General features: G+C 35.3%; 10 protein-coding genes across 10 annotated transcripts; 3 read left to right on the top strand and 7 right to left on the bottom strand.

The window, feature by feature from the left end:
• The first annotated feature begins 3,343 nt into the window (after nucleotides 1–3,343).
• LOC117321698 lies at nucleotides 3,344–6,663 on the top strand. Its single transcript, XM_033876207.1, has 2 exons — nucleotides 3,344–3,431; nucleotides 4,119–6,663. Exon 2 carries the CDS (start codon nucleotides 4,238–4,240, stop codon nucleotides 4,748–4,750), a length of 513 nt encoding a protein of 170 aa, XP_033732098.1. The 5' UTR covers nucleotides 3,344–3,431; nucleotides 4,119–4,237; the 3' UTR covers nucleotides 4,751–6,663.
• Nucleotides 6,664–17,999: 11,336 nt separating this feature from the next.
• LOC117342334 (atrial natriuretic peptide receptor 1-like) lies at nucleotides 18,000–28,798 on the top strand. Its single transcript, XM_033904473.1, is given in 22 exon segments — nucleotides 18,000–18,324; nucleotides 18,696–18,818; nucleotides 19,059–19,225; nucleotides 20,424–20,559; nucleotides 20,955–21,046; nucleotides 21,344–21,485; nucleotides 21,832–21,913; nucleotides 22,300–22,411; nucleotides 23,802–23,879; nucleotides 24,260–24,364; nucleotides 24,498–24,569; nucleotides 24,802–24,961; nucleotides 25,078–25,301; nucleotides 25,303–25,354; nucleotides 25,476–25,644; nucleotides 25,904–26,053; nucleotides 26,252–26,375; nucleotides 26,706–26,774; nucleotides 27,064–27,238; nucleotides 27,578–27,676; nucleotides 28,050–28,141; nucleotides 28,348–28,798. Coding segments are annotated over 22 exon segments (2,805 nt in total). The 3' UTR covers nucleotides 28,405–28,798.
• Nucleotides 28,705–39,434, bottom strand: LOC117321697 (sec1 family domain-containing protein 2-like). Its single transcript, XM_033876205.1, has 16 exons — nucleotides 39,301–39,434; nucleotides 38,747–38,934; nucleotides 37,200–37,433; nucleotides 36,515–36,658; nucleotides 35,896–35,973; nucleotides 35,454–35,585; nucleotides 34,429–34,601; nucleotides 33,797–33,893; nucleotides 33,268–33,395; nucleotides 32,844–33,059; nucleotides 32,345–32,441; nucleotides 31,806–31,869; nucleotides 31,306–31,408; nucleotides 30,922–31,077; nucleotides 30,300–30,432; nucleotides 28,705–29,595 (listed from the first exon to the last, which is right to left on the bottom strand). The coding sequence occupies exons 2-16, from the start codon at nucleotides 38,918–38,920 to the stop codon at nucleotides 29,512–29,514; spliced, it is 2,013 nt and encodes a 670-aa protein (XP_033732096.1). The 5' UTR covers nucleotides 38,921–38,934; nucleotides 39,301–39,434; the 3' UTR covers nucleotides 28,705–29,511.
• A 16-nt stretch (nucleotides 39,435–39,450) lies between these two features.
• Nucleotides 39,451–49,001, top strand: LOC117342326 (beta-lactamase domain-containing protein 2-like). Its single transcript, XM_033904463.1, has 8 exons — nucleotides 39,451–39,930; nucleotides 41,230–41,421; nucleotides 41,613–41,712; nucleotides 42,530–42,635; nucleotides 43,597–43,719; nucleotides 45,551–45,606; nucleotides 48,255–48,500; nucleotides 48,787–49,001. Exons 1-8 carry the CDS (start codon nucleotides 39,785–39,787, stop codon nucleotides 48,976–48,978), a joined length of 1,161 nt encoding a protein of 386 aa, XP_033760354.1. The 5' UTR covers nucleotides 39,451–39,784; the 3' UTR covers nucleotides 48,979–49,001.
• Nucleotides 49,002–50,688: 1,687 nt separating this feature from the next.
• LOC117321696 (failed axon connections homolog) lies at nucleotides 50,689–60,819 on the bottom strand. Its single transcript, XM_033876204.1, has 7 exons — nucleotides 60,686–60,819; nucleotides 58,171–58,297; nucleotides 57,295–57,497; nucleotides 53,387–53,464; nucleotides 53,019–53,137; nucleotides 52,377–52,490; nucleotides 50,689–51,636 (listed from the first exon to the last, which is right to left on the bottom strand). The coding sequence occupies exons 1-7, from the start codon at nucleotides 60,814–60,816 to the stop codon at nucleotides 51,626–51,628; spliced, it is 783 nt and encodes a 260-aa protein (XP_033732095.1). The 5' UTR covers nucleotides 60,817–60,819; the 3' UTR covers nucleotides 50,689–51,625.
• Nucleotides 60,820–62,345: 1,526 nt separating this feature from the next.
• LOC117321695 (failed axon connections homolog) lies at nucleotides 62,346–71,378 on the bottom strand. Its single transcript, XM_033876203.1, has 7 exons — nucleotides 71,240–71,378; nucleotides 70,776–70,899; nucleotides 65,324–65,526; nucleotides 64,998–65,075; nucleotides 63,884–64,002; nucleotides 63,500–63,616; nucleotides 62,346–62,903 (listed from the first exon to the last, which is right to left on the bottom strand). Exons 1-7 carry the CDS (start codon nucleotides 71,368–71,370, stop codon nucleotides 62,812–62,814), a joined length of 864 nt encoding a protein of 287 aa, XP_033732094.1. The 5' UTR covers nucleotides 71,371–71,378; the 3' UTR covers nucleotides 62,346–62,811.
• A 19,694-nt stretch (nucleotides 71,379–91,072) lies between these two features.
• On the bottom strand, nucleotides 91,073–95,828 carry LOC117321693 (failed axon connections homolog). Its single transcript, XM_033876202.1, has 7 exons — nucleotides 95,602–95,828; nucleotides 95,148–95,271; nucleotides 94,445–94,647; nucleotides 94,025–94,102; nucleotides 92,505–92,623; nucleotides 92,138–92,254; nucleotides 91,073–91,616 (listed from the first exon to the last, which is right to left on the bottom strand). Exons 1-7 carry the CDS (start codon nucleotides 95,730–95,732, stop codon nucleotides 91,525–91,527), a joined length of 864 nt encoding a protein of 287 aa, XP_033732093.1. The 5' UTR covers nucleotides 95,733–95,828; the 3' UTR covers nucleotides 91,073–91,524.
• Nucleotides 95,829–97,068: 1,240 nt separating this feature from the next.
• LOC117321691 (failed axon connections homolog) lies at nucleotides 97,069–120,814 on the bottom strand. The gene is made up of 8 exons (XM_033876200.1): nucleotides 120,759–120,814; nucleotides 103,512–103,689; nucleotides 102,675–102,798; nucleotides 100,637–100,839; nucleotides 99,841–99,918; nucleotides 98,818–98,936; nucleotides 98,496–98,612; nucleotides 97,069–97,999 (listed from the first exon to the last, which is right to left on the bottom strand). The coding sequence occupies exons 2-8, from the start codon at nucleotides 103,640–103,642 to the stop codon at nucleotides 97,908–97,910; spliced, it is 864 nt and encodes a 287-aa protein (XP_033732091.1). The 5' UTR covers nucleotides 103,643–103,689; nucleotides 120,759–120,814; the 3' UTR covers nucleotides 97,069–97,907.
• On the bottom strand, nucleotides 105,142–112,071 carry LOC117321692 (failed axon connections homolog). The gene is made up of 7 exons (XM_033876201.1): nucleotides 110,881–112,071; nucleotides 110,503–110,626; nucleotides 108,553–108,755; nucleotides 107,997–108,074; nucleotides 106,780–106,898; nucleotides 106,073–106,189; nucleotides 105,142–105,654 (listed from the first exon to the last, which is right to left on the bottom strand). Exons 1-7 carry the CDS (start codon nucleotides 111,009–111,011, stop codon nucleotides 105,566–105,568), a joined length of 861 nt encoding a protein of 286 aa, XP_033732092.1. The 5' UTR covers nucleotides 111,012–112,071; the 3' UTR covers nucleotides 105,142–105,565.
• Nucleotides 112,310–119,489, bottom strand: LOC117321688 (failed axon connections homolog). The gene is made up of 7 exons (XM_033876199.1): nucleotides 119,161–119,489; nucleotides 118,588–118,711; nucleotides 115,407–115,609; nucleotides 114,773–114,850; nucleotides 114,043–114,161; nucleotides 113,683–113,799; nucleotides 112,310–113,296 (listed from the first exon to the last, which is right to left on the bottom strand). The coding sequence occupies exons 1-7, from the start codon at nucleotides 119,289–119,291 to the stop codon at nucleotides 113,205–113,207; spliced, it is 864 nt and encodes a 287-aa protein (XP_033732090.1). The 5' UTR covers nucleotides 119,292–119,489; the 3' UTR covers nucleotides 112,310–113,204.
• Nucleotides 120,815–122,146: the final 1,332 nt, after the last annotated feature.

Below are 122,146 nucleotides of genomic sequence, written 5' to 3'. Positions count from 1 at the left end.
CGATCAATTTTCTTTTTATTCTAAAAACAATTAAAACCATCGAGAAATTAACAGTGTCCAAAAGTGCGGAAATCAGTAACATAATTCGTGACGTCATCTCAGTGTTACGTTACACCACGTCAACTTGATGACGCCATTTTGAAAGGCCAATCACCGCAATTTAAGCATATCCTGCTGTTATCGGTGAATCTGCTTGAAAAGCTAACGTCAAGTGAGTATTTTGTCAAAACTAGCCGAATATTTCAGAAATAAAGCAAAATAGCCCATTTATCTATCTTCCATTGAAAAAATCGGCAAGTTAAAAACGAAAAACTTTCAGTGCAAAATCTTATATTTTCACTGTTCATCGCTGCAGTAAAAATCTGTTTTATTTGTTTCATAAATTTCTATATTTCACTGGAAAAAAATGCAAAAATTTAGAATATTTCATTGTTTATAATACACAATTTTACATTTACTGTTATAATATCGTAAAGGCGACCAGAAAACTCGAAATTGGTCGAAAACAGTGTCTGGATAGAGAGATGCAAAAGATCCACGATTCAATAAATTTGGTAATTTTCAATATTGGATTAAAAAAATAAGTTTGTGTACGATTTATTCTGAAACGTGTCAATATTCGAATGGAATAAAACGAGACTAGAAGGATTAAGTAAACCTCTGGAAGTGAGAAGTCCATCAGCGGTGTCTACCATCTATAATCTCAAAGGGAGAGTTACAGCTGTATTGCCCTCTAGGACGACTTACCAGTGATATTCTGTGCCTATAAAGTGTTGCAACCTTGCTCCAGCCGACAACAATATGCAATAAACAAATGTCATTGCGCCAGAGCAATTCCGTACCACTAGAACGGTTGAATAGTTGTCATGGTTTTATCGATAATATATGTGCCATATAGAAGGGCTTTGATGGCAATGGTCGTTTGTATACTATGTTCACGTGACAAACAAGGTGATGACAAAATATAACAGACTCATCGCTTGAGACATTTAACGGATTTTATTTGGTTCACACCCTGCCTCCTTTGTTTTTAATAATACGTAATGTATGGTATATTTTGTCAGTTTGTGTATTTATGCCCTTTTCTAAACCAGTCTTCAACAGTAGTCAAACATTGATTGTGGTTACGATATAACACTGGGCGCAACATGGCGTGTGTTGGTGATTGGGCTAATCACATGAAATATACCTTTATGATGATACTTTACACAGCATAAAGTTAGTAATAAGAACCCTTACATGTAATATGTACATAGCATGTTCCTTCTACCGTTTATTCTGTGTTCTCTGTGTATTGTTGCCCTTACCTTAAGATGATGCTTTGTCAGCCAAATTCTATGTAATTAAAATGACAACTGATGCTATGATATGTTGTTTATTAATGTTTCGCTGCAAATTTATCCTATGAAGTTTAGTCGTTAGGACTTGATCCAGTGGAGCTACTGATAGTCACTACTATACACTTAAACTTCAGTATTGCCTTTAGAGGTTTGACAAAAGATTATGGTCTCGGTTTTCGCAATAGACGGCCTTCTTTAGGACACTTTTATTTATTGTATACCTCGGTGTCGGTGTTCCGTCCTGCTAAAACCGTTGATATAGGCACTGATCAACAAATACCATTCTCTGACTGACGATTCAGATTTGACACGGAGATAGTTATTCGGATAATGCCAACCCCCTTTTGTTCGGAGACTTAATAACGAATGGAAAGGTATACACTTTATCGTACAGTGTGTAATACGGTCTATGGAGAGATTGTATCTCTGGAATTGTCTTTTTTACACGCCCCCAAAAAAGCAAAGCAATTTTCGACTGGATTAAAAAAACAAGTAGGCAAAAATCAACCTTATTTTACAATGTTTAATAGTTATTAATTGATAAATAGTCGTAACAAATACAGCAGTTCTTGAAAATTGTGTTATTTTGTAGAAAAACTTTTTGTAGCGAATATCATGTACATAGTTTGTTAAAAAGTATACCATAGATGGATTTTGTTCCAGACCAAACGGGCATACACACCATTTATTGTATCAAAACGTATGACTTTATTGTAAAATGTTTACATGACGTAAAGTGAAGTTGTTGGTTTCGGTCATCTTCAGGTGACATCGTAATCATGCTTCGTCTGCATGTCGCCGTGCAACGTCAACGAACTTTTTAAAAGACACCAATCCTTGTGGATTACATCACAATTTTGTGCTGTATTACAAGTAATGAAGAAGGTGTAATTCGACCCATAGTCAAGAGAGAATACGCTGAAATCATTGGTTCATTAGGGAGTGAAATCATTTCTTAAAAACATTTCAAGTTGAGGCTGATATGCACCACGTGAAAAAGGGGGCACATTTTATTTTAAAACGCTACTCGTCCTTCATACCGGAATAGATTCCAACTAAATGTCTGAAACGTCACTAAAAGGGGAAATCATTTTAAAAATAAATAAGGAACAGACTGAGGGGTTACAAGGGGAGAATGAGCTCAAATGCTTGAAAGGTAATAGGGGAAAGTTAGGTGTTACTTTAGGTACTTCTTCCGAAGGTTTATATTTACACTGAAACATTACTTGGCTACAGAAACATCTTGTGTATAAATCAAGTTGCTGTCAACCCGGTGGCCAAATAAACAGGGCGCAATAAGGGAAAGGAGAGAACGGGACCCAATTCTAGTTGAGGCATTAAATTTATGCTTTAAAATCTCTTAACACTACTGACCAGTATAGTCAACCCTACTGACCACAACTAAAGACTGTTATACATGATCGTCGTGAGGGCAAGCTTGTTGGACCAAATACAAACAACGATAAAGACAACACAGAGACTAGTTAGAATTGAAATTGGCCGTTTATTATATATAAACGACGGACTTGAAAATATGAATTATCAAGTCTGCCATCCAACTTGATATACAAGAAAAACATTTGGTCCTAGGTGGGGATAAAAAGCAATTATCATCTATTAGTTAGTATCGTATTACCTGAGCTTTAGTTGCACGCATTGACTGTATTGTCTTTGGTTTGGTTGTGTATTGCGTAATGACAAGTAATCTTTGCTTCATATTCATACAGATATACATTAAGAACATGTTTTAATACACACATACCCGCATGTTCATACCAAAGAACGATGCCATAAATAGACTGGAATGTCATAAGGTCTTTATTTCTGTGTATAGGTCCCCAAGGACATACACTCCATATCGTTATACACTGTGTTACGGTATTAGCAATGATCGTGTTAGATTGTTTAACTTGAAGTCGCTGTGCAGATTATATAGACCAGACATCAGGTTGACACTTGAGTTCCACAAGGAAAGCCGAACAAGCTAATGCATTGGTTAACATCTGGTCAACATCTTCAACGTGACTTTTTGGAATGTGACTGGTGTATTCAAACCAAGCTAACTGTTCGACAATCCTATGGAACAAATAAGTGAGTTATGGCATCGGTAGCATAGTCTTCGGAACTCTGTCTTAGATTCCTTAAAAGAAATGTTCTCATTATACACGTGTTTTATTTAAGTCGATATGTCCCCTCCAGCAGACGACACCAAACTTTGCTATACGTGAAGATGTGTCACTAATTATGGTAATCGGCTGTTTTAATACATAAAACATATTAAGGAAGGCGAGGGGATCTGTCGTTTGGTTAACCATTCGGTGCATTGATTTTCAATAATGATTGACGCAGTGGTAAAGCTGTTAGGGTCATATATAGAATGTGTATATAAGCTACTATGTTTAGTTACCGAATGACACACGACAAACATTTAAATTATTACGGACCTTTATGACCGAAGCTGATACGACGTGGACATACAAAAAATAACCGCGGGGGAGGAGTCTGTTGATAAAGAAAATACTTCATCTGAATAATTACAATCTCAACACTATCTTTGTGTGTGTGTACTGACAGGTACTGATTTTATAGTAGTACACTTTTGACAGATAGGGGTAGAACTATTCTCATGCTGTTCAACGAAGCGTAGCATGATTGAATTATAATAGACCAAATGATTGACGTCACTATAATGTGTGTGTAAGGCTCAATACATTGAAACTATTCTCAGACACAGTAGGTTCACGGGCTTCGTTTACAAATTATGATTTATTTATACAGGTATACATACATATCCTCGTTCTTCGTGACATGCCAACATCGGACAGACTGACAATGCATGGATCTGCATAGATAGGTCGGTTCCAACATGTTCATGACTCTTCTGCCATTGTATCACTATGGCCGAACTGATAGACTTGGATATATGTTCCAGTCCGCAGGGGGACGTTGTCAAGGTAACCAGTAACCCCCGGGCGAACCTTATGTTCTATTTACACTGCATCAGTAACGTTTTGGATTTAAGTGAACATCCTGTCGAGATAACGAAGCTAAGGGATTACCAAAACTTTCATCTACTCTCGGACGAGGAAATTGACGACCTTCTTATACTTTCTGTGCAATTCTACCCGGCAATTCTTATAGACAAATGTATCATATTAAATGACGAGAAATGTGGAAAGTACGAAAACAGATATGTGGATCTGGCCGATGCCCACATGGACTACCCGGTGGTAGAGAGCATGACCATAGGTGGGGTGGAGTACCAAGTGATGCGTGCTATGTACTTCACAGTGACATTTATAGAGGAATACTACTATGTGCCAATGTGTCACTTCAATGCCAGACTAGATAGACTTAAAACGGCTGCAAAACGCTACAAAGACACCGACACGTGTTGCACGATCCTCTGATGTCAGAGTGTTAATAAAAAACGTACTGTGATCTCAATGCCTCTCCGGGGATTCATGTAGGTATATATTTTCGCACGTGCATTATCACTAAAACTACTTGAATGCAGTTATATTTTCATCTTCAATTTTATTTTCTCCAGAAACACAAGTCTTTTGTAGCAGAAGTGCAATCAGCATATGCATATTAAGTAACAACGAAAGTGATTATATGTGTTGAACATAATTAAGTGCATGGATACACGAAAAATATCATTTTGGGAGAGATACATGTAAGACAAAAACATGTTCACCGACCAATGTAATACATTGAAGGTTCCGACCTACATACCCACGGAAAATTCTTTGTAATAGCAGTTAGATCATTCAGCAACGAAGAAATATGTCTGGGTAGTTTTATCTATAAACCTGATTTATTTAATCTGCTTATTGACGCTTGTGGAAGAAATCTAAGCAATCCTTGAATTAACGAAAACGTACCACAGAGGAACTCTATGCTCAATACCAACGTGTTAAACAGAATCAACAATAAAACATAGACATTTAAAAATCATCGTGGGCACAATACCAGCCATGGTCACATACAGCAGTGTATTAATGAGTAAACAGTTTGGGTACACCACAGGAACAGTAAGTCATGTGATTGTTATAGATAATAAACAGGTAACTACCATTTGCTTTGACCGGATCTCACAACGTCTGAAAATGGAGAAAATCTGCTAAGCATACAACTCATATTGTATGTTGAAATAGTATCTACTGTTGCTGAGCTATAATTTTGTTTACCGTTAATAAATCTCTGTAATTAAAAATTATTTACCTTTTTGCTGATAATATGTTTTCGTGAAATCGATTACGTTGAATGGGATTTTAACTAAAACTATTTGATACTTATTGCAGATATTTCTGTTGTTATACATATTTTGTTTATTAAAGCTATTTGTATCATATTATCAAGTCAAAAATTTGCTATAATATATGAATTTCTGAATTAGAAACATTAAATTTACCTATATTAGGTACTGATAAATATGTAGTGGTTTACCTTAATTTTCTCCAGTGTTACCAGTAGCACCATTTTTTACGATGCAGGTAAAACAGGAATTATTCTAGCTGAAAAATATTCTAGTTTACTTAAGGTAATGTTGTTAGTACTAGTGCTTCAAACTTAAGCAACAAAACACCATTAATATTATCTGTTTTTTTTTATAATATATTGAGTCGATTCAATAGGGCTATTTAAATCAATTATTACATTATAAGCTAGCTGTTACATTCCAACTGTATGCATGGTTTAGATCTTGTCATACTAGTATTGTAAACAAACTTATTTTCGCAAGCGATTCATTTTTGCGGGTGATTAAATTCGCGAGAATTAATCGCCGCGAAATAGTATTAAACAACGATACAGCGGGCCTTTTATGACTGTCGATCGCGAGGTGAAATCGCTGCAAAAAGGTCGTTAGACATGAAAACACAAGATTAAGTCGCCGCGAAAATAGGTTAGTTTAAGGTATATTGATGCATATAATTCACGATGGATTATACATGAATATTTTATGCAATTGTTTGTTAGTACACTTTGTATGTTTAAATGTAGGTGAAAAAAATTGTTATGTCAAAAAATTGATTGTGCTTATTTCAAAGCATACATTAAATTGAACATATGTTGTATTACCAACACATTATCTAGCCATATGCAGGTTCATTATATTACTCTAGTCATTATGTGTATTCACAAGCAAGTGAACCATACTACAATACATATGTAAATCTATCTTATGTTATTTGAATATCTATTATGCATGACTCGATCATCTAACCAGGTTCTTTACTGTGTAATCGTTGATATTAACTGATCATTTGTGAAAAATTGAATGACGAACATGTTTATATATTAAATTGTATGTAAAATATGTAACTTTTGTTTATACCATAACCACGCTTGTTTCACAACTGATATGGCACGTGATAAAATTCGTAGCAGTGTGTTATTGTTTTTGTTTACACACCGCGGTGTGTAACCACTTTCTAAGCCTCCGATTGGTCATTTGTGACCTCCAACGAATCTGATTGGCTAACCTTTGACCACGGACTATTTTTACTACTCTCACTTATCTTCTCTTTTTTTTGCCGTCTGTCTTCAAAAGATCAGCATGGACACGCTTTGATGATTTTTTGGTGCTCAACATTAGCATATTAAACTGGGTGAGAGGGGTCCCCGGGTGTCCTCATGGAAATACCGATTAATCTGGGGTTTGAGTCGTACGAAATATAATTTGATGGTAAAATAGACGACGGAAGCGAGATATTGCATCGATTATCGATTATACGAATTAAAACTGACCCCCCCCCCCCTTGATTCTAGATATGCAGTGGATCCCGATAGCAATGAATGAATTATCAAAACAATGAACAAATGTAATACAAAATGGTTAATCGCTGCCTCTAAATCGTAGTCATTTGAATGAAACGGTCGCACCATCTAACGTAACTGTTAGGCATCTTCCCTTTTAGTTGGGTGTCATTCGGTACGGACCAGAAAAAAAACAACGAATAAACACAAGTTTTCTTATCATTCCACTTACCTTTATTACGAATATATTTATCCCAAACACAAAAATTTAAAAATCATCTTGGAACATTTGTCTCATGTCACTAAACTGACGAGATTTCTTGTAAACACACTGACAAACGTAAACTAGGTCTACATAACTGTTAGGCCTATTGCTCAACACTCCAGCTCGGTTTCCGAAATATTTGTTGAAATGCACGATGTCTTGAATGAATAAATCTCAGAATGAACATTTAACATCACAATAACCAGTAATAGCATACCTACGAAATCCAGGAAAGGACCGATAATTGAATCTGACAATGATTAGTCTAATATTCAGCGGTGACGTTCAACTTCGCGATGACGGTGTCGTCTTCGAATATTTCGAGCGGAGTTATTTAAACAAGTTATACCTATTAATAAATTACACAGATACAAGGACTTTCAAACTTATATTTCGTTTTGTGAAATAATATCATTTAAAAATATAGTACAGAAGATATGAGTCGTGCATCTAAAATAGATGATAAGCTTTCGTTCATAACGACCTATATTTTGTCCCGTAGTGATTTGGTTCACGGAATTTAGTTGCTACGTTGGGAGAATTTGAACTTGACATGCTTACATTTGTAAGTAAAGAAGTTATGGGATAAACAAGTTCCCCTACTCGTGACGATTGTTTATCATTTTTATCCAACTCTCGTTAGTTAATTTTCTAATTTTGAAAAGACACTCGCTAAAGCTCGTGTCTTTTCAAAATTAGAAAATTAACTAACTCGAGTTGGATAAAAATGATAAACAATCTCCACTCGTTGGGGAACCTCTATATATATACAATGTATATACATTTGTATGTAAACGTACATTGTATTACACAATTTAGTTGTGTTCGAGAAGACATAACTTGAAGTACATTTAGCCCTGGTTTCCTCTGGCCCTGACACCATGTCCTACACCAGACATAGTACTAGTGTCAGGGCCAGGGGAAACTCGGGCTACACCAGACATGGTGTCAGGGCTAGGGGAAACTCGGGCTAACATGGTGTCAGGGCCAGAAGAAACTTGGGCTAGACTTGAAGGTACCCTAGTATTTATATAAGTAAGATATTCCCGGTACATGGTAGTAGTAGTAGTAGTAGTAGTACATTGTAGTAGTAGAAAGGTTATGTATATTAGTTAACTTATGTCATGTTAGATTAATAGTACAATGACATTTGTCGGAATTGTGATGATACGATTATGTCTTTAACTGGAAATAAAATTAATTACGTCTTTGGTGTGTATTGTACAAATGACGGCGCTATTGTCTGAAAACCAATTAACCGTCTTTATCTTAATTTAGTTTACAAATCAATACTATGTTAACTTTTATAGTGTGTTATATACATTTGTTTCCTGGGTTGCTATATCACGTCAAATTTGAACGATCTATTGAAATTATTTCAACAGCTTACACACTAAACAAACCCATAACAACCTATATACATATTATGTACATGAATAGGTCCATTATTATCAGATGTTTAAACGCTGTAAAATTATTGATGATTTGAATGATTCAAAGAGGTTTGTCGGTCTACATATTATTATTAAAGAAAGTTATAGAAATACTTCCCTTGGTACTTGCGTGAAAATCAATAAAACATAGGTGCCTGTACAAACGATTCTATTTACCTCGCTTTATTAGTGTTTTCTGATCAACGGCATTAATCCATATATTTCACAAAGGGTCGTATTTGCCTCTGACAAAGGTTGAATACAGATCATCTGGTAAAGCTTGGTTTACACATGTGAATGTTCCTTTGAACATAATTATTTTTTCCAGATACGTGTACTTTTAAAGCTCACAAAGCAATATTGGTAGATGAAATGCTGTGTCCTTTTCATTTGTATCTATATAGTAGATAGAACCATATTTTATCAAGATATCATTCAAACTCAAGATTTAATCAGTTATGGTAATCATTACTTTTCAAACAAAATATTTAAAAAAAAAAAACCGGACCCATTTCTAATGCTACTAATATACAATAGATAGCCAACTGAGATAATTTTAATACCGGTATTTATAATATTACAGTACCGATTATCTATAAACCAACACTATCCCGTGTGTATGGATACTACTTATTATAAAATTAATACCATCAACTGTATATGTACTGTAGTGTTTATCAGACTTTAATCTACACAGCTCTATCTACTAAGACGACTGGAGTAAATGAATACTAGATATATGAACTGTCGACAACAGTTGCATCATTAACACCAGGCTAAATCAGTAGGTTATCGTCTATTAGAAATATTTAAATCCTTTGATGTCGAGTCTCTCAGCGCTCAAATTACATACACAATTCAATGAATAAATCGTCAAAAATTAAACAAAACACACGTGTCATTACTGTATATTTGCATGTGTAAGGCACATTTAAACTACATCGAATTGCTTCATGTAGATAATTTATCTATTCATTTCTTTCATAAAAATAGCTTTTTTAGTGTCTAACATTACACGTTCGACAGACCGGAGCAGCTATTACGACCTGTATACAGATGATCTACTAGTATTATTTTCAAATCTTTAAATAGAACTTGGTTGTTGAGGACGATTTGCATGTATACACGCAAATTAAACAAGGAAGAGTTAGTTTGATTCTATAAATCATCAAAATAACATATAAATTATAATTCGCTCCTGTTTTAGAATTCATAACATAATTATGTAATATTCCATTTCGAAGTAAATATTAGGATATAAATTTGCACGTTTGATATACTAGTATTAAGGAGTACCTATCTTTGCCGTTCCATATAGGTATACACAGGAGAGCTAACAACGGTAGCTAAATAATCAAATTTCTATTTACGTCATCGGTTAATAATACCAGTCTTAGTCGAATATAAAGGTAAATATTGGTTACACTACGAAGTAAACACACCAGTCTATAGAATTCTTAACCGGTATACTTATATACCTTTTCTAACCTAATTATTTGTACAGTGTACTGAGTTTTAAGGATTTCCGAAAACAAAAGAGAATACCGACATACAAACACAACCGAAATTCAAACTCAAAAATAAAATTAAAAAAAGAAGAAAATAAGAACAAAAATAGATATTTTCATGGTGACCATTGTACTGAAAAGGACAATGCCAATAAGACCGGGTTTTCCGGAAGAGTAACAGTCCCCTGTTTAATCTGGGACACCCGTCACGGAAATCGTACCCGTGTAAAGTGACATTCTCAAAATGTGTGAACCATGGGGGTGACAATGGAATCACTCCGCATACAAACAAACATCAAACACATACGTCTGTTTTCGTATTGTACAGGGAAATAAGAATGGTTCCAAACGAGATTATGATGCCGACTATATAACCTTCCCATGGAATTCAGCAACTTAATGAATTTGATTACCCGACCTTTCTGTTGATGTGAAGACCATCCTTGGAACAGCCTAACCACAAAGCATGTTCTACAGCTTAAATATTGAGCACGGAACAGTATACACAACGAGATTAATCAATATGACACAATACCCATCACCCTTTTAACAGAACGTTTATCTTTATTTTTGTTAGTGCCGTAACTGAGTGTAGACAGGTAACGTCACGACAGGACAAGTTTGTATATTATAAAACATTGTCATGTTTTCTTTTTTTATTTATGAACAGCTGGGTATATACAGTATTTAGATACATATGTTCTTGATGTTGGATTAGGTCTTTTGGTTTTACATATCATTTCATCAAGTGCATTATGAAAGGTACATGTATACCGGGAATGTGTTACATGTTCATCCCTGCTAATGAAAAAGGTTCAAGGCTTATATAATGTTATTTAACATAAAGCCAAGCATTACCACTTTCTCGTTTACGGTTTCCCCCCATGTGTCGATGCCTTGGTAAATTACTTATCTAATGGTACGTTCCACCATAGAAATACAGCTGACAGTGTGTAAAGACAATATTTTTTCAATTACCCCGACTGCTGCAAAAACTGTGCTAGTATACGGCTGCTGATAGGATCAAAGATTATGGTAATATAACATATTCACTAGGGTGTTGTTGCATCTGATATCTATTGTAAATATGGACAAGACATTTCCAATAATCCCCCTAGCAGACAGATTATGGACATCACGATTTAAAATAAAAATGACATGATCACGTTATATGGTTGAAAGGCGGCCTGGTACAAAAATGAAACGCGCTTCATGATCAGCCATTACATTTAATTTATTTAGATGTAAAACACAAGTATATTATTAGACAATTGTTAACGAAAAGTAATCAAGATCAAACGAAATAACCCTACACAAAAAGCATACCTATTGATAATGTAAATGTGACACGTTTCTATCATTTGATATTTCTAGTCGTATATTCGAAGAAGCAAAACACCAACAGCTTAAGTTCTACGTCTTCAAGTTTAGTTGTTATACAAGTATTTGAGTGCAATAACATGTCAGACCAGTAAATCTTAGAAATGACTGCGCCATTCTGGTTCATGTCAGGAGATAATATCACATGATTTCCTTCGTAGTTATGCAAACCATTTTATTTTGTAAAGTGATACCGCTAAAGGCAGTTAATAGTCGTGTATCATTCCGTTTTGCATTACTTCTTAATGGGTGGTACACGTCGTAATACCGGTCAACGCACGAAGACGGACCTAGTTAATTGATCCACTTAACGCTAGATTTTTGAAGGTCGCCATGCTAGGTGTTATCACTGAGAGAGTCTGCGTGATTACACGTACCCTTATAGTAGTCGGGGCGAAATGACTCGATTTTATCCTGTCTATGATGATTGTGCCTTTGAAGTCACCATAAAGATAAGTAAATCCGATAGACTTTACATATCTATTTTAGCTTCGTGTATTTTCCTTACAGACAATATAACCTTACATGATAGACAGTGTCATCATACATTTACGTATTGTGCAAATTAATGTGAAGGCTATTATCTAGTATTTTTATTTCATACTCTTACGCCAAATGATTTATTAATAAATAACATCGTTAGGAATGAATTAAGTCATTGATTGACTTGTTCTTTAATGGAGGTTACGCAAAGTAATTCCATATTTTTTTGCCAAAGGATTTTAACATTGATGTTTAGTAGACGGATTGGAAAACTAAATATACATCCTCGCTTCCCCTTAATCCAACCAAATGCTATTTTGTAATCAGTGAGAAAAGTATTTTGTATAAGAAGCAAGTAAATTGGCGATACAATATATTGATAATCCTCGATATCAATATCATGCGCACGTATCAAAATGCATGTTGATTATTAAGCCATTAAAAGGTATTCTATTTAACGAAAAATGAAGTCTAACATTACTACAATGATCATGATATAGTGACAAAATTATCGTTAGTTTAAAACTGTAACAGTTCAACAAGAAGCATGTATCACTCAAATGGATATTACAGTGGTTATGGTAACACACCCCGATTTCAGGTGCATGACAAATACTAATGTCGGTTTGGAATCTGTCGCTCAGTACCATGCATTGCAGTCGACATGTTCTTTTACCGCACTTGTAGCTAGTCACCAAGACGATTTAAAGAATTAAGTTGAAAGTAAGCAACATTAATTAAAACAATTTTGACCTTTCTTATTTGGCCCTGATCCTCTGCAAATGGGTGAAATAGATTTTAGTTAAACCGTATTCAGTCCTTTGATTGAAATCTCCTTATCCATACATAGGAAAGCATTTATTCGTCTTCATGCACGGGTGCTTCTGACCAAACTTAGACAAATTTTGTTATATCTTCAGGAAAATGAACTATCTTAAAGAAATAGTTTTCCCCTATTCGGCTCCGCCCTCAGTACCCGGGCATCCTAGACCCATCACTTATACGAAAATGATTTCACTTTACCAAATGATGGTTCAGGCCTAAATTGGACCGAATGACATGCATGCCATTCAAACCGAAGAAAGCTTTAAGAAGAAGTCGGTTATATCAATATAGCACATTTGCCAATTTGGCCCCGGCTCTCATTTCCCTGGGGGTCACCCAAACTATCTGTGTGGTTTCGACTCAACGCCACCCAGGGATGCTTCCAGTCAAATATGAGTGATATCCAGAAAGTAGTTCTGGAGAAGAAATCGTCCATAGCAAAATCGCGAGATGGTCTTCTTTTGGTCCCGCTGACCAGCCCCTTATATATCATGCACTATATAGGGATGCTTTCAGTCAAATATGAGTGATATACAATGTATAATTCCATAGAAGAAGTCGTTTATAGCAATATCGCCAAATTGTCCCTATTTGGTTCCACCCTTCAGCCCCCTGGGGTCTGCCCCACCATTTGAATCCACATTACAAAGGGATTCTTTCAGTCATGTTAAGTTCAATTCCAATCAGTGGTAACATGTAAGAAGAAGTCGTTTAGAGAAATTGTTGACGTACGGATACAGACGAAAGACTGATGAACGACGGACGCCACGGTATGGCATAAGGCCACATTGCCCTTTGAGCAAGATGAGCTCATAACAATTACATGGAGTCTGGTCGAGAGGACAGTAATTGGCCATTCACTCACATCCGCCATCCGCAGCATCGATCAATTAAATGATGTCTTTTGATTTCATTAGCATAACATCACCCTTAAACACTCACTGTAAAGATGTCCTGTTAAACAGAGTGTCTCGACAGCGGCAGCGTTCAAAATGCCCTCTTGGATTTATGTATCATTTGCAACCTTAATTTGCTGTACTGTTGAAGTATATGTTTCGGCGTCAGAAAATATTGTTGTTGCATCCGTGATATCAAACGGCGGCAATCTGCCGTATGACTACAGACGGGCGGCTCCAGCGGCTGACTTGGCAATGCTTGAGATCAACTCACGTTATAATGGGACCCTGAATTTTACATATCTCTACAGAGATCCTGGACCGGACTGTTCAGAAAACGACGTCGGGGCAATCGCTGCCGACCTCTACCATCTGTACAACGTAACAGGTTTTGTTGGTCCAGGTAGTTTTTTTTAATCTTTATTTATTTTTTAGCATTCTTGAAGAACCGCTGCTGACAAAAGTATATCGAAAGTTCTCTATAAGAACAATTGTACTAAATTTTGATAAAATTACTACAAAAGTTGATGTGGAATATGTTTTCCATGAAGAAAATTTCGATCTGATGTTCGGGATTATTCTGCTAACTAGCTGTGAGCAAAAGTTTCCCGAATATGTTTATCAAATTGTACCGATGATACAAATAAGAAATATGCCTTTCTGTGCATGATATCAAAGACTACAGGGTTCTTCTACTTCTTATGGAGATGAATAGCAGTGACAGTTTATAGCCAAGCATAATGATTTCAATTTTCGTATAGTGAACTTTCAATTTCTTGATAGTATCATAATTCATACAGGTTGATAGGACGTTTAACAACACCCAATTATGTAACGGAGAGTGCCTTCTGATATGTAAACCGCTAGTTTTAATACTATGTCCTGTTTCACTATCATTTTCTGTTGTATTTACAATGTCGATAGGATTCATTATGCTTGTACCACAGAGGTTACATACCATCCAACATTTAACTTTTAAAAAGATTCACGAGTAAGTATGTCTTTCTTATTTTGAACGAATTCCCCAATTTGGAACCGAATGCAGTGACTGAATACAATCATGCAAGTTAATTAAATGAATATATATTGATTATATGCCGGTATTGAAAACCCGTTTGTGCGTTACATCTCAATAGCTTTAAGAGATATTTTTTCAATAGTCATTTTAAAGCACCAAACGTTTATTCGAATTCGGAACAATAACATCGATAAACATTAAGTAATAATACTCGAAGATAATCAAGGTAATGAAGTGAAACCACTTGTTGGTATTTTCTACATTTTACTAAATATATGGGTATAACTCAATCTGGAGTCAGGATAGCAGTTGTAACACTAATTGTATAATGCTAGAAATTGTTCGGATGTATTTTAAATCATCACGAATGTTAATGTGTATATGATTACCAAAGGTTCATTTTTCACAATGCTAACTAGTTCATGGCCTGACTATGACCTGAACATTAATAATTAAAATATATATCGCACTTATATATATATGCATGCTGATGTATAAATGTCTGATAGTGGATCTTATATTAATTAAAGAATGTACACATTTGTTTTAACGTTCATGAGAGGTTCATTTTCTTCGTGAATGCATGCCATATTCTTTTATTATCTAATTTACTAACATCTGCAAATATTTTTATCTTATTAACAAGAAAATAAATTATATTAAATATTTTCACATTACCTATTGATAAAGGACAATCAATTCTTTAGCATAAAACATTCAACTTAAAGGAAATAAAAAGTGAAAAACAGGCAGCATCAATGTACATAAGTAAATAAGATTAAAATGTCACTCAAATTATGTTTTTGATGAACAGCGACAACGGTAAACAGTATGTTAGGAAACCCGTCTTATAGGATTTAAATCTTCAAGCAGATTAGCTATACATGTATTAGATCGTCGACCCCTTATAATCTGAATATAGTTATCTTAGGAGGACAATTAATGTTTCAACAGAACAAATGGATAATTAATATGTTTGTGAAGCGAAAACTGACAGACAAACATAGGTTAACCGAGGTCAGCGCATACCGATTTTATTAGTTATGTAGTGATTGTATCTGTGATTGTTACTGTTACGATCAATCGGATCATCTTACCGACAGTCGTTAAACTTCTGGGATATAACGAGCTAATTCTTGGAATAATGCTTAGCAGGTCAACATAGCCAGTGTACGAAGTGTAATTTAGGATCTTGTCCCGGATATAAATCAGCGTACAAAAGATAACATCTGATCTTCTTTTGTTTCATTATAACTGTCAATACTTTACAATCGTCAAAATTGATTCAGGCAAGCCTGAATGATTCACAACTGTTGTACATGTAGTAATTTTGATATGGGATTTTGTAAATGTGCGAAACATTGCAATCACTTCAATCTCGATTGTCACCATTTTCATTCAGATACACATTGTACATATACTTGTTTTGAAATACACTATAAAATGTGTTATATTATTAGTCTTTTGTTACTCCTTATCCAGATTGTGACGTTTCGTTTTACCTTTGATGAGTTTTCGGTGGCCTCCTAGGTACTACCCTATCTTGGCTCTACTTTATCTATCTCTCAGTTTGTGTTAAAATGTGTGAATATCTTGGGTGTCTTTTGAACTATCCTTCCCCAAACAACGTATTAAGTCAGAGATCGAGTGATATTTAAAATGAAGAAGGTTCAAATTCTGTTTTGAAGTTGATATACGTTGAAATTATTGATATGATATACATACACAGATGAAAAGAACTCTCGGGATTTCCAAACACACGAACACCCACCATGTATCTGAATCACTATTAGAGATACATATTCATTAAAGCCAACACAAATAAACAATAACTCTAAATTGGGGGTGGTGTTGAGGGGTAGGGGTGTTACTTTTAGTTGTTAACTATTTTCAGGGTGTCCTTATTTCTAAAGGAGAAAATTATTTATCCTTAACTTGTTTTCTATTGAAAGGGAAAGGAGTTTTAAAATTTCAAATTTGTTTTAATCATGTAGACATATTTTTCGCAGGGATGAAAGTATCTCGGAGGCTTCCTTTTGTAAATCTTCTCGTGACACATTCCATTTGTTTATATATATCTATTTTGGAAAAGCTTAACACTTTATACAGCGAGTTCTGATAGCTATCAACTTCCAAAGAAATAATGAAAAATGCTTCGATCTGCATATCATTCAATTTTTCTGATGTGTAAATCAATATCTTTTCTCATTTTAAGACACGGAACCGTTCGGAATTGGGGAGGAGGGTGGGGGGAGGGGGGATATATGGGGGATTGAATGTCTACCTACATATAGGAATTTAAAACAGATATTTATAGATGCTAGCTAAGAAACAATGTAATAATGTAATTTTTAGATTCGTGGTCTAGATTCAATTAAATTTTAGCTACCTCCATGCACTGTAAACGTTCTTTAGTTAAATTTCAGTCGACCGTGACACCGCTCGACGCTGCATGCTTTCAACAGATTTTTCAAGAAAGCGTGCATACAGCGTACTCTTCACCTTATGTGCTGGTAAATCACTGCAAATCGAATGTATAACAGTACAAATCACTTACACAACATTTCCTTTCGAAGCGATTGTACAGCGAAAATAATCTTTACTTTTTTATATTATCTGAATCATGAGTATGACTTTAGTTTTTATGTAATAAATGTTTAAATGTCACTATTTTGGTGGTCATTTTCACTCTAATCTGTTGTCCCGAGTTTTCTTATTATGAGTGTAGATCATAAATATAACTAAGCAATCAGTAATTAAGCGATACATCTTTTCGATATTAACATATTCTATTTAATGCTACACTCAAACATGAAAAGCATATCATTTTTTTACACTAAATGGCTATCCTTTATCACGTGTAATGCAGTGCCATGAATTAAAGCACATAGAATAATGATTCCTTCATTTCAAGGCTGAAAACGTGATCAATAATAGAGAATTTTTCTTTTGTTGATTGTGTTATACATTTTGTATTTTCATACCGAGTACACTCTTCAAGAGTAGAATTCTTTGTCCTCTATGTACGTAAACTACATTTGTATATAATTTTGTAGCATGCAGTCTGGCAGTGAACGTTATAGGCCGGATGGCGTCTTCTTGGAATCTTCCCATTATCACGCCTGTAGGGACAAGTGGCATTCTTGGAGACAAATCAAATTTCCCAACACTAACACGACTGGCTTACAACATGAATAAATTCGCCAAGTTCTATCTCCAGGTATTCCGACAATTTAACTGGACTGATATCACCATTATGTACGACAACGTGCACGTGTTTTTCCGCATAGTTGGGACGAGTCTTGGGAATGAGTTTCCTTCTGCAGGTATTTCCAGTAAGGTAATCGAGTTTGATACAAGTGGTGATTTTGATCACAGGAATATGTTGTTGACTGCAAGCGCACGATCACGAGGTAAGCATACCAGGTATATTTCTGACCGTAATTTATCAAAGATAATTCCACATAGTAGAAAAATCCAGAATCATTTCCTTTTTCAGCAAACGTCATCTTGCCCCTTTATATACAGGTTGAAATATAGATAATCTGTTTAAATGCAGGCTGTATGGTTTTTAAGTTTCATTTTGTTCTTTTAATTTTATGTTATAGTCATAGCACATTAATAACTTTACAACGTGGCTCTGTATAGATATAAACATGGCAATTCCCCTGTGCTATTTATAAATTTCTTTGATAAGATGCAGCTTTTTACTATTGATGACATTTCGAATTGATTGAGTGAATAACTACATCAAATGGATATCTACTTCAAAACTTCTTTCCAGTATTTGTCATCAGTTGTCATGGCGATACATTCCGTGACATCATGTTGACCTTCTATGACCTTGGAATGGCGTTCGGCGATTACGCCGTCATATTTATTCGTCTGTTTGCTGGAGATGATGTTGGTAATATGTCTTGGATGAGAAATGACGTTAACGACGCAGTAAGTGACCATGGCATGATTTCCTTCTTCATTTTATTTCAAAATAATTGTGCATCAAACATAAAGTATATGTCAGACTCAATTAACACAATTTTAGTAATTCATTGGGGATGATCTCGAAACGAATGTTAAACAAAATTCGCTATTTAGTTTTCTTTCGATATCTTTATAAAGCACTTTAACCTCGGCTTATCTCAGTGAGATTGCAATGACATGGTCTTAAATCATTTCCAGAAAGCTCGAATAGCATACGATAGCGTATTGCTTGTTCAACCAAGACGGCCAGAAAGTTCTGAGTTTCTGAAGTTTGAGCAGGATGTTATAACCCGGTCATTCCAAGATTACAACTTTGTGTATGGCGATATTGAGGTAAGGCCAAGCTAGTTAAAGGTAGATGTGTTTATATTAACATAGATTGGTCTACGCAAAACTTACGCTTGAGAAGGCGCTTTATTTGCAACCTACTTTATCGTCAAAATCCGAATTGGAGTACTTCCTGTTGACCACAATAACAACTCAGGAGAAAAAGGTTCCCAAGTAAAGTATCTTCAGTATACATTTATGGCTTTCCTGTTTGGTACTATTTAATGTCCATCTTCCTCTGTCATTGACTGGGAGGGTCATGGTCATTTCCTCTAAGGACATAAATTATCCCTATCTGATATAGCTGCTCCATCAGTCATAATGACTTGGCTATGAGCATTGAATCGGCAACATCAACGCACAATGGTGCATGGGTCACCAAACTTTCGATTAATTACTAAGAGGAAAGACCTATCAATGACCGTTCTTACATCCTAGCTTTTCCTTCTTCTATAAAAACCATTAAGGAAATGCCTTCCATCATGATTTAAACCGCTTTACGTTATAGCATTATCTGGTTAGTTATACGTAATGGTTTTTTGTCACGCAGGTTGCGTTATCTTTTAAGTGATTATGCTTTACGCTTATCATTAGGTGATTTTATATCTTCCTGGTTTCATACATCAGTATTTCTCAACCATAATATTTACTCAGTCATTCACTAGAAGCAAGAGAGAGTTGTGTTTAGTGCGGGAACTAATATAAAGCATTTTTCCAAAACATGTCTTTTTTTAAAAATTTTTTTTATTAAATTTATTATTTCATATACACACAGAAACTCGTGTATGATCATTTGGATAATCACAGATCACAGAGCATGTTGTCATCAGGTAAAAAAGGGTTCTATGATAATAAGTTTATAACCTTTACCTACATCTATATGTGACTTCTGGTACTTTATCAACGGGGTCCGTGTAAACCTATACCAGGCATATCGCTCATGAGCTGCACTTACTTTTTCTTTTTGTGTGCGATATAATTACGGCTTTATATTGTTGTTTTTGACGTGATATCCGTTTTCCTTCATGACTTACCGTTATCTGCTCTATATCACGTCAATTGACGCCTTATCTGTTTTATAGACTGTTTTCCGTTTTACCTGCTTTCATGGAACAGTATATAACAAAGTGGTTAGTTATGTTGATGTTTACTTCTGACTTCCCCTGTATACCACAGGTAATTCCGCGCAAACTTCTAATTAAAGGTCAACATCTTTATCACGGCTTTCTACGATTCGTTTCTTATCTACGCTCAAATCCTGAACGAAACTCTCACTGATGGTGGTGATATCTTTGATGGATTTAACCTGACAAGACGGATATGGGGACGAACCTTTCAAGGTATAAAACAAATGATTGCCTGAATCGCCTTGCATGCTCGTTTGGTTTATTTGATAAGTTGACCGAGTACATTCGAAAGGGATGCGTAAAAAGACCACATAGACCTTTTCGCAAAGATTTTGTACTATCTTATATAATATATGACATGTAATAAATTATTCACGTCCCATATATTTCACATATTTGCAATGACAATTAAAACGATCAACATAACATTCTGTAAACTATCAGGTTGCTTTCCTTATGTATACGTGGTATTTCAATACAAACCATGCTGTCTAATTATAAATATAGACCAACTTACTTCCGAGGCATCATTTTTGTCGAGATTTACCTTCAGTTACATATGCGTCAAGGTACATTATATGCATTTGTTTTCTCCAAATGTGCTGCAGGTATCGGCGGGACCATAGCCATCGATAATAACGGCGACAGAGATACAGATTTTTCCCTATTGGACATGGATACATCTACTGGAGATTTCAAGGTTCCATTTGATCTTAAGCAGTATTGTTACGATTCTGTGGATTTTGGATAATTGCACAATTGAATGTTGGGTATCTGAAGACTAATACTTTTATTTCCTCTCATATAGAAACCAAAAATTATCATGTTGGTTTGGAGAATTGCACTTAATGCGAAGATCACCTCAATATATTCCACAAAATAATATCGAAGCATACTCTGAAAGCATTTGGTGTTGTTGTGTAATATGTGTTAATAACAGTTCCTATTTTTTTTTTTATAATTTTGATTTCAACATTTACTGCTCATACTTCGGCAGGTTGTAGGTAATTATTTCGGAGAATTGAAGCAATTTAAGTTTGTCGATGGAATGTCCATATACTGGTACCAAGGGAAGGGCCCACCTGTCAACAAGCCTCGCTGTGGCTTCACAGGAGATGCACCAGAATGCCAAACCTTCGGTGGGTTATCCTATATATTACATCACTACAATACCTGATGTAACACTGTCGTTTTTATACAATCACATCCAGCCAGATGTAGTTTGTGAAAATAGTTTGTTATAACCGGCTGATATTGAATAATATCAAATATGGCTTATCCCTAACTAAACGACAATCTAATTCATCTTCATTTCGGAAGAACGGTACCTTATCGTTTTTGGAGTTTTAAAGTCATTTATTTACTATAAAAATCACGAATTTCCATAACCAAATTTGTAAGTATACATCTCATCATTAACAGATCGTCTTTTTAATGACGTCATCACATGGAAGTTCAGTGGTGTTTTGTTTTTGTCTTTTATAGAGTTACCTGCTGTAACGATAGCTGGAATCGCCTTTGCTTGTGTGATTGTGGTACTTGCTATAATAGCTGCGCTTGTTTACAGGTACGTAATTGTAAAAGGCCTGCATTCTGAAATTTAGTCATTACCATTGAAGGCCTCAATGATTTTTATGATTTTTTGTTTGTTTTTGTTTTCAAATTATACACTTTTTCTACTAATATGTGTTTACCCTTTGAATACTAAACAATAAATAAGAAAATATAGGATAAGGGTGGGGCATTATTCTCTTAAATATATTTAACTTATAGTTGATTAGAGCCTTCTCAGTGAAATCGCTCCATTAGAAAATTAGAAGAATTGCAGAGGTAAAGTTATATACTCCTGCAAACAAAACCTATCACTACCAATCTGACAACGAAATGATAAATACTTAGATGAAACGATATTCAGCATGATGGTTTCCGTTTATAGTTCTGTTTACTTTCAAGGAAACTGAAACTCGAGTCCGACCTGCACAGTTTGTGGTGGAAGATCAAGACGACTGATTTGCTCGCGACAAATGTGGGAAGCCGTGTTATAAGCAGGCTATCAGTTGTTCAGGTACATTAGCGACTGGCGTTACGAGACAAGTCTCTCCCTTGTCATGTCGCAGTTGTTCAAATAATTCCCTTAGCATGAACAATGTATCACCAGTCAGTCTGATTCATGTTTTGTTCTGTCCAGTGCCAACCTAGACCGAGGGACAGTCGCGACTATTACTCGATTCATGAAAGCAGATAAACACAATATTCTGAGAACAAAAACGTCAGTAAAACATCGACAGCATTTAATATTGTTTACCTCTAACAACTGTTATTGACATTCACACCTCATTAAATTGTTAATACCAAAACTACCATGTTTTACAAGTAAGAAACCATGTGAAGGTTCGGGTGCATACTACTTTAACATTATGGAATATACATATAACTATCAATCTCAAATACATTTAATTATACTTTACATAATTATAAAGTGTAAGAGTGCGCGTATGTTATGTCGTATAGTATTACGTTCTCTAAATATCTATTCGGAGATTATTACTGTAATACGGAGCTTTCTTATTGTTTAATTACCTCATAATCTGTTTAAAGTACAAAATGGCATCCGTTTTTGATATGGAAACTTTTTACGATCTCATCAATATTAAACAATATTAGCTGCAGACGACAGATACTGAGCGAATACTCTGGGCTGTAAACGTAATATCAATAAATAACTTAGCCCTGTCATAATCATCCATCGATATTGCCATGTATACCCATTAACAGTTGTATCCCATTAATTTCGGGTACATGTATATACATATAGTTCTTATCTTGATTGACTCAAAAGGTCTCTCTACAAGATTTTCTTTTCGTTCATGAAAAGGGATAAAGATATTAAGAATCCATCCTGTTGTGTGATTGTATGCATTACAGTTCCATCAATTAAAATGATAAGTAAGCCAGTCAGTGGTAGCCTTGGTATTATACGAGACTTCTTTTTACATTTTCACCGTGATGTTAATTGAATACGCTCATTTTATTGTATGAATATACCAAACCACACGAATCCGATGTAATATGTTACCATCTTTTCAGTCCCTAGGTGGTGATAGCAAATCAAAGGAGGATGCAGCACAGATGTTTACTACGACGGCGTTTTATAAAGTAAATGGTCTTCTGTCTAACACGGGATCATCTAGCATTCCATTAGGCTGTAAATCGGTTATGCATCATTTACAGACGTGATATCACTTACATCACTTATAAATAAAAGTAAAGACGTACTATCAGAAAACTCGTTCAAGATTTGATTAGGAAAAAAAATTCTTAAGCGTGATTGTAAACGGGGGAAAATCGCGTATATGTTCGTAGAACTTAGAAGTACTAAATTATAATCATAATCATCTCATTATTGCTCTGTTTGTAATCTCAAATATCATTCATTTATAACATTTATGTTAAAGGGCAGTACTGTAGCAACCAAAAAGTTCAAAATAAAGCAGTTCCACGCTGATCGAGTAAGCCTTTTGGAACTGAAACAGGTAAAGAATTGTGCCATATTAGTATCAAGGTAAGGCATTTAGAAATCTGACGTTGTTCAGCTGCAACTACATTGGATTTGTTATTTTGTCCAACGTTTGATCGTCGCAAACAATGTATATGAAATATCTTAATGGCTGTTTAAAAGAAATCAAAGATGTCGGTAGTGTATACAATATTTTTCAGAAAGCGAAAGGCGCTCTTCCTTTACCTGAATTCCTGAATGGCCTTTTCTGGGGTCTCCAGTCATATTTTGTCCTCGTTTTTGTCGATTTTGTACCAGAATTAACATGTGCTTTTATATCGTTACTTAGTGTTATTTTTGCTCTTTGTCTTCGTGACTTAATAGCTCACTGAATCTATTTACTACTATTTTCTACAGATGAGGGACATTGCTTGCCCAAACTTGACTAGAATGGTTGGTATGGCGATAGAACCTTCACATGTCGTCCTGGTGACAGAGTACTGTCCTCGCGGTAGTCTCCAGGTAAATCTAATTCTTTGTCCGCTTAACTAGGAATCCATTAGTATCTTTCAATTTGGTTTAATCTAAATTCACTCATTCATAACTAATGACTACGTTATAATTAGGTTTTAACTGCTTTTCGTTTATGTTTTAGGATATTTTAGAGAACGACTCTATACAGCTTGACTTGGATTTTAAGAATGCACTTCTCACCGACCTCGTACAAGTAAGATCTAAATTTAAATAAATATTTGTTATTTCAACAAAAACCATTCTAAATCTGTTCTTCACAAACAAAATTTAAAGATATTTCATATCTGACACGGTAGGAGAGTAATTCCTTTTTATGTAATATATCCAGAAGATTGAATTCATGTAGTGTTGATATATCGAAAACTTGATCGCTATATTTTTATGTAGATTTAACGTCTTATGAGATTTGCGTACTATGTTTAAAGGGAATGACCTATCTACATGCATCCCCAATCGAGGTTCACGGTAACCTTAATAGCTCCAACTGCGTGATAGACGGGCGTTTTGTTCTAAAGATCACAGATTTTGGCCTGACACGCATACGCCAACTAGAGCAGAAAGTTGTAGATCATCAAAACCAAAGAGGTATTTCCTATGCAATTCTTTATTCGATAGAATTTAATAGAATTAAGATTAAGGTGCACATAATGATTGTTTAACTTGACATCGATTAAATGGGATAATATATTTTTAACAACAAGCAATACATTTGTTACCCGATATTTCACCATATCAACACATTACATATTTCAGCATTATCACTATAACTGTATCATACTGTGCCATGTTTGTGGTACACAATGTCTGCGGCAATACTGTTTCAGCGCAGTTATGGGTAGCCCCGGAACACCTCCGAAACTTGCCCAATAGAACATCGTCACATGGCGGAGATGTCTATAGCTTCGGAATTATTTTGTTCGAAATTCCTAACAAGACACGAGCCTTACGAAGATGAATTAGAACACGCCTCAGTATCTGGTAAGTGTAATCGGTATCATCTAAATACAAAACAGCTTGAAAATAAAGGATAAATCGGTTTAGTGTCTGTACAATGTCACTTACGAAATCCTAATACATGCTAGATTTATTTTCATTTTAGATGTACTTCAGAAGGTCAAACTAGGCCGTAATCCTCCATTCCGTCCCATGCTGCCTCAGACAAGTGAAAAGAGCGGTCTGGTGACAGTTCTGAAACAGTGTTGGAGTGAAGACCCGAAACTGAGACCTAGTTTCCATGCACTGACAAGGACTATTCGTAAAATTTCCGGGTTCGTGGAGTTTTTTTTTTTGAGGGTGATGAATGCAAATGGCTCTGTAAGACTCGTGTTCAAATTACCAATCTCCATTGGCAACGAATGATAGCAATATTTCCAACAGCTTATGATTATATATGTATATATGAACATATATGTGTAAGGCAATTTAATTAATTTCACGTGTAATGATTACCTTGCGTTGATCTACGTCAATGTTGTTAGAGGTGTTTTCCTTTTTGTGTCATTTATAATATTTTATTATTCTACCTAGAATATCAGCGGGACATAATATACTAGATTCATTACTTAAGAGGATGGAGCAGTATGCTAACAACCTGGAGGACCTTGTTGAGGAAAGAACCCGTGCGTTCTTGGACGAGAAGCGGAAGTCTGAGCAATTGCTCTATGAAGTCCTTCCAAGGTAAACAAAGCATTATTTGAAGCCATGATTCTTAACCATGATTATTATGACTCTTAAAATACAGCATTGTAATAATACCTGAATTATTCAATCGTTGGAATGGTATCACTAATATATATCATTTGTTTTCCGCATGTCAGATAATAATGCAATAATGATACTCAACGGATCATACCTTTGCTCTGTATACTTATGTAGAAGTGTTGCTGACCAACTGAAGAACGGACAAAGTGTTGACCCAGAATCTTTCGAGAAGGTCACTATATATTTCAGCGATATTGTAGGCTTTACCAACCTGTCTGCCTCTAGTCTGCCGATGCAGGTACGTTTATAGCGTATGTGAAACAGACTACATTACAATATACACAAATCAACATAATAATGTAACCTTAAGAACATATCTATTGTTAATTTTTAATAATACATGTACTAATACTTTGATTATATCAATTATTTTCTCTAGTTGAATATTTATAAACTAGAATGCGATTATATAAGGATTTCCCTGCAAAACAAATTTCAACATCTTATAACAATATTCGAGATAACAGAATGCATTGTCAGTTCTTCTAAGAACATATGAATACATTTCCTTGTTATGTATATGGAGTTTCATATTGACCCAACAACCATACTTTCTTTATTTCCACAGGTCGTGGACCTCCTGAACGACTTGTACACATGTTTTGATAGCATTTTAGAAAGCTATGACGTATATAAAGTACGTAAATACATTACCCCATTTCCCACCTCTCCACAATACACTCGTTAGTGCGCACCATATATATAGCTTTCGATGAAGATTTATTTTAACAGTATATTCGATACACGAAATACACGGAAATTTCGCCATTTTATTATAATTTTTTATTACGGATTTCCCTTTCGTAAATCTATGTCAATTTTATCTAATGGCTCCGTTACACGGTTTAAATTTTAAGTGGGAGGGCACTAGTATTCCTTATTCTTTTCATAAAAGCTTAGAAACGGAAGTTTCCAATTATGATTAGGTGGAGACTATCGGAGATGCGTACATGGTGGTATCCGGTCTTCCTGTACGGAATGGTTCGGAGCACGTCCGTCAAATTGCACGCATGTCCTTGAGTATCCTGGAAAACGTGTCCAAGTTTAAAATACGACACAAACCGGACGCCGTACTCAGGGCACGTATCGGTATTCACTCCGGTAAGACATTTTCACCTATTTAACTTTATTACATTGCATTTAATTATTTCAACGGAACTTAATAATTTGTGTCGAATGTGAAACTAGTCAATATTGACCGTAACGTTTAACTAAGCCAACTATTGTCATTAACATATTCATCTCCAAATATGATTAATAGAAACCCAAACACATTGTCCAATATTGATTTGGAGCAAATCGTTGTACAATATACAAAAAATGTATGCACCTAGAAAGCCATATCAATTTCGAAAACCTGAGGCAAGAAATAAATTTTAAACCATTCATGCAAAGAATTGTTTTTGTCTTTTTTATGTATCTGTACATGTGTATTCAAAGGTTCTGTTTGCGCTGGGGTGGTGGGAAGAAAGATGCCCCGTTATTGTTTATTTGGAGACACTGTCAACACAGCCTCCCGCATGGAGTCCAACGGCGAAGGTAGGAAATAGACAAAAATGTATAATCTTTCCTTGTACTTTATGAGTATTTAAATGCGGCATTCACTGGTGTTTTTGTCAAGTCCTTTAATACAATATCATTTCATCCGGTATTATCACCGCATTACAACGACATGTGAAAGAAGTTCTGATATAAACAGGACATTTGCAATAATATAACCCCAATATTACAATACCTAGCTTACTTCGAATTTGTTAGAATGACTTTTAGACAAGCAGTCCGATACATGTAGATACATCACATAAATATACGAAGTAGGTTGTGTACTTAACACATATACTTACATGTACATGTACGTATCTAATTCAATATTTATAACTGTTAGATTAAAACATATCTCATTTCGTTACAGCAATGAAGATCCATATGAGCGAAGACACAAAAAGCATGTTGGATGCTTTTGGCAATTTTCTGATAGAAACAAGAGGTGAAATCACTGTGAAGGTACATATCTTAAACACATATCGCCGTCATATGTTATTACGACAGAATTGTTATTTTTTTTTTTTTTTTTTTGGTCAAACGATTCCCTTTCAACATAAACCTCGTTGTTCATTAACATTTCACATTCATTGCAAAACAAACTTCCTTGGTATTTGTACAGAATATATTTACCCTTATGTATTTGTAAACCTAGTCTTGTATTTTAGGGCAAAGGCTCGATGACAACATACTGGCTTCTCGGAGAAGAAATCAAGGAAATCTGAGAAGATATCATTGTCACGATATACAGATTCTGTTTTGCTTAAACTTTGTTGTGGGAAAGATTTGAAATAGCGGTGAAAATATTACAGCGTTACAACCATAGGATTCCATGTGCATACATGGGTCTATATAATAAGGTGATGTTTTTCCATATCTGAACACTAATTATTAAGATTAGTTCAGTTAGACACCCATCTGTTTTCCATCGGTAGAATTATCTGTATATTACGTTTTGCTAATCACTTCAACTTTAGGTGAAAACTGAATAACGGAGCAGAGAATGATTACAAAGACCATGCAAGAAAATATCTCTCGATATTTATTTCATGACTATTGACATTGCTGTGTATTTTATATAACTTCGATTTGCTTTATTGTCAAAAGTTAATTGGCACACAATAACATGGTAGAAATACATAATATGTATAATAAATAATGACATCGGCTGAAAGTCAAAAATAGATATGCCTCTTAATCACAATATCCTGTTTATTATAAAGATTGACAATACACTGTAATATTTAAACGATATTCAATTAATTATCACAATTAATTAATTCATTAACTTTTTCAACATCACATGTACAGTGGTGCTATACATATGAACCGATAGGTACACTTTGAAAATGTGAATCACTAATGTCACATCTTTACTTATTTTAGTAATTTTGGCTAAATAAATTAAAATTAAAGTACATTTTATATTGAAAAGAAAAACATTGAATGTTTGAGGCGTAACTTCCCTGAGATATCAAAGTTCCGGCCTGGTACCCAAGGAAGTAAAAATTTCCAAATTAAAGAATAGGTTACGTCCTGCACTGCGGGCAACAAAACATTTTTTCTACAATGTTTCCTAGGCAGCTGGAGACGCAGACCCAGAACAAAATCCTCATAAACTACAAGGGCCCCGTGTCATCGATATTTACTTTAGCAAGATATGGACTACAGCATATCTGTTATTCCTGTACAGGATCTGTAAACATCGAGTTGACATTTTCATTTTTTTTTAAAGTACAGATCTCTCGCAATTAAAAAATACAGGATATGAATTATCTACCTGTAATGAACAAGACTTTACCAAGTATCTTAAAGTAGCACTTAAATGTTCATCAGTCAGGGTTCAAATTGTCTTGACACAGCAGTAACTGTACAATATCTTCAGGCTTGGACAATTGTGTACTTCCTACGATCACCTGCAAGTAGTAAACAAGCAATAAAGATACAGCAACACAGACCGACATGTTTTCTTTGTATCAAGATGGCAGCATGTTTTATTTTTGAACACTTAAACATATACATTGCAAAACGCAGACTTTGTGAACAGAAAAACTCAGAATGATAACTTTGAATGTGGCTCCTTTATTCAACCACGGAAACAAAGTTGAATTCAAATTGTCCTCAGTTAATGAGAATATATAAACATTTACAGCTTGTTTCTCCAAACTTTACAAAAGACATTTCGTATGTATATATGACTATCATACTTGTAACTAGCATAATTTCCTCAAATTTCACACGAGATATTTATCCTTTGTACACAATTCTACACAGACATCATGACCATCTGATCAAGAGTACGTGGTCCAGTATTGAAGGAGGGATCTTCAAACACAAGATGGTTACATGCAATTTTAATATATTGCTGAAAACTCTTTTATCACAAAATTTTGAAATATTCATATTTAAAAGAACACTTCATTTATTTCTATAAAGAACAGCGCTAGATAGTGTTAAGAAGTATCGGACAATGTGGCAAAAAAAAAAAAAAAAGATTATTTTTTTATTGAGACTTGTATTTCAATTAATTTAGACTATTATACAAGCCGTTTGAGCAGTAAAAATTACTCTAATACCCTGGTTTTATAACCCTGGTTTAAGATAAAGTGAATAGCTGTACCTGGGTATCACTGTTATGAGATGCAACTGTATCCCTGATAAGTTTTGCCTCCGTAGCTGTGATACCGCCAACCACAAACACAATCAGAATCTTGTTGTCACTAGGTTTAGGCTTTGCCACAGTTCGAAACAGTCTGAAATCAAAACTTCAAGTTTTAATACCTACATAAAATTATATAACTATGTTTGAGATAAAACATTCTATTATTTATTCATGCATAATATCAATTTCATTACATGTTTATAGACATTGACAAAGTAGATGTATATAGGGTATAGTTTAATGTACTGGTAATAGTTTTGGTTAAGTCAAGAACTGACACATTTTGCAGTTTCTTGTACAATATATATGGAGACATAATTCAAATGCAATTCCTGTATCATCCAGAATTAGAAGCCTAATACAGATAAGTTACTTAATATAGCTATCATAAAACCAGTGCACTAATATATAGAGACCATTCATTTACCATTATCCATCATCTGTAAATAATTCTAAATCATGCCATGCTATCTGTAAATAACTGTAATCTATGTCATGTTATCTATAAATCATTCTTTATTTGCCATAAGTAAATTGTGTTTTAGCTGATTTTAAGAAAGCTTCATCAGCCACTACTTACCCAAATCCGGATTTTAAAAGATCTGTAAATCCACTAGATATATATTCAATATCTTGAATGTCTCCTTTAGTAGTGTCAAATGCCAATTCCGTCACTTGTTTTAAGAATGGCTTGCCTTTAGCTGGACTGAGAGTTGTACTAGGATCAACTACAGAACTGTAAGTAGAAATATATCAAATGGTAAATCTATATCGTTCAATTATTAGGATCAAACAAACGATTCTCAGTAAACATTTATAAACACTACTTGAGATGTTTAAGTTAAAATCACACAGTTGAAGTCGTTCAAATTTTGGAAAAGAAAACCAATTCAATGATGTTCACGTTTGTAAATTGTATGTTCCTACTGTGGAAAAGCCGTCTTGTAACTTTAAACATACATACCCTAGATATTTTAAGTTCTGTCTGGCTAAGCTCATCCCATTTAGCTTATCAAACATGTCATCTATGATGGCAGATACAATCTCCTCTGTTACCAGGTCTCCCACTGGTCAAACAAGGCAGATAATTTCATATAATTTGACTGAAGATAAATTCAACATTTTTAACTGAATTTTTCGTGTGAAAACACTTGAATTACACTACCTAAAAATTCTATGAGTTGTTTCATTCCTTTAAATCAAAATTTTCTCTTGCATGCAGACGATATCTTCATATCAATCTTTATCTAGATCTGTCATTCAGAATATTGAAGTATGTAAATTATGTTACGAGCAATGTATTAAACATGATGCTTATTTATTTGAAGATTGAAGAAACTAAACTATTCTGTTTCGAAACGTTTGCCATACATGGTATACATTTTAGTATTAACCCAAAGCTGTAGGTTATAAGGTAATATAATTTGTATTAATTAATGGAGGCAATAAACTGTTCTCACTAACCTAAGGTCTGTGTCATTTTGGGCAGATAATCCTTTCCCTTGGCTATTCTCTTCACCAGTAATTTCTAGTAATATACAACAATGATATAATATTAAATACAGTTTTTATGAGTTAACATTGAAATCTCACATTGTATTCTTTCTTGTGTTAAAATCTTAAGATCTATGATATTCATGTGAAAATTATGTCCTGTTTTCTGAGAAAAAACTCTCAAGGCGAATAAATGAATTTAGATAATAACTTGCATTGTTTTGTTTTCACTGCTATAATCGTAATTAAGATTATGATTATGACAGTGAAAACAACTCATTATAATCATACAAATATTAATTACCGTACCTACCAATTTTCAACACACAAAAATGGCATTTCCCACAAATATTTAAGGTAAAAATAGTTGTATACATTTTTTCATTACATATTTCATAGTTATATCAATTAAAACAGACTTCGTTTTTGGGAGCATATGTTGTAAATCCTACGCCTTTAAATGCAAAATATAAAATTAGATTTGAAATATCTTAACTTCCCTATCTCACCTTGATATCATCCTCCTCATCCCTGTATCTCGAGTCTACTCCTAAGAGTGAGTAGACATACACAATCTGTGTTAAAACACTATCCAAGGACTGACACCTATAAAACAATATTCAATATCATCTTTAAATATAAGTTGCGTACATAATGAAAACAAGTGTTTTTTATCATCATTGCATCAATTCAGAACAGTTTTTTATAATACCTGTCCTAGTACTATTTTGAAATGCCAGAATGGGCTATTACCCAGTACCTAATATTTTTAAATAAATGTTCTTAATATGATTATTATATCATGAATTGGAGATATACAATGCCTGGTTTTTAAATCAGCTAAACATTATCAAACGACTCCTATTAGAATTGACATTACAAGTACAAAATAATATACTATCAGTGTTTAATTAACCTTCAAAATTTCTAAATTTAAAAATTAACATGCAAATCAATGTAAATGTACTGTAAATAATGTATCAATATATATGTTATCATATAACGTACACTTCCTGCAGTGGCTTGTCCTGCATGGCCTTCAGATTACTCAGGAGGACAGATAATGGCCCTTGTTCCTCCTCGCTCCCGATGCTCTGCATCATCAACTTCTCTGTTGAACCCTGTAGCTCATATTCTTTATTTTGAGAACTCTTCAGACACTGACAAGTTGCCATGGCAACTTGAACTGTTTCTAGGTGATTTGAGATTGCTTTATAGTTTCCTCTGTATGATAAGAGAGAAAATCTTTAGTCAATTGTGATTAAAACTAAAATTTCTGGTACATCATACATCATATGCAAATATAATTACATACCAGAGCCTATTAACCAAGGTGTTCCAACATTAAAGAATTCAGTCTTCTATCAACATTATCTCTATAATGGGGTTATTTGGAGTAGAAATTTTGCAGTCATAAAACATGTATCCTTACTTAAATAGCTTTAGGGTATTATCCAGTTGTTCTGCTGTGACACGACCAGGTTTTCCTGATAACTTGAGAGGTAATTTTTCTGTCGATGCAGCTTCTACAAGTGACCTGTTCACCTCCATCAGTCCTTCCTGTTGGAAACAAACTCAATCAATATACATCATCCTACAGAACTGGTTGTCTAAAGACAAACTCAAACTTAACATTTTACATTTTAAAACACTTTGTCTTAAAATTGTGGCATGAAATTTATGATGGATTAAAGTTTAGCTCAGTAGGAATTATTTCATAAGATGTAAGTAAACAAGATTTACAGATGAGAGGCTTTTTATTATTTTTACAAATAGTTTGGTCAAGTGTACTTTGTACACCTGGTACATTACATTGAATTATATGCACTTCATTTGTGAAGATTTCTACCAGTTGGGCACATTACAAACCCAGTACAAATATGACTATTAATGTACCTTATCATGGATCTATACCTGACCCTCTGGTAAGAACCAGCATATATAGAAGAAAAGCTTAATACCTTTACTTTGGAGTTCAGAAGTGGAAGAAGATGTGAGTGAGTTGTCTGCCCTTTACTTCCTGCCAAACTCCCTGGTGCTATCACTTCCTTGGATTCACTACAACAAAGGGAATACATATTGAACCAACATGTCAAAATTAACTATCATGTCCATCAAGTTAATTTACATTGCAGGTGTAGATGGATCTTTGGATGGATATTCATGCCAAGTCTAAATACAGGTTTTACATTGTTATATGGAAGCAATATGTGAGAAGAAGAAAACCTTTTGAATTATCATACCTCCAACAGAGAAGAGTGGTACACTCAGTCTCAAATCTGTATTGCATCAATTATACATGTGTATAATAATACATGTATTTTTTTTTTTTGTAATCTAAGAAATAATTGTAAACTAATCAAAACCAACAAGCCCATGACATTTAGGATGAGAATCATTTCAATTTTTTTTCTCAATATTGTTAATAACCAATGAACACACTAGTTTCTGCAAAATGAAGGAGAATGGTCATATACCAGGTATAAGGGGGTGGGGTTAATCTGTTCTACCAAGACCTTAGTAGATATAACAGAGAAGAACATGAGAATTAATACAGTTTGATTATTATTAGTGAAAGATGTATAAACCCTACCTGTTAACCCTACACAATGGTGTCATGTCCACGTTTACATCGTTGCGGTGACCAGGTAATCGCTGTAAAATGCTGGTTACTTTGTCCATCAACACCTCAGACTGATGTTGACATGGTGTCATAAGGTCAAGATGACGGTCAACCAATAACAAGGAAACCTTGGTTTGTGCAGACTAAAATTGTAAAATATATTCATTGTTCTTGAACCACAAGTTCATTGTAATACAAAAGGAGGTCAGGAACAATGCATTGAAACCAAGAGGTTCCACACTTTTATGTGTACTTGTTTTAATTGTGTAATTTAAAAAAAGAAATCCAATAGAGCATCACAAGGCTCTGAAACTTTTCTATACTAATTTACAACTACATGTAAATCATGGGTTTGGTTTATTTTGGTTAATGTCCTGTTAACAGCGGGTCATTCAAGGATGTGCCAAGTTTTTGAGGTGGAGGATCTGCCAGAGTATTTGGAGAAAAATCACCAGCAACTAGCAACTGCCCCATGTGGGGTTCAAACTTGCAACCCAGAGGTGGAGGGCTAAAGATAAAGTGTTGAGTCACCTTAACCTCTCGGTCACCATGGCCCCATTATAACTAAATCATATCTTAATGACCTGCATACATTATACACCTGCATATTAAATTATATTAATAAGTAGAAATAATTTTTTTGTCAGAATAAAGGAATGACAGAACGACATTTTCAAAGGTGACACTGTATGCCCCCAATCCTGAAAAGTACATTTAATAAAATTAACAGTCATGAAACACTGCAGATAATGAATTCATAGTGTATCCAGTTCACCACTGAATTTTAGCATTTTCAGGAGTCAAATTATTTTTCTCAGAAATGTAGAATCAAATGAAGTCAGTTTGACATGTACATGTACCTTCAAACCAAAAAGTCAAATCTAATTTTTGGGATTCAAATACTCTCAAGGGTCAACTGCATGGAAGCCATGAAATTAATATATTACATTTTTTCTTTAATCTAGATTGATTTATCTGCTATATTGCATTCATACCTTGCGTCTGATTTTCGCTGGAGGATAACTAGCTAACTCTGTTGCCAAAATTTTACTGGTCTGACCGACAAAGAAGCAGTCCTCCTGGACATCTAGCTCTCCAAGCATACTGTCTATACTGCCAACTAACATCTATAGCAGACAAACAAAATCAGAATATATATATATATAATTCACATAGATTATCAATACTTTTTAATATATAGATTTCTTTGCTGACCAATTGATTTTCATATGTATTCTAAATCTTAGAGATATTTCAATTAGGGACGTATATCTCAATCAATTGTAGTTCACAAATTTTTAACAAATATAATGTAGTATCAAAATTATTTTATTTTAAAAAAAGAATTGGTATAAATATTCTGGACTCATGTATAATCACTAATTGTGAAGTATTAATTGTCTTCAGTTTTTTTCAACATAAAAAGACAGAACATACCTTGTACTTAATTTGTAAAGATTTAGGCAAATGAGCAGCTTCAACATCTTTTAAGCTTGAAAAGTTCTTATGATCTCCCTTTGGAAAAAAAAAAATAAATTAGAAAGTAGATGATAATGTGAAGTTCAATAGAATTAACAGAATTTTTTCCATATATATTTGCATAGAAAACAAATCATATATCATGCTAGTCTGAAGTAATTTACATTACGTTGGGTATATATGTTTGTCTGAGAAATATTAAGGAATTTGAAGTCAAAGCTGTACATTATGGTAATCTGCAGTCTATTTAGACATACTGAACGTTATACAACTGTAAAATGATATGTACAGTACACACTGTATTTCGGGCTGTTTTATCAATTCATTTAGTACATGTTTTCAAATGAATGAATAAAACATTTTTTTAAATGTTAATAATTTTTTGGGGGATTTTCTTGTTACCAGGTAGCTTTATCGTAAGAGGAGGTGATATTTTCATTCATTAAGAAACAAAAATCATTATAAAATCGAGTGAATGTATTGTAAATTTCCTAACAATACATTATAAAACAAAGGTATTAGATAAAAAAAAATTGTATGTTTATCAGTTGTCCTGCAACTAGATCTAGAGACTTACCCTCACAGATTTGTACTGCAGTGACAGGCGAGGAAGATCTGAAGACACCAGTGGAAACAGTCTGCTAAACGATGGAGTCACAAATAGGCTCGGTGTCAGGCAGGTGGCAAACAGTGGCATGTGGCTTACTTCTGCTGTGTAGTTCTTTTAAGTAAGACAGCTATGTATTAACAGATATAGAGATCTCTTCTATTTTTTAAGAAGTCTTTCAGACAGCATTGGTGATTATTTGAACATCATCTGCATGTACATACCTGAAATTTTCTCCAGTCATGTGTACACAAAAAGCCCAGATATCATGAATATACAGACTGTAGTTCTATAGAAGGTATTGGAAATATGACTGAAGGTTTTATTTCAATCTTATTTCAACAAATCTTACAGCCTCCTTTATCACAACTACAACAACGTTAACAGATCATGTCTTTAGGTTACACGGTTCTGTTGAGCAGGTTATAATTTGAAACATTGATGACAGAACAATCCACAGACACATATATATGCACTGACCAATAAACCTTTACAAGGTGAAAATGTCATACTTCAGCTTTTAAGGACAATATACCACGGTCGCTATACATGTAATTTATATCCGATTATAGATGTTATCTATCTTTATTAATTTCATCACATTTACGTACAAAATCATACTGACTGAATTTAAACAAATAGTCATGAACCGTACCATGTTTCCCATCCACTCCAGTATACTCTCTTCAAATCGTTCAAATACAAGATTTTCATCTCCATCAAATGTCCCACTGCGACTGAACAAGTGGACACATGGATTAATAGCAGTGATAACTACAACGTACTGAAGCTTGCTGGCCTCAATGATGTTCTGTATCACCCGACTGGTAACTTCCTGTAGCATGGAGCTCACAATAAAAACTGCCTTCTTATATGCATGATCTACACTCTGAAATGTTAAAAAATCAACTCAACCAACATGTTACATGTATGTACTATTGGAACTATTATGACTACTATATATTCTTTTTTTTTTTAAAGTACATGTACATGCATCATCAAAATTACACAATCACAATTGAATGGCTTTTTGTAGACATATGGTGGCATGGCCAGAGGAAACTTGGGCAAGGCTTTTTGGAGAAAATAATATGTTTGCATGAGCAAAATATGAAACATAAAACACATGTACAGTGCATTCCACTTAATCGGGTAACGCTTAATCGGGTATTTCGTTTAATTGGGTAAAATTTCAAAAACCAAAACCATTTTCTCTTAAATCATGTTAAAAAAATTCGTTTAATTGGGTTGGAAAAGTCGTATTTTTCGGTTATTCGAATAGAACAATCGGGACAAAAAAATAGAAATGCTCCGATTTTCACGAAAGTCATCGCGTATTTCTTTAAGTTTTAGACATTTATCAACAAATAGTGTAATTTTGATGGTTCAAATGTCAAAAAACAGTTAAATATGTGACGACACCGATACACAGGTGAGTTAAAAATCAGTAGCGAGCAGTAAAAGGACAGACGCCCGACGTTAGCTCATAATTCCTATTCAGGTTAGGATTAGAACTGGTTAATAAAAAACATTACATTGGATTTCGTGTTGTTTTATCAGTGACTGCCAGTGTCAAGTTCGTATAAATTTATACCACAGGAAACGACCTAAATAAACTCGGTTTCTCCGATCTCTGTGCTTTGGTAATTGGAAATAATATGGAATATTTTAAACTTCAAAGCGAACATAAGAATGTCTCTATGATAAACATAAATTATTTTAGATGTAATTGTCGGCGAGTCCTTAGATCGTATGTCAAATTAGGAACACACGGATGAAACAGGGATGTATGACCCCCCGATTTGAGGTGCTACGATTGTACTGTGCCGCGAATAAGAAAATCATTAAGGTTTTGTTATTTTAATACACACATTTTTATACAATTAGTAATAGTAATCTGACAATTTGACATCAGTAAAAGCACAAACAAAAACACTGTTTATTAACAATAATAACGCAAATATTTTCATCCAAAATCGACCCAAGTCTGACTACCATTACGGACCAAATCCAAGATGGCGACAAGCATTTCGGCTTATCGGGTAAGTCGGTTAATCGGGTAAAAAGCCCCCGCAAATAGGCAACCCGATTAAGCGGAATGCACTGTATATATACAATTATGCTCAAGAGTCAAGGCTACATTTATAAGTAGCTATATATCTGATGTCCTATGATATATCTGATGTCCTGTGTGTTACATACCTCAAATGATGAGAATTCCTTGACATTGATGGCCCCAGCCTCCAACATAAGGGTCAGACCACCATTCCAATGCAGGTTCTCGGCGACAGCATCATCAGTGAATACTACTGCTCGGTTTACTTTCTGACATATCTTCTGCCACAAGGAAAATGAACTTTCGTGTAAGGAACGCATCCTGAAAACTAATACTGAAAAAAAAATTCAATATTTTTAAAAAGTTTTTAAAATGCTTTTATAAGATCAGAGACATATATAGTCTATATATCTCTAAGATAAATCCTAAATGGCATCGCTTGATAATAAACTGAAATTGATGAATTAAATATACAATGCTACAAATTCAGTAGCATTTAATAGCAAAGCATTTATTATTATTGTGATTGGTAGGCCTACATTTGTAGTTGAAACAAATGGGTTTTTTTTTTTGCAATATTCATCTAGAGTTATCTCAAGTGTGTTGTCTGTCTACAACAGATTGATCAATAAGTTGAACATTGAGATTTACTAGGCCTAATGCCGATGCCTTTTGTTTTAAGTATAGATCGTGTACTAACCTATTGACGTGCAACAACAATCGAAGATTTTCACATAGAAATCATTATCATGGGAGACATATGATGTCTGCTACGTTTACCGGAAGTAAAGTAACGATTTTTGTTTTGCCATTTCGGATTGCTTCGGACAACTTCCTGTATCCATAACGGAAAAAGTGGAAGTGGCTGAATGTTATGTTGGAACTCTTCAGTCTGAATTACGTAATTCCAATTGCTTTAGAGAAAGTCCGCGGAAACATGAATGGAAATTAACTTCTCTGTTCCGGCTGCTCTCCCTGCAGTGTTGCTGGTTTTGGTCACAGTTCAGATTTAGAATCGCCATGATATCATGAAAGAATATCATGCTTACTCGAACGGATACGTGTATACATGTATGTGCACCCATATGATCCTACTTATGTACATTGTACCTGTATGTTTGAACTAGGCCTAGGCTTATCACAGTCACTGGCGTGCGTTTGTTTTCTGTCGAAAGGGAGGTGACATGATGGGCTGGCTGAAACAGGCCCTTGTGCTTTTTGTAGCAATTCTCTTTTATCAGATATACACACGTTTCAGGGAGACTTCATTACCACCAATTGTTGAAGGCAACTTTCATCCGGATTTCCGAGAGGTTGCAAATGTATTCAGGTAATATCATGATCAACGATAATCGCTTTTAGAATCTATATAACAAACTAGTCAACAGACAAGCAAGTGTGCCAATTAAGTATGCACGCAAATATATCCTTCAATAAGCTTTGAGGCCAACTAATATTTTGTAATTACCAATATAGAATTCTATATATAATATAAAGCTTGATAAAAAAGCCTTTGAAAAAACGATGTGGCTGGAGGGATGGCAAATATTTTCTTTAAAAAAGTAAAGTAAGGCTAGAGCAATGACAACGATTTTCTAAAAATAGTAACAATGACCTTATCCTTGACCAGGCACCCTGAAACATGAATCTATTCAGGGTACATTTGTATCTCGTACTAGCATTAATCGTAAGGTTTGAGAACAAGCTACATTTGTAGATCTGTCTAAACGATAAAAGTTGTTACAGTAGCTAGGCCTAGTGCATGTTGACAAAAGTACTTCCAACAATGTTAAGGGCACTATAGGAACTTGGTTTTGGAATTTTGAGTAACATGTGACTTCAGTTAACTACCACAACACTATAAATTCAATCATACAAAATGTATACAAATATATTCTGAAAACTTATAAAAATTGGGGTTATTCAATTTCATTGTGTTCGCACAATATCATCAGATCGAAGGGCAGGATCAGCGGCCTCTTATGTTATAACAGAGACTTGTATATCACAGTGATATACAAGTCTCTGGTTATAATTATAGGATGACTGACAAAATACAAACACCCGAACACACCTATATGAACAAAACGTGTATCCACTCTCCAATTTCATTGCGAGGGATTTAAAAAAGATCTTCAGCACATACATTTATGTACATTGTACCATGCAGGTACATATACACACTATTAATGTTTGTGTAGTTAAGAAGATATCTCATTGTATAGTTTCACATTTGTTAGCATAGTTCTGATGCATCAAAAGTGTATAAACTAGAATATCAATGAAGCCTGCAGATCGGAATCCTTATGTAGAAAAAAACCCAATGAAAATAAGAAATAATCATTATATATAAGTCATACTGTACATGTGAATATGTCCATGTAGCCAATTCAACCCATTTACTTAGTTTTTACAACAAAAAAACAACACTCTTGCATGGATTACAGAGGCACTCTCAGTCTCTCATTGACAATGCAATATATATATACATTACAATATTCACCAACTTTAATTTGTTAAGTTATTCATATGTTGGCTGCTTTAATGAACCATTTTTCTTAACAAACTCACAAACATGTAGTCTCTAGTTTTTAAAAATAATTGCTGTCCACATTTTATTTTTTTGTAGAAAGCTAGTGGAGAGTGGGCATGAGAAGGGGGCATCATTTGCTGTCTACTACCGTGGGAAGCCAGTGGTGGACATGTGGGGTGGATATGTGGACCAGGAGTCAGAGCAGCGATGGAGAAATGACACCATAACTCTCGTCTTTTCCTGTACTAAAGGAGTAGCTGCCATTGTAGCAGCTATGCTTGCTGACAGGTTGTTTTTTTTTAGTTTATTACTCCAAGTCCAATTCAAACCTGACAAGAAAACTTCTCAAGCCTATATTATACCAGCTTAATCAAAGGCATTTTGGTTACAACATTTTGGAAGTTATATATACATGTTTTCATCATTATTTACAGAGTAATTAGTTATTGTCGATGATTATAATTTTTCCCTTGTTTCAGAGGATATCTTGATTATCAGAAATTGGTTTCACACTATTGGCCTGGCTTTGCTAAGAATGGAAAAGAGAACATTACTGTTGAAATGTTACTGAGCCATCAGGTAAGGATTGGTAATGTTTTATCACTGTCAGTATATAATGTAACCTTAACACATCAGGTAATGATTGGTAATGTTTTATCACTGTCAGTATATAATGTAATAATAACCTTAACACATCACGTAATGATTGGTAATGTTTTATCACTGTCAGACTGTCAGTATATATAATGTAACCTTAACACATCAGGTAATGAACCATTTTTTTTTTATTCTCAAGGTGAATACATGAATTTCAACCAGGGCTTTTAATTTTCTCACAGGTTTGGGAAAGGGCCTTTTTGTGTCATTGTGGGAAGAAAATTGGTGAATTGGGAAAGATTTTTTCAGGAGTAAACTGCAAATTTTGGGAATTTGGCTTAAAAATGAAATAATTTCAATTGGGAATGGGGCCCATTAACGGCCCCAAAAAGCCCCCAGAAAAAGCCCTGTCAACAATATCATACGTTTTTCTGTTTTAACTGTCATAATCTTAATTGAAGAGATGTAATGGCAATTGATTTCTGCCAACGATTATTATTGTACCAATAATGATAACCTATCAATTTTCTCACTTAATATTCAAGGTAAAAGACAGTATTATATTTTTTATCTATGTACTTTATATTGATAGTTATATCTATTAAATCAGACAATGTTTTTATTTGTGGGAAATTATTGTAGATCCTAATCATTATATGTTTAACATAGCGTTAAGAATAGTAAAAAAAAAACACTTATTCAGTTATTCTATCAACCATCGTCAAAGTCCTATACATGTCTAGCTACCAAGTTGTTTTAAATGTTACTTATAAATGTTAACAAATGAAATCAATTTTAGGCAGGCCTTATCACAACCAATGAAACAGTTCCTCTACATTGGTTGAACTCTGACCCAGAAAGGCTAGAACAATTCCTGGAAAACCAAACACCAACAATTGAACCAGGTAGATATATATAAAACAAAGGTTAACCTTTTGACCCTAGTGTTTTTACCCCATTGTTATACTGGTTCATGTCAGTTTCACGACATCATCTAAAAACAAAAATCCAGTCTCCATGATGATTCAGTCTGATAACTTTATTGTATCTTACAACAATCAACCTAAGTGCCATGAGATGAGTTGAAATATAATGCATGTAAATATTGTATTCAATGTCTCCAAATGTAAAAAGTTTGCTGGAAGCCATGGGGAGAGTTTATATAGGCATAGCCTGTTGTTCAATCATTTTGTTGAACCATTCAAATATACTTGAAATGAAATGATGATTTATATTAATTGTATTTAGTTTTCAGGTTTACATCTTAAGGTTCATGTAAATAGTAAATCAAATGATATTTATCCAGATTAAAAATCACTTTTCTGTTGCAATTAATTATAATTATAAACAGAAGTAACATGACTAATTGTTGATATGTATCATGGCTATCAATGGGACTTGATTTTGACATTTAATTTGTTAACCTACCTGTTAATTTCAGCAAAACAGGCATAAAAAACATGTTTTAGGAGAACAAATAAAGCTCAATCGGATCAGTCATATTGCACAAAATAACCATACTGTTATAGTCACAAGTGTCTGTAACAGGTAGTGCGAGCGCTAATTTGACCAGATTTTACTTTATCAAATCATAAACGTCAATTATCTTTTGACCTTGAAATGCAAATGGCGGTAGTATGCTGGGTACACAGTAAGAAAAGACGATGTATTTGATTGTTTTTGGAAAGTTAGTATTGATGATAGTTCTGATACAAGATTATATATGCTAATCATAAATATCATTTGTTTGGTATTTTGTAAGATGTATTTTGTACATGTATTTGCAGACCACTTTGAAAGGATATGTATTGTGTTTTTATATGGTATTTATACCAGGAGGTTAACTATCAGGAAATGTTTTTACAGGTTCCGGTATTGTGTACCATGCTATCACATATGGCCTGTATCTAGACCGTTTGCTACCCAAGATTGACCCCAAAGGTCGGTCTGTGAAACAAATGTTTGAGGAAGATATTGCTAAGGAATTTGGTAAGTCTGATGATGCCTACAGCAGACAATATCTATAATGAAAACAACCCATATACTTTACAGGAAATGCTTTACAGAGCGTTTTTTTTTTTTTTATCGTGGTACAAACAGTTGGACCAGTTAGACCAGAGTTGTTCATTTATGAAATAACAAAGGAGTTCCTAAGGGCTATTGCATTAAAATATCTACCTGACCTCAGGACTCCAAAATAAATTGCACCTATCCATGGTTGCATTTCCTTCCTATTACCTCTATGTAATGTATCAAATTAATTCTATGGATGGTACCCCTAAACAAAACTTAGAGTCCTGGGTGGGTTTAATGTTTTATGGGTAAAGTCCTAATCATATGTTGCCTTATAGGATGAGCCTTGACCAGGCCAGTATTAGTGTTTGAAGGCTCATTATACATAAAGTATTAAAATCAATAAGCGAACAGGCCCCTGGTCAAAAAGGATAACTTCAATATTTTTTTAAAACACTGGCTTTACATCAACTACTGAAACAGTGTTTGGGTTATAGATGTTAACACAATTTTTTATAATTCTGTAGTACATTATGCATATTTATCATTTATATTGTGTATTGGATCAGAACCAAAGATTAAAAAAAGGAAAAAAAAAGATGTTTATTATAATGATAGTGTTTTAATTATATCACTTGTGTGGGTGGTCCTTGTTTGACAATCTAGCTGAAGTCCTCCATATATATCCTTCAATAAGCTTTGAGGCCAACTAATATTTTGTAATTACCAATATAGAATTCTATATATAATATAAAGCTTGATAAAAAAGCCTTTGAAAAAACGATGTGGCTGGAGGGATGGCAAATATTTTCTTTAAAAAAGTAAAGTAAGGCTAGAGCAATGACAACGATTTTCTAAAAATAGTAACAATGACCTTATCCTTGACCAGGCACCCTGAAACATGAATCTATATTAATATTCAGGGTACATTTGTATCTCGTACTAGCATTAATCGTAAGGTTTGAGAACAAGCTACATTTGTAGATCTGTCTAAACGATAAAAGTTGTTACAGTAGCTAGGCCTAGTGCATGTTGACAAAAGTACTTCCAACAATGTTAAGGGCACTATAGGAACTTGGTTTTGGAATTAATATATCATCATTTTGGAACAGAAATAAAATTTTATCACAATCAATTTGGGGACCTAATATAATGAAAATATTGAAATACAGAATGTATAGTAAAGGAAAATATAATGCAATAGACCAGCTTTTATGAACTTTTTACACTATGTTTCACCTGTGAATTTCAAGGTTTTGGTCTCACTTGAGACTGGCAGTGAATGGAGAAATTTCACACAAGAATATTCAGGTATTGAAGTCTCACAGATTTGAAAAAAAAATGTAACCATATTAACAGGACAAATCAGGGCTTTTGGGGGCCCTTAATGGGCCCCATTCCCAATGGAAACAATTTTATATTTAAGCCAAATTCGCAAAATTTGCAGTTTACTCTTAAAAAAGTCTTTCCCAATTCACCAATTTTCTTCAAAAAAATGAGAGAAAAAGGCCTCATCCCAAACCAGTGAGAAAAAGCCCTGCAAATGCATTTAAAAAGAAAATTTTCAACATTTTATGTTAAACAATAAACATTTATCATACAAACCATTTGTTCCATGTCATCAGCTTGTACACATTTGTTTCAAATACAGGATATACAAATATATTACATGTCATTATTTCATTTTAATGGAAATTAATTACAGAACATTCCAAGGTGAAACATGTCGGTCAATCGACCCCTATTAAAACAGTAAGTCTACCCTAGCATGCCTTGATCTACCACATTTTGGCCATTACAATTCCAGATATAGATTTTTCTATTGGATCAAAGAAATCAGAAGACTATCGGTTTGCTCCCCTTTACATCCCTTGATGTAACAAGCATGCTGTTGAAGTTCCTTTTCCTGCCTTCTTACTGGGATGTGTTGTTAACTATTATGTGGCCTAACTCTCTTGCACTGACCAGCATGACTGCCATAAAGGAAAGTAAAAAGGTTCGTGGTATAACTTGACAGTGTGATATTTTATTGTTAAGAGTTTGAAAATTTATCATGATTTTTTACCTCCCATTAATAAACTTGTTCATGTTGTCTGCATCACACATTCAGGCACTTCCCCTAGCTCAGTGTCTTGTTCTGTCTGCATATGTGTAAGTCTATTGGTAACTCAAACACATGGCAGATGGCCGGCAGTGCCTACCATATGAATTAGCCAAAGCAGACCAGCTTTTGATTAAGGTACCTAGCACTCCTATACAGAAGCCTTAATCTGCATGAATGGGCAACCTACCCAAGACATACTGCTCATAACCACAGTGCTAGGCCTTCGACCAAACGTGTACAAGACACTGAAACATCAGCATGATTATCATGCCAGTAATTTTCCAGAACACTCAATACAACTCTACTGAAACTGAAACTCTCTACACTCGTAAGCCTACATAGAGTCTACAAAGCAAAGGTTTCACGTGCATATGCCTACAACTATTGTACATAAACAGACATTAGGTAGCCACATTATCCAAGTACTTGTTTGCCTGATGACTTGCTCCAAAAGAAAACAATATGTTGCAAGAGCATAAACATGAACTTAGGCTCCGTACAAAAGAACATCCACACCACATCGGACAACACAGACAACACAGACAGCCCAGTAGGTCTCCATTTTAACCTCGTCACACTTTAAAGAAAAAATGCTGCTATACACACTATTAAACTCTAAACTTGCCCACGTAAAACTATGCATCCTCAGTCATTCCATGTTTTTACCTGGTTTTTTTTGTGTGTGTGAAATGTACAGGAAACAAGACGGAATAGCACATTTAACTAATAACTTAACAATATATATGTATATTCCGAATTATGAATATAAAATCAGGTTAATGCAATCTTTCATTAACCCGTTTCGATTTTCCGACTTCCCTTTCCTGATTTCCACACTTTTGCCACCTAACATGACTGACAAATCCTAGAAAGACACATCGTCTGTATGATGTCCCCAATATCACAGACGAGTTATGGAAGGCCCAAACCGCTGTACGATGTCCCTACCATAACTAACGAGATCTAGAAGGCCCAAACCGCTGCACGATGTCCCTACCATAACTAACGAGATCTAGAAGGACGAAACAGCTGTATGATGTCCCTAGTATCGCAGACGAGGCCTAAAACAGCTGTACAATATCCCTATTATCACTGACGAGTCCTTGAAGGACAAAACAGCTGTGTGATATCCATAGCATCACTTAGGGGTCTTAGAAGGACGAAACAGGTGTATGATATCCCTAGCATCACTGACGAGCCTTGAAAGAAAATACAACTGTACGATGTCTTTAGCATCACTTGACGAGTTTTAGAAGGACAAAACAGCTGTGTGATATCCATAGCATCAATGACGAGTCCTAGAAGGAAAATGCAACTGTACGATGTCTTTAGCATCACTGATGAGTCCTAGAAGGACAATACAGCTGTACGGTGTCCCTGGCATCATTTGGCGAGTCTTAGGACAAAACAGCTGTATGATATCCATAGCATCAATGACGAGTCCTAGAAGGACAATACAGCTATATGATGTCCCTAGCATCACTGACGAGTCATAGAAGAACGAAACAGCTGTATAATTTCCAAGGCATCACTGATGAGTCTTAAAGGAGAATACAGCTATATGATGTCCCTAGCATCACTGACGAGTCATAGAAGAACGAAACAGCTGTAGAATTTCCAAGGCATCACTGACGAGTCTTAAAGGAGAATACAGCTGTATGATGTCTCTAGCATTACTGACAAAACGAAGTCCTAGAAGAACAATACAGCAGTATGGTGTCCATAGGATCACTGACGAGTTTTAGGAGGACAGTACATAAGTTGTACGATGAAGTTTTTATTTATGATTCAATATCGTATACATGTACTGTTAAATATGCTATACCCTTGGTGTTTTTATATTCTTTTAACAATATGTTATTAAGGGATCTATAAATTAGAGATTTTGTTTGAATTTGTATGCAGGAACTTGGTCATTTTAGAGAGTTGAATCATGGTTGGCACACTAAGACGTTCAATAATACAAAATCCCTGTTAATTTTAGTGTCTCCAAAAACTTGGATGAAGTTTATTTCATTTCTTCTTATTGTTTAAGAAACCTTTCTTAATAGTATGTCATCTTCTAAAAATATTCTATTGAAGAAATCAAATATTTGGTAAAGAAAAGTGCATGTGAAACACATTCATTGCTTGGTTGATTTCAAGGTCAGTTTTAAATTAGCACTTCACCATTATGATAGCTTCACGTTCTCTGAATATTTTATCTTTTAGTTTAGTTTAACACTGTGTAAAAGGGGTTTTTGAATACGCATATATTATTACCCAGTTCCCACGGAAGCATTGATTTAATGTAATATTTGAATTAAAACTTAAAAATAACTACGCCAGAATTAAACGAGAAAGGACATTTTACAAATTGTATCGTCTTTTATTGAAGTAATACAGTTCCAATATGTTTGTCCAATAGGTGGCGATGTTTAGGAATCCTGAGATTCGTCAGGTCCCACTTGTATCCTCTATGGGTCACGGTAATGCTCGCTCACTAGCCAAACTTTACGGAATTCTGGCTAATGGTGGACAGATTGATGGAAAACATATGCTGTCACAAGAAATGATCCACACCTTGAATACTCCGGTTGTTTCTAAAAATAGTCTGGATTTACACAGGCTCTCAACATATGGACTCGGAGTCATCTTCTTTGACAACCCGCAGGTACGGAGTTATATTCTTTGATAATCAACAGCAAAATGTACCAGAAATTTCATAATACAATTTTATTATATATTGAACCTTCCTTGTATGATGTTATCTATATATTCAATGTGTCCCAGTGATAATTGTGAAACAGCTTCCTTAACCTATCCAAACTATGTAGATGTATACTAGTATATTGCACTCTAAAGTTATGATGAAAGATCACCTCAAATTCTTAATGAAAAGACAACAGTGTTCGGATAATGGCGTCAGAACCATGATTTCATTAACGTTGCATTTTCAGGGTGGCAAAGTGTTTGGACACACAGGTTATGGTGGACAGATGGCGAACGCTGACTTGGCACACAACTTAGGTCTAGCCTATATCACAAACCATCTGTCTGAGTATACTTTTGGGGACGATCCCAAGTATTTAGCTTTACAAAAGGCCACTTACAACTGTCTTCAGAAACATTCCAAAAGATATGGCAATTAAATCATCAAATTATCGTTTTAAAATGGTCTTTTTCCTTGTTTAATTTACTTAATTAAAATGAATAACATGATCACAAATATTGCTGCCATCTAACGAAGGAAATGCTTCATGCGTTAAATAAGGTTAAAGCGCAGTTAAAAATTCTATATTGATATATTTATTTTTATTGTTCCTTTTGGCAAAAGGATACTAGAATTTGCTTCTCTTAATGATTATAATTACTCCCAGAGCCAAATAGTTAATCATAAAATTAAAATAAAAAACATCAATTGATGCCTGTAGGTTTACAACAAAGAATAACGACACGATAACAAAACCGAGGGAAAATACGAACACTGATATTTACAAGGACAACAGTGAAAAGTAAAAGTAGAATACGACCAGTTGTTGTGGAAGGGTAAGCGTTTTCTGCTTCATCTACAACACTCGCTGTACAAATCTAGGTCAGGACGACACCCGCCATACAAATCTAGGTCATGACGACACCCGCCATACAAATCTATGTCTCTACCACAACCATCATAAAAAATCTAGGTCATGACGACACCCGCCATACAAATCTATGTCTCTACCACAACCATCATAAAAAATCTAGGTCATGACGACACCCGCCATACAAATCTAGGTCATGACGACACTCGCTGTACAAAGCTAGGTCATGACGACACTCGCTGTACAAATCTAGGTCATGACGACACTCACTGTACAAATCTAGATCATGACGACACCCGCCATACAAATCTAGCTCACAACGACACCGGCCATACAAATCTAGGTCATGACGACACCCGCCATACAAATCTAGGTGACGACGACACCCTCCATACAAATCTAGGTCACGACGACACCCGCCATACAAATTTTGGTCATGATGACACCCGCCATTCAAATCTAGGTCACGACGACACCCTCCATACAAATCTAGGTCACGACGACACCCGCCATACAAATTTTGGTCATGATGACACCAGCCATACAAATCTAGGTCATGACGACAACCGCCATACAAATCTAGGTCATGACGACACCCGCTATGCAAATCTAGGTCATGACGACATCCGCTATACAAATCTAGGTCATGACGACACCCGCCATACAAATCTAGGTCATGACGACACCCGCCATACAAATCTAGGTCACGACGACAACCGCTATACAAATCTAGGTCACGATGACACCCGTCATACAAATCTAATTCATGACGACACCCGTCATACAAATCTAGGTCATGACGACACCCGCTATACAAATCTAGGTCATGACGACACCCGCTATACAAATCTAGGTCATGACGACACCCGCCATACAAATCTAGATCACGACGACACCCGTCATACAAATCTATGTCTCGACGACACACGCAATAAAAATCTATGTCTCTACATACGACACCCGCCATAAAAGTCTAGATCGCAACGACACCCGCCGTACAAATCTAGCTCACGACGACACCCGCCATAAAAATCTAGGCCATGACAACACCCGCTATAGAAATCTGGGCCACAACAACACCTACCATCAAATCTAGGTCAAGTTATGTGGATTTTTATTTTATTATTATTTTATTTAAAAGAAAAACTAGGATAGAAGTAGACTTGTTTCAAATGAGATCACGATGTGGAGTATAAAACATTATGGTCTTCAAGATCGTGCAGCAATACAATCCTTGTATCTTTTATCAGGACTTGTATTTGTCACAAAAAATCATTATACAGAGTAATAAGTCCTTTATATTGAATTAACTGGCACATATAAACAAGGTAGTGAAGCATGTATGACACTTTAAGCTCTAGGATGGAAACTAAATTCATAATAGGGGACAAAGAAATCGTGCTTACCATACAGCTTGTATTAAGTGTAAGCTGAAGCTAATGTTGATGATTAATTCATCATGAAGTTTATTTTGATGGATTCTGCACCATCAATTACACGCATACAATAATAACGGTAATATATATATTTATATGAAAAAGGCAAGTAAATCGCATTTTCCGTTTTCTTTAATGTTGTACACCTTAACCAGAAACATGGGTACTGTCCCTATTACGGAAAACACCAATTTTAAAACTAAGTACATGTAGTGACTAAGTAGTTTTTGAAGGTTGTATACAGGATTTGTGTCCTGATATTATATAAGATTTTTTTTTCATCTTTGCCCTTGTATCGCGAAAATATACAAGAACACATATCCAAAAACTTAATGAGTTCTAAAACTAATCAGAAGCTTTTGAAAATTACTTTTTTTCCATCGAGTGATTTCGGTTTCAGCAGTGAGTCATAAAACCAATCTATTGTTATTTTTATATACATTACAGTAAGTGGAATGGTACATTATAACATTTTTTCCAATCTTATTTTTTTCCCCTAAAAATATCGTGGTGCTCGAGTATATATTGATACATTCAATGGCCGAAAACGAATTGCAGGGTAACTTGAATGAAGTCTCCTCTGGGTTAGCCTCCTGTACATCCTCAGTCACTGCTTACTTGTGACATATTTTTCAATAGGGTTAGGCAAACCCTGACTGAATAACTGTGCTGTTTTGATCTTTATTAGAAGTTCCACTCATTTAGTACAGTCTTTTTGTATACACTCCTCCCAGTCTGGCCAGAACGATTCCTTCATCCGCTCACAGTAGTCACATAGGTTAGGGATATTCTGAAAGTACAACACTCAATTATGCCTAATGTACATGTACAGAACAGTTTCCCACGATATAAAGTTCTTATAATAATTAGATTGAAAGATTTGACATGGCAACATATAGCGATTTCATTTATCACTATTTTCCATGAAAATTCAAGAGTGGAAAATATTGACACGACCTTTTAATAACGTAAATATGTAGATTATGCTTGGAATTTGTATTTATCTTTCTTCGGCAATTATATATTCGAGACGTAACTTGCTATCACTGGACATTTGGACAGTAAGTAGAATCATCCCAGGAGTCGTAAGCAATCTCGCTTAATGTCCATAATGGGAAACATTATGTAAAGCTCTTATCCTTTCCATCCTCATTATACGTATTTGTACATTTATTGATAACGTTTGAGAACAACACTGGTACCAATTAATTTCACCTACAAGGAACTTACATTAACAGCATGACTTAAGAACCTGTATATAAAAAGACAATTAAATGCACCAGATATCGAAACAATGACAATAGGTTTACACAACTTTTTGGAACAGCAAACAAAAGGTATTTATCAACCAACGAGAGATTAAAAAGTGATGGGTAACGTAATGGGATGACCTTTCGTAAATCTTAATTTGCAGTTTGTTGATTCATAAGATCCTAAACAAAGAGGTCTTTCAGTATAGTTCGAAAACTGAATATTGCAAATCTGCAACATAATTACAGTTACATATATATATATACATATATGGGATACCTCTAATAACCGATTCTAATCCACCAAATAACGCCCATCTGAGTTCCGCCAGTATTCCAAATATTGCACAATCGAATTTGCATGCTTTGTCACCAAAGAAGAACTTCTTTGAACCTATGAACAAAGCCAATTCAAACATGACATCCCGGAAATGAAGAAGATCATTGTCGGTTATACTTAAGCGCCACATGCTTCAATACACTCCCGCTGTAAAAATACTATATATCGGTATATACCATACAATCATTTTGTTACGCTTTTTTACTTGCATGTTATATTTCTATCGAGTTTACAATTCGTCCCAATAAGCACCCTGTATTAAAAGTATCTCGATGATGGAAGTAACATCCGTGATTCCATGGATTTCAAGGGATTCAACTGATTCTTGAAACGTTCATTGTGTTTAAACTTTAGCCTTATGCAACCATGCACGGGTACGAATTTAAAAAAAAAGGTTTGTACCCAAGAAAAAAATTGATAGCAGCAAAACACGAAATGAAGTATGTACACACGAACACTTCATGTTATATAGTAGTTTGAAACCACTCTGGCGTTAATATTCTTATCCTTTGATGAGCTTATAGAAAATAATGACGTGATGAATTGAACAAAAAAAAGAAGAAGAAAAAAAGAAACCGTTACCGAGGAAGTTGGACAGCGCCTTGAGATCTTCCGACATAATGTGACGTATTTTCTCCGGTGGGTGACGCCCAATCCCTTGCCCATGCAGCTGCTTCAACAGTCTGCTTTTATATATTGGCCTGTTAATATGACCAGAACAAATACTAAAATAGATATGCATGTACATACCAAAGTTGTATCAACTTATCATTAAGGGCATGTGTGGAAGATTTTGATATACATTGTATTTTGCTTTGTTTTTACCTTGATGAATGCGATAGACATAATTATTTTCTCTTTTTTTTTTTTGCCGATCATGAAACAACTTGCATTTGTTGATAATTAAATTCTGATGGTCTCATAATATAAATGTGTTGGTAAATCTATACCATAAAATACGAGGAGCTCCGGCCTCTCTTAAAACAGTGCAATTGTCATCAAGAATCCATCTGTCTGCTACCATGCACCTGCAAAACAAAAATCTGGAACTATTAAAAATACCTCTACTAGCATCCCCAGATTTAAAATGAAAAATAAAATGCAATAACCAATGTAATGATTAATGCTATACGTATACCTCGTATCTGTTTCCCACTTATCTGTGCAATCTGTTTTGCATTATTATTGTAACTTGACAAAAAAATAAAACAAAAACAAAGACGGTCACTTGAAAAATATACCATACATCATGTGCATGTACGTCGAAAGCAATAAAAAGCAAAATACCAACTATTGTATTTAATCATATGGTTATTTAATGTTTACAGTAGTTCTGTATAAACAAGATGGTTACTGCTTCGGTTCTATTGTAATTCGAATTGACTCCAAACACAGGCAATCTGCTTCTGGTTAGTATTTATAGAAGAATATATATAGCTCCTACTCATAGGTTAAACTGTTCGTGAGTCGGGCACATTCCATCTTCAAACAGAAATAGGTAACGTTTCGTATAACCTACCGATATCATAGATATGGTCCGAAAAGTCCCTTGTTTTCTCCACAAAATGCTTCTCGGAATTCTTCTGCATTTATCATATTGAGAACATTAAGACAGTAAAACTGTGTAAATACATATTCCATCGTGTGTCGGACACATTTAATTTTGATTGTAAGTCGGACACATGATTTACAATATGATATGAGGGGATATGAATTGATTTGTTTGTGTTTATAAACAGGTTAGTACATGTGTACATGCAGCTATATTGTAGTATTATAGAATTGATGTTTAAACGGCAACTTGCGTGCTTTATTTAGAGACGTATGAGAGATCGTTATCATATAAACACCCTTGATTTCATATCGTTAATGCATTATTGAAATGGTTAGAAATATCCCTATTGCATTGTATCTTTCTTTTTCTTTGACGAAATATCCTTCCAATCGGTTCAAATTTCCCACTGTTGATACTACATCAGTAACACGTTTGAAAAGACCGGAAAGATGGCAGCGGATAAAGAAAGATAAATCTAGGTTCAAAAGATTCACACACGGAAGTAAAACCGAAAATGTCTGACTCTAGATCGCGTCCGGCTCACAATCAGTTTACTATACTAATCAATATCAACAAAGTATAACACTCGAAAAGTCGGAAGTGGGGCTGAGATTCGATTCACTTTTAGAATCCTTAAATATCAATGCAAGATTTAAAGACGTAAAAATGGATGAAAAACGGTCGTAAATGCCGACGATGCTTCGACTCTGGGACGGAATTATTCTGTATATTTTGGAGCGCTATGCAAGGGACAATCTGACTGGCCGACAACAAAGAAAGGCAAGTTTATGTTCGACAGTTATTATTTTATATGATTCTTTGATGATGCGTCCATGGTGTGGGTTTCTCGATTATTCCATCATTACTGAATACATTTTAATGGTTTTTGTTGTCGTTTCACAAACTGTGTTAGAGCGAATATCGTTGAAATGGACAGTCCCTATGTCGTTTCCTGATTCAAATCGGTAGCGTGTGTGACCACCCCAGTCATCAGTCGCTACTCTTATCCTCCTCAACATTAACTCAATGAAGAGGTTGATTGCCGCCACTCCTGAATAAGGGCCTACGTGTGTTGAGGGGCGTTATGGGACGTTGACGCGCTTCCTAACCCCTCTGTCTAGTTCGTCTAACAAATGCTCGATTGGGGACATATCTGGACTGTATGTTGGCCAATCGAAAGGTGGAATGTTTTTTTTGTTTTAACAAGAAATTCACGACAAACCATAACAACATGGGACCTCGCCTTGTCCTACTGCAACGTAATGTTACATTGATAGATGTGTGGTCTCAAGACCTGATCCCGATATCTTACTCGATAATCACCAGAGGTGTTTTCACGCCTTGAGATATCCCTGCTCTTACCATAACAAACCCTTCCCCGAATCTGTCGGTTTCCGTTTCGCAAGCGTCAGATTATCGCTCACCACGACGTCGCCCATCTGATTTGTAAAGCATAAATCGAGACTCGTCAGTCAATAACACATGCCTCCAATGGGCCAAACGAAACCGATTAGGTGCATGTGCAAGCAGCCACTGCAGTCGACGTTGGCATCGCCTTTTTGTAAGTTGAGGACCAACATAGGGACGTCATTGCCTTAGATAGAACTCTCACAACCGATTTCTAACCGTTCTAGAACATACTTGCCGACCATGAGTGCCGGCAACTTAACTTGCCGTCTCCGTCGCCATCTGAAATCGGTACGGAGGTGCGAGAGACTTATGCCTCTGTCTTGACGTCGCGCCGTAATGCGTGGGCGTCCGCTCCTAGGACGGTCACCCAATCTCCTTGAGACTATGAAAAGCCCAACTTAATGGGATTTGTTGTCTCATGTACACTATATTGCTTGACTACATGACGTTGCGAATGCCCTTGCATTACTCAGGGCAATATGGTCCTATCCCTATCGAATTTGCTCAGACGCGACATTTCGCTGTGTAATCGCTTTGAAAATAAATGTGTAACTGATCTGTACTATTCCAATGTTGGATTTGTAATGATTTACCAGCACATATGGTACAAGAGTACCCCATCTTCGCTAGCCAAGGTTTCTGATAACGTTAAACTCCACGAATCCTTGGTAGATAGTAGTCATTTCTGGCCCTCTAGTGGGGATTCGAAATTATTTTACGCATGAAATTTTCGACCAATCAAAACGAGCGTAACGCTCGGTAACCGATGTACTTAGTCGGTGTTGTTTACAAACACACATTGAGGCTTGTCTCATTTTGATGAGATATGTGATCGATAAATTCTATCAAAATGTCAAACACTGTGAATGTTTCCCTAAAGATTGTACGTCTCTGTATTAAGGTAAAATGCCATGACATAGTCGACAATTAAAGTATCTCTGTACTAGGGCGCCGCAATTTTTGTTTACTGCGAAACCAAACCTGAATGTAACACGGGATTTGATTGGATGCCCTGGGATTCCAGGGCTCGACAGTTTAAACACGACTCGATCTGCCAAGGGTTCATGGAGTGTAACCTAATCAGAAACCTTGGCCAGAGAAGATGAATAGTAACCTGAATGCACGCTTTCTTGAAAAAAAATCTGCTGAAAGCATGCAGCGTCAAGCGGGGTCACGGTCGACTAAATTGTTACTAAATAACATTTCCACAGTGCATGGAGTAAGCTCGGTGTGAAATTCAATTTAGTTTAGACCACGTGCATAAAAGGTATATTAATAAAACCGATCTTGCGTTTCCTTTTTTCCCGCTAATATTCAATTGTCGACCAATCAATAGCCTACTTCCGTTCCACAGTCGTGCATTGTCTTATCTTTAAGTGCACTTTGTTGTAAGAGTAAGGGCTAATATCCTTTTTTCTATACTAAATAGAAGCAGACGCCTGTGCTCCAAATAACAAGGACATGACTAAGCCGGGGAAAAAGAAACAAAGCCGGATAAATTTCCCAATATACGTTCACCATTACCTCTGTGGCGAAATACATTTCAAATCGACTTCAAAATAATAGCATAGCTCAAATAATTGTGAATTATGTCTTTCAAATTTTCAGCAAAGCAGAGCTTTCGTGGCAGCCATAACAAAAAATTCAAATAATCTTCAGAATATAGTATTAGTATTCCACGTGTCAAGGAAATCAGTTTAGCAAAGCGGCCAATTGGATTCCAATTACTCATCCTTCGATACTTCTGTTTTTGGATTAATCATTTAAATAAATATATTTTGAACAATTTTTGGATGAATTACATTGAAATGTTCCAATGAGGAATAAAAAATGATTTTACTGATACCGCGATTTCCACGTGAGTTATTAAATATAAAGTTGTATGTAACCTACCAGTAAGTGTTTTCCTCGACCATTTTCTGGAAGGCCCTACCGATTCCAATTTGCTCCGGAGACAGTCCCCTGTTGAGGTCGAATTTCTTCTCCTTACTGAGGAACTCGAGGATAAACTCGCTATCTGGAACCTCTTCTCCGTTGTACTCCATGAATGGTATTTTCCCTGTTTTTCGACTTGTGTTTAACAAGTTATGTTCGTTCTAAAACAGTCATTTCAAAATGTACCAGATTGGTGAAGGAGACCATGTAACAAATTCTGCACACAGAATTAGCCATCAAGCGAATGTTCTATTACATCCAGAATCCGTCTAACTGTCCAAAATGGCTATGGATTTTATCGTTTTTACATAGAAATTAATAATGACTTTACCAACAAAAATGATTTAGTTTGTTAACATCACATTTATAACATGAAAACATAAACTGTTAATGATATTGTCTAAAAAATAAGTATTCAGCGATATATTTTCGTTGAATTTGACGCACAATCTGTGATCTAGTGAGGACCGTGTTATTGACAGATCAAGGCTGTCGGCTTCATTCATTTTTTTTATATGAAACCGGATTATAAAGCATTGGTAATATTTGAAATGACAGTGGTATTTAAATGGACAGGGACATCTCAGCCTGAGTGTAAAAAGTTGGCTGGCCAGCTCTCGGTTTTATATTATCTTTTATTTGAATTTAGAAACGTGTACCTGGAGTGAAAACAGCTGTTTATATTCAATTAAAACTTGAAATACACACAATTAATTGAAGTCCTCGTCATCACCTTATAATTAATACATAAATATACATGATAAAAATCATTAAACTATGTAGGAAAAATAATACCTGTTTATCATTTCGTTAGTAATAGCATAATTTACGTACCACGTATGGAATACCCTCCATCCGGAAGAACGTCTCCAGTTTTATAGCAAAGGGGGTGAGGCTGGGCACACACGGACCACGGCCTAACTGATGGATAATGATGGTGTCCTTAGGGTACACCTTCTTACTAAAGAAATAAGATACATTCTGTTTACACGAAATTTCTCAATAACATATGGATATACATTATAAAATGGATATTTCTTCGTAATAACCTTGAATAATGATCTAGTACATTGCTTTTGCCAGATTTGTTGGACTTCAACCAAGGACTATGCCAGACAAATATAACCGATCCTAGGCCTTTGGCTTTGCTTGTTGTGCAAAAGTTGACGGCGGACGGACGACGAACACCGTATCACGGCCAAATCATAATCGCCCTTCAGGAAGGCGAGCTAAAGTGCCCATAAAGCTCACTTAATTTGCTGCTCTCTTTGAAGATCAATTACAATTCATGTGAATTCCAAAGCTGATTAATGTTATGGACGTCGAATTTAAATCCAAACCCTTTATTTTCAGTAACTGTCGCATGTCGCACTGAGGATTGTTATATATTTGACCTATGTTACTTTTTAAAATGCATCAATTTAATTCATGTGAGAAAACAAAAACCATTATATTGGCCTGATATGAATATCCTAGCTCTATTGTTTACTTAGAAGTCGTTTAAGATTTTGAATATTCTCACAAACGTTTATGTCGTTTCATTTCATTTCCCACTAGAAAACAGGAAATCGGAGAGGGTCGAAAAGAATAAACAGCATAGTCCCTCATCTCGGCATGCTACTGGCCCAATATCATGATTAAATGCCCTTTTTTCACCGAGAAAAAAAATCGTTTATAAGATTCACATTTGACAACATTGATCCTACAAAAATCACGTAAATGCAATTCATTTAAACAGAACTTGGTAGCCCTTCATTCCTCAGTCCTCATATCATGACACGGAGCCGCTTGGTTACTGGGAAGAATTAGCGCATGCATATATTAAATCATTTGACATTTGTGATATTTGACGTAGGCGAGGGTCATACTGTACACACTCAACCAGCATATTACTAATCCAATATCAATATCACTGCATATTACTAATCCAATATCAATATCACTGCATATTACTAATCCAATATCAATATCATTGGTCTCTTAATTCATTATTGGAATTAAGACGTTTAAATATTTAAATTTGGCCTCGATGACCCTGAAATTTATAGAAACAGGTCTATTAACATAAGCCTGTGCGTCTTGGTTATTGAGAAGTCACTTTAAGTTTTTACACATTTGACTCGTATGACGTTGGACGTTGGTCAATGTCATTTATTTGAACAAACCAGTTGGTAGCTATTTATCTCCGAATACCAGTCTCATAACATTGGTCATTTTGATTATTAATAAGACGTTTAATGTTTCTAAACCGTTGCCCCACGTGATCTTGGTCAAGGTGGTATCTTTTAAAACAGGTTGTAATTCTTCATTCCATTTTGCTATTTGCAAAATATCATGACCTTTCACCCTGGACATCTTCGTTATTGACAAAAAATCTTTTAAATAAATATATTAACACAATTTAACCCGGTGTTCTTGAAAGGTTCACAAAGTTAATTAATATCACTTCACTGTCGGTTATGGAGAAGTCATTTTAAAGATTTTAACACAGTAAGTTTGAAAGCAAATCAATGTCATTCATGTGTTTGCTTTCTAAATGCTTATGTAGCCCTTCGTCACAGCACGACCCTAGATCTATTGGTTATTGAGAAGAAGATGTTTAAAAAGAAATGTTGACGCTGAGTGGACGAAGGTTTGATTAATGTACTGTCTGTCGACCACGTTATGACCCTGACATTGCCTAGTATATAAACAGACCGGAAAACGCAGTGAACCGCGGCAATCACGTAGGCAAGCACACTCATCCCTAACCTGTGACTTTTATTTGATCCATTTTGATAGCCTGCTGTGTCGCGAAGTGTGGCAAAAGATAATCAAAACAAATAAGTGGCGTGGTAAAACCGGCAGTATGTATGGATGGGGAATTGTAGCTCGGCATAACATCAACATGGGATAGTACGTGCGCCATGCGGGTCTTTAAAACATTTAACTATTTGGGTTGGTACGGTACGTCTGATAAGATTAATGTAATCATCATCACGGTTCACACACGTGTGGATTTACCTATTTACTATATTATACTATCGATACGTGTTGCCACATATACTCTCATGTAGCTGTTTCAATATGTCTGACTAGGGATACATGTTTGTCATTGGTCGGACTTGTATGATATTTTTCTGAACTTGATCTTTAGCATCATAGCACCACAAAGCTTGGTAAATGCAAACAATGTCTGCATTTAGGCCGTGAACAATCGCCATGTGCAATTATAAGTTGTCGACATATTGATAACATGTACACGGTAAATGGGTTCGTTTGTGATCATAAGTAACACATAACAGTCACATAGCTACAACGCTAGCCTAAATGGCTCTCTTATCAAGGGCATATACATATATAATTATACCTGTAGGTTAGATAGGTCCAAAGTCCCTTCCATGCCGCTGTCAGTACCAACCCCGATACCACGGTAGTGCCAACAAGCTTCACACTCATTGGAATGTCTGCCATCACTTCTGTTACTTTAGACAGCGCCATATTGGATGTGTGATGTATTCGTGAATTTCTCCCAGTGTACATTGCGCTCCGTAAATACAGCTAAAATAACACCGCTATAAACGACAGACGCCGTTTATGTACCAACTTATCAGGTTAAATCCTGATTTATTCTTTTCAACTCTTCATATTGAATATTTTATTTTAGCAGTATATCACAAATATGGCCATTTCTGCGAATATATGTGCCCGAAGAAGTTTGACAGAGATTGTGATTGGGAGATTCTAGCTACTGCTCCGCACCGTTGGGATACGCCATGGCGAAATCTAGATACACAACTAGCTATTTGATTGGTGTTAGATAATTTCAAGGAACGTCAACCAAATTCAAAGCAGCAATTCTATCTAATAGTATGTCGAACCCGAGATTCATTCGATGTACATCAAAGGACCAAACTTATCTTTTTGTTTTATCCACCAGGTGGCTGTGACTGAGTCTCTGATTTCAGATTGTCTACGTGATATATTCAAGAGGGGGCGGGGTATCCCTGGAGTATCGAAGATGTGAACATAACACCTGTAGTATCGTGGGGTGCAGAGAGCGAAAACGAACGTATCCCTTGAAGTATTGACGACAAAATTCATGTGTATTGAATTAGAGAATTTTGAGAGGAATGATTTCGTGAAATATTTTGAAATTCGCACGTTTTGTCCTCCTTCGCTTCTCCCAATGGCCTACATATAACAACGCCACCATATTGCCGGAAAAGGACAACGTGAAAGAAAACAGGGGACAGGTCGAGAAACGTTTAAACATGTCCGATACTATAAAGTAATATCATATTCTAACACTAGTATAAAACCTATACTATTAAAGTAAACGAAACTACTGGTCTATGTATTACACACATATATTATTATATATATGTTCGGTAATGTGGTTCATTGAGAAGGTTGACAGGCTTTCACTAATTAATCTAAACCTATTCTAATATTCTTAATAATTGTTTCAATTTGTTTGATATTTTTTCCAAATTTCCGATCGCCAACAGTGATAAAATCATTGACTTACGTATGTCAGTGATAAACTCTGAATATTAAGTTTTATGGACATGTATATATGGTTAGGGTTAGGGTTAATGCTCGTGTCTTTTCAAAATTAGAAACTTAACCAACTCGAGTTGGATAAAAAAAAATGATAAACAATCTCCACTCGTTGTGGAACCTCTATTTATTATACATCTACGGAGTTCATACGGCTTGTGTTGTTGATAGGGTGTGATAATTAGATTAAATACGGCCTGTGGTATTGATAAAGAGTGACAATTATATTATATACGGCTTATGCTATTGATAGTGGTGATAATTATATTAAATAAAGCTTGTGTTACAGTGTATTGATAGGGGATGCAAGTTTGTCTAGCCCTGTGGTTTCAAAAGGCTAGTTTTTTTTACAAGACCAGACACGGGTTTAACCTTGTGTACTCATATTTGGTTAAGTAATCGTCTTTTGCATCCTCTATTTTCCATTGCTCTTCTTTCGTGTCAAATGATTAATTAAAATCTTCGCATGAATTATCAACGGTCGATTTTATTTTTCACCTTATGAGCATGCAAACATTCTGACATTAACTTTTCCGCTATCAAAGACATTAACACAACGTTGATACCCGTAGGCTATCCAGCAGGAATAAGAGTTCTCGTCAATATGAACTACAGAATGGTACTGCTCAAACAACCAGTACAATGAAACATCTGACAAGTATTCCCACATGGACAACCTCTAATTTGAGAAGTGGATACTATTGTGCGACGTGATGTCTTGTGCCTCCAGTGACACCAATATCATACGTTTGACAACAACAAATGTACACAAACAAGACTGTTTACTCTTAAATCACGAACAAATTACAATATTGAATTTTAAGTATTTAAACATAGCTCTTGACAGGACACTGAACAATCTCAAACCTGTCTTATTAAAATATCATGGGGCAGTTTTTTCCCACATACGAGTGGCCGATTGAGAACTCTTGACTATCTAGTACCGCTTCTCTGTATACACTTTTCCCAGTCTGGCCAGAAAGTCTCCTTCATCCGTTCACAGTAGTCACATAGGTTTGGATACTCTGTAAGTTCACAACATAATGTAAGGCCATTAGATATATATTTTTTTGTACTTGATTTTCATTTGTTATAGTCCACTATTAAAACGTTATATAAAGAAACTAAATGGGACATTTACAGAGTTCCTTAAACAGTTGCGAACAATTGGGATGGATGCTGTTGGTACTGAACATCGAATGTACATTTCAGTCTATTTTTTATAATTGAAACGTCTTAATGACCTATTGATACATCTACAAAGGATTAAACACCTCGAAACAATGCACTACACTTGTTCATGAATACACAAACCATTGCACGGGACTTTGACTTTTCAGTTACAATAAAGTCAGACTCGAATCTTTTGTCCAATAGTCAGCAGTTACGTCATTAGTTTACATTCGTATATATTAATTAAAACCATTCTTCGGTACTGCAATTCATAGAACCAATATCACATTCGTTTAAACAAAGTATAAATTAGCAGAGATCTTAGTTTCCCGACAGGGGGTACCAATGTTAAGGATTCGACTACACAGAAAAGAAAAATGGCGAGTACACAAAAATAAATCAGAATGATACAAAATACACATTAAAATCACGGAAGGCTAATGCCTACCTTTTATGACAGAAGTTCCAAAGCCTCCAAATGACGCCCATCTGATTTCCGCCAGAATCCCAAAGATAGCACAGTCAAATTTGCACGCTTTCTCGCCGAACAGGAATTTCTTCGATCCTGAATTATCAATAAAAAGGGACACATCCCTCTCAGTTTAAACCGAGTCAACGAATCAATACAATATATTCAACATGTCCATGGATATCATCTTGTTAAAACTTAGCTGACTGACACGCGATCAAACTATAAAGACAAAGATGTAGAAGAACTTGTTGAACAAACCTTTATTTACAAGAATTAGAAAAATCATCTCGGAAAATCTGGGAATTTTGTATAGTAAGTATAAAGGCACTACATGCTACAAGGCATTTCGATAGAACTCACCAAGGTAGAAGGACAGAGACTTGAGAACCTCTGACATGATGTAACGTATTTCCTCTGGCGAATATCGTCCTATGCCATGCTGATATAGCATCTTTCGTGCACTTCTCTTCAATAAACGCCTAACAATAACAAGATATCGTATAGGCGTTGACCTTTCTTGTAAGCCACACTACATGCGTAATACAAGGAATCCAAATGAAATTGAAGAAATATCCATGAAGAATTTTCTGATTAATAGTGATAACAAACTTTAACTAACAAACTTAAACATTATAATTATCTAGTCAGGGGGCCAAGGGAAACCTACATGAGGATTTTGATAAAGATCCATGAAGAACTCTGAAACTCGAAATAGATTACATAACTTCTACCTGCAAAATTAAAAAAAAACCTGACTGCTATCTTTTCTCAGGTTGGTTACAAAATATAACGTACAAAGGGGAAACTATTGGTAAGAAATACAAAGATTAATGAAGGGTTTTCTGAGAAATACCGACAAACATCAACTGTCAAAACACAAAATGGCAATATGTCGGCCATCTGGAGTTCTGAGCAGCTCTAGATTTAAATATGCTCAACTAAGCCCAAAGGGCAATCTAACAGGCAATTTGACAATGATCGATCTAGTGCTTCTCCAGAAATAGTGACAAGAAATGGTTAAAAACGAACGGACGAATAGCGATTTAATTAGCCCACTATCTGATGAGATTTGCCACATCAGGTCATACGTCATATTGGTACTTTGACAAAGGCATACGTCGTTATATCAACATAACTATTTCATGCGTCTTATTACTAATGTTACTAAGTCATGCGTCTTATTAGCAATGTAACTAAGTCATATGTCTTATTATCAATATAACTAAGTCATATGTCTTATTATCAATGTTACTAAGTCATTGCGTCGTATTATCAATATAACTAAGTCATATGTCATAAGATTAATGTATTAATGACTTCCATCATTAACCTCGTCCTATACATTGTAGATCAAACTCCTCTAGTGCCAGAAGCCAATCTTCCACAATCAATAGGCTTTTTTATTTTAAATTTGTCTCCCATTTGTTCCTCATTTCAAACTGATTTATTATAACGACATGGAAATAGTGGTTACGTCATCAGCGAAGAAATGCCAAACACTTCCCATCCTCCATTGGTATTGTCAAGAACCCATCGATCTATCACAAAGCACCTGCAAAATCAGACATACATCCTTTAGATATCATTAAAACATTAAATGTTAACGAACCACTAACGCTGTCCATTATGTAAGCTAATAAACAAAATATAAACATAACAACGGCGTCTAAAGTGTAAACATACAAAACAAATATAAATTGGCTTTTTAAGTTCATGATACGGCATCAAGTCACATGTTTCCTAAAAACTTAACGGAAGTGAAAAAAAACTTGAAAACAAACTGACCAAATTATTACCTACCAGTACGTATTTTCCTCGGCCATTTTCTGGAAGGCCCTGCCGATTCCGATCTGTTCTTCAGTGAGTCCCCTGTTAAGGTCAAAGTTCTTCTCCTTACTGAGAAACTCCAGGATAAACTCGCTATCTGGAATCTCTTCTCCATTGTACTCCAAAAATGGAATTTTCCCTGTTTTCTTACTTCGTCTGTACCAGCTATGTTCTACCTACAAATGTACAATGTATGTTAGTTGTTCATAATAAACCTTGCGGTACAAGTATGTGCATATTAAGTGTTATTTACTGCTAGTGTGGCAATATTCCTAGTCGACAACGCAATTTTGGGTTTAGAGGAATTCATAAAACCAACCCTAAAGCGTCTTTAATCGGCAAAATCTCGAATTTAAGTTTTTCAAATTGTATTAAGTAATAATTATAATTAATGTACGTCCAATAATCAAACTAATCCTGTAATATACCACAATGTTTCTCTGGAAATTATTAATAATTTGCTGTAAACTCTAACATTTTCTTCTGTAGAATTACCTTGCGGATGATGAATGTTAGTTGGAATATCCATAAGTCACACAAATCATCAAACCCTAAATATAGCCATGCTGTTTTGCTCAACAGTGTCCAAAACACACAAAAAGAGGATATGTTTGGCCGGATTTGACTTTATAAGTATAAACAGTTTTTTTTGTTATGATTGTGAATTGAAAATGGTAATAATAATGAAAACAATACTACACAAATATGGCATAAAGGGAGACATCTTTGTAACAAAATGATGTGACAAAAACTGTACCATCATAGCATGGAATGTCGTAATCCAATACCATGACCAGAGCTGACCCGAACAGCAAAGGTTTGATGACATCGTCACAACAAGTCTCAACATCCATTAATCACCTCTGAGGACAAACTATAAGGTAAGTATCGGGTTGTTCCTTGGGGCAAACAAAATCAAATGTACCCTGTATAATGTCGCCATTTCCTTTTTTCGAGAAAAACAACTGAATGATGGAAAATATCGCAATTATCTGATAGTTGTGTAAAAGGTTTGCCGATAGATTCGTCGATGTTTACAATTGATTGTCCTATATCTCTATAACAAACCCCATCAGCGTTTACAAGTTTCAGAGTTTCTTTCACTCGAAAAGTTGAGGTAGATACATTGACAATGTTAGTGCAGATAATTCGTTATTGGAAAGTTTATTAAAGACAACAGTTATATTCGTGAAATTATTTTGCAGGCCTCATATCAATATAGATAAATATGGATCATCCAGTAGCCAAAGACATTCCGGGCAATTAATTGGCAGGCTATGTGATGACAGTGTTATCAGGATACCATCTATCGAACTCGATAAGCTTTATGTGATGTGAAAAAAAACTGTAACATTTCATTTTGCCAGGTTCTTGACGGCCATCGTACTTATGTGTACGTCTGTACTAAACCGTAAACGTGAGTTGGAACTTTCTTACTTACCATGGTCCACATAACAAAAAAAACGCATTATATGACAGCCCTAGCTAGCTTCCCAGGTACACATATATATATTAACTCGACCAACTGTACAAACAGGCTATTTCTCAATTTACATAATATACATACTAGGACGTGTGTTTACGGAACATTGTATACAATGTGTACGTGTGCAGCCTACCACAAGGTAAGTTTATAAGTTTATTAGGTTTTTGACATTCTTAACGCACATAAATATATATCTTCTTTAACTTTTACACTTCAAAAGCTACATATGTATGTAAAAATAGGAACACCAAAACAACATTGGTGATTTATTTCAATATTGTATCACTGAACATCTTTAGTGGATAAGTGTGTAACAATATTACCCACAATTAATGCACCAGGAATATGCAAAATACAGACAATTTTAATTTTTTGAAAATCACGCAATGCACAGGTAAATCCCAATTTTAACTTAGTCCTTTTAAATACAGCTTACCTATCTGCTAAAAATAACTGCTTAATCTTCTTTTGTTTTCCTTTAACGCTTTTAAACAAACTCACACTAAGATCAAATTAAAACTCTTTTATTGCACTGAAAAGCAGGGGCCACAGCATAAGCTCCGCTGGGCTTCGTCCGTCGAGCTAAACATTATCAAGTCATTTCTGTCTTGAAAGCTATGAAAAATAATAAAAGCCCAGGCTCTGATGGGTTCACTGTGGAATTTTTTAAATGCTTCTGGAAACAGTTAGGTACTTTTATAGTCAGATCAATTAATTATAGGTTCAATCAGGGTCAATTATCAATTACACAAAGACAGGGCATAATAACATGTATACCTAAGGGAGATAAGCCTCGACAATATCTTAAAAACTGGAGACCAATTTCTTTACTCAATATTATTTATAAAATTGCATCAGGATCAATAGCTAACCGAATAAAAATAGTTTTGAACAAATTAATTCATACTGATCAAACGGGTTTCATCTCAGGACGTTATATTGAGGAAAACACTCGAATTGTTTATGATATTATGCAATATGCAGAAGATAAAAATATACCTGGAATGTTGTTGATTATTGATTTTGAAAAGGCTTTTGACTCTGTTTCTTGGAAGTTTATTGATAAAGTTCTCGATTTTTTTAAATTTGGGGAAGATATTAAGAAATTGGTGAAGGTTCTACAAAACAATTCAAGCTCAGCGATTAATCAAGGGGGAAATCTGTCTCCATTTTTTGAAATAGAGAGAGGCTGTAGGCAGGGGGACCCAATTGTACCATATATATTTATAATATGTGCTGAAATCTTAGCTATTAGAATAAGGAACAATAATAATATAAAAGGTATTGATGTTGATAATATTCCTATTTTACTGTCTCAATATGCTGATGACACTTCACTGATCTTGGATGGAACAGAGGAATCCCTTAAAGAATCTATTGATGAATTAAAATCTTTTGCAAAAATATCAGGATTGAAAATAAATGTATCTAAAACCCAGGCTATTTGGATTGGAAGCAAAAAATATAGTGATGAAGTTGTCTACCCTGAACTGAATCTACAGTGGGGAAATCAAACATTTACACTTTTAGGAATCAAATTTCATGTTGACCTTCATCGAATACCTAAACTAAATTATGATAAGAAATTAGTAAAGTTAAAGGCACTTATTAGAATTTGGGAACGACGAGTCTTAACTCTAATCGGTAGAATTCATATTATAAAGGCTTTATTAATTTCTCAGTTCAATCATCTCTTTATCTCTTTGCCAAATCCAGATGAGAATTTCTTGAAAAAATTAAACACAGAACTGTATTGTTTTCTTTGGAAAAGTAAAATAGATAAGGTGAAAAGAGATGTAACTATTAAAAAATACATTGATGGGGGGCTAAAAATGTTACATGTGAAGTCATTCATTGAATCTTTGAAGCTAACATGGTTAAGGAGACTTTTTACAAGTTCAAGTAAATGGCAGTTAATTCTTAGATCTTTTGTTGATGATCACCTTATGGCTAACTGTGGGATGGAATATATCTCAATATGTCACAATAAATGTAAAAATCTATTCTGGAAAGATGTCTTTAAAGCATGGATAAAACTATCTAATAAAAACTACTTATATAAATCCCCAGATATGTTGGCTAAAACACCAATTTGGTATAATAAATTAATTAAAGTAGATAATCAGAATATTTTTTATCAAGATTGGTACAATAAAGGAATTATTGTAATTAGTGACTTAATAAACAAAAACAATAATTCATTTTACTCCTTCGAAGAATTTCAACGGGTCTTTGATATTAATACAAACATCCTTAAATATCGAGGACTTATCTCAGCTATTAGAAAACATATTCAGAAACAGGAATTATCATCTCCTATCAACCCATTTATACCAATTGATATGGAAATTCTTTTTCGCAGTAAAAAGGGAACAAAAGACTTTTACTATTTACTCAGTAAAAATAACATAATATCCCCTGGAAGAAAAAAATGGGATATCTTCAACTTTGATAATGAAACATGGAGGAAAATATACAAATTGCCATTTTATATAACCAAAAATTCAAAACTACAGTGGCTACAATATAGAATTAATCAACACATCTTAACAACAAATTCATTTCTATTTAAGGCAGGAATAGCAGAAAATCCGTATTGCTACTGGTGCAAAACTGATATTGAAACAATAGAACATACACTTTGGGAATGTGATAAGGTGCAAGTTATGTTACAAAATTTTGAGTTTTTATTAGATTCTTTAATGATACCTTTCGCATATAATAAGGAAACTTTTATTTTTGGATTATATAATCAAGATGGAATAAGAACACCAATAGACAGTACAATCATTTTAATTATTAAACAGTATATTTATTCAACAAGGTGCCTACAAATGAATTTATCTTTGACTGGTCTCAAAAAAACTATTAAAGATCATTATGTTACACAAAAATATATTGCAATGGGTAAAGGGGACAAGTATAAGGAAAATTTTCAAAATGAATGGAAATAATGGCAAAAATTACTTAATATCTCTTAGAACTTCAATTTGCTGATTATTGTCCTTAGATTCTTGTTTACTGCTATACTTTGTAATGTTATATGTAACCAAAGTTAATACATATTATTGTCTCTATAAGATTTCAAAATAAAATTTTATTGCTATAATCATATGTGGTGACACTTGCTGACGACAATACATGTTTAAATCCTCTTGTCTTTCCCTTGCCAGTCTTCATTCATATACAGTAAAGCTGGTCTAATTATAAGTCAGACCTAAATTGTCTTACCAGCAATTCTGTTTATCCTGGGTATATCTGGGTTAGACTACAGACCATACTGTAAATATTTGATTTTCTAACACCTCTCTCTGTCTCTCTCTCCTTCTCTCTCTGTCTCTATGTCTGTCTTTGTTACTATATATATGTCTTTGTCCATGTTTCTTGTTTCGTTCCTATTGCTTTATTGTTATGATTTTTCTGTTTGCTCTACACCTTCTCTTCTGCTTTCTTCCTTTCTTTAAATACAGTGGGAAAGTAACATTAAGAAAATTCATCAAAAGTAAATGATTTTATGAATCTGGATTAAGATGTGTGTATTTGTGTTGGATCATCTACAATTCTATGGTGCTGTAATAATGATTATTCTGAATACAATTGTATACTATGTACACTGTATGAAAATCTCTGAAAAAATAAAACAAATACAAAAAAAAAAGTCATTTCTGTCAAATTACACCATAGAAGGGATTTATAAGCTGCTAAAATGTCACTGATATCACTTGATTCGTTATTTAGACGACCCTTGAATGTCAACAAAATGGGAGCGATAAAGCACTATCTGTACGTGTGTGGTTTACCTACCAATTTACATCTGTATCTGAGAAGGATACTGATTAACAAATTCGAAAATTCCAAAATAAATCATATAATTCTACACAGATATATACTATCAATATAATTCTATATTAAAATACTTCCGAAAATTGTAAAAGTTACCTCGTAAGGAATACCCTCCATCCGGAAATACGTCTCTAATTTAATCGCAAAAGGCGTAAGACTTGGCACATATGGACCACGGCCCATCTGGTGGATAACAATGGTATCTTTTGGATATAGTTTCCTGTTCGATAAATAAACGCAATTAACACAACAAAGTATTGTCAACATCTACAGGAGAACATCATTATAGAGTAGACCAATATAAGCATTGTTAGCTTTTGCAGGTAGTCTTTATCTAATTTATTAGCTGGCATTTCATTTAGATCGTGAAAACATAATGATTAGTTTCAGCTTACTATGTTTCAGTTAGCCTGTCATCTAACTTATTGCAGTTCTTGTGATGCATGGGGTAAAAAAATGCCATGGCATGTGTTTGTTTGGGTGTACATTGTATATGTGTTACACTTTGCTGATAAAAGATATACTAAACAACATTCCAGATCTTTCTATATGAGATATACCTGTTGGTTTGACGCGCTTTACGCACCGTCCAAACAGTCGCCAACACCACCCCTGCGAAAACTGCGCCGCCTACAGTCTTAACACTCACAGGGAGGTCTGCAATCATATCCGTCACTTTCGACAGCGCCATGTTGTAAATAAGGTCATAATCTGGGCCGTCAGGTCAGCCAAGTCGTATAACTGGGAAAGGGTATGTGTGGTGTATGTATTTACACAGGGAACTTCAATTATGCAGATGTACGTATTGTAAGTAATTAAAAAATATTTTATTAAGTATCTATAATTAAACAACAGAAGCATAAATCTCTAAAAGATAAACACATATATATCTAATGCTGCGTGTCTATGAATTCATTATTTAAGAAATAACACAACTAGATATTTTTCTCTTTCTTATAACTATTGACTCCATCCCCTCATTTACACATTTGTTGTTAAACTGACGTAATATTTATACACAAATTAAAATTTGACGTTATCGCTACTTGCAAAATGATGATATTGTATAGGTGTAATGACAAATAAGAACACACGGGTTCTCAAAAGACAGTAATCCTGACATTTTTACGATAGTCAAGCTGTTACGTCTTATAGTGATTAATATGCCCATAAGCAACAACCAATTACTGCCTAAAATTCTAGCTGACCCATAAAACTGGACACTTTAATGCACTTTACTGTAAATAACCCAAATTTTAAGGTGTTTTGAAACATTTGGGCAAAAATGTCAAATTCATTATAATTGGCCCTTCATGGTAATAAGACCAAATCCAGTCGCATGCCAAAGAATATCAAACTCGGACCGTTGACTGACAATGGGGAATGCGAGTGTTTCATTAATGAATTTCGTTCTTAAATCCCGCCTACTCGAAAAACTACACGTTTATTCACCATGTAAACGTATCTATAATTAAACCACAAGAGCATAAATCTCTAAAAGGTAAACTTACATATATTTAATGCTGCGCGTCTATGAATTTATTATTTAAGGACTAACACAACTAGAGATTTTTCTTTGTGCTGTAACTATTGACTCCATCCCCTCATTCACACATTTGTTGTTAAAATGACGTAATATTTATACACAAATTAAGATTTGACGTTATCGCTACTTGCAAAATGATGCTATTGTATAGGTGTAATGACAAATAAGAACACACGGGTTCTCGAATGACCGCAATCCTAACATCTTTACAATAGTCAAGCTGTTCCGTCCGATGTGATTACTTTACATATAAGCAACAAACAATCGCTGCCTAAAATTCTAACGGGCCGATGAAAGACGACACTTTAATGCACTTTAGTGTAAATAACCCAAATTTTAAGTTGTTTTCTATGATTTGGGCAAAAATGTCAAATTCATTATAATTGACCTTTCATGGTAATAAGACCACACCCGATCACATGCCAAATAATATCAAACCGGGACCTTTGACTGACGATGGGGAATGAGAGTGTTTCATTAATGAATTCCGTTCTTAAACCCCGCATACCCGAAAAACTACACGTATACTGTGTGTCAAAAAACGTTTGAATTAAAATTGGTAATGTACACTGATTGGTCAGCCAATCACAAACTGTTTGCCTACTGAGTGTCGCGGTGTCAAATTATTTACCGTTAATTCTTTTACGAAATAAAATGCAGTATCCATATAGAAAATCAAACCTGGGCGATCCAAATGCTTAAGATTAATTTCTTTTTTTTTCTAGAATTCTTTTCTTCAAACATTTATAATGTTTCATTCAATTTTCACCCTTTTGATATCACCTAATTATGTATAACAACGATTGTGTCAAACATTTTGATATACAATACTCAATGTCATGTCGAAATAATGAGTTGGTACAGTCACGTGTGTATCATCACAAGTGTTAATAGTAACAAGTGTTAATCGTAACATATGTGTTTCATAAGTGTATATCATCATGAGTGTGTATTCGTCACAAGTGGGTACCATTACAGGTTTGTATCATCACAAGTGTGTATCGTCACAGTGTTTATCATCACAAGTGTGTATCACCACAGGTGTGTACCATTCTAAGACTGCTATTAGAAGAATGTAAATGAAAAACAATAACAATTTAAACGCAAATCTGTATTCATTTGGTGAAACATGTGATATTAACATACAAAATGGCATCAAATGGGTCATTAGCTAGTTTTGTTTAACCCCAAACAATTAACGATAATTTTTAAAACTGTTTCGTAGATTTATAGCAAAATCATAAATCATAAATAGTTTCCTTGTTTCGCTTGACATGTTTTAAAGTACTGACTTCTATACCTAAATATGCAAAACAAATTCACTTAAACATCGGATATAATAAAGTGAGTGTCATAATAACAAACCGAAATAGTACTCAGGTACACGTAGTTTAGAGATCGTTTCCTGGTGTTAATTTAACAAAAAATATAATGACTTCGAAATTATTAACAGCACTTTGAGGTATGATTTCCATTATGCAAGCAAACATTTTATCTTAACGTACATGTAATTTAGTCAGTATGAACCGTGTAATACGATATGGGACCTGTACAAATATACATATACTGAGGTATTTCTTGTTTCACTCTACATAAAGTCAGCCAATGCTTTAACCAATCCTATCCCTCTTATTTTATTATCAATGTCAGAAATGTATCACTAATAAACTCCTCGTTTTACAATACATAAAGAACACATACTATCAAGAAATACAATCGATACCATATCTTGATGACATAGTGTCCCTGTCGATTTGTCAAGAGTAACAGGACTGATGGTTCAATGTTACAGATTGCTTGTAATAAAGTTTGTATACATATGCTATCTCGCTTTATTGCAGCATACAAAGTAAGATCTTAAATACAAACTTAGGCTCTCAACAAAACATTAAGGTATTATATGATATTCGGCCAGTTTTGTGGCAGTAAGGCTATTTCGACTATCTGGTATAATCTTCCAGTATAACATCGTCCCAGTCTGGCCAGAACGTTTCCTTCACCGCTCACAGTAGTCACATAGGTTGGGTTATTCTGAAAGTACAACAATCAATTATGCCTAATGTTCATGTAGCGAAACAGAACACTTTCCCATGATATATAGTTCTTATAATAATTAGGTTGAAAGGTATGAAAAATCAGCAACATATAGAGATTTCATTTATCGCTATTTTCCATGAACATTCAAGAGTGAAAAATATTGACACGACCTTTTAATAACGTAAATACATGTATGTAGATTATGCTTGGAAATTTTATTTAGCTTTCTTCGGTAATCATTAAATAACTTGCTATCACTGGACATTTGGACAGCAAGTAGAATCACCCCAGAAGTCGTAAGCCATCTCGCTTAATTTCCCTTATTGGAAAACATTATGTAAAGCTCTTATCCTTTCCATCCTCATTACACGTATTTGTACATTTATTGATAACGTTTGAGAACAACACTGGTACGAGTTTATATCACCTGCAGGAAACTTGCATTAGCATCATGACTTAAGTGCATGTATATATATATATATATAGAAAATTCCATGCAACAGGTAACAAAACCATCACAACAGGTTTACACAACTTTTTGGAACAGCAAACATAAGGTATTTATCAACCAACGAAATATTAAAAAGTGATGGGTAACGTAGAGGGATGGCCATTATGACGTGTTGAACAGGCGTGGTCTTTCGTTACTCTTAATTTGCAGTTTGTTGATTTATAATAAGTGTAAGTGGATAACTAAAGTTTATAAACAGTATTTGGTCGGACTTGTAGCATCAGAGCACCAAAAAGCTTGGTACAAACAATGTCTGCATTTAGGCCGTGAACAATCGCCATGTGCAATTATAAGTTGTCGACATGTTGATAACATGTACACGTGTAATATGTCGTTGCTGACAGGCTGTGAGAGGAATATATATTTTAATAAAGAGGACCAGCGTCTTGATACGTTGTCGCCATTTTATTCAACTAATTATAAAACATATCTCGGACCAACATATCCGGAATCAAGTACAAACTAATAAAACAAAATTAGAAATAAACAACAATATCCGGAATGGAGTTATTTCCCCTTAGACCATAATACTATAAGATATCTCACAGACCAGTAACACCATATACATAACATGCCCCCCCTTAAAAAATTGAACCCTGTGAAATTAACAACTGGTCGTGAGATATCTGATTACATGACATGAAATGACAATGAAATACAGAAATCAAGAATTTTACACTATTCATTTAAATGCAACTATAAAAACCGAGTAAATCAGCAAGAAAATTTCCCTCACACAACACCAAGTCTACATCATACCTATAGCTACCCTCCAGCTGCGCAATTCTGGAAGACAAATACAAGGATGCAGACTTAATAGAATGGGCAAAAGAACTTCACATACAAAAAACAAGTTATTAAGCTACATTTAAAATGATATTAATTTCAGTAATTTAACAAGAATTGTATTAAACTTTAGTAAATATTTATGACTTCTACAATATTCAAGAAATCAAAACTTAAGGCACATACAAATTTTAAGATACAACAATCATAAAAAATACACTTTGTACCTATACAAGATGCTATATACAGTACACCTGTATTCAACTATGAACACAAGAATGATTACATTTGATACAGTAGATCAAATGCAGATTATCATTCTGAAACCCATCAAGCTTGTCATTCAAAAATAAAATAATATACCAGTAACATGCTAAATGGTAAATCCTTTGTGGTAATACTAACTTTGTTATTTATACATATATATAAACTTTTAACTTGCAATATCAACATGTTGTGTACAATAATGTATTATACCATGTGATTTTAGTTATAGAGTAAACCATGAAAAATATTCAAACAAAGGAAACAAAGAACCTTAACTTTCCTCTGCTATATCAATAGCATATCAAATATCAAATACAGCCATACAATATGTGATTACTTGCAATGATAATGTTATATTCTAATACAGTTCAGTATATTGTGAAATAAAACTCATGCAAAACCAGCACATTATATTCATCACTCGATCACCTATATAAATCATCAAATATAAATAATTTCTCTGCGACAAATCGTCTTGCAATGTACATAAGGAAATTCAATAAAGTAATCATCTGTTCAATGAGAAATACACTGTTAATCAACTTAAAATATAATATTACAAATTTAAGCAATGTCATGACAATTATCTATACTAGGGGAGGTGGTCGGGCACGGATCTTTGACCTTGTTTTTACATCTAGGTCAAGGAAAGAAAACCATCTGGCATTTTGGGCTGGCTCACCCTTCAAATGTGCTAAATATTCATTTCCTTTTCCCACATTCCTCATCGCAAGGACACGTTTAACTTTTTCCTCGTCTGACGCCGTGTTGGAAACTTCCGCCGGATCCACGTGATCCGAGTCTCTGAAGCGAAGTGGCTTCTGACGAGCACGTTGCGGGCGACCAGGCAAATCTAAAATGAGCGGCTCGGTTGACTGTGACTGTGGTACACTTTGTAAATTTTGATGGGGCTTCGGAATCAATGGAAACAAGTCGCGAATTTGTCTTGGCAGAATTGAAATTGATTTGCTATTATTATTGCCTAATAAAACTGGGCCGGTGGGCTTTCCAGTATCATTTGAAGCCGATGAATTTGTGCTCTTATTTGACAAATCCTCAGATCTCTGGGAAATATCAATATCTGTAGGTTGTTCGAAATCGTCATGGGGGTGTTTATCCACATCTGTAGTAGCCACATAAGCTTCATTTTGCTCATTTTGGGAGATGATAGTTTTCTTGACAGCGGGTAGAAAATAGCCTGTAGGTTCTGGGACGCGAACAAATGCTACCTTCAGTCTGTTCTTGTGAATAGGACGTGGGAGAAGTTTTCCAGAATCTTTATCTAGTAGACGCACAAGGTGATCTGACATGACATTGTTGACGATGTAGGGACCAGAATAACGTGGTTGAAACTTCTGACCTTGACCTGAAGGTGTCTTAAGTAAATACACATAGTCACCAGCACTAAGGTTCAAGGGATGAACCTTGGAATTTGCCCTTTCCACATACGATGCCTTAGCTGATTCAGCAGATGCCTTCACTTCCTGTCGCACAACTTCTAAACGCTTTGCCATTGACAAAACATAGTCGTGATAGTCTTTTGGAAGAGAGCGAAGTTCGACTGGAAGTGTGTGCGTAGACAATGGAAAGTGTGGACGAAACCCAAACACTATTTCGAACGGACTATATCCTAATGTCGCATTCACTGTATTGTTCATAGAGAAAACAACTGAGGATAGTACTTTGTCCCACTGGTGGCCATCTGTAATGAAAGGTGTCAAACGCTCCGCTAATGTTCGATGCGTTCTCTCCACTGAGCCGAGACAATGATGAGAGAAACTCGGAGTATATTCCTGCTTTATATCAAGCAAACGGCAAACTTCCTTCGTACAAGTGGAAAGAAACTCTGACCCTTGGTCAGACACAAAAGCGTTACAGGTTCCGAAAGTCGTCATCAATGAGTATATTGCCTCCGAGACTGTAACTGCATCCTTGTTCCGGATAGGAACAGCAAAGAGATATTTGCTAAATTGGTCCACCGCGGTAAACACATACGAATTGCCATTCTTGGAAACAGGTACTGGCCCATACAAATCAAGTTGCCAAACCTCAAAAGATCGAGATGGTGTGGGAAATGCAACTATACCAGTTTTTGTATGTGCTCGAGTTACTTTCCGTTCTTGACATTGTGGACACGACCTTACATACTCTGCTATGCGGGTTGCCATACATGGAAAATAATACGAATCCTTGATGCTATCCAAAGTATGCTGTATACCTCCATGTCCTGCCATAGGCGAGTTGTGATGTAGTTCTATGACAGTTTTGATCATCACCTCAGGAAGCACCAGCTGATATTGCTGCAGTGATCTTGTTCTTTTGCACTTTGAAATGCGCGAATGGAACAAAACGTCATTTGCAAATACATAATCTGAACTTTCTAACATGATTCGCCTAGAATCCTTTTGAGAAGCAGGTAATCTTCCATCTTGCAGGTAATGAATGATGTGGCACAATGTTGTGTCCTTGCGTTGTAGGTTCTTAACAGTATCAAGGTCAAAAGAGCCTTGTGAAAATATGTCCATATCGCGAACTCTTATCGAAACCTCAGAAAAATAATCGGCAGCTGAAGAATGTACCGCATCTGTGTCAATGGAATCCTCTGTGTCAAGTCCTGGAGAAGCTGTGACATGTTGTTCAACATCCTTATTGAAAGTGTTATCTTGATCAACTGTCTCCTGCTCTGTAAAATCTACATGGGAATCTCCTAAGGAAAGTGTCTGTTCTCTTTGTTCTTGCGGAATTGATTCGAATGAAGAGACACTATCAGCCTGTTCTACAGGAGGACTTTCCTCTCTATGGGAATCTCTTTCACTTGTTGTCACTGCGTGCCTTTTGGACTTCCTTTTCTTCCTAGTTAATCTACCGTAATCAAAATCATTATCTTCTGTGTCCGCGTCATAAACCCGATCTTGTTGGAGAGAATCTGCTAAGTGTTTCTGAAAATCATCCAAATGTGAAGGTGGTATAGCTGGGGGCAATGTTTGCACATTGTTGACTTCATTGGGAAACGAAGACGATTCATCGGAACTGTCAACAAATAAACTTTTCAGTTGGTGACCCTCCGGTAATACAATAGTCCCAGTTTTCTCTGTGATGTAGGGAAAGTGAGGATCGTCTTCTTCTGGACTTTGGAAATCAGGATATTTCTGGGGAGATCGTGAAAGAGTGTCGGCAACTTGCATCTGGCTTGCTGGCTTGTATCTAATCTCAAACGTGAATTGTTGTAGAATAGCTATCCATCTCTCATAAATTGCTCCTTTCATTTGCTTTTGAAATAAAGGTTTAAGGGCTTGATGGTCGCATTCTACAACGAACTTAGCTCCTCGCAAGTATGATGCGCAATCCAGAATAGCCGTGACCATTCCAAGAAGTTCCAGCTTCGTTGGTCCGTATGACCTTTGCCATCGTCTCAGTGATTTTGATCCAAAGCGAACCACTCGGAAGTCCTCAGGTGAGTCCTGTTTTTGGTAAAGCATATAACCTATGCCTCTGGAACACGTGTCAACGCCGAGATAGAATGTCTTGGTAAAATCAGGAAATGCGAGAACATCGCAGTTCGTAAGCAATGATTTCAGTTTGTCAAGAGCATCTTGATGCTTCTTAGTCCAGAAAAAGGAGACACCAGACTGTGTGAGACGTATCAAAGGTTGTGCTTCTGCGCTATAGTTTGGAATAAATTTCCTGAACCAGTTAAATAATCCAAGTATTCGCCTTAAAGCTTTCACATCTTTTGGAGGGCTGATGTTCTGTATGGCTTCCACTCGATCAGGTGGTGGAGAAATTCCATTTTCTGAAATCTGATGACCAAGAAAAACGCAAGACTTTTCAGCGAACGTACACTTTTTGGGATTGAGTTTTAACCCTGCTGCCACTAGTCGTTTGAACACATCTTCAACATCGTTCATGTGTTGTTTCATATTTGGTGAACTGATAAGGACATCGTCAATGTAACAAAGGCAAGATCTAAAAGTGAGTCCTCTCAAGACTTTATCCATCAGCAGCTGAAAACTACTTGGAGCCGTGCTCAAACCCATAGGTAACCTTTGGAATTTGAATGTTCCGTAACAGGTGTTAAAAGCAGTCAAGCCAGTACTATCAGCGTCGATTGGCATCTGAAAGAAACCCTTTGACAAGTCAATGGATGTAAAGTATAATGGTTTTCTATCTGCAAATGATTCCGTGAGTTCCTCGAGATTTGGAATTTGATATTGGAATGTCTGAGTCTGGGAGTTAAGATATCGAAAGTCTACACAGAATCTAAATTGAGACAGGCTTGATGTGTTGGTTGACCCGAGTGATCCTTTTTTGACACAAGGACAACTGGACTGGTGATGAGGATCTGTTCAGACTCATCCACTGGTGCTATGATTCCTTGATCCAACAGTTCATCAAGTTGATGTCGTAATACTTCTCGTTTATCGGGAGGAAGACGATAGGGTCTTTGATGCTTAGGCTTAACATCTGGTTTGAGGAGGATCTTGTGTTTCACAAGCTCAGTGTAGCCAAGGTTTGGTGACTCTGGTGTCACAAACAACTCTTTGTGTTGACGGAGCAAATCTTGAAGATTTTCTTTCTCTGTTGGTGTTAAGTGTTCTGGGATTTTAAACAGTGAATCGAACGAGCTATGAATGCCTGTTGGGTGTTCTTGTGCAGAGCCGGTGGGCGTCTGTACATTCTGCACACTGTCAGTAGAAAACTGGTATGTATCGTATTCCAATGAATGTTCAAACCTTGCTAAAACTTTCCCTTGCAGCAATGTAACCGGATTGGAAGAAGGATTTAAAATCTTAATGGGAACAACACCATCCTTAGCAACAGTTACTAATGTCCTGGCAACCATTAAGTTTTTGTGAACACAAAAGCTACTTCCAGAACAGATGCCCTGTGATCCACATAGGATGTGTGTTGGTACTGCTCCCCATAATACAACTTCCGAATTAGGAGGTAAAACGATCCTTTTGGTACACGTGACAGGAGATGGATCAAAAGAACAAGTAGAATTAGTAAAATCGAGAATGACACCCTTGTCTTGTAGATATTTCACTCCCAAAATCAATGGATGAGATGTACACGGTAAGATATGTACTAGAATGTGATGAACAAACCCAGCTACTTGTACAGTTATTGTTGCTGTTCCAATGATCGCTATCTTCTTGTTGTCAGCCAATAATATCTGTTTGTCGGGCAGATGTTGAAAATTAGCTTTGAAAAAAGGTGGTATACTGTCATACAAATTTTCACTGATAATATTTAGAGAGCTGCCTGTGTCGACAAGAGCCGATATTTGGGTGTGATGAATTTTTACAGGGAGAAAAATAAATTGAGGTTTTGAAACATCCTGTAGTGAGTTAGACCCCACATGAATTGAGTTTACACTGGATTTCCCGAGGAGGGGGGTCTGTTCCACCCCGGGTGTTGTTGGTTTCCCTGTGGCGCATTATTTCCTAAAAATCTGCAATCTGTAGCCGGATGTCCCCACTGCTGACAAAGCTGGCACTTCAAACCTGGGGCCGACTCTCCAATCCCAGTCCAATTACATAGCCTCTTTGGGTGTCCCAGACCATGGCATGCAAAACATTCAAGTGAAGGCCGAGAATGACCATCCTGTGCGTACTGTTGTCGCCTGGGATTCGAGGGTTGACGAGGCTGGTTATAAGGCCTTGAACCTGGTTGAGATGTAGAATGTTGTGGAGACTGTTTGGTAGATATAGCCTCAACAAGGTTGGTAAGTTTCTCCATCTGAGCTTTGAGGTCATTGATTTCCTGTTTCTGTGGAGGTTCAATACTTTTGGTAGAGGACATTGCACATAATATCCCCGTCGAATCCTCACTGTGTTTGCGGTAGCCACAACTTTCCCCCATTTTTGCAGCTATTAAAGCAGATGATAAGTCCTTAGGATTCCCTGCACGAACAAAAAAAGCTAATTCCTGTGGCAACCCACTAATGAACCTTGCAAGGATTTCATGTTCCTGTTTTCTGATCAATTGCCCCTTTTCCAACAACAAACAATGGAAATCTTCCATTGGTTGCCCTGCTAAGAGACACAGCTTATTAAATGTTTCATTCTCAATAAACATCTGGGGACTTTGCCAATCTATGGTAATGAATCTGGACTTAAACTCTGCAATAAAATTATCCCATGTGTTCTTTGTGGATTGAGGTAATGCATTAAACCATGCTAATGCTGGTCCTAATAAATGCAAGTGGAATGCTGCTATTTTTTTGTTGTTATTGTCAGTGACATCAATCAATGTAGCATATGACTCGAATTCCGATAAGAATTTGTCCCCATTTTCATGTGGATAACCAGAATATTTTTGACAAATTATGGATTTCGCCATATCTAAGTCCAGTAATGTTGTTTTGAAACAGCTGGATGATGTAAAGATTGATGGAACAGAAATGTCCGGAAATGGCAGATCTAAATCTTCAATTGGAAATGCTGAAATTTGGTCTGGTGTACTTGAACGGAAATTATCACCTGGTTCCTGTATTGCATTTTCGAAAATAAATGAATCATTGAGAATTTCATCTTCATTCCAGTCTGTGAAAGTATCCTCGGGGCTATTATCTGGGATGAATGGTGTAATGTTGTTCATTTCGTGGAGTATAATTCGCTGACATTTTCAGAGTATATAGTACATATGTTTATATATATATGTACAATGTAGTACCAAAGTGTTAAAATATACTCACTATAACACTGTAACAATGTCGGCCGTTGGGCTTTCAACATCTAAACATAATGTTTTGAATAAAGAATGTATATATAAGTTACATAACTAATGTTGGCCGGTGGGCTTTCAACAAAGTGCAACTTTTCATATTATGTTGGCCGGTGGGCTTTCAACATTTGAAATAATATATCTAATATACTAGTCTCTGGCATACATTCACAACTTTTCCCTGCCATACTATCAATAAATTGCGTCGAGGATGGAGTCCGTCATACAAGTTATAATAACAAAATTGTGATGTTCTCCCTCGTGGCCTATGAATACGCAAGTCTGTATGGAGGGCTAAATGACATCCAGTATTTTTACTGTTAAAATCGTTAATGAAATTGTTAAGCTTCAGAACAAACTCTTCGAATTTCTGTTGGTGTCTTGTGGTTACTGAAGATGGTTCTAGAGGGGATTTGTGTGGATATTTCCGAATAGATATTTTTAAATCCTTGGGAGGAATTGTACCAAATATCACCTGAGCTGTTGGATTTTGTGTTTTGATTTCGTGTTCAATGTCCAAAATCTTCTTTGTAAGGTAATTGTATTTGTTAATCTGCTCTTGTTCCAAATAATCTCCTATGTTGTCGGGAATGTCATTTATACCCGCGCAGATGATGTAGAGTTTGTACCCCGTATGGTTGAAGTTTTGCAAATAACGAACTTGATCACACAGTCCAGAACCTCGCGAAACATTTAATGCAATATCTACCAGACGCGCCCCGGCGAATCTAGAATCACTAAATAATACACACCTGTTCATATTTCATTATGCGGGTGGTGAAAATATAGGGTTTCATACTTTCATATAGTTCAGTTCACAATTTACTAAATAGAGAAATCACTGTCATGAAACACGTGGTTAACAAACACATAACATCGTCAAAAGTTAAAACACGCCGTTTACTCGTTAAATTACGTCCTGACTTACCTAGCAGTAATTAATGAGTATATCTGTTCACCTTTGGATTCTCCACCATGTAATATGTCGTTGCTGACAGGCTGTGAGAGGAATATATATTTTAATAAAGAGGACCAGCGTCTTGATACGTTGTCGCCATTTTATTCAACTAATTATAAAACATATCTCGGACCAACATATCCGGAATCAAGTACAAACTAATAAAACAAAATTAGAAATAAACAACAATATCCGGAATGGAGTTATTTCCCCTTAGACCATAATACTATAAGATATCGCACAGACCAGTAACACCATATACATAACACACGGTAAATGGGTTCGTTTGGGATCATAAGTAACACATGATGGTCACATAGCTACAACGCTAGCCTAAATGGCTCTCTTAGCAAGGGCATATACATATATAATTATACTTGTAGGTTAGATAGGCCCGACGTCCATTCCATGCCGCTGTCAGTACCAAACCCGATACCACGGTACCGCCAACAAGTTTCACACTCATTGGAATGTCTTCAATCACTTCTGTTACTTTAGACAGCGCCATATTGGATGTGTGATGTATTCGGCAATTTCTCCCAGTGTACATTGTGCTCCCTAAATACAGCTTAAATAATACCGCTGTAAACGATATACGCCGTTTATTGTACCAACTTATGCGGTAAAGTCCTGATTCATTCTTTTCAACTCTTCATATTGAATAGTTCATTTTAGCAGTATATCTCAAATATCGCTATTTCTGCGGAAATATGTGTTAGTGCGTGCATACGTGCGTGAGCGTGTGTAAACAGTCTTGTGTATTTAGGCTGTTTTACACAGCTGTCCATATGGTGTGGTGTTCACATATCGTTAATCAAAATGCCGAATATGAAAAACATCATAGTTACCTTCTTGTTGACATGTCGTGCAAGTGCATGTGGCAATTAATGGCGTCTCAATCACTTCACGTGCATCACCATGTTACTACGGTATACAAACAAATGTACCTATAGTTATGACATGGTGTTTGCAGAGGTGTGCCCGAAGAAGTTTGACAGAGATTGCGATTGGGACATTCTTGCTACTGCTCCGCACCGTTGGGATACGCCATGGCGATATATTCAAGAGGGGGCGGGGTATCCCTGGAGTATCGAGGATGTGAACATAACACCTGTAGTATCGTGGGATGCAGAGAGCGAAAACGAACGTATCCCTTGAAGTTTTGACGACAAAATTCAGGTGCATTGAGTTAGAGAATTTTGAAAGGAATGATTTCGTGAAATATTTTGAAATTCGCACGTTTTGCTCTCCTTCACTTCTTCCTCCTTCACTTCTCCCAATGGCCTACATATAACAACGCCACCATATTTCCGGAAAAGGACAACGTTAAAGAAAACAGGGGACAGGTCGAAAAACGTTTAAACATGCCCGATACTATAAAGTAGTATCATATTCTAACACTAGTATAAAACTTATACTATTAAAGTAAACGAAACTACTGGGCTATGGATTACACACATATATTATTATATATATGTTCGGTAATGTGGTTCATTGAGAAGGTTGATAGGCTTTCACTAATGAATCTAAACTTATTTTAATATTCTTAATAATTGTTTCAATTTGTTTGATATTTTTTCCAAATTTCCGATCGCTAACAGTAAGTTAATTTTCTAATTTTGAAAAGACACTCGCTAAAGCTCGTGTCTTTTCAAAATTAGAAACTTAACAAACTCGAGTTTGATAAAAATGATAAACAACTTATACTAGTGAATGTAAGTATGTACATGTATACTCTTCTCAGTCCGATAAAATAGTAAAATTATGGTGACATTTTTTAGGGGTTTTCTTTAGCCCATTATATTTCTTTTTTACTCCTTAGCTGTACTGTATGGATCTATGGTAACTTCACAATTATGTACATGTGAATCTACTTACGCTATTTAGGGCATGTATCTATCTTTGTACAAAATAAAAATAGTAATTGGTATATAATCTTGAAGAGAGTGCAACTCCTTCCAATACTAATTTGATATATATATATATATAGCTGTGTTGTAAACTAAAGTAATATTCGATAGTATGATACCTTAAAGTAATATCTTATACATGTATAAGTACATTTACATATATTGGGATGTTTTCATTTATTAAAGAATGTAACATCCATGTATATAGGCATTTAGTTTTCTTTTGGGTGATTTATGTTGGCAATAATGATAATTGTTATATATATATGATGTTTATACAGTACTTTTACTGTATTACCAAATAGTAATACGAGTCTATCAATTAAAGAGTATATGTGTGCTGTTTGGTTATCCTTGGCCCAGATCTTGCTATGCTATGTCCAATATTTTAAGTATAATTAATGTTTTAACCTTATGTACTTGGACATTAGCCTAATCATTGACATATATTATGGCCTAATTAATAATAACGTACAAAGAAAATGTAGCTTAGTGTGATTAAATTCAGGCATAAAAAATATGAGCAGATACAGCATTGATTTACTGTACTTGAAAATGTACGTACCCGATAATTTCTATAATGAATAATTGCGTACATGTAAACCGGATCTTAAGTCAATGTTTATATTGATGCATTATGGTTTCCGGTGCGGTCCCGGTCAGCTGGACTCTTGTTTTACTCACACCATAGTCTGTATGACGTAAAAGAACCTGGTCGATACAGATTAGCTGCCGGCAACCGATGTATTGTTGTTTGATCTTGATTTTTTTCTGGGAGAGTATGACAGTACATGTACATGAGGGACTGAGTGAGTGTGCAAGTTTGTTTGGCTGGTGGTAAGTCTTTTTGACCTATTTCAATGATTTTACGTTTCCCGTTTGTTTGTATGTTTTTATTGTTTGTACTTATTGTGTCTCGTTTCAATTCCCTTTCTTTCCTTTCTTCTGTTCTATCAGGTCAGGCATTTCAATATGATACTCAAGATACTTGTATGTACGCCGCATACTTGCAGGATTCAAACACGTTATCTGATCCACGTAGTCCTCTAAATGTAATATCTAGACATGTAGAAAATACTTTAGTGTATCCATGTTACCGTTTGTCCAAGTTGACAATATTATTTCTTCATGCATTAATAGTTTTTATTTCATCAATCCATTTAGGGAGATTAGAGTTACTTTCTCATAACTTTTATGGAAGGAATTAAGATATTAACAGCAAATTGTCAGGGGCTTGGGGACAACTTAAAAAGGAAGGATGTTTTTTCATACTTAAGGGACAAAAGTTACAATATTTGCTGTCTTCAGGACACACACTTTACAGATGAAATGGAAAATATAATTCAATCTGAATGGGGGTATAAATGTTATTTTAGCTCTTTTCAGTAATTCAATAATTCATTGTTGCATGATCAAAACTATCTTGAAATTATTAATGACACTATTGAACAAATCAAAATGCAATATAGTCTTCCAGTTTACAATCCTGAAAGGATAACTGATATCCCTGATTCATGTTTGCATTTTTTTATAAATGATCAGCTATTCTTAGAAACTCTTTTAATGGAAATCAGAGGCAAAACTATTTCCTACTCATCTTTTAAAAAGAAACAAAGTCGACTAAGAGAGAAAAAATACTCCTACATGAAGTGCAATTGTTAGAAAGTCAAAATAATGTTGACATTGAAGTTTTAAATCTGAGAAAAAAAAAGAATTGGAAGATATAAGGTCACATAGAATTAAGGGCAGTGTAGTGAGAGCTAAGGCTCAATGGATTGAGGAAGGGGAAAAACCCACTAATTATTTTTGTAATTTAGAAAATAGAAACTTTACATCGAAGATAATTCCAAAATTGCAGCAAAATAATGGGGAAATAATAACAAAACAGGAAGATATTTTGACTGAGGTAAAAACTTTTTATGAAAATTTATATGGAATAGATAGTAACACCAATGAAGTAAATATTGATTAATTTCTTGATGAGTTTGATGTTCCTAAATTAGATAGAGAGGAAGCTTTGGGTCTAGAGGGTATATCTTTAAAAGAAGCTTCTGTAACTCTTAAAAATATGAAAAATAATAAGAGTCCTGGGTCTGATGGCTTTACCTCAGAATTTTTTAAATGTTTTTGGGAAAAGATAGGTAATTTTATTGTACGGTCTATAAATTTTGGTTTTGTAAGAGGCCAATTATCCATTACCCAACGACAGGGCATTATTACTTGTATTCCTCAACAGAATAAATAGAGGATATCTAACAGTGTCTTCAGTAATACCAAATATATTTCACGAGTGGGGCTAATATTTTGATATTTTTCACCCCGTATGCTAACTAGGACTACAGCGATAATTTGTAAACAAAAAATGTAGTTTCCCCTGTCCAGGTTCTGATATATATGTCGGGCTTTCTGATTGGTCAATTATTTTGGTATTTTCTAATCATTCATTTGATTGGTCAAATCAGCAAAAGTGATATTTTTCACTCTTCACTAGTGAAAAATATCGCTTTTATAGAATGAATAATTTTTGATATTTCACTGGTAAAAATGTAATAAATGTAAATATTTCATAAAAAACTGGCGACCGATATCCCTTCTAAATATTGTTTATAAAATTGCTTCTAGATCAATTACAAGTAGATTTAAATCAGTCTTAGATAAACTAATTAACGCGGATCAGACTGGCTTTCTATCAGGTCGTTATCTTGGAGAAAATACTAGACTTATTTATGACATCATGCAATATACAGAAGAAAATAATATACCTGGTATGCTTTTGCTTATAGATTTTGAGAAGGCTTTTGATTCTGTGTCTTGGAAATTTATTGATAATGTTTTGAAATATTTCGGTTTTGGTAATGATATAAGAAAATGGGTTAAAATATTACATTATAACAGTAATTCTGCCATTAATCAAGGAGGTAATTTGTCATCTTTCTTCAGTATCAAGCGAGGCTGTCGCCAAGGCGACCCGATCGCCCCATATTTATTTATAATGTGTGTAGAGATTCTGGCAATAAGAATCCGAAATAACAAAGATATAAATGGTATACATGTTAATAACTGCCCTATTTTAAACTCTCAATATGCAGATGATACTTCACTAATACTAGATGGAACCGAGAAACCAATGAAGAAATCAATTGAGGAATTAGATTTTTTTGCAAAAATTTCAGGTCTAAAAGTCAATACAGGTAAAACACAAGTTGTTTGGATAGGCAGCAAAAAATACAGTAATGACATTTTTCTACCAGAGTTGAATTTTAAATGGGGAGTAGATAGATTTACCCTTCTTGGGATTGAATTTCATGTAGATTTACATAAAATACCTAAAATGAATTTTGATAAAAAACTTACTAAGATGAAATCAATAATTAAGAGTTGGAGTAAAAGGTTACTTACTCCAATAGGAAGAATCACAATAATTAAATCACTAATAATATCACAGTTAAATCATTTGTTTATTTCCCTACCAAATCCAGATGGAAAGTTTGTAAAAGAACTGAATTCACTTCTGTTTAATTTTCTATGGAACAGTAAAACAGATAAAGTAAAGAGGGATGTAATTATTCAAAATTATAGTGATGGTGGCCTTAAAATGGTTAATTTGATAGCTTGTATTGAGTCTTTAAAGATAGGATGGATAAGAAGGATTTTCAATTCAAAAGGGAAATGGTTAGAAATTCTTAAGACCCAAATAAACCTTAACCTTTTGGCTGTTTCTGGAAGGAAATATCTTGACAAAATATTGAATTGTTGTAAAACTGTTTTTTGGGTGGATGTTTTTAAAGCCTGGAATAATCTTAGAGTAAGAGAAGAAATATATAAGAAAGATGGTTATTCTATTCTTAAATCACCGTTATGGTATAATAAAAATATAATTGTGGGTAAAAAAGTAATCTTTTTTCCAAACTGGTTTAAGAAAGGAATAATAACAATTAATGATCTAATTAAGGATAAAAGTGATGGTTCTTTCTTTTCATTTGAAGAATTTTGCAATATATATGGGAACATAGCTAACTATTTACAATATCATGGAGTAATTAGAAGCATAAAAGAGTTCCTTAATAACTATCCTATCCTAAATAGAACCCCACAGTACCCGATCATCCCTTTAGATTTAGAAATTATTTTTAAACAGAAAAAGGGGTCTCAAGATTTTTACAAACTACTTATAAACAAGAAAACATTGTTTTAGCTCAAAATAAGTGGGGAAATATATTTGATTTTAATAATGATGCATGGAAAAAGATATACTCTCTCCCATTTAGAATAACAAAAAATACAAAACTACAATGGCTACAGTTTAGAATAAATCATCACACATTAACCATTAATGCTTTTATTTACAAGATTGGCCTAACAAATAATCCTAACTGTACATTCTGTAATGGTGACAGGGAGACAACCACCCATATTTTATGGGAATGTAATGAAGTTCAACAGTTTTTGTTCAATTTTGAATCACTTTTAGAGATCATTACTATTCCTTTTGCAATTAATAAACAAGCTATGATTTTTGGATTATTTGAACATATAGGCATTTATAATAAAGTTGATAATGAAATTATTTTAATTTTTAAACAAAATCTGTACCAAACCAGGTGCGCTCATAAATCATTAAATGTTATGGCATTGGTAAATTTGATAAAAGATTATTACAAAGTCCAAAAGTACATTGCTCAGGGAAAAGGTGAACAGTGCCTCAATGTTTTAAATAATGAATGGAAAAAATGGTTAAAACTTGTTGAACTTGCCTGATCAAAAACGATAAATTTAATATTTTTTATATATAAACCGAAAGTCTGACCACCTCTCACCCTAATATCCCCCTCTCTTCCCTATCTTTTCAATCACCATCAACACCCCCCCCCCCCCCCCCCCCCCCCACCCCACCCCCTCTTTTCTGTCTCTTTCTTTACTATAGCTCTTTTATATGTGTTATGTTTCTGTTCTGCTGTTTCTTTGTGTTTTGTCTGATTCTACATGTCTTCATGTTGTATGCGAGTGTGAATGTAAGGTGGGTTGGATCTAACATAAGTATTAGTTTGATCAGTTAAACTGTTCAGATGAGAAAATGAAGAAAATTTGTGAGCGAGTAATTATATAATTGTACTTGTGAAATGTAACCTGTTTGATGTTTATAATGCAAAATGTTTAAAAAATAAAAGAAATGTAAAAAAAAAAGAGATAAACAATCTCCACTCGTTCGGGAACCTCTATTTATTATACATCTACGGAGTTCATACGGCTTGTGTTATTGATAGGGGGTTATGATTAGATTAAATACGGCCTGTGGTATTGATAAAGAGTGACAATTATATTATATACGGCTTATATTATTGATAGTGGTCATAATTATATTAAATAAAGCTTGTGTTATTGATAGGGGATGATGATTAGATTAAATATGGCCTGTGGTATTTACGGCTTATGTTATTGATAGTGGTGATGATTATATTAAATACAGCTTGTGTAATTGATAGGGGATGCAAGTTTGTCTAGCCCTGTGGTTTCAAAAGGCTAGTTTTTTTACAAGACTAGACACGGGTTTAACCTTGTGTACTCATATTTGGTTGAGTAATCGTCTGCTGCATCCTCCATTTTTCATTGCTCTTCTTTCGTGTCAAATGATTAATTAAAATCTACGCATGAATAACCAACGGGCGATTTTATTTTTCACCTTATGAGCATGCAAACATTCCGACATTAACTTTTCCGCTACCAAAGACATTAACACAACGTTGATACCCGTCAGCTATCCAGCAGGAATAAGAGTTCTCGTCAATATGAACTGCAGAATGGTACTGCTCAAACAACCAGTACAATGAAATATCTGACAAGTATTCCCACATGGACAACTTCTAATTTGAGAAGTGGTACTATTGCGCGATGTGATGTCCTGTGCCTCCAGTGACACCAATATCATACGTTTGACAACAATACATGTACACAAACAAGACTGTTCCCTCTTAAATCACGAACAAAATACAATATTGAATTTTTGGTATTTAAACATAGCTCTTGACAGGACATTGAACAATCTCAAACCTTTCTTATTAAAACATTTTTCCACATACGAGTGGTCGATTGAGAACTCTTGACTATCTAGTACTGCTTTTCTGTATACACTTTTCCCAGTCTGGCCAGAACGTCTCCTTCATCCGTTCACAGTAGTCACATAGGTTTGGATACTCTGTAAGTTCACAGTATAATGTAAAGACGTTAAATATACTATAATCTAATTTGTTATAGTCCACTTTTAAAACGTTATATTAAGAATCTCAATATGACATTTGAATGCTGTTGTTACTGAACATCGAATTTACCTTCCAGTCTTTTTTATAATTGAAAGGTCTTAATGAACCTTCGATACATCTTCAAAGGATTAAACACATGGAAACAATGCAATACATTTGTTCAGGAATACATACACCATTGCACGGGACTTTTCAGTTACTCGAATCTTTTGTCCAATATTCAGCAGTTATATTATTATTTTACATTCGTATATATCAATTACAACCATTCTTCGGTACTGCAATTCATAGAACCAATATCACATAAGTTGAAACAAAGTATAAAGATCTGAACTTCCCGACAGGGGGTACCATTGTTAAGGATTCCACTAAACGGAAAAGAAAAATGGCGAGTACACAGAAATAAATTCGGAGTAATACAAAATACACATTAAAATCACGTAAGGCTAACGCCCACCTTTTATGACAGAAGTTCCAAAGCCTCCAAATGACGCCCATCTGATTTCCGCCAGAATCCCAAAGATAGCACAGTCAAATTTGCACGCTTTCTCACCGAACAGGAATTTCTTCGATCCTGAATTATCAATAAAAAGGGACACATTCCCTCTCAGTGTAAACCGAGTCAACGAATCAATACATTATATTCAACATTGTCATGGATATCATCTTGTTGACTGGCACTCGAACAAACTATAAAGATGTAGAAGAACTTGTTGCACAAACCTTTATTTACAAGAATTAGAAAAATCATCTCGGAAAATCTAGGAAACTTCTAGATTAAATATAAAGGCACTACATGCTACAGGCATTCCGATAGTACTCACCAAGGTAGAAGGACAGAGACTTGAGATCCTCTGACATTATGTGACGTATTTCCTCTGGCGAATATCGTCCTATGCCATGCTGATATAGCCTCTTTCGTGCACTTCTCTTCATTATACGCCTAACAATAACAAGAAATCGTATAGGCGTCAACCTTTCTTGTAAGACACTGCATAGGTTATAAAAGAGCATTCCAAAGGAAATTGAAGAAATATCAATGAAGGATTTTCTGGTTAATAGTGATAACAAACTTTAACTAACAAACTTAAACATGACTGTTTGTTGGCCATCGCATTATCTAATAAGGGGGACCAAGGGAAACCTACATGAGGATTTTGATAAAGATCCATGAAGAACTTTGAGAACAAGTGCAATCAATGATTGCGAAAGCTCACCGGCAGCAGCAATCACACTATGCATTCGTTTTTTATGTATATATAAGCATGTCATTTTGAAATTGTGTGTCACATAATATCGCTCCTAGACCTCTAATGGATGTATAAACCAAATAAGAAGGGTGTGGACTTACAAGCTTTTCAAAACTAACCCCCAAAATCTTTAAAGAGAGTTTTTGTGTCAAAAAAAGTAAGTCCACAAAATGGTAGAATGCCAATTTTTTTCTGAATTATTTTGCCATAACATCACTCCTAGACCTCTAATAAATGTATAATCCAATTTAGAAGGGAATGAGGTGTATACTTTTGGACTTACAAGCTTTCCAAAAACTTACTCCAAAAACTTTAAAGTTTTGGGGTGGGACGCCGACGCCGACACCGACGCCGACGCCGACGCGGACGCCGGGGTGACAGCATTAGCTCTCGGTTACTCGTAACCGGTGAGCTAAAAAGAGATGATTAACTTCTACCTGCAAAATTTTTAAAAAAAAAAGGCCAACTGACTGCTGTCTTTTTCAGGTTGATTACAAAATATACCATACAAAAGGGAAAACTATTGGTAAAAAATACAAAGATTAATGAAGGGTTTTCTCAGAAATAGCGACAAACATCAAGTGTCAAAACACAAAATGGCAACCGGTCGGCCATCTGGAGATCTGAACAGTTCTAGAATTAAAAATGCTCAACTAAGAACCAGGGGCAACCTAATACGACAATGATCGATCCATTGCTTCTCCAGGAATAGTCACAACAAGAATTGGTTATGGACGGACGGACAAACGCCGGACGAATAGCGATTTAGATGTTAAAAGTAATGCGTCTTATTATCAATGTATCTAATTTATACATTTATACGTCTTATCAGTGTAACTAAGTCATACATCTTATAATCTATGTAACTAAATCATGTCTTCCTATCAGTGTTACTAAGTCATACATGTACGTCATAAGATTAATGTATTAAGAGTTGCGTCATTAACCTCGTCCTATACATTGTAGATCAAACTCTTCTGTTGCCAGAAACCAATCCTCCCCAATCAAAAGGCTTTTTTTTTAATTTAGAATTTGTCTTCCATCGTCCCTCATTTCAAACTGATCTATTATAACGACATAATTATAGTGGTTACGTCATCAGCGAAGAAATGCCAAACGCTTTCCATTCTCCATTGGTACTGTCGAGAACCCATCGATCTATCACAAAGCACCTGCAAAATCAGACATACATCCTTTAGATATCATATCGTCCTAAATCATGAAATGTGAACGAACCACTAACGATATGCTGTCCATTATGTAGGCTAATGCACAAAATTTAAAAATTACAAAAGCGTATAAAGTGTAAACGTACAAAACAAACATAATTTGTCACTTTAAGTTCATAATATGACAACAAATCACATGTTTATAAATAAATTGTCTTTTTCCTAAAATCTTAACAGAAGTAAAAAGAATTTGAAATCGAATTGGTGAAGATAAAAATGAAAACGTGTTTTAGCTTTAATCGAAAGATGTTTCCTCGGCTTATGTTTGACCAAATGATTACCTACCAGTATGTATTTTCCTCGGCCATTTTTTGGAAGGCCCTGCCGATTCCGATCTGTTCTTCAGTGAGTCCCCTGTTAAGGTCAAAGTTTTTCTCCTTACTGAGAAACTCCAGGATAAACTCGCTATCTGGAATCTCTTCTCCGTTGTACTCCAAAAATGGAATTTTCCCTGTTTTCTTACTTAGTCTGTACAAGCTATGTTCTACCTACAAACGGATGTGTTAGTTGTTCATAATAAACCTTGCGGTACAAGTATAAACATAGTAAGTGTTATTTACTCACAGTGTCACAATATTCGTAGTTGACAATGTCATTTTTTGTCTTTTATGCGAATTAATAAAATCAACCCTAAGGCGTCTTTAATTGGCCAAATCTCCTATTTAAGATCCGCTGGGCTTCGTGGGTCGAACTAAACTTTATCAAGTCACTTCTTCTGTTAAATTACATCATAGTAGGGATTTGTAAGCTGTTGAAATGTCACTGATATCACTGGATTCGTTATTTAGACGACCCTTGAATGTCAACAAAACGGGAGCGATAAAGCACTATCTGTACGTGTATGGTTTACCTACCAACTTACATTTGTATATGAGAAGGATACCGATTAACAAAATTCTAAATTCCAAAATATATCATATTCCTCTACACAGAAATATGCTATCAATATAATTCGATATTAAAATACTGCCTAAAATGTAAAAGTTACCTCGTAAGGAACAGCTTCCATCCGAAAATACGTCTCTAATTTAATGGCAAAAGGCGATAGACTGGGCACATATGGACCACGGCCCATCTGATGGATAACAATGGTATCTTTTGGATATAATTTCCTGTTTGTTAAATAAACGCAATTACCACAAGTATTGTCACCATCTCAGGAGAACATCATTTTAGAGTAGACCAATATAAGCATTGTTAGCTTTGGCAGGTAGTCTTTATCAAATTTATTAGCTGACATTTCATTTAGATCGTGAAAACATAATGATTAGTTTCAGCTTATGTTTCAGTAAGCCTGTCATCTAACTTATTGCAGTTCGTGTGATGCATGAGGTAAATAATGCCTTGGCATGTGTTTGTTTGGGGTACATTGTATATGTGTTACACTTTGCAGATAAAAGATATACTAAACAACATTCCAGATCTTTCTATATGAGATATACCTGTTGGTTTGACGTGCTTTACGCACCGTCCAAACAGTCGCCAACACCACCCCTGCAAAAACTGCCCCGCCTACAGTCTTCACACCCACGGGGAGGTCTGCAATCATATCCGTCACTTTCGACAGCGCCATGTTGTAAATAAGGTCAAAATCTGGGTTGTCAATTCAGCCAAGTCGTATAACTGGGAAAGGGTATGTGTGGTGCAAGTATTTACACAGGGAACTTCAATTTGGCAGATGTACATATTGTAGGTAATTAGAAATATTTATTCACCATGTAAACGTATCTATAATTAAACCACAAGAGCATAAACCTCTAAAAGATAAACTTACATATATTTATTGCTGCGTGTCTATGAATTCATTATTTAAGGACTAACACAACTACAGATTTTTCTTTGTGCTGTAACTATTGACCCAATCCCCTCATTCACATATTTGTTGTTAAAATGACGTAAAATTTATACACAAATTAAAATTTGACGTGTTCGCTTCTTGCAAAATGATGCTATTGTATAGGTGTAATGACAAATAAGAACACACGGGCTCTCGAATGACAGCAATCCTGACATCTTTACAATAGTCAAGCTGTTCCGTCCGATGTGATTACTCTGTATATACACTGTAAGCAACAAACAATCACTGCCTAAAATTCTAACGGGCCGATGAAAGACGACACTTTAATGCACTTTAGTGTAAATAACCCAAATTTTAAGTTGTTTTCTATGATTTGGGCAAAAATGTCAAATTCATTATAATTGACCCTTCATGGTAATAAGACCACACCCGATCACATGCCAAATAATATCAAACCGGGACCGTTGACTGACGATGGGGAATGCGAGTGTTTCATTAATGAATTCCGTTCTTAAACCCCGCATACCCGACAAACTACACGTATACTGTGTGTCAAAAAACGTTTGAATTAAAATTGGTAATGTACACTGATTGGTCAGCCAATCACAAACGTTTTGCCTGCTGAGTGTCGCGGTGTCAAATTATATACCGTTAATGTTTTAACTAAATAAAATGCAGTAACCCTATCGAAAATCAAAGCTAGGCTATGCTCAAGATGAATTTCTTTTTTTTTTTCAACAATGTTTTTCTTCAAACATACATGATGTTTCATTCAATTTTCACCCTTTTGATATCACCTAATTATGTATAACAACAATTGTGTCAAACAATATGACATACAACACTCAATGTCATGTCGAAACAATGAGTTGGTACTGTCACGTGTGTATCATCACAAGTGTTAATAGTAACAAGAATATATCATTACAAGTGTATATCATAAGTGTATACCACTCATGAGTGTTTATTCGTCACAAGTGTGTACCATTACAGGTTTGTATCATCACACGTGTATATCGTCACAGTGTTTATCATCACAAGTGTGTATCACCGCAGGTGTGTACCATTCTAAGACTGCTAATAGAAGAATGTAAATGAAAACCAATAACAATTTAAACGCAAATCTGTATTCATTTGGTGAAACATGTGATACTAACATACAAAATGGCATCAAATGGGTCATTAGCTTGATTTTGTTTAACCCCAAACAATTAACGATAATTTTTAAAACTGTTTCGTAGATTTATAGCAAAATCATAAATCATAAATAGTTTCCTTGTTTCGCTTGACATGTTTTAAAGTACTGACTTCTATACCTAAATATGCAAAACAAATTCACTTAAACATCGGATATAATAAAGTGAGTGTTATAATAACAAACTGAAAGAGTACTCAGGTACACGTAGTTTAGAGATCGTTTCCTGATGTTAATTTAACAAAAAATATAATGACTTCGAAATTATTAACAGCACTTTGAGGTATGATTTCCATTATGCAAGCATACATTATATCTTAACATGATTTAATCAGTACGAACTGTGTAATACGATATAGTACCCGTACAAATATACGTATAATGAGGTATTTCTTGTTTCATTCTACATAAAGCCAGCCAATGCTTTTACCAATCATATCCCTCTTATTTTATTATCAATGTCAGAAATGTATCACTAATAAACAACTCATTTTACAATACATAAAGAACACATAACATCAGGAAATACAATCGATATCATATCTTGATGACATAGTGTCCCTGTCGATTTGTCCAGAGTAACAGGACTGATGGTTTGATTTTACAGATTGCTTGTAATGAAGTTGGTATACATATGCTACCTCGCTTTATTGCAGCATACAAAGTAAGATCTTAACTAAAAAAATAGACTCTCAACAAAACATTAAGGTATTATATGATATTCGGCCAGTTTTGCGGCAGTAAGGCTATTTCGACTATCTGGTATAATCTTTCTGTATAACCTCGTCCCAGTCTGGCCAGAACGTTTCCTTCATCCGCTCACAGTAGTCACATAGGTTAGGATACTCTAAGTAAACAACAAAAAGTCCTATACTATATATTTATATTAAACTGTTTGATATCATCTCAACAACTCTCTAGTGGTGACTGATTTAAAGTATTTCGAATCTTAACTTTCTTGCATGGAAACCGAAGTATATGTAAAAGCAAAGTTTTCAACATTGATATGGACGCCAGCGCCTCATTTCCACTCCTTCGGTGAAGCGAGACATACATAGTCGTATTGGTGATTTAAGGCAGAATATGAAGATGGTACTATTATTGGTAAAACTTATTTATATATGGTTAAGGTATACAAAACTATATTTGTCACCAAGTGTTGATGCGTCCGAAAAATACGGAGCAAAACTAGCAAATCGTAGAGGACGCAACATGTATCAAAGAGATACATTTCCATCTAGTGCGTAAAATTGTCCAGATAAAAAAAAGACAAAGACAAAAACTTAAATTTATGAATTGCGTTGTGGTGACACAAATTCTGCATTTATGTGTAAATATCCTACCCTTGATGACGGAAGATCCAAATCCTCCAAATGATGCCCATCTGATCTCTGCGAGGATTCCAAAGATAGCGCAGTCAAATTTGCTCGCTTTGTCACCGAACAAAAACTTCTTCGGTCCTAAATTGTAAATTATACAAATTGACATTTGTTTGACAACAGGGGAAATATGCATATACTTAAAATGAAATAGCATTTACTCAATGACTAAAGTTTGAATTAGGACTACTAAAGAATTCTACTGTCATTGTAAATGACGTCATGCTATAATACATACTTTAAATGTTATAGAACTACGTTTAAAAGTTATTCCGAAAGTACTTACCAAGATAGGAGGAGAGAGCCTTGAGATCTTCCGACATAATGTGACGTATTTGATCCGGTGAATATCGTCCTATCCCATGATTCCACATTCTCTTCCGTTGGCTTTTTTTCAGTAAATAGCTTAAAGTAAGAATACATTATTTTTCATTCTGTTTTTAGCATAGACCATTTTATATATTATGTATAGTTATGTGGCAAAATATTATTGCTTTTATTGTGATTGATTGTTTCCTAAAAATAACACTCTAGGTCTGGCACATTGATTGAGCAAGAGAAGACTTGTATTGCTTTTGAAAATTCCTATAAAGCTACATAATATGAAATTTGCTCTCCGATCCCTTACCTTTAAACTCGAAAATATATTTGGTTTCCCCCATTTGGAGTCTCTCAATATTTTGAATACATTTTATCCTAGTACCTCGCTTTATCCAGGTGCTAATTGCGCCCCTTATCTGGAATAATTATTGATTCTGTCCCCTTATAGGGACTCGGTGTTTATGTTTAAATTATTTGGGACATGGTGTTTGTATCAGTATCATCTGACTGGGTAGAGTGCCGTGCTATCGCGTCCCGATATGGCATTTCAGTGTCTGTTGAGTGACATCATCCACAGACTGTATATCACTAACAGGCAAATAAGAGTGTCGGATGATATATTATTAAGAAACAAACAGCATATTATCACCCCATTTCTGTTCAACTTAAAAAACCCAGATCATGTGTCAAGACAATGAATTGAATAAGTATTTCGGAATAAATATGTATGTTATATGTTTTTTATACAATGATATATTAACACAAATGTTCCATGAGTGGTAAGATTGAATTAGAAACAAAGCTAGATATAGGTCATTCATATAAAATCATCTCACAATCAATTGGGTATGATATATTGCTTGGAAACTCTCCATTGAATGTTTTTCTCAAGCCTTTGTGTTTTACTATTACATTATATAATTCATCATATTTCTATCTTGTTTTTATGGATAATCCTCTATCAAACTGAACGATATAATGATATTACATGACAATCCGATTGAGGTCAAAATGCCTGTAGATTGCACTGGACTCGTCAAGGACCCAACGATCTACCACAAAACACCTACAAACCGAAAAGACAGTTATAGTGCATACATATATAGATACATTGTATATGCATCACTCCATCTCTGAAATGTAAAAAAAAAAAATCAGAAAGGGCTTGCGGATGGTCGTACTGTAGGAGTATCCCGATAAAACCCACATGATCTATTTCATTATATTTTTGCATTTTACATCGTATTCTTAGAAGGAATCTAAAATTACAAATAACAATGACAAGAGACTGACAATCTGAATTCTTTTAAGAATTTGTATTTAAGGATCATCCAAACATTAGATGGTAAGTATTTGTTTTATACCATTGGAAATATAAGAAGGGGCATAAATAGCATGTGCGTATATACTACATGCATATTGACTGTCCCAACCTAAAAAAAGTTGTTTTTTTCAGCTGAAAGTTATTTAACATGTCAAAGATCATTAACAAAAGACAATACGTGGCATTTATCTTAACAAATATTTTGATCTAGTCTTATCAATTACAAAATTGTTTATTATGGTTACTCCTCCGTCAAACCCTAAACCTGCTTAGAAAGAGAAGGCAATAAGGAATACATATATACTCTTACAAATTGGGGACTCTCAGAAATGTATGTTAAACAAAGACATTATACCGTAAGAACAATGCAAGTATCATATCAGAATGTATATCACTGGACGGAGAAATTAAACAAAGACAGTAAATAATATGAGACATAGTGGTTATATTGATAACCTACCAGTACGTATTCTCCTCGGCCATTTTCTGTAAGGCCCTTCCGACTCCGATTTGTTCTTCTGTAAGTCCTCTGTTCAGGTCCAAGTTCTTCTCCTTACTAAGAAACTCCAGGATAAACTCGCTATCTGGAATCTCCTCTCCATTGTACTCCAAAAATGGAATTTTCCCTGTTTTCTTACTTCGTCTGTACCAGCTATGTTCTACCTACAAATTTATATGTTATTTGCTCATTATAAAGATTGCGGTACAATTATGCGCAGCTACGTGTTACCTACTCCTAGTGTAATGTTCCTAGTCGACAATGTCATTTTTTTGAGTGACATAGTTTGCGATAGTATCCCGCCCGGCAGTCTTACTGGCAAAGAAACCCCAGTCAGTATTGCTTTTGTAAGTGGACAATATTTCTGTATAACGCCATAACCGGTCACCGAAAACAATTTTGGCTTGCAATACATGTATGTTAGCTCGATGTTATGTCATATATTATTTTCAATATACATTGCAAACATTACTGGGTGTTAGAAAATGAAATCAATCTTTATGCGCTTATATATCTTCCTGTCATTTGATCATCTTAATTTCAATTTCAATAAGTAAGTAGAATGCCTGTCAATGTGTTTGTCGTAGTAGAAATAAGTAGAAAATACCGACTTGCAAGCGAAACTAACTCAAATAACTAAATAGGAAAAGTTGATAAAACGGAAACAAGGGGAAATACAAAATATAGAGTATTCTCCTTACTTCGTAACACGTAATGAAAAACATACATTTGCCGTACTAGCCCGTCTGGAATTAGTGCAGTGGGCGTTTAATATATACATATTTTTTAAAAAGACACCCATACTCAAGCGGAGGCAATGCAAACGCCCTAAACTCACACTCGCTATACCCACGTGAGCGTCCCATATGCTGCATACATGCAACCCCTCGTCGAATGTAACGCGCCTAGGAAAAATCGGAGATAATCACCGGAAACATGTTTCCTACTGTGATAAATTCTCCGGTCTCCGGGCCGACACAGGGACCAGTGTAGAAAACCTAAAATTAGACATTCGCTCAGCTCTACTGACCCAACATCAACACGACACACTCAAAACCCACTGTACCCACGACTGTTTCGCTGAAAAACGTTATAAACTGAACAAGGCCACAAAAACGAGGTAAAACCCAAAGAAAACTGTGTCAAGCCAACACTCGTGAGTAAGTGGAAAGTTTAGCAAGGACTGCACTAGTTGACGACAAGCTAGAGAATGACAAGTGCTCGCCGCGTACGTACCCTAACCGAAGCCTATTACCGCACGTGCACTACGTGCCGGAGAAGACAAATTATTCCCGCTATACCTCAGAAACACGGGAATATTCAATTAACATAGGGACATTTTTCATTAAGATTAAAGTGCGCGAAGTTATGACAAGATATTTACATTAAGCCGTAAAGTATGTAAATTTGAAGGAACAGCACAAACAAATATATGTAATCTAACACTTCAGAAGCTGTGACTGTTGACTGTTTTTGGTCCCAATAAGCCCTTGGGGGTCAGTCAGCGCAAACATGAACAAACTGTTAATCAAACATCTCATATTGATGAAAAAGATGTTTTCTTTATATAAAATATAGTAATAATTCACAATTTTGGTTGACCTTTGGTCATTGAAGCTGCAAGCCAAATTTCATTGAATTAGGTTCAGCGGTTTTGGAGAAGAAATCAAAAATATAAATTGTTTACGACGCACGACGCCGGACTAAAGGCGATCACCTGAAAATGCCATGGTAATGATAATGATTAAACATCAATTATTGATATAACTTAATAATGTCTTGTTTAATTCGTGTATATGTATTGTTTTGGTACCTAGATAAAAGTTTCGTCTCTTTTTTATATTCATGCCTGCAGATTTACTCTTCCGAATAACAAAGATTGTCGTGCAGCCTTGTCCATAATTTCTTATATAATACCAACACATTTCAAGTCGTACACCCGAAGTTATCATCAAGGAATACATTTCTGATGAACTACGAAATAAAATGTAATACTTACCTCGTAGGGAATACCCTCCATCCGGAAATACGTCTCTAATTTAATCGCAAAAGGCGTTAGACTGGGTACGTGCGGACCACGGCCCATTTGATGGATAACGATGGTGTCTCGGGGGTATACCTTCCTGTTTGGAAAATTAACCGAAATAAAAAAAAAACAAATAAATTAAAAGAACAACAACAACAACAACAACAACAAAAACAAACAAACAAAAATATAAAATACTTCTCATGACTTGCAGAATAACAACGTAACAGACCACAAAACCTTAATCAGTTTCAACATATTAGATTGATCAGATTTTATTTATTGAATTTCTTTTCATGAACAAGAAATCTACAAGAGTATCGTCGCAATCATACAGATCTGACCTCACAATGTATATCACTCTACTTCACACTAGCATAAGGGGGATGAGTTCACCAACTTTAATCTATACTATATATACCAATGTTTCAAAACAAAATGAAACTATCATTATTATGAAACCTGTTTGACTCTGGAAAATAATAATTACAACATCCGTGAAATCAAAGTGTATATGGTGTTTTGCTCGCTAGATTAACTGATCCCAGACACCTTGTGTGCCATGTTTTGGAGGTCTTTCTTTTTCCGCGTTCTTTAATTCCTTCTTTCTTTCCATTTGGTCTCACTGCACTCACTTTACAGCTGGGCTTTGTGCCGTTCACATAATCTACCGTACCGGGTCCCCGGCCCCACATGCAGGAGGAGTATTGAGTGCTATCGAGTAATGCTAGCTATTTTTTTCACATTTTTCATGGAAGAGCTAAAAAAAACAGTCCAAACTTGTCAACACGTCACGTATTTACGACATACCTTTTTGTTGTACGTGTCTTGAGACCCCTCCAAACGGTTGCTAACACTGCCCCTGTGATCACTGCCCCGCCCACAGCCTTCACACCAACCGGGAGGTCAGCAATCACATCCGTCACTCTGGGCAAAGCCATGTTGTGAAGATCATAAACCGGGTAATCAAATCAGCAACATCATACTTCTGAAAAAGGATATACGGAGAGAGTGACGTTATGTACAGTCAGTAGCCACAAGTCAATGCACAAAAAATGTGTGGTATACCCGCTTAAGACTTTAAACTACGCTGCTAGACCGTCTTTTCGCATAAGACCGACACAATTTATAGGAAATACAAATGTATATGAATTCAGTTAACAAATTCCTCCACATAATTTTCATCTGGTCAGCCAATGGCTACCAGAGACGGTGAATTGTCATAGATGAAAAAAAGAATTATGACATTGTTAAACTTTTTTTTAAATGCGATTCCCTGAGAGGGGTGATGTAGAAAACCTTCCTCGAAGTGGGAGGCCACGAAAAACGTATGCGTATTGTGAACATCGTTTGACTCGGATTGTAAAAGAAAATAAGGGAGGCACTTTTAATGACATTGCAACAATTTAAAACAATGAAGGAGTAACTAATCATTGTTCGAGAGGTGTTAGAAGTATTTGTCTTCGCATTTAAACGGATATCCGTTTTAAAGAATGAAACAATAGGATCAGTGAATCGTTGGAATATGTAGGACAAATTACAATGGACAGTCCCAAATCAATGGCTCGGTATAATGTTTAGTGACGAGACCAAAATAGAAATAGGTGCAGACAGAAATGTGCTTGTTTGACGTCGAAACCAGTGGTTACATCCCGATTTTGTGACGTTTTGGGGATGTATCACCTAATCGTTGGCACGATCATTCCCATTGATAAAAAGAGTTGTAAATACATTTTGATTTGAACGAGAATCTTTGGCCAGCGGTCGTTAGACATTTTCCGAATACCCCTGGATTCTACAGGAAGACAACGCTCCGTGTCATGTATCGAGAGAAACCACTGGGTTGAAAAATAACAACAATGTCCAAATACTTCATTTGCCATCTCAAAGTCCCAAAGTAACCTACTGGTTAACTATATAAGACCTTTTGAAACTCTCAGCCACAGACAATCAAGTATTGAAAATGTTATGATTTCAAATAGTCACATTTCTAAATGCGCAATTTTCATCAAGTGTCACAATTAATGGTCATTCTGCGATAATACTGTGAAGCATTAGCAACAAAGATTCACAGTTGCAGTGTATTAGCTGTGAAGTCAGTGACACGCGAAGAAACATAAGGAAGTCATTCACAAGAAATGTCTGTACAAACGTACACAGTAGTAAGTTACACAGACGCATTCCGGCATTCACAACCTACAAGTAATCATTAGTAAAGTCAGTTTTCATCACACAATGGAAAGATTCTATAATTCATGTGGCTGATCCATACCGGTAGTACAGTAACATTACCTTAATCGGTCGAATAATGTATAAATACTAGTTTATGTTTTTCTTTTGCTTTCACATTTTATTCGTAATAATTAATAAGTCAAGTCTTCCATGCAAGCAACCATTAAATCTATTTAATGATTTTATGGATAGAGAACACAACTCACAGTGATGGGTATGGAGAGTTTAATACGTACTGTACATGTACAACATGGTAAGTGAACATATGTATGTATAATGTTTCTCATTTTTACCCGCACACAAGCCATAAAAACACCTTAGATTTGCATTGTACGTCATTCTTGTTACTTTTCGACCCATCGCTGGAATTTGGCACCAACATCATTCGTTTTACAATGCATGGTTAAGGAATGCAAACCGTCAACAAATATAAGAGGTTGATTAACATATGTTTAGTATTTGATGCGATCAGGTTGCTTTCTGTGATATTAGATACAGATTTAAATAACATTTTATTCGCATGTTATCTCACTTCATTACGGAAAATTCATTATCTTAATCTAATGTGTCAAATTACAGTATCAAAAGAGGGCTTTTGTCCAATTAGGTAGCAAATAGAGCTATTTGAACTTTCAGGAGCAATCCCTCCGTATAATGTCCTCCCAGTCTGGCCAGAACGTGTCCTTCATCCGCTCACAGTAGTCAAAAAGGTTAGGATATTCTGTAAGTAAACAACCACAATTTCATCAAATGTATACTGGATACCTTCAATTGTGTAATATGTTGTCAACTGATTCTCTCAGGCTACAAAAACGTTTTCGTAGTAGATATTGGACCAAAGTATTCCAAACTTTTTCATGACTAAAGTATACTTCCTTTCATCTACGTTTTATTTCGGTTGATATCTTAGAACAAATTGTTTTATGAAACTTTGCTACAAATGGATTATGTTACAACGTGGAGAAAAATTACAACGATAATATGACCAGGTTTTCCGAGGTGGGGGTGGGGGAGGGGGGGTGGGGGGGGGGGGGGGGGGGCGCTGTTTCTGTTTCATTGGTCTGGGAGCCAACAAATATCTCCTTAGATTTGTTTAAGTTTTTGGTTCTACTACTCATACCAAACAGTATACATCCCACCTTTCATCACGGAAGGTCCAAATCCTCCAAATGATGCCCATCTAATCTCTGCCAGTATTCCAAAGATAGCGCAGTCAAACTTGCTCGCCTTATTACCGAACAGAAATTTCTTTGAGCCTATATTAGAGATTTAAATAAGAGTTTATCAGGACGCCTATAAAAACTTTCACTTTGAAATGACATGAACAACTGATGCATTGCTTACCAAAACGCCTTATGGTCATAGCAATGATTAAATCATCACTGACCAAATGGATAGTTTTTGTATTAGACTATTTTAAAAGTATGTTCTTACAATTTTGAGAAATAAGATGAGAAAAATATATAAAACATTCTTTTCGATGGTAAGAAAGTTAACGAATATTATTGAAACATTAAAAAACTCATTTTGACACCCGAATCTCTATGCAAAATTGAATTAAGAATGTCCAAGCATTCAAGTGATTATAATGAACAATCTTTCTAATCACGATTGCCTTGGTAACTGTATGCTTGCTTCAGGATGATTTGGAGATACCTTAGACCGCGGTCTTTCTGAAATGTCAATATCTGCTTGAGTTTGCTTATACAGCTAAGAAATAAATTGTTTCATGGCTTTAATAACAGTAAAAAACAACAGTCAAAACTATTTCACCGAGGTGTTAGGACCAACCAAATGAACTGCTGTCCTTACGCAGTGTGCTATTAGTTATTGCGGTAGTACTAACCAAGGTAGTAGGACAGTGATTTGAGATCCTCTGACATGATGTGACGTATTTGCTCTGATGAATAACGTCCTATACCGTGATCCCATAGCGTTCTCTTTAAGTCATATTTCCCTAAAAAGCTAATAGTTAAAACGAAGTTTTATTTCCATTCCCTTTAAGAGAGTTCGTGGTGTATATCTAAGCTATTTTTGCACATCTAAATCCATATTATAAGTGTAGCTGATTTGCCATGAACGTACCGTTTGTACTATTCATTGTTCTTACGATTGATTTAGATATGGTTTTCATGAAATACAAAGAGTCAAATTATTTGGAAGCCTCATGAAAAGCTATATAAAATTATTTTATGTTGATACCCTCTGCACAAACTTGTGTTATCATTTCAACTCTCTGACTACCTTAAATCCTACTGTCTCGCTTTTGCCTTGATGCTGATTGCCACCGAGGTTTCAAATGTAATAGCTTATGTTCTCTTACAGACAGAATCTTACTATGAATTATTTTCTTATGATAACTTGGGACAAGGGTGGCTGCACTGGTCGCACTAGTGTATTGTGACCAAATAGGATGCCGTGCTACCGTGTCAAGGTATGTCAATTCGGTGAAATAGCCCTTTATGATAATTACATACATACAAATTAATGTCAGAGGATTTCCGAGGAAAAATAAAGTAGCATTTCTGTTTTAATTAAACCTAGTTCATGTATCAAGACAACGAATTGAATTAGTATGGCAAGTCATATATATATGCATGTTTTAGCGTGTTTTTCTGTGTTGACGTAAATACATATTAACACAAATGTTAAACGGGTGATCACCTCTCATTATAATCAGTATATAAGCTAAGTATATTGGCATCAGATAAACAAATCCAAAAATAATTCGGTAGACTAAACCTACTGTAAATATGAAACCTTCGTTGTGTATTTACTTTAATTGTTTCCATGGTTGATATTGTTGTGTATTATTGTTATATTATTGTTGGCTTGGCTAACCACGAATCTGTGTATCCAAAAATAATTTGAAATCTTTTAACCATGAAAGAAAGAAAGTACGAATATTTCAACTAATATATTATCGGATATGTTTTAAAGTGTCGTCATTTTATTTGGTTTTGATTGATAATAGATCAAGCTATCGACAAACTATTCGCTAGCTATTTTTTTCGTTATCAATAGTCATTGATCTAACTTCATCGAAGTAATGATATTTCTTACACGAAAAGTCGAGAGAGGTTGAACATTTTCCAGACTGCATTGGTTTCATCAAGAATCCCTCGATCCATCATAAAACACCTGCAAAAACAACAGGTAAAGACAAAAGCACATCTCATCTCTGAAATATCGGAATTTTATTTCTAATGATGTGATCATTCATTTGGTAATTTCCTTTTAATTGTGCATCACTCCATTGCTATGGATATATAATACGTTTCATATACATATTGTATCCAAGAACCGAAACTAATGCATCAGCTTTTCGTTATACTTTTCATTAATTTGAAACATGATGTTAAGGCTGATGATAGAACAATAGCTTCATTCAGTCCGTTTTGTTAAAGGTGGAAAAGGAATATTTTGAATCTATGATGTGAAATATATATTGTGTATCTTGCACATATAATAATAAATTCGTAATCATGCAAACATGAAAATGTATTACAAAGTGCATGACCTGATATCAACCAAACAAACCTACGATTATCCACAGGATATGAAGCATTTCCAAGATCATCTCTGTAAAATAATATGAACAATTAATTACATTACCTACCAGTACGTATTTTCCTCGGCCATTTTCTGGAAGGCCCTGCCGATTCCGATTTGTTCGACTGTGAGTCCCTCGTTCAGGTCGAAGTTTTTCTCTTTACTGAGGAACTCGAGTATAAACTCGCTATCTGGGATCTCTTCTCCATTGTACTCGACAAAAGGAACTTTTCCTGTTTTCTTGCTTTTTCTGCCCAACTTGTGTTTGACCTGCCATATAACGTGTAATGTAATTATGTATTATTAGCATTGCGATACAAGAATGATCCATTTAACCGTTATGTATCTATTGGCTGGCAGTATTTTCATTGAAATCGTGTGTGACAATACCTACGGAAACAGTCTCGTAGTCTTCGACCAGCAGTCTTACTCTGACCATAACATGAGTAGGCAATGTCAAAGTAAATTGCATCAAATGTGAATCACATATTACTCGGTCGGCAATATTGCTGTAAAAGGCTATGTCCAGCCGCCACAATTAATTCTGTCTAGAATTTAATTAACGAAGCGTCCGTAATTTACTTACCGCATTATCGTCTCAAAAGATTAAATTTGTAAGCATTTCCGTTAGCGTGTTTATAAAAAGGGAAATATATGTGCACTGATTTGTCTTCAAGTCATGCATTTTCAATATTCGCATACAGCGAATCTTTGAGTTTAATTACAACCTATAATGCATCGTGAGAAACGGACTATTGTATCTTACACTAAACGGAATGAGTCGCGACGTATTCTATGAAGAAACGTAAAACCCATTATTTTCATAGATGACAAGAAACTTGTTCCAAGAGAAAATAGTGCTATGTTTTAAAGATTTGTCTTTAAAATGCAGTACATGTATTTGATGCAAGATGAAACTATTATAAAAAAAATGTTACTTATCCGATTTTATAATATTTTAACACAAACTGTCGGTTATATTCTGCTAAAAATGCACTATTTTTCTTAAGCTATCGGAGAAGTAGCAGAATATACGATATCTTTCAGGCAGATAAACAAAATTAAGTAGGCACCATGTTAACTGACCCGTCTGCTAAGTGATACGATAATTTTCAAATGTACGCTACTATATCAGGTTTATATAAAAAATAATAAGAACAAAATATTTCAAATTAGCTTAAAAAATTCAAATCAGTTTCAAGTATTTACTGCGTAAAAATTGCCACGATAATGCTTCAGTGATCAATAAATTAATGCTTCTATTGTCTTTATTCGCTTTGAACAATGATTTTGTAAATGGTTTCGAAGTTAATGGACTTTGTTTTACTTAAATATTACAAACTAAAAATGGGAAACACATATTAGAATTTCAATTTCAATTTGAAAAGACAATGATTCAGTTACAAAATTAGTAACATAAATGTTATAGACATGAGATAATCATAATTCAATAAACTGAAGGAATAACATAGTTCCTTTGTTTTATTGGGTTGATTCGCACATACATAAAGTCTTTGTCTCTGTGTAACTCTTTTATCTTCGGCGATGAATTGAAATAATGCTAAAACTAACCACACATTGAAAGTTTTAAATGATCAAAGGCATCGCAGACGATACAAATTTCAAACCTACACCTAACCTATGATGTATATCTGTATATCGTAACAGTGATATCAATTTTGACACTAGTTGATTTAACCGCGAACTCCAACTGATGGTACGAAACATGTGGAATGACGTATATTTGCACTTGCATAAACGGTTATCAAAATAATCAATATCGTAAATCTGTCATTGCTGATATCTTAACAACGCTTACATGTTACACAAATGTAGTAGATGTGTTATCACGGTTAGGGTGGGCACTTGATCTTCATGTCAACAAAACAGAAGCGATAAAGACATGTGGTCGTACCACATGTATTTCTTAATATGAGTCGCATGCCGTGGACCTTCGTTGATTACAAGTTATATGCGAAGATATATTGCAGAGCAAAACGTTAAGTGGGATACGTACCTGGTAGGGAATACCCTCCATCCGGAAATACGTCTCTAACTTAATGGCAAAAGGCGTTAGACTGGGCACGTATGGACCACGGCCAATCTGATTGATAACAATGGTGTCTCGGGGGTATACCTTCCTGTTTGACAAATAAATTTAAATAAAAACAAAATAAATATATGTCATAGCATGAAGAGGAGCATCGTACAAAACAGCATAACGATTGTTAGATGATACCGAACAGCTTTCATTCGTATTAGACTAATTAATGCATTATTGTGTTGCATAATATGTCATGTAATGGCATAACAGGCGAGAATGGAGCTGTATATTGAATATCCTAAACGCATTATATATGCACGTAAGCAATATACTATACAAAAGTTCATATACCTGCTGGTTTGAAAGGCCTTGAATCTTTTCCAAACAGTTGAAAATACTGCCCCTGCGAGCACCGCCCCGCCAACAACCTTCACACCTATGGAAAGGTCTGCTATCATATCCGTTACTTTGGACAGCGCCATATTGTATATGTCACAATATGGGTCGGTGTAGTGGGGAAAGATGCACAGACGCTCGGATACATCTTATTTCAATAAATAAACAACATAGATGAACCTACTGTTAGAAAAGCACGGCCCGCCGCAAAGGGGGCATTTTCGTCAGGTGTGTTCAATCTATCATGTCACGAAATTTCTCATAAAATTCAAGCTCTGAAATCCGGAGGATTTTAACATGCCGATGAATTCAAGCAAATGTTTCCCATGCGTTGTTTAACAGCAAAGACATGCGTAACCCTACATTATTTACAAATATATCTTTAGAATTCGGAGCTACATGGGCAAGCGAAAAACGCGTCTCGTGCCTGCAAACAAAATGGCTTGGAAATCCAAGTTAGAGCCTGTAAAGCTTTGAACACCAATAATCGTCCTTAGTAAGCGTTGATAAAATTCACATATTGCGTAAACTCGTATGTTTCGGTTCATAAATTGCTTCTAATGCACTAAAAATTCCTGTGGTTTCATGAATTTCCCGTTGGTTGCCCTTTGTGTGCTAAATCTCAACGAAAAACTGTGTTGGATCGATTTAAAGTATACAATATCAGGAGTTGATTATTATTTATCATCATAGTTAACTGATCACCGATCACAACATGTTTTGCTTTTATGAGATCAAACTCACCATGTCACAACAATGTTTTCCTCCATCACATGGATTTATTTACATACATTTGTGCTCGACCAGCAGCTGAAGTACTTCCTCTGTATTTGGATTATCACTATTTTAATAAGTTTTCCCTTAACTTAATCTGACCATACTGGTTATTGGTTGGGTCGCTATTAACTGTTACCTACGGACATTATTGTCTGGATGTCAAATGATATACATTGTTTGTGCGATTCTAGGTCAGGGAGGGTATCTTTAAACTCTTGACAAAATTGCTATAAAATTCATAACATTTCATAACATTCAATGGTTGGACTTCTGAACTGTACCACTATTCAAATTAATAATAAAAAAAAGACATTCAAGATACGGCAAATCTGTAATTTAAGTCTACCACCTGCAATTCCAAATGATTGTTCAAAGGCACCCGATGTATTAATAACTTTCAATGTAAATTAATATGAAATTTAACGACTACTCAGTTAATTAACATTAATACTAATATAATCATATTTGTTTCAATCAGGTTTATATAAATATCAATTACATTAATACTAATATAAACATATTTGTTTCAATCAGGTTTATTTAAATATTAATTGTCTTCTTACCTATATAATGATCTCGAGAAATAGAGACAAAACAAATGTAGGAATCAGTTCTATTCTTTATTCTTCATATATTGTATCTATTAATATTCATATTCATTTGAGCTATCAACATATGCACAGATTTTTACAGCCCTCTTTAATCTGTATGTTCATAATACAACTATAGCAAGATGAGGTTCATCCATGATTTTATCATGATTGACGATATCAACATAATATAACTGTTGTTGTTTTTGTTTACTTTCTCTGAAAATAATAAATTATATAATTTGTGTAGTTCTGCTTAATGATGGCTGTGACTCCGTCTGATACTGTTACCGGTATTACTGACGTATTTCTCGCTAGCCATACAGAGAGGATTTTGACGATATTTATAAATATAACAAAACACACGATACATTTAAAAATTCTTGATTTTATCAACATTTTTGTGATGGTATGGATGGACTGTCTCTTCATCAGTGGAAGAATCACAGCCACAGTGAAGAGTATGGAGTACAAAATACACAATACTTTCTGTAATTAACATATACCGTTACCCAATACACAGATCCATGCTACATGACCACTAAAATAAGTTTTCATAGTACGTTTGTCTTTTTTAACCAACACATACATTTGATCAATTTAGCAAAAATACGCTACTCTCGGTCTATTTCCGCTATATAAACCACACATGATTAGATAATTGATATTATTTACATGACTCACAACTATCACCGCTACATGTTTGCGTTCTTTGGTGTGCGCTGTGGAGATTATTTGGTTTTAGACGTAGCTGGTTACCTGCATAAATCCTTTTTCCATATTCAAACACACTCAACAGCACACAGAGAGACACTTAACAAGTCAGATCACTTCCCTACCACCAAACATTCTCAATGTCAGACATTTCACTACAGCATTTGTCCAATTTGTCAGCATGTAAAGTTATTTCGACTATCTGGTACAATCTGTCTGTATAACCTCGTCCCAATCTGGCCAGAACGCTTCCTTCATCCGCTCACAGTAGTCACATAGGTTAGGATACTCTGTAAAATAAATTGCCAGAATTATATCATCAAATACGTGTTTAAGAATGAATACAATATGTTCTCATTTACTCTCAAAATCCAAAAACAAGAAGTTTTATTTCCACGTCACGTTAACGTTGTATATCCGATGATATTACTTAATAACTTTAAACAAAACAAAAAGTATTTATTCTGTCTGAAAACCACATTCGACTGGTAAACGTCCACATGGAACAACTACAACGCTACAACTACAACAAAGTAAAAACGAAATCGCGTTTCCACATGGTCGTCGCTCCGAGATTAAACACCAACAATTTTGATGAAAGATTTTGGGCAAAATTGAAAATGGTACTATTATTGATAACAAGGATTACAATTCTGTCTATAAACAAATATCTAACCATTTATGACGGATCCTGCGAATCCTCCAAAGGACGCCCATTTCATCTCTGCTAGTATTCCGAAGATAGAGCAATCAAATTTGCTCGCGTTGTCACCAAACAAAAATTTCTTTGATCCTAAATTAGGGATACAATAAACATGCTATTAAGACATAAATACCTACAGGTTGAACTGGAAATTACGCCTTATGTTAATAGTGCTTGTAAGCAATGACAGAATGAACCTGTATAAATGTGAGAAGTTTTGCAACCTTTCCGAAAGGCGTTCTTTAAAAACAAAACAGTTTCGGCTAATACTAAAAAGTTTATCAATCTCAGTCTAATTCTTAACATGCTATAAGTTATAGTGGAATTATTTACCAAGGTAATAGGAGAGAGCCTTGAGATCCCCCGACATGATGTGACGTATTTCCTCTGGTGAATACCGTAATATCCCTCGATTCCAGAACTTCTTCCTTAAGTCACGTTTTGCTAAAAATCTGATGAAAAAGATTTTTTTGATCAATTACTTATGTTCTTGGATACGCTCAACAATGTTCTGAAATCATACATGTACGTTGTATTGTTATTGCGACATAGTGTCATACTCTTACTGTGGTTATTGTGATTAATAAACATATCATGTCATACTGCAGTCGTGATTCAGAACAACCAACAACTGGTTTTATTCACTGCATCAAATGCCAAGACAACCCAATGAGGAATCCACTTGGAAAGGAACTTCATTCGCGGTTTGAAACGTTTGTAATCTCTTTACATCTTTCAGTTTCTTTCTTAATGTATGGCCTCGACTTGGTGTTGAACGGCGGACAAAGTCATTATGTGTATTGTATCATGTACATACATTTGAAACAAATCGGACTTATAGTGATTAAGTGAGGACCTGTCATGGTAATCGAAACGAAACCTTTCGGTAAGCTTCTTATCAAAGTTTTGTGAGCCAGGTATAAAGTTAACCCTTGTAACGTACAAATTTCGTTATAATATCATACAGATATCAAACACTTACTATCAAACATATATATCAATAACTGTGACTTACTTTTGCCTGTATATAATTACTGACTTAACAACATGATAATATTCTTACGTGATAAGCCCAGAGAGCTTGAAGCATTTATAGACTGCATTAGTTTCGTCAAGTACCCATCGATCTGCCGCAAGGCACCTACGAAAAAAAGATATACATGTACAACATTAAAGTACATTAAAATCAGATCGTACATGCTTCTCTATCATTATCAATAAACATGTAATGTGTGCAGTTTCATGTTTAATTGGTACAAATCAAACACTTAAAGACAATAGCGAAATAATGACATTCTCAAAACTAAACTCAGTTTCTTTGAAAAACATATTTGCATCCTAATCAATAAAGTCTTCACGGAGAAGGTCACTAATGTTAAAAGAAGGAAAAGATAAGAAAAGGCCAGACCCGGACCTTTAATCGTTTTAGAAGATGTTGGAATCGTGTTGAAATTAAATCTAAAATGTTACGTTTCCTACACAATAAAATGAGTTGTACATGTACCTTATAAAGTAATATTCATGACATAATTAAATCTGTTGGATGATACGTTCAAAAGTCATTATCTATTCGGTAACTTTTATCAAATGTTTGTTTTTGATACCTCCGTCAAACAACCCAAACGTCATAAAAACGAATTGTGAAAAAAGTAAATAAATAATAAGGAAAAAAATGCTACAAGTGGTGAATTACCTACCAGTAAGTATTTTCCTCGGCCATTTTCTGGAAGGCCCTGCCGATTCCGATCTGTTCTTCAGTGAGTCCCCTGTTAAGGTCAAAGTTCTTCTCCTTACTGAGAAACTCCAGGATAAACTCGCTATCTGGAATCTCTTCTCCATTGTACTCGATAAAAGGAACTTTTCCTGTTTTCTTTGCCGTTCTAGACCAGCTATGTTCTACCTGCAATAAAGTTAATAGTATGTTTTAATATATACGTTACAACTATTTGCATACTAAGCATGAATTATTCTTTGTGTGCAAATATTCCCAGTCCCCAATCTCATTATAAGCAATAATTCCGCTGGCAGAATATAAGTGAAAGACGGTGTCCCCTAACCCAGCCAGCACGTTCGCTTTGTCACGACAGTATACTCAGCCGGCAATTAGAGTACGTTTATAAGCGACGATTGCAAAGCAAGTAATATCCACTTATGGTGATCACTCTAGCTTGTTGACGGGGCGATAGATATGTTTTGAAAGAAAATACTAAAACAATTTGCTATTTTCATTCGAAATATTCTATGTTTATTTTGTTGAAACGAAATGTAATCGAAACAATTAAATATATTATAACGAAAGACGAAGGTCTCGCTTTGTTTCCGGTACAGCATTTCCAATGTTGTGGTGACTACCTTCACTGTCGTGTATACGCTAGGAAATGGTCTCCACAAAATTGCGGACCAGGAGAATCACAGAAGGCCAGTTTACACTTTAAGGTACAAAATCACTGGTTTATAACTTCACTCAGAGCGGGACAATTACAAAGTCTAACTTAGAAATACTCGAAATTTATATTACAACACATGTCTGCTGTTTAGTTCATCTGTGAATCCATCGCAAAGATGGGCAAACAGATACTGAACTCGGTATCAGCAGTTGAATGATTAAAACAGCCTGTTAATTTTCATTATCAGAAATACTCTTAAATGACATCCACTTCAATAAAAAACAACATGTTTAATCTCACAACCCTATTATATTTACAAAAGCGAGGGAACACAAATTGTTAACGATACTAACTGGTCTTTAAAACCATTAAGCAATAATTCAATATGAGCAAAACTTTGCGACGAATGACGCCTCGATGCCGAGTTCAACCGTTCGTTTAACTCTGCGATGGATTCAGTCGTTAAACAGAAGCGGACAAAAATATTATATGAATTTCGAATATTTCTGGACAGACATAGTAGTTGTCTCGCTCAGAGTATACAAATAAATGCTTAAAGTGTAAACTTACCTTCTCGGATACTCCTGGTCAGCATTTTTGAATAGACTATTCGATAACGACAGTGGCTAATCGATACACTATACATGTTTGTTCAATGTAAAAGGCAGTAGATTTATCGTTGTGGTGTACGTATTCCTCGTTGTGGAGTACGTATTCCTACTTGTGGAGTACGTATTCCTCGTTGTGGTGTACGTATTCCTACTTGTGGTGTACGTATTCCTCGTTGTGGTGTACGTATTCCTCGTTGTGGAGAACGTATTCCTACTTGTGGAGTACGTATTCCTACTTGTGGAGTACGTATTCCTCGTTGTGGAGTACGTATTCCTCGTTGTGGAGTACGTATTCCTCGTTGTGGAGTACGTATTCCTCGTTGTGGAGTACGTATTCCTCGTTGTGGAGTACGTATTCCTCGTTGTGGAGTACGTATTCCTCGTTGTGGAGTACGTATTCCTACTTGTGGAGTACGTATTCCTACTTGTGGAGTACGTATTCCTACTTGTGGAGTACGTATTCCTCGTTGTGGAGTACGTATTCCTCGTTGTGGAGTATGTATTCCTCGTTGTGGAGTACGTATTCCTCGTTGTGGAGTACGTATTCCTCGTTGTGGAGTATGTATTCCTCGTTGTGGAGTACGTATTCCTACTTGTGGAGTACGTATTCCTCGTTGTGGTGTACGTATTCCTCGTTGTGGAGTACGTATTCCTACTTGTGGAGTACGTATTCCTCGTTGTGGAGTACGTATTCCTCGTTGTGGAGTACGTATTCCTCGTTGTGGAGTACGTATTCCTCGTTGTGGAGTATGTATTCCTCGTTGTGGAGTACGTATTCCTACTTGTGGAGTACGTATTCCTACTTGTGGAGTACGTATTCCTCGTTGTGGAGTACGTATTCCTCGTTGTGGAGTATGTATTCCTCGTTGTGGAGTACGTATTCCTACTTGTGGAGTACGTATTCCTACTTGTGGAGTACGTATTCCTCGTTGTGGAGTACGTATTCCTCGTTGTGGTGTACGTATTCCTCGTTGTGGAGTACGTATTCCTCGTTGTGGTGTACGTATTCCTACTTGTGGAGTACGTATTCCTCGTTGTGGAGTACGTATTCCTACTTGTGGAGTACGTATTCCTCGTTGTGGAGTACGTATTCCTCGTTGTGGTGTACGTATTCCTACTTGTGGAGTACGTATTCCTCGTTGTGGAGTACGTATTCCTCGTTGTGGTGTACGTATTCCTACTTGTGGAGTACGTATTCCTCGTTGTGGAGTACGTATTCCTACTTGTGGAGTACGTATTTCTCGTTGTGGAGTACGTATTCCTCGTTGTGGAGTACGTATTCCTCGTTGTGGAGTACGTATTCCTACTTGTGGAGTATGTATTCCTCGTTGTGGAGTACGTATTCCTCGTTGTGGAGTACGTATTCCTACTTGTGGAGTACGTATTCCTCGTTGTGGTGTACGTATTCCTCGTTGTGGAGTACGTATTCCTCGTTGTGGAGTACGTATTCCTACTTGTGGAGTACGTATTCCTCGTTGTGGAGTACGTATTCCTCGTTGTGGAGTATGTATTCCTCGTTGTGGAGTACGTATTCCTCGTTGTGGAGTACGTATTCCTACTTGTGGAGTACGTATTCCTTGTTGTGGAAATAAGGCTTCGGAACCCGTTTTACATATGTTAACGGATCACCAAACGCTTGAAGTGAAACAGAGACATCAATTCTCTAGGTTAAACACACTTGCCCTTCACCTAGGCGGTTTCCACCGTCACACTTCCCGCGCCAATCCATCCAGGCCGACAAGCGTGATTAATATAAGTTGATATACATGTAACTTGTTTCGCAATTGTTGTAAAATAAATACAGTTTCAACGTTTCGACATTAATACTATAGAAAAAGACAAGTTTTATTAAATTTCCCGAAAAAAAATAGACTATATACCTCGTATGGAATACCCTCCATCCGGAAGTACGTCTCCAATTTAATGGCATAGCAGGTGAGACTAGGCACGTGCGGACCACGACCTATCTGATGGAGAACAATGGTGTCTGGAGGGTATACCTTTCTGTTAAAAATATGAACTCAATTAAACACAAAAACACACTCATGTTATATACCATCTAGACATTAAATAATGGTGATCTGACAAAGATTTTTCAACTTTCTCTAGTCTCATTTTGGTTTGGACATGTCTTGGTTCACCGTTACAGATGTGATGAGATCATAAGTAAACAATGTTAAAAAAAACATTAACTATTCATAAGGAATAGTCATACCGCGTTATATCAGCTAGGGTTAAGAAGTGGTGGTGTTTAGCACGTGTTTAACACTTTAAATAAGCTCCCTAGTAACAGCTGTTATCTACACCTGACTTGATTGATGATATAAACAGCAGGTGAATACACACCACTGTCCCGTTCAACCGGTTTTCTTGCTCTGAACCAAGGGAGTTAACTCTCTTTGACATAAAATAGCGTTACTAGTATTAAACATCAGCTAGTTTATAAAGCATACCTTGTGGTTTGACGGGCTTTGAGTCCCCTCCAAACAGTCGCCAACACCGCCCCAGTGAGCACTGCCCCGCCCACAGCCTTTACACCTAAGGGGAGGTCGACAATCATATCCGTCACTTTGGACAGCGCCATGTTGTATACATGTAGGTCACAAACTGGGCCGTCCGTTCAGCCGAGTCGCACGCTAGCTTATTTGTAAATGATCACAGAGTAAACATCAGTTGACTACATTACACATTTAATATTGTTATTATTTATTTAATTTGTAAATCATGCCGCTCATGTGTTATACAGTCTTTACATCCGTCCTTGGGTAGACCGGAGGATACCATGTACCTACACACACACACATTCACAGTACGCTGAGTATTTCAGACTCGCTTATATACCTTTACGTCTCCGATTTATAGTATTGACATCAAACAGTTTAAAGATCATGAAAAATAGCACTTTTGCAATCATTAAAAATATATTCAATATAAAATTCACCAATCAGAAACCAAAGTACGAAACTACAGGGACGAATTTTCAACCTATGGTCGGTCCATCACATATATCATAAAAGTCCCCGTGTACCATACAAGTCGATATTTACAGGAAATATCGCCAATCTGAAGGTTAATTTTACAATGACGTTAGTATTTCTGAAGAAACTTCTCTTATCTTACAAAATATTTCCTTTGATTGTAACATTTCGTTTATACAGTTAACCAAGTTCAATTGAACGTCGTAATCGACAGGTTTATGTAATCACATGTTATCCTTCGTTTCAACCGACATTGCGTATAAAATATCGCATCTACCGAGTACTGGAGCAAATGGTATTCACTATTTTTAGAATTCTCATTGTCTTGTTTGTCTATTTCGTACCAGGGTTGTAAAACCATATAAACTGTCTAATTTGAGCTGTTTCACATCGTTTTTGAGAGAGAGAGAGAGAGAGAGAGAGAGAGAGAGAGAGAGAGAGAGAGAGAGAGAGAGAGAGAGAGAGAGAGAGAAAAGAAAAGAAAACCTTGCATGACATAAATTACACACAAAAAACCCTTTTCAAACATTTAATAAATGTCTCTCTTTTTTTTTCATTACACACCGAGAAGGCGAAGTTAACCAGTCTTAGGTACGTTTGAGGTGTGTCTTGACACAGTCAACCCAATTACCCTGTGCACAAGCGTTGGTCTAGTCAACTTTGCGGTAAATATCTAAAATTTTCACACTAAAGGTTTTTGCCAATTATAGATCAACACCAGTCATTTCTTATTATGATTTTGATTTTTTTTTGTGATGCAGGAGTATCGAAGTTTATGCTGGCATACTATGGAGAATATGATCCACTTTAAATAAACTACATACAATAGCTGATAACTCAGACACACACCAAGACACCTAGCTGTATGTAAAAACTGTAGGCTGCCCCAAATACATGTACCTGTTGGACATCCCGGTGTCTGTGTTATGGACCGGGAGCGATGGCAAAGAAATTAGAAACGATGTATTGAAAGGAAAACGAAAATAACCTTCCATACAGGTATACAGTGTATTATAGCATACCTGTCATTTAGTGACTCGTATACAGGTATAAATAACAGGGTATATACATACCTCTATTGAGCGACCCGTGTGTGTTGTGTAACTCGTGTGTGTTTCTTTCACATGATCAGCGTGACCAATATGCTTTGCTTCAGAAGCGTTTGTGTTAAACATTTGAGCGATTAAGATTTCTCTGTACATGTGAGTTGCACTAAATGCGATGCTGCAAATAAAAGAGGAATATCAACGGACTAGGGCCCATAACGTGAGCAAAGGAATTTATTATACAAAGAGTAAAGGTTTATGGCTGGGATATAATAACATTCCAATAACTGAGTTGTAAAATATTGCAGTACACTTTAGAAGTTACATGGACCGTTTTCTTTTTCTTTTCTTATTGTTGTTCAGAAATAATGAAGGAAGTAGGAATTTTGATGTTTTTACTGGCGAGCCTTGGTAACGACAATTAAAACATTATTTTGATTTAATACATACATGATACATTACAGACTTAGGATACAAGACTCTGTATCGATACCAGTACATGCTACACAGATTCGGACTTGTTTTATACAGCCAGTGTTTTTTGTTTCATAATACGTTATTTTCTGATGCAGCCATTATAAATATGTACCGTCATCCTATACATTAGAAGTATTCCTATATAGTATTACTAACAATGAACACTAGCATATGCAAAAATACTTCGGGGGAACGGCTGTGTGTGACTCTAATTATTTGTAATATTGAATATGATTTTTTTTAAACCTTTAAAAATCAAAACAAAAAACGCCCACACACAAACAAATGATACTCCAAAAATAAGTTTGCTCCCCCGACATATTCAGGCACGACATATCTTAAATAATGTTTAGTACATCAAAAAGTAAACATTATATTAAGTGGTTGAATTTCATATGTGTGCTTATTTGTCTCCACTCATATCATATAACAGTGATGTCCATTAATGGTGTAAGCCTCGGTCTCATTAATACCATCTCATATCCTGGTCTCATCACACCACCACATATCCTTGTCTCATCCTACCACCACATATCCTGGTCTCATCCTACCACCACATCTCCTGGTCTCATCCTACCACCACATATCCTGGTCTCATTCTACCACCACATATCCTGGTCCCATCCTACCACCACATATCCTTGTCTCATCCTACCACCACATATCCTGGTCTCATCCTACCACCACATATCCTTGTCTCATCCTACCACCACATATCCTGGTCTCATCCTAACACCACATATCCTGGTCTCATCCTAACACCACATATCCTTGTCTCATCCTACCACCACATATCCTAGTTCCATCCTACCACCACATATCCTGGTCTCATCCTACCACCACATCTCCTGGTCTCATCCTACCACCACATATCCTTGTCTCATCCTACCACCACATATCCTGGTCTCATCCTACCACCACATATCCTGGTCTCATCC

This window comes from Pecten maximus, chromosome 2, assembly GCF_902652985.1.
Source record: "Pecten maximus chromosome 2, xPecMax1.1, whole genome shotgun sequence".
Classification (NCBI taxonomy): Eukaryota; Metazoa; Mollusca; class Bivalvia; order Pectinida; family Pectinidae; genus Pecten; species Pecten maximus.
The sequence above is the reverse complement of the archived record's forward strand: the minus strand, read 5'-3'. Positions and strand labels throughout refer to the sequence as shown.

Excerpts from the sequence above, each read along its gene's own strand:
- LOC117321698 (XM_033876207.1), top strand. The coding sequence starts at position 4,238 with ATGGCCGAACTGATAGACTTGGATATATGTTCCAGTCCGCAGGGGGAC.
- LOC117321697 (XM_033876205.1), bottom strand. The coding sequence starts at position 38,920 with ATGCGTTCCTTACACGAAAGTTCATTTTCCTTGTGGCAGAAGATATGT. Across the intron at positions 35,586-35,895 it reads CTTTACAAATTAAGTACAAG|ATGTTAGTTGGCAGTATAGA; the intron begins GTATGTTCTGTC and ends TGTCTGCTATAG. Across the intron at positions 33,060-33,267 it reads AATACCCTAAAGCTATTTAA|AGGAAACTATAAAGCAATCT; the intron begins GTAAGGATACAT and ends CTTATCATACAG.
- LOC117342326 (XM_033904463.1), top strand. The coding sequence starts at position 39,785 with ATGATGGGCTGGCTGAAACAGGCCCTTGTGCTTTTTGTAGCAATTCTC. Across the intron at positions 41,713-42,529 it reads AAATGTTACTGAGCCATCAG|GCAGGCCTTATCACAACCAA; the intron begins GTAAGGATTGGT and ends AATCAATTTTAG. Across the intron at positions 42,636-43,596 it reads AACACCAACAATTGAACCAG|GTTCCGGTATTGTGTACCAT; the intron begins GTAGATATATAT and ends ATGTTTTTACAG.
- LOC117321696 (XM_033876204.1), bottom strand. The coding sequence starts at position 60,816 with ATGGCGCTGTCTAAAGTAACAGAAGTGATGGCAGACATTCCAATGAGT. Across the intron at positions 53,138-53,386 it reads GGAGCTCCTCGTATTTTATG|GCCAATATATAAAAGCAGAC; the intron begins GTATAGATTTAC and ends TCATATTAACAG. Across the intron at positions 52,491-53,018 it reads GGCGCTGTCCAACTTCCTCG|GTTCAAAGAAGTTCTTCTTT; the intron begins GTAACGGTTTCT and ends CTTTGTTCATAG.
- LOC117321695 (XM_033876203.1), bottom strand. The coding sequence starts at position 71,370 with ATGGCGCTGTCGAAAGTGACGGATATGATTGCAGACCTCCCTGTGAGT. Across the intron at positions 70,900-71,239 it reads AAAGCGCGTCAAACCAACAG|GAAACTATATCCAAAAGATA; the intron begins GTATATCTCATA and ends TTTATCGAACAG. Across the intron at positions 62,904-63,499 it reads TGGAACTTCTGTCATAAAAG|AGTATCCAAACCTATGTGAC; the intron begins GTAGGCATTAGC and ends GTGAACTTACAG.
- LOC117321693 (XM_033876202.1), bottom strand. The coding sequence starts at position 95,732 with ATGGCGCTGTCGAAAGTGACGGATATGATTGCAGACCTCCCCGTGGGT. Across the intron at positions 95,272-95,601 it reads AAAGCACGTCAAACCAACAG|GAAATTATATCCAAAAGATA; the intron begins GTATATCTCATA and ends TTTAACAAACAG. Across the intron at positions 92,255-92,504 it reads GTCTCTGTCCTTCTACCTTG|GATCGAAGAAATTCCTGTTC; the intron begins GTGAGTACTATC and ends TTGATAATTCAG.
- LOC117321691 (XM_033876200.1), bottom strand. The coding sequence starts at position 103,642 with ATGGCTTTGCCCAGAGTGACGGATGTGATTGCTGACCTCCCGGTTGGT. Across the intron at positions 98,937-99,840 it reads GACCTCAATCGGATTGTCAT|CTATTTACTGAAAAAAAGCC; the intron begins GTAATATCATTA and ends TCTTACTTTAAG. Across the intron at positions 98,613-98,817 it reads GGCTCTCTCCTCCTATCTTG|GACCGAAGAAGTTTTTGTTC; the intron begins GTAAGTACTTTC and ends TTTACAATTTAG.
- LOC117321692 (XM_033876201.1), bottom strand. The coding sequence starts at position 111,011 with ATGGCGCTGTCCAAAGTAACGGATATGATAGCAGACCTTTCCATAGGT. Across the intron at positions 106,899-107,996 it reads AACCTCTCTCGACTTTTCGT|CTTTTTAGGGAAATATGACT; the intron begins GTAAGAAATATC and ends TTTAACTATTAG. Across the intron at positions 105,655-106,072 it reads TGGACCTTCCGTGATGAAAG|AATATCCTAACCTTTTTGAC; the intron begins GTGGGATGTATA and ends GTTTACTTACAG.
- LOC117321688 (XM_033876199.1), bottom strand. The coding sequence starts at position 119,291 with ATGGCGCTGTCCAAAGTGACGGATATGATTGTCGACCTCCCCTTAGGT. Across the intron at positions 114,851-115,406 it reads GCCGAGGAAAATACTTACTG|GTGCCTTGCGGCAGATCGAT; the intron begins GTAGGTAATTCA and ends TTTTTTTCGTAG. Across the intron at positions 114,162-114,772 it reads AAGCTCTCTGGGCTTATCAC|ATTTTTAGCAAAACGTGACT; the intron begins GTAAGAATATTA and ends CTTTTTCATCAG.